The 110,227-nt window shown below is 41.5% G+C and overlaps 1 protein-coding gene across 1 annotated transcript; it reads right to left on the reverse strand.

Annotated features, from left to right (window-relative positions):
- Nucleotides 1-628: 628 nt before the first annotated feature.
- luzp2 (leucine zipper protein 2) lies at nucleotides 629-88,152 on the reverse strand. The gene is made up of 12 exons (XM_028956618.1): nucleotides 88,012-88,152; nucleotides 36,708-36,819; nucleotides 32,639-32,709; nucleotides 24,841-24,922; nucleotides 21,942-22,004; nucleotides 20,472-20,534; nucleotides 18,640-18,702; nucleotides 11,980-12,054; nucleotides 11,552-11,719; nucleotides 8,791-8,895; nucleotides 3,655-3,729; nucleotides 629-1,212 (listed from the first exon to the last, which is right to left on the reverse strand). Exons 1-12 carry the CDS (start codon nucleotides 88,071-88,073, stop codon nucleotides 1,114-1,116), a joined length of 1,038 nt encoding a protein of 345 aa, XP_028812451.1. The 5' UTR covers nucleotides 88,074-88,152; the 3' UTR covers nucleotides 629-1,113.
- Nucleotides 88,153-110,227: the final 22,075 nt, after the last annotated feature.

Genomic DNA, 110,227 nt, shown 5'->3' on the forward strand with positions numbered 1-110,227 from the left:
CATCTGGGCAGCTTGAACAAACTTTTATTCACTTCATATATTCAAACATCTTGTAACTGTATAATTTCCCTGCTGTTTGAGGTCTTAGGATGAGCATACAAGGCAAATCCATCTTGCAGTAAAAAAATAGCTGGCTTCCGCTTGAATTATTCAAGCAACTAAATGAAAAGCATGGAGACGCAGCAGTAAGAGCAAGTAAATAATCTTCAAAAAATGAAATAGTCCCTTCTTTTTCTCCACAAAGAACCATTTATTGTATACACATTTACCCAAAAATCACGGTTTATTGAAAGGACACAAAGAGAGAAAAAGACAGATGTAGCTTAGATTAAGTCCTCAGTGCATGGCACATCATTCGTAGGGAAAAAACGACTCAGTGTGAGTCTGTAGCTCCTCACCTCTGGCACCAACAAAGCAGGAAGAGCTCAGAAATATTCAGCGCTGAAAGTTGGCCAGCCAACTTAACCCTATGTACTTCGGAACATGGAACAGGGAGAAAAATTTACCTTTTGCTACAATGTGCGACAAAAAAACACATTTTGGTCTTAATGGCCATAGAACAGTTGTTCATCAATTAGAGCGGCATTAATGAAACAAAAGAAGTAATAATTAAATCTGCCATTACCAGTCAGTAAAGAGGTTTATTTAGAAACTTCACAAATTATTAAAACTGTGTCCTGACGTTTATTTCTCTTTTTATAAAAAGAAAGGAGTTAACAAAGAAATTAAACATTTATAAAACAAAAGTACCATTACCATTGCAGTCTTTTAAAAAAAAAAATCTATGTCTATTATGCATGCCATTGAACTATGCTGTTTGATTAATTAAGAAAGTTCAAGATTTTTGTACGGTATGTTGGGACGTGACGTTTCTACAATAGAAGAGCCTCTATTCGACTTTCATGTTACTCTATGAGTGTGTGTGTGTGTGTGTGTGTGTGTGTGTGTGCGTTGTCGGGTGTATGACTAGTTTGTTGCTTGCTGCCGTGCATGTGTGTTAATGTGTGTGTATGTGTGTGCTTATTTGCTTTGTGCGTGAAAGAAAGTAGGGGGCCTAAATTCGTTTGACATCATCCAGAGCGCGCAGAGAGCCGCTGTCACCATCCAGTCCTCTCAGTTGAATGTGTCGCTTTGTGTCTTTTTAGTGCCGCCCTCCATTTTCACGTTGTCTGATGTCCTTGCGTTCTCGTTTCCGCTCCGCTCATCGCTCTGCTGTTAGAACAACAAGATACACCAATAAATGACATGGCTGCTCAGACCTGAAATAAAGAGACAAATTTCATCAACAAACGCATCCATAATATGTGCATAAAAGCCACTAGATGTAAATTAGGCATAGATTTTTCAGATCCTCTAGGCTTAAGCTATCAGACTAAGCAGTGTTGTTTCAAAAGGCCGTGGTAGGCGGGGTCGAGCAATGTGTCCTGAAGAGCTGCAGCAAGCTACACTTTGCACTATTATCCCAGCTAAATTATTCAGCGCTTACTCTGCTGTGGTTAATAGGAACATGTACATTAGCAAGGAGCTCGAGTCAGGACAAGGTTCGGCTGCCTGGCTGGAGTGCAAGTTGTTGAATCCAAAATGAGGCTGGAGGTCATCTATGACATTGGCTAAAAGTATGAGACACACCAGTGACATCTGGCTACCGGGGGCAAAGAAAAAATGTTCATTGCAGCACCAGAATGCTATAAAGGAGAACTAGAGCATTGCATAATTCAACAGAGGAGATTTTTTTTAAATTTTTTTTATATTTTGAACTTTACAGTATGTCAGACCTACCCCGGTCAAACATTTTAATTAGCCCACATCAGCACCCATGCACCATCTAAATATCTTGCATTTTCCTTCCAGGGTCACTGAAGGCTCTTCAGAGAGTTACATCATATAAAGCAACAGGTTGTCAACATCCTCACACTTTCATGTTCTGTCTCTGATGACATAGGTGCATCGCGATCAGCCATAAGATTTTGTGTGGGTGGCATTAGCCCTGCAGCCGAACGCAGAGTTTATAATTGGCCCCCCTTCAATTTGTGCCCGGGGAATCCTACTCTACAAGTATGCATTTAAAAATAAGTTTTTTTTTTATTCATGCATACTGTAAAATAACCGCACCGGAATACATTATTTAAAAGCCTGGGTTGTTTTATGCAGCCTGCGATGATGCAAGCGGCACATTTCTTCTCCACATTTCTGGAGCACGGAGCCAGCTCGAATGTGAGGACAGTCACCCAAGTGTAACCATATTATGCCTAATGCTATGTCAGCGCACTCCTCACATTTAATCCATTTGGAAAATAAACACTCAAAGTCCCCCCCCCCACTCCTCCCCCACCTTTTTGGGGAGGCTGCATGAAGCACTGTCTCTTTCCCCGGGGTGAGGGATCAGGCCTACTGTGAAATTCAATACCTCGTAAGCACTTGATAAGGCCAGGGAACTCAGCAGGGAGAATTTACAAGCTGTTTCATTTGCACACTTCGCCATGCGATTGCATTAGTGGACCCATTTATAATGGCCTACTTGAAATAAAGAGCTCCGAGTTGACGTGGAGCTGACCGAGTCGCGGAGATGCCGGTATCAAGGCCGAGGGCTTGATTCAGTTGCAGGAGAGGAAAATATACACACACACACACATCTTTCTGCTGAGCTGCCCAGTAGAATTACGCTTGAAGTCATGAGGGACATGGATCCCATGAACATCGAGTTCAGAGCTACAGCATTTCAGGATTGTGGCGTGTGCATTACACGCCTGCTGCACATCCGGCGAGGAGCGATCTACAGTTCCGCACCGACGCAACTCTGCTAAAGCATGTTGGCTCACACGCCATCAAAGATTTTCCTACGTATGGACACAGCAGTGGGATGCTCTACATTGATATGCTTAAAAAATGAAAATATGAAAACTTTTTACAATATCTGGCACTGCATTTATCTCATTTGGGCTTGTTATGAAGCTTGCGTTGTAAACAGTAATATTAATCATTTCGCCGATGCGTCCGAGCCTCAAATAACGATTGCAGAGCAGTGATCTCGGCAGACGGCGGTCTCCTGTTTGTTGGCTGTTCATTCTGTCGATTCGATCTGTATCCTATTTGGTGCCTTCGGTTTGGTTTATTTATAAAAAGACGTAAGTAAAGACGCACGGTTGGGGGAGACTGTCTTGATTCGCCGGCTCCCGCAGCTCTTCGGAGACTATTACCGAAGCCTCTTAAGCGTAGATATTTCTATATCTCCCGGTGTACGGGTGTGTATAGTTCAGAGACCGCACTTGCAGGCCTCTCTGGGGATTCATGCATAGCTCTTTATTATCGTGGACACTTCTGCTTTCCTCTCTTTTTAACTATACCAATTAATTATTCGATTTCGGCTCATGAACGGAATCCTCTATTACTCATAATCTTTGTCTATGATTTTTCATTAATGCAGTCCCATGTCAGCGAAAATCACTCTTACCAGCCTGTGCGGTGTGCATGTTGATGCATCTGCATGAAGTCTAGGGAAATCACAGCACTGAAACCACTGGAAAGACTTAAGAATACCACGATAATTAGAGCCAGGCACCGTGTGTGTCTGTGAAGATATGAGCTGGCTTCTCTTCCATAGTGGCATTCCAGGAAGTTTGCAGAAAGCTGAAGACTAAAAAGCTGGTAGCTTACCTGATTCTGGCCCACCACAGTTTTGGCCTTGGCGGGTGCCGTCTTATTCTGGTTCTGAAGACAGTCTTCATTCAACTAAAAAAGTTAAAGGAAGAAAAGTTTTCTTTACATTTCATGTTCTGCCTGTGATCACAAACTTTTCTACATTTTTCCATACGGTGATAATCTCCTGAAGAAACATTTTTTCATGATGAGCATGACTGATTTCAGAACAAATACTCCTGCATCCAGGGGTGCTGAACTAATGAAAGTGACATTGGTTAACACTCCTTGGTGCATTCATGAATACTACTTGGAACCATCTTAAGATGATTAAGATGTTGAAATCTAGCTGCATGTTTGGATTGGAATCGGTTGTATTTCTGATGTTAGGGGCCTGGAAATGGGGTTGCGACAGGCCAGGCGTTTAAAATTTCCAGAATAAGGAAGTCAATTGCAATGGACTCCTCCCCATTTGAAACTTTATAAACACACCGTTATCACCACGTCTTCTGGGTGTCAGAAATAATGGTTTTCTATTCTCTAAGATAGAGGTGTGACATCAATAAACACTCACCATACCCTACGTCTTACGCAATGGCACAAATTTGTGGCCATATCATGAAGGCAAAGACATGTTCTGAGAAAAAAAAAAAAACGGGTCCTTAAAAAGTATCAGTCAAAGGAACATAAATAAGGAAAATATGAAGGTAATGAATGTAATCAGAATGGAAGGACATGGTAAAACGGTCCGGGGCAAGAAGAGCCCTATGGCAACTCTTAAGGTGATACAGTCCTGCCTGAAAAAGATGGAAACCCGTAGAACTGCAAGCATGATTTATGATATCTAGTTCTGACAGAAGGGTGACCTTTGCTGAAAAATGGAGACAAATTCCAGCTAGAATCTAGCCCCGAGGCATGTAAGAGGCTCCAAATTTTGGAGAGAAAACTTTTGCACTTCGTTGTTAAGAGCAATATCTGACTCGAGCTTAACAGAGCACACCCTGGATGTCCACCCCACCGTCCCCTCCATTGCAAAAGGATGAAACTGGGAGCCTTGCCATAAAAAAATTGGCTGGGGCTGTGTAAGAGTGTAAGGGGTCAAGCAGCCAAGCTTGGTACGTAGGATGTTTTTTCGTTAGCGTCTTTGGTCAGGAGCATCGTGAAATGTGATCAGGTTGAATGCTTCCTTGGGAGGGATGAAAGGGCTCAGATGAATCCTCACACAGGCTCTTGCTATCGCTAAGGCGGTCTTGAAGGCTAGATTCGCATGCGGGAAAAGAAGCAGTTGACTACCCTGGTCAGAGCAGCGTACTTATTTGAATTCAGGAGACAGAAGGGACTCGACACTTGATGGCCTATTTGCATCTGTGGAAAATAATTAGTGAAGTTTGGAAAGTGGTGCAACTTGCTTAAAGGGGCTTGTGAGCCATCAATTTCTAGTCTTTTGCCAATTAACAAATAATCCAGTCACAGTAGACACTAAGACCCACTCAGGTAAACAAAATGTGTTACCTGAATTTACCTGTTAGGCCACTACTGCCCCCCCACGCCAACTGCCCTACACAGCAACATCTAACTGTTTTAGCTTGAATTGTCCAAACTCCACTTACTACCACTGTGCCCCTTTGCAAGACAGTTAACCCTGAGTGTCTCCAGGGGGACATTTCCTGTAACTACTGATAGTAAGTCCCAATGGATGAAGGTCGTAAATGTGATTCACATGGGGGTCCCTATATTCCACATGTGACCAACAGTTAGCATTAAAAACACGATGCATAGAGCATCAGGTGACGTTCAGATGTGGTAAGTCCTGCACACATTTTAAAATGATGTCTTAAATGTAAGGGTGTTCATTTGGTGGCAGCAACTTAGCACCGTGAAACAAAGCACCCTTGCCAACCCATCATATATTTTATGCACTCCCTCGGGCACGGAGGAGGTGGTGCAGTGCTGCTGTACTGCCAGATAAATGCTAGTGCCGTCCAGTTCACACGCGGAGGAGTTAAACACACTTTAATTTAGGACCCCGCGCTCCGGCTTCATCCTTTTCTCGCTCTGAAATGGAGGCGAGAAAAGGACGCAATGTGGAAGATGCAGCGGCGATTGTGAACAATAGGCTGCTGGTGAGAACATCATTTTCATCTGTCTCGTCTAATTCCAACACACATGTTCTCATACTGAGAAGACGTTCCTGCTACCCTCCTGCCAAAATGTTGTCATTAATAATGCTGCAAGAAAACGCTGTGTTTTCGGGCACAGGGTGTTCTGACGTGTTGTCTGTGAGGCGATTTCCACGCCGGATGTGAACCTCGGCGGCGCATTCGCTGTATATCTGTTTTGCTACCGTCTCCTTCCATTCCTGTCACTTCTGCCATTGGAACCTCTCGTTTCTATTAAAGTCATTGATACGTGCATGTCAGGACAGTCCCGCTGCACCGACTTGCTGTTTCTAGTGGTCCTAGCAAGGGTCTCATTGGGCCGACTGTATGTCAAAAAGACACATTAAGAAGACCTTTTATTCATCATTAGCTTGGCCTAAGACATAATACAAAAAATAAATAAATATAAATAAATTTTTTGATATTATTTATTTTATATATTTTTTAAGCCATCTCAGGAGTGCAGTGATATGTGTACACAGGAGCATTAATAAGTGAAGGCAGCATGTGCACCGTTTGAAAATTAATATTTTACTTGAATAAACTGGCATGTCTGACTTCAAAGTGTGATAATATGCGCTCCATGGAAATTAAAACTGACTGTTCTAAAGAAACACAAACCCAAGAAATGACGTTGCCCTCAGAATGAACTGCCTGTACTGCAGTGAAAGTAAACAGAGAGAAGTGTGAGTGGGTTGGAAAGAACACAAAGAGAACAGATCCTTACTAACAGCAAAAGCAACAATGACTGCAGCCGTTTACGGGTTTTCACAATGACCAAGAGACCAAAAACAGAACACATCATTTCACATTGATTCTGTGGTAATGTTGGCAGTTGGCACAGTGAGGCAATAATTTCAATAAACTGGACATTGATTTCAACGAACAATATTGAATCAATAACCTTTGTTACCTGGAAAGTTTTCACTGTGGTCAGCAAATTGACCTTTAACAGAATTACATTCTCTTATCCGGTATTCGATTGGTATTGTTAAAGTTTTGCCATTGTCAGTAAGCATGAGGAGGTGGTGACACATGAGTGATGATGAGAAGTTTAGAATACATGCAGCAGGTGGTTTGCAAGCCCTGCTTGTATGTAAAAGAAGAACATGTGCGGAGCCTCCATAAGGAAAAATGTTGAAATAATATCAGCAGTTGAGAAAACATCGAAACAAATATTGATTATTGTTTACAAAAAAAGAAACAAAACGCTTCTAATTCAACACTGACCTGTTCATTCTTCCACATATAACCAGCAGACAATAGAAAATCATGCCTCTTAAATTTTATCAGGCTTGATGTTTCAATGGCAGAATATTGTAAAAAAAAGCACCACAGCATCTGTGTAGATTCATTGAAAAGAAAAAAGATTAAAGTAGAAGAGCTCCATGGTAGGTAACTTTCCAAAACGGCAAAGGGAACAATTGAATAGCTGTTGAACCTTTTTGTTGGCAGTAAAATGTGAAATTATCTATTAGTTATCATGAGAACAACAACGAAAAAAAAGATATTACACAGGAGTTTCACAAGAGAAAAATATCTCATTCAAAACATCTCCCCAACCAACTCTTAGAAGATCAGCTGGTGTCTTACATAAACCCTTCATTATCGCCTGTGTTTCAGTGGTGCTGACACTCTGCGTCTGACCACTTGACTTCATTGGCTTAATTGCAATGAAAAATAGGACACTTTATAAACAGATGCACAGATAACGTATGAAAAAAAACCAACAACAACAGTGTGACAACTTCCCCCCATGCCACTGACATCTCCCCCCTGCATCACCTGCTGTGTACATAGCACTTGTCGGAAGTCTCAGCCCGAAATGCCTGAAGAGCCACGGCACCCGCAGCTGCAGGGTTCCTCATGAGCAATGCAGACGACATAAATAAACAAGACTCTTCTGAGGTAACCCACAGGCCTTTCGCTGCCTGCTGGGGTGGGAAGGTCTAGTTAGTAAAATTGCACAGATTTGTTCCAGATATGAAAAGCAATGTCTGCGATTGTATTTTTTGTCTCGTCCCTCGGAATCGAGTGTTGTGGTAATGTTACATAACTTGGTTGTACAGGTGTCCACCGGGGGCATGGTGGCAAAGTTGTACGTTTGAATGGGCCTTGTGTGTGCAGGGTTTGTAAGTGGGTTTCCTCCGGGCTCTCCGGTTTCCTCTAGCTAACTAAAAGCATGTACACCAGGTGAACTGGTGACTCTGGTGTGTCTGTGTGTGCGTGTGTGTTTATGGGTGCCCCGGGATAGGTTCTGGCAGCCGTGAACCTCAGTAGGACTAATCGGTTATGGAAAGTGACTGTGTCCACTGTGAGGTACTAGTCAACATAATGAAATAAGCATAAATACGTTTTTAGGAAAAAGAAAACAATGTGCCTTGTGAGAAATGTGAGTTTCCTGCCTTGTTCAAAATCTCAGCACAAATACTGTAAATAAGAACCCATTCGAGCTTGGTCAGGTGCTTTGGAAGAAACTTGCATAAAAATGTTTCTGTGTTTAAACTGCAATATATACATCACCGATTTCCATGTACGTTTCCCCCATAAAAAAAGTCAGCGCTGCTGTTTCCGGAATGCCAATGTGCACAGAACTCTCCACCGCTATGCTTCAGCGAGACACGATTAAGGCAGAAAATACCCTGTGAGCGAATATTCAAGCCAATGCATTATTTAACCCAGTCAATTAACCACCATTGGGAAGCGAATCCCAGATTACGCACTAGACCACATGCAAAAAATAAAAATGTTAACACGAGGCCCGCTTTCTGCTGCGTGGGTTCGTGACAGCCAAGGATCACAAGCAATGGCTGGAAAAAGGGCAAAAATAATACAGCACTTTAAGTGTGGGTGACATTTCGTGAGGACTAGCTCATGATCTCTAACGCTCTAACGACAAAGGGATGTGGTGAAATTCACTGAACACATTTGCCGCTACATTTGGGCCAGAGGGTCAAGAATTGGCTATTAGAATGTAATTGCACTAAAGATTTACCTTTTCCATCTGGCAGTCCCTGACTCCGGGAACGTCTCTCCTCATTACCTCCGCGTTCACAGACGATTTACTTGTTGTGGTGATTCTTGGGACTTTTGGGATATCCTAAAAAAAAAAAAAAAAAAAAGGTGCACCATGTTTCATTGACCTTTTTACACAATATATGATCCTGCAGAATCAGTAAGAGATGAGGCCAGGCCATAATCCGCAAATGTGGCATTAAGTGAGTTATGGACTAATATAATGTCAATGTGCTTTTAATTAGGTAATCATAATGCTGACTTCATCGCTATTCCAACATAGTAAAGACAGTAAAATCTTTTAATACGTGACGGCATTTCTTGACTCCTCTCAAGGCCCGTTAAATAAAAATATAAAGTTCCCAATCTGTCTGATCCCTGAAACCCCCCCACTAATGAATCTTTCACCAGCAGCGGATTGTGTGCAGAGGCGAAGACGGCCGTCTTATCACGGGTGTCTGCCGAAGCTTAGGGTCTATTACACTCCCAAACAGAAGATGAGCACGATGCTGAATGGAGCTCGCTAGGAGCACAAATAACGAAATGCTCATCCACAAAAGACACAAAGAGGATTTGCGAGCACCTAAATGCGCATTTTTCTCAGAGCATGAAATTTGATGCCATGCTTAGGAACTTGGTGGGCATATAGTGCACTCGAGACACACTGGGAGATATTTCAGTATATTCTGTACATTCAGTCTCATATCATAGATATTCCGAGCAATTAAAAATTATAATAAATACAAATGTATCCAGTGTCCTAGGGTGGGCTCAGGTTTTATAAATCCACTGTACAGTTCCACAATATAGCCTCTCCTGGTCACTTAACTACAAATTCGCACACATTTGGAACATGTGTATAATTTCTCTGCCCTTATTTCTAAATGTCCTTTGACAGAAAATCCAACTGTTTCCTCTTTTAACAGATTAACAGATTAATCAGCAAAACATATGAAACGTGTGAGTGATTCCTGCCAGTGATGTGGATGAGCTATTTGAATGCTAATCAAGGAGAAATAAGAAAAAGAGACAGAAATATAAAGGCTACTCGTGTATTTATATATGTTTGCATAATATATAGAGGTATTTATAGCATGTCTGTTCCTCTCTTCTGTTTCCTTTTTGAAGAAAACCAAGTAAAATGATCACTGATATGATCTGCTCTAATGAAATGAACAAAGTACATAAGTACACACACGCACACAAACACACAGTAAATTGCTTTCCCAGTATGACTCAATAAGTGAATCAGATCGCATCTTCTGTTTATGATTCTGTTTAAGTTCCAGTTTATGATATTGTTCACCCAACATCTCTTGGTCATGGACAGAACCAAAGAACCAGAGAATAATTGCATTGTCCTCTGGGTAACACAGAGGCGTCCTGCAACGCGCCCTCTACAGAGGCTGAATGCATTCTGACTGCAGCACAGAGAAAAGCCTCTTAGACTCACTGACTCACCCAGAATAAAATAGTATTGTCATCAGTTTCATTAGTCCAATGTCACAGCAATGACTCTTAAGGCGCCGGAGTTGCTGCAAGCCGATGAACTTGTGCTCCTCTCCAGTGATAAGTGACAAATAAGAAAAAAAAAAAAACACTCGGTTTTGTTCAGAAGGTCTTTTAAAAAGATGGTTTCTCGTTTGGGATAGAAATGAGTTTTGCACTCAGCCCACGCTATGCTCACTGCCGTTCTGTACGGTCTAGTTTAGAGTGATTTATTATGCACCATGCACCTGCAGCTGCTTTACATATGTTGCCATCGCCTCTGAAACGGGGAGGCAGAAAATGCTGCTCACATAGCAAAAACTGCACAAATAAATTCATAAATAAATAAATAAGCACCAGAAAAAAAAGGAATGCGTGGAACATCTGAATGCATCAGCAGGCTGGGGAGACATGAATGAGTCAATATATGCCCAAATCAACATACTTTTGCTGCATGTGTAGATGTTGGACACAGAGCAGGCAGAAGTGAGTTTAGAATTTAGATCAAATGTTGTCATAGCCTCACACACTTGAATTAGTTTTAGACAAATGATACTTGAATTCTCAAGTTTCTGATGTTCAAACAACTTTTAAGAAGCATTAAAACATATACAGCATTAGTTTGCTTCGCCAGTGTGTTTAGTCTTTTGACGAGTCTGCCACCATCCTCTTTGTCACATATTTTAATGCAATTAGTAGGCTGCTCAGTCATTCTTCTCCCATATTTTGCCAATTTAAAGTTTGGTCATAAAAGTCATGCACTGGCCCTTCCCTGGGTCACACTCACTAAGGTCTGCGCTGATGTTGGAACCCCACTTTTTATCTGTGAAGGGTGGTAGTAGCCTAGTGGGTAACACACTCGCCTATGAACCAGAAGACCCAGGTTCAAATCCCGCTTACTTCCATTGTGTCCCTGAGCAAGACACTTAACCCTAAGTTGCTCCAGGGGGGGACAGTCCCTGTAACTACTGATGGTAAGTTGCTCTGGATAAGGGCGTCTGATAAATTCTGTAAAAATGAATTTTGAGCATCATAGGAGGCATAGCTTGTGAGGACAACCTGCACAGATGAATACTTGGTGACCAATAAACCTGCAGGTCCCCAGATCCTTTTTAAACTCCAAACCTTGAAACCGTTGACACATTTAAACATGCAGCTTATGTTTCCTTGTTTCTTGCTGCATTTTGACAGCCAGTTCAAGCAAGGAAATCATCATGTTCTTGTCCCAACCTTCTCAGAGTAAGGCCATTTACCTTGGCGTGTGGCTGCTGAAACGTGACTCTGGAGCTGTTGAGCAGGGGCGTGTACCGATACAGATGAGTGGGAGTGGCGGGGAATCTGTGGCCACTGGCCGTCTGGCTGTGCAGGACCGAGGAGAAGCAGAGATGCACCGTGTCCTTCAGGGCCTTCAGCTGGGACTCCTGCCGCAAAAAAAAAAACAGGTCGAAATGATCCTCTCCCCGTCAGTTGAAATAACCTCCCATGTGAGAAGGTACTTTTGTATGACAGCTATGAAAATTGCATGATTCATGGGCATTTCAGAGTACCCACACGTATGTATGATTCATTTTCTCCTTTGCGGCCATATGTGAATTTTTTTTATTACTCTAGAAAAAAATGGAGGCAGAATATAAAGTGAAAGGCCAGCTCAATCAAAGGGGGAAGATTTTATCACTCTTACCTTGTCCAGTGCAGCTTTCTCCAGCTCCTCTTTGGCAACTCTTAACTTGTTCTCTAAATCCATTAGCTGCTGACCCTGTTGAGAAGACAGACTGTTGACATCACAGAACTTTAGACATTATCGACGTTTAGACATTAACAGGACTCAGGCCGTCTGGGTAGCCTTTTCCCCTACGACCCATGCAGAGGTTCAAAAACTGAGATACAGTTCATGCCACGTATAAAATGCCACCACGCCATCGTCTTTTCATGTTTGTTTAGTAAGCCCGTTCAATATGCATGTTAAATATCAGCTAGAAGGCTGCACATGAGAGCTGAAGCAACTTTCTGCTGCATCTGAAAGGGAACCCTTAATGGGTTCAGCACAGGTCTAATTAGACCTCAGACGGGACCCTGTTGAGGAATGGGGAGAGTATGAAACGTGGCATACGCAAGCCAACAACCTGCTGTACAGAATATGAAACGCTGCCAGAGTGGGGGGTGGAGGTGCAATTAGCACGGACCGAATTCAGTCGGGCAGGATGAGCGGTTGGCGGCTAAACATGGCAGTGGATTGTCGCCGTTACGGGACTGTTTTGCTACAATAGATCTTTAGATAAATGACACTGTGAGATCTGCTAAGTACCAGGTAATTTGGGCCGAAAACCTGAGCAACCACTGCCAGAACGTTGGGATGGGCGGACCTTCCAGACAATGACCCAACAATCCTAACCATTTAATTTAATTACTTTCTGAGAAATGCCTTTGAGCTGAAAGTTTGGGACTGAGCAATTAAGTATTAAGCAGATGGAGCTGAAATGCACATGCTTTTTTCTGTCTGTCTGTTGTCCTCATTAGAAACAACGGCCTCTAGCAGCATTCACTGATTTCCTGTTCACTATTCCGAAAAAAGAAACTTGATAGGAGACAAATCAACATTTTGGGCCATTGCCATAGCCACAATGAATTAAAATGGCTATCCCAGTTTCTGGACTCATAAGGCTGTTGTCTAAATTGAAAAGGACATTCTTAAAGGTCAGGAGGAATTTGAAATTTTTGTACAAAGTGGTCTGGAATCCAGTTTTCAATCTTGCCTTATTAAAGTTTACAGGAAAAAGGCTCAATGTCATTATTCAGTGGGGGGTTGAGGGAGCTGTGCCAACGGGAATGGAGCCAACATTTTTTTTTTAAGATATGCTTCTGCAACCACATAAATGAATATGTGGATAATTATGTTTTATTTACTTATAGTGCATCTGTTTTATCCAACTGCTACATTTCAGATCAATGGAACATGACGTCCGTAGTGACATGCTTGGCCTTGGCCGAACAAACTGGCAGTGCTTAAAACCAGATCTGGCCCATTATCCAACAACAAAACAAACATAATTCAAATTCAATCAAAGAACGGGGCCACACATGAACAACAGATAACTACATCACATGGTAGACATCATGAAGTCCAGAAATGTTCAAAAATCTCACTGCAGATGAGAATGTTCAGTTATGGTGTTTCAATTAAATCCTTTGTATCTGACCTTCATCAGAAAAGCAACATGGCTATCCAGAAGCATTGGCATATATAGTGGTTGCAATGGTGGCCAAGTGGGTTCGTAATTTGAAGGTTGCCATTGAGTAAAGTACGATGCCCACACACTGCTCCTCGAGCACTTTTCATGGCGGCCCACTGCTCACCAAGGGTGATGGGTTCAATGCAGAGGACACATTTTGTTGTGTCACTGTGTGCTGTGCTTAACTTTCACTTTTTTCACTTAGTGAAATGCTGTACGTTGCAATGGCACAAGAACATATGTATATCTTTCTGATTTGCATTTATTAAGTATATTCATTATATGTTCTTATACAATAGAGACTGTGAATATAAGAATATGTAGTGACATATAGTGATTTTCTAAGACTTTTAAATAAAACACATTTAAATAAAATAGCTTAAAATAGGTATTGGTCAAGTTACACACAGGGAAAACAAATCTTTAATTCTGTAGATGAAAATGTCAAACTGAGGCAAAACTATCACCAGTTAACATAAAAGCCACTTAATCTGTAACAAAAAAAAACATGATGTGACCCATTTTAAGAGGTTTATATGTGTAAATACAATTATGGTCTAATTTTTGGTCTAATACAAAAATAACAAAATAACACTAAAATCCAGACAGGATTTTAGACTACACTTGCGAATGTCTAGAACCACTTCAAAGTATTGGCTGCATTAAAAGTTTCTATTGTATAAGAAGTATTGTATAGCAGTGGTGGCCTAGTGGTTAAGGAAGCGGCCCCGTAATCAGAAGCTTGCCGGTTCGAATTCAGATCCGCCAAGGTGCCACTGAGGTGGACGTCCACACACTGCTCCCCGGGCGCCTGTCATGGCTGCCCACTGCTCACCAAGGGTGATGGTTAAAAGCAGAGTACAAATTTCACTGTGTGCACTGTGTGCTGTGTATCACATGTGACAATCACTTCACTTTACAAAATATAAAATTATCATTTATGGTTGGATCAATATGAAGAAGAATATCAACAAATGCATTATGTGTAAACAGAGAAGCGTTTAGGAACATGAAATGCAGTTAAAAAATAAACCATGAAGAATTGTTTTGTGATTTCCAGTCATTTTTACTTGTTTATGTTAATATAACGTGTGCCATACTTCAGACCGGTATTTATAGGTCATTCTGAGTTTCAGTTTGGAGTGTGTTGCCAGCATCAGCAAATTTAAAGTGTGAGAACTTCTGAAGTATCTGCAAAGTTTGCTGAATCTGTTTTGTATTCAGTTCGGACAATGACAGGCACACAGGCTACAACACTTGAAAGGCAACTAAAGCCGTAAGATCTCGCATGGGCTTTTCACATCATTTTAAAAGTGAACGGCAGGTGGAGAATCTGCATTCTTCCTACTAAATTATCTTTAGGCAAAGCTATGCGTGAACAAATGGACATTGCTGGTGGGAGAAAAACCTTTTTTTCCTCAAGGAGAAAACTTTCTGTATAATTGGAATGCTAACGAATGCAGCCAGCAAGACCAGGCCCTTTCTTCTCTGACCTGGGAGCATCTTTATTATTTAAAAAGAGAAAACTGATGTCCACCCTTAAAGAAGGAAGCCAATTATAACTGGCCAAAAATCTTATTTTAGTTTGTTACAAGGTTAATGATGTAGAATATGAGCTGAAAGAAACACACTCTCTCCAAAAGATGAAAGATGTGAATAATTTTCTTTTTGCTTTCTCTCTGCTTAAAGTGGTTCGCCCTGCTGCTTCATAGTAACTAGGCCTGAATCTGAGTCCCAGCTCCCTGCATCGCTGCTCTCTCACACTCTGCAGTCAATGCAGGATGCTACAGGACACTCCGGAGTGTTTGTGTCTGTCCAATGTCTGGAACCTTGGTTCGGTTTAAAGTCTGATTTAAAAAAACTACTCTCTATTCTTAATTACACTTTCTGCAGGTGAAAAAAAATAACATTTGCCTTAACCAACGAACTAATAAAAGTATTAATAGTTAAATTTACCTGTTTTCATATTTAAACTTTTAGTCTTATCTTTGATAGATGAGAACACCATGTTCTCACCACTTCAGGTCCAAAAAAAAAAAAAAAAAACACTGTGTGCTGTTTTTACCCAACTAAGCTGCTATCATTTATACATATATATAGAGTAAATACATAGGGGTATATGCATGACTGAAAAAAATCAAAAGCATATCAGGCTTTAAAAGTAATGAGGTTAGCTACAAATTGCTTCTGAGACCCCTAGCTATGCCTGCACAGTTCTAGCACTGGGATCATTAAACCTGGCTGAAGAACACACTATATTCTCTATGTACTACATATTCAATAGCGTTATTTACACTAGCATTCATCTGCATCTTTACAGTCCGGAAAGGAATTCAGAAACCAAGGTTCAAGGTTTTTTATTAATTAACAGGGTTGGTAGCTACCAATCATTCCAGCAATGATGTCTCCAACAATGGCAGCAGCCTTGAACAATCCAGCATATTGCCAGCATTCAGCTGATATTGCTGCCATTTGTTAGAGCTGCCTTCAAGAGTATGCTGTTGAATAGTTCATCACAGCACAAAGATTATGATGGGATATTCTGATGGAGTCACTTTGATTTATTTGACAAGATACTGCCTGTCATTTATCTATATGATTCTGCAGGATTTGTCTTCTGTGTGCCTAAATTAATAACAACAGTCAAATTCATCTGTCATCTCTAACAATAGGGTGACGATTCATTATGACAGTTGGGAGGGACCCAACAGCTCTCTTTGTCTGCATCGCGTGCACTCTGCACTGGATTTGCCTATGCATGAGCCCAGCCTCTATGCCTGGCACATGTACGAATATTGTTCGAGTGCCAGACGCTGTCCTTCCCTCGCGTCTGCCGTGGCACTTAGTAGAGTACAAATGAATCGCTAAAGGTTAATTTAAAGGTTAAAATGTTCCAGGCTGGCTGATTTTAATATAAACTGCAGCTGACAGCTTGCATGGAACGTTTACACGGAAATGTATATCAAAACCATCGCCAAATGTATATCAAAAACACTACATATAGATGTAGTGTTTGCAGTTATTGGGGTGGGAAGATCAATGAAAAAAAACCGACCTGTAGAATGCAGGTTTTATTACTAATCAAAACATTTGAACTACGATGCGTATGGAATTATGTCGATAGTGGTGGCAGTTGTTGTGATTGTTATTATTTTTTGCTTAAATATGAATACAAATCTTTGATGTCTCTGTTGGTGAAATTACTACTTTACGCTGCATCCATTTTGCACAATAACTGTACAAAATGTATGCTCTTTGTATATCTCTATTGGTAAAAAAAAAAAAAAAAACACATCTGCCAAATGAATAAATGTAAATACAAATAACCCTAAATGTTAGAAAGGCCAGTCAGTGGGCCCAGACTACCATTTCATGTATTTATTTATAACATGTAGTTACTGTATAATAAATATGGGCTGCCTCTGGTGCTGGTCTTTGCATCAGTAAATGCCAGTAAATTGTGGAAGTGATTGTTTTTTTTTTCATTGTGAAACACAGCAGAGCACAGCACACAACGAAATGTGTCCTCTGCATTTAACCCATCACCCTTAGTGAGTCGTGGGGATGGTACTTTGCTCAAGGGGACCTTGTGAGACCGCTTCCTTACCCAATTGTTTTGTGATCTGTTGCAGCACAGGACGATGGCTACTGCAGACCCAAGAAACCCTGTCATGCAAGTGCCCCACATGGTGTAAATGAGGTAAGTTATGGGACAAATTACAAAGCTGAAACCAATGTTCTAGAGGTAACTTTAGTGACCCCAACTGTGAAACAGACTGAACCATCAACAGAGGGTGGGTCAATGTGTAAAACCAGCACGAATGTGTCAAATAAGCAAATGAGACAGGTTTACATGAAATTGGAAATTTCATGATAAGATAACTCAAACGTTTTCTGCTCCGTATAGTCATATGGACTCAACAAACTTGACCACTCAACCAACCTTTGTTTGTTTTGGTCTATAAAGGTCAATGCATAAAATAATACCGTACAATTTGAGCAATGTCATCTGAAATTTTCTATGAATAGCAATGCTACTCTGCATGCTGCATGCTGTAACACCAATACCAGATAACTTGTGAGGTCTATGGGTGCAAATCGCGTGTTTATGCAATTACATCAAAGGCCACTGTGGCAGAAATATCATCTGACATTTTCACATCCAACTCTGCAAACAAGGCTGGAAAGGTCACCCACATGTGCCAATAAATGGCAATGATCATTACACGAATTCTCAAACAAAAAATTCCCCGAAAGGTCAGGATCCTCAATTAGAATACGATTTTTTTTTAAATATAATATACATGTGTAGGGAAGGACATGCATGTGGAATGGTGGACGTCCAATACGATAGAGGCTACGGGGACCTCCTTTCAGCGATGGGCCAGCGAAAGGGTTTGCGAAAGTGTGAAGCAGAAAAAAATCAGCATATCCACCGACGTGCTGCGATTCTCTGATGAGCCTGGAGATTCAGAGTCGGCCAATTTCACATGTGTCCCCACCACCAGCACCCCCCAGACAAAAGGATAATTCAGGTGAATTATTGTCACGGGGCAGAAAACAGGGGAATGTTTATATTCGGCAGTGGTAATAATAGTCTGTTAGTCCTTGTTTCTTGATACAATCAGATCTACCAAATGCATTATGTTAAATGAACTCAGAGTAAAAAAAATACCAGCAGCCAGACAGCAATGTAAATTTTAATGGGCAATGACAGACCAGTGTGTTTTAAAAGGTACAAACAACAATGTGAAATAGACTCACTACCCTGGCAATTAAAAAAAAAAGTTATGTATTAAATAAAGATGAATTTAAGACCATCCACCAACACAAGAAGATCTACGATGGCAAAGAGCCATGATATTAATTAAAAACATGGCCAATAAAATACCTCCTAGGGCAGGAAATCAGTAACGTAGTTTTGGAGAGAAAACAACAGGAAATTTGGATCAGGTGACACGTGGAGTCCTCTAGGGAGGTGAGACGATGATCTGAGGCCTGTTTAAAGCAGGAAGCCACCTTTTAGGGGGCAGGCTGAGGGACCTGACTGAAGCACCTGTTTACTGCTGTTAAGGAACAATAATGAGGAATCTATTCTGGTTGGCACTTACCTTGAAAATTAAATCCTTTTTGCCGTACCGCAGCTCTTTCAGCTGGGCCTGGATTTTTTTGGACTGCAGAGGCAAGATAAGAAATTGTGTGTTAGCGTATTCAAATAGCGAAATTGGTTTTAGATCATGTAGCAGGATTTTTCGGCGTGGCAGTGGAGGACTGCTTTGTGGACGCTTGCGGGGCAAAGCTTCGGCTCAAAGGAGGGACCTTTACAGAGCAGGAGAATATAAAAATCTCCCCTTCAGTGAACTGCAAGGCCCACACAATGATGCAGTCGTGCACTGGCTGCCTGCCTACTGAATAAAGCCTCAATCCCACTCCCACCTCTATCCAACCACACAGTCACAGTGATGTACACATACATACAAACAATCACGAACACACACACACACACACAGAAAGACAATCACAGACCACATTACCCATATCGAGAACCAATGTAACATTTCTATTCAGAAAAAAATGCTTTCGAATAAAACATAATTGTCAAGCTTTCACGCTTTATTTGCATCCAAGGGTGCATTAAGACTGTATAGCAAATGATGGGAAAGGTTTTAGAAAGTTGTGCATTCTTTTATTTAACATACATGATAAGGTCATGTGTTACCTACTGGGAACACATCCACTTATGAACCAGATGACAATACTGAATAGAGGAAAATCCATAAACACAGAGTAGTACAACATTTAATACCTAGATATGGGATGTTTGAACACCTCTTCTGAAAATGTGTCTACATATTATATAGGTGCCTGCCCTTTTCTGGCTTAATTAGTGTCTACAGACCCCGATGGTTTTACTGAATACATTTTTCTGCCTTACACACCCCTAGGATTAATAAAAATCTGCAGGTCATGATAAACAAAGCTTGAAAGCTCATTAGTCAATTCACAACACTTCAGAGCTGTGCTTCCAGTTGTATGGTTCAGGACCGAAGTACTGCAACATAGAATATTTTATGTGTTCAGTTTATACAGAGCCAAATTTCAAGAGCTTTACATTGGCAGAGGCAACACTTCTTCACCACCACCCATCCCTGTACTGGGGCACTGGGATCCACACAGGCAACATAGGCACCAGTTCCAGCAGCAACCAAGCTTTCCATGAAGATCTCCCATCAGGTCCAAACCTGATTAGCTTTAGTGGAGTGGTAGTCTGCAGGGATTGTGCCTGCTGGCTGTATGTGGTTTTATTGCTCTACACTATTCAGAATGTAATTACCTAGGGGAGCACAGTCACCCCTCCCCCCATTTGGTTCTAAGGGGGACCAAACGTCAACTTGACTGGCAGTCGGAACACATAATTAACCCCTCAGTAAACATGTCTCCTGTGCTCATCTCCAATGCCTACTCCAGAACTTCACCCGTCTCTAGGGTCCTTTGGTTCCCTTTTATGGTGCACACTGAAAATATCTGCAAAAGGCCAAGAGTGGGAAGCCATGCAACCTTCAACACCACATCTAGAGAAAAAAAGCCCATGTCTCCGAAAGCAACACCAAAGAAGCAGATTCAAAAAGGGTGACAAGAACAAAGGAACACTGCACAAACAAAAATGTATACAAAATTACTGTAATTTACATTAAGTGCATTGATAACTCTGGTTAACATTGTCCCCTGGTTACAATTGCTAGGGGATGTGGTTTCTATTAGCATTTCTGGCCTTTGTTCCTGTTATATTTCACAAAACATAATTTATATAATAATAATAATAAATAATTTTTACAAAATCAGAATGTCAAGGTTCATAATAAAGGTAGAAAAGCAAAACAATGTCCATGCTTGTCTTTGTGAGTTGGTGTCATAAACCATAAATCAGAGGGTAAAAACTTACTTCTTCTGCATGGATGTCACACAGCTTGTTGCCAGAAAGCAGTTTGTTCTTCAGGCTTTTGTTCTGTAAAAATAATGCATAATAAATAAAAAGGCATGAAAAAAAGTGCATCATAAAACTAATCACTTTCAGATTTGAAATGCTCTGCTGAATTGAAAACAGAATGTATTACTTTTTTGCAGACTTTCATCATGAGTAATTGTTTTCTTTTCACAAAGCCACTAAAACACCCCAAGGTGACCTGTGTGCAGGAATCTGGTTTTGAGTAAAATGATAAGAAATGAACATGTATGAGCATGTATGAAAATGAGCTGGAGAGAATTAAAATAAATTCATCTGATTGGTTTTTGATCTCAGAGCTGCATTCAATGGTTCTTTCATAAACAATTGATTCTGCACAATAGAGCACAATTGAAGCTGAAAAGATTTTAACCCCTGGGTGAAGGTATACCTTCTCCCTCTCTCACAAATGCATGCACACACACACACACACACACACACACACACACAAACACGCCTACACAGCATTCACACGCATACATTTAATGGGGTGGAGTAGTGGAGCTTTGTGATTCAATGGGGTGGAAGGGGCCAAGAGTCAGGTCCAGACACTTGCATCGGCCCACCCCTTCCAAATTATTTCTCCTGGAGAAATGGCAGCTGTCATTACAAGTGACATGTGGCCACCCCAGAACAGTCCTGGAGTGAAAATGAGATCCACCCGAGCAGATATGTCATTGTGCTCTGATTTTATGCATAAAGTGCCAGCATCATCCGAGACGCTAAGCTGCGTCAGGGGGAACACTGTAGGCGATGGGGCTGCTGCAGATAAGACTTAAAAAAATGGCCCAGCAACCACACAAGATAACAGCAAGAAAGTATGACTGGAGAAATGAGTAAATGATAAAACACTGTTATGATAAGAAATGTCATCCCACTATGCAAAACTGGATAATAACTAGTGTAAATGACACAGCAGAGGCTAGACTCGAAGTAAAACTTTAGATTTAGAGACCGTTTTTGTATACTGCACAAATTTACTCACTAGCGGGCCCTCAAAACTTCATTATGCCAAACCTATCGTATTCTATTTACATTCTGCCATCTATCAAACACTCCTATCCAGAGCAACTTACAATTGGTAGTAACAGGGACAGTCACCCTGGAGACAATCAGGGTTAAGTGTCTTGCTCAGGTTCACAGTGGTAGTAAGTTGGGTTTGAACATGGTACTCTGTTACCCAGTAGGCTTCTTTCATGATGTATTCTAGTCTTAATTCTGATGGTAAATCTACTGCACATCTCTGACCATTTAAAACAACAGCTGAAAACTTTCCATTTTATTTGACAGTGTTTTCAATAAAAGTGTAACCGACCTTGGATTAGTAATGATGTGCAATAAAGTGAGCATTGCCCCCCCCCCCACACACACACACACAAACACACACATGCACACACAGATTAACTGTACCTCCTGCTGCAGATCTTTTATTATTTTGGCCTTCTTTTCCATCTCCGTTTTCAGGAACTTAATCTTTAGGAAAGAAATAAATGATGAGAAGCATATATATTTGATTTTAATAATTAGCATAAACTAAACACATCTAAGGTAAATTACTTACAGCTAACATTAAAGCAATCACAGAAACCACAAAAAACCTAATTGCAATTCATTGTTCATATGAAAAAAATATATAGATATAAAGAATTATATTTCCCATGATTTGTGATCATTATCATTGTGATCATTATGAGCATTATCATTCAATCAAAATAAAGTGAAAAGTGAAAGTGAAGTGATTATAACCCATCACCTTAGTGACAGGCACCCGGGGAGCAGTGTGTGGGGACGGTGCTTTGCTCAGTGTCACCTCAGTGGCACCTTGGCAGTCTGGGATTCAAACCCACAGCCTTCCGGTTACGGGTCCGCTTCCTTACCCACTAGGCCCCCACTGCCCCAAAATGGGGTTCTGCCAGTGGTTGGACTATCATACCTATCAAAATGCATTTGATAGGTATGAAACAGACAAAAAAAAGTAAATATAAGAAGAGCAATTATGACATTATTCATAACAGCACAATATGCGTACGGGTGAGAAGGATATGATGTTTTTCCCTGAATGAACAGTAATGAGTCATGAGTGAAAAGTTTTCTGAAACAATACACAGTGTGTTGCTAAAAAAACAAGCAGGATCCGGAATGTTTATGTCCCCGTGGGGGAAAAAGCAGCGCGAATCAAACAGTATTTTTCCACCATTGCAGCTTATATTAAATTCACTGGGCTCAGACTGAAATGTCAAACATCCTCCACTCTCAATCCACTCTGCCGCCTCGAGCAATTACTACCTCGATGGGAGCAAATTCGTCTAATTGCAAGGCGGAGCACAACATATGGGTGTGTTATTCAAGAATGCACTGGGTGAAAACCTACTGTACAAACATATATAATGTAAAACAATACTTCGCCTTTAGATGTAGCAGGATGTTGTAGATATAACTTATACAATGACCAGTCCACACACTCATTGCCTAACCGGTTCATGCACTCTATTATAAATATACAGTTTGCGAAAAAAAAAAAAAGTTAAAATCTGTTGATCCAGGTCAAATAACAGAGGAGACTTTGCTTTTCAGGCCAGGGCGAGAACATCGCCCTCCAGTCTGTGCTGGTGTAGCATGTGGGAGGTGGGAGGAAATATCAAACTTTTCTGCACAGAACTTCAGGTCAGAATCTCGCACAACAAGTACGATAACGTTTGATTGCTTGCAAAGCTAAAAATGGTCTTCATACATTATTTCTGTGTTATCCCATAGACTAAAAAATATTAAGCAATAATACTGTCCCCCCTGCAGCTATTCTCTACATTAAAGGTCAAGTAAATAAATTGGAATGTACACATATTTATGCCGTCATAAAACACCCTTCAGAAAGGGTGGAGGGTGTGAACTGTAGGGTCTATCCAAGCCCATTGAGACATACTATAAATTTGAAATAATTGTTGTTATCATCATTGTGTGATGCAGTAGTGAATGTACTTAAAATCTGAACAGTCTCACCATTTCTTGGGAAATGAGGGATCAACCGGCATAGTCCTTTAACTTTGGTGACATTGAAAAGAGATAATTGCTTGTGCACTTTTTTGAACCTACTCTTTTATATGCTTGATAGAAAAAGAAATTCCATGTGGAGTGAAAGTGAAAGTGCATCTCACCAACTGTCATATCAGAGAAAAAGCCACGACAGCAAGCAAATATAATCTGTTGTCTTTTGTCACTTACATTCTGTCTGACAAGTGACAGACAGGTCAAGAAAAAAGCTTTGGTGGCTTTGGTTGTGGCACATGCTTGTTTGTTTCTATGGCAACAAAGACATTCAAATGCACTACATGCAAAACTCAGTAACCTATAGCACGTCTCATGTCTACATTGCTAATGATGTCTTCAGCTGAATGAGCATATTGTGGCAAAAACAGATTGTAAATAGTGTTTTTAGGTTGTGGATCTGTCATGAAGTGTGTAATTAGTGTCAAATGATGGTGAGCTGAGTACGGGGAATACACTCGGGCTGGTGAAATGCTAATTTTCTCCTGTGATTCATTCTGATGCAGCGCACAGCCGCTGCAGCCCTGCCTCCCCACATCCCAACACGAAGAAGTAGAGGGGAAAAAAAGATGTTGTCTGAAGATTCAGCATGCAGATTTTCCCCCATTGTGTCAGTAAAGTGCCTGACGCTGCTTTCCATGATCCACACACCCTGCAATTCATAAAAAGGAATGTACATCCATATACCTCGCTGGAGCTGCGCGTGATACTAATTACACCCCACGTGCTGAATTTGCTCGTAGTTACAGGTAAGAGCAAAAAAAAAAAAAAAAAGGGTAAATGAATCAAGTATCGAACAGGTCGGAAGTGGCATTTATAGAGGTAAGAAACTCTGAAACACACAGATGGCCGAGTCGGTTTATGCTTCATACAGAGCAGATGGATAATGAGCCGCTCGGAGCGGCGGTGGGCACCGGAGTCAAAGCGTGGAGGTTGCAGTGCCGGCCTTGCTGCCGGTTAATTGGTGGAGTGCATGTTTGTGTAGATTGAGTTTGTAGTGCTGAGGCTAATTTAGCACAATTCCAGAGGGGGACTCTAGTGGCTCATCCATACTGCATTTCCTTGAAAGGAGCCTTAACCGTATGTGTTTGGTGGCTCCGTGCTGTCTATGCACTTGGTGGGCAGAGCCAGGCGGAACCTGACACAATTTGTCCACATATCTAGGACGCATCAGCAACACATCTGAAGGACATGTAAGCGGTAGCATTGGAGAAAACGAAACGAGGAAATGGAGGCGGGTGCAGAGAATTGCGGGGCAGGGCTTTACCGTGGCCTGCTGCTTCTCGGCTCTCTCCGCTGCTTCATCCAGTTGCTTCTGCAAGGCGACCTGGAGGGACTTCATCTCCTCTCTGAGTGTGCAAGAAGAGAGAGAGAGAGAGACAGGGAGGAATAAGCGCAAGTGCACTCCGCGTATGTGAAAATGCATTAGGCAGAGAGGAATGGAGTGCAACATCTCAGAGAGTGTGCACATCAAACAGCCAGGGCAGATTCACTTTTCCTACACACTCATTTCATTACAGTTACAGCCATCATCGTTTTTAAACTTATGCCAGATGCGTGTTCATTAATCCAGTGCCACGGCCATGCGGGACAGTTTAAGTGTAGTCCATTAGTGCAGTACGCTTCCATTTCCATTCACCCTGGTGGTCTGGCCGGATCATTGAGTATTCTTACAATCACATTATAATAAGTTGTGGGTTTATTTCTAGTTTCCCTGGTCATTCCATAACAGATGCGCTGACAAGTACCTGACTGACAACGAAGTGAGAAAATAGCTGCATTCATTTCCAAAACAAATTTCCCATTAAAATGAAATGCATTTAATATTCACATGGCACATCCTTTGAGAAAAAAAAATCGAAATTTTCAGTTCGTATATGATTTAATTAGGGGAGAAATACTTCCCGGAAAAATAAGGCACACAAATAACAGGTTTTCAGTGCTGTAGAATGCTCTAAACATGTTATGTAATGTAAAGGTTTGGCAGAAAAAAACTTTTTGCCACCCTTCAGATTGTAAACCTAATTCAAATTCTCACGATGAGAAAGTTGTAGGTGCTTGTACCAGGCAGAGGTCAAACCCACAGACTTTGCCTGGGAGCTGTGCTCTCAAAAATCCAACCGCATAGTTTCTCGTTCTCGAGCCTCATGAAAATCACCCGCCTTTTCGTTTTACTTCCAGGAACTGGACCTGACCTGAAAGATCAAACTGTAAGTGGAGTATCATAAGAAAATGAGAAGGTATTGCATTTTTATTCGATTTCACTGTCATAATAGGTATTTGAGCGAAAAAAACTGAGTGAAAAAAATCAGTAGAAGATGATGCTTGAGCATCAAATCTCCTAAGCCATAACACTAAAATGGTGTCCTCTTAAAATACATTAATAAAATATGTCTTATCCAAAAAAATATGTTAAAAAGCTTTCACTTTGAGCTAAATAGCGACAACAAACCACCGGTATTTCTAAATTATTTTGGCACTCTTACCAATTGGCGTTTCCTCACCTCTTCAAATAACGTATTATGCATAAAACAAAACCCACTTTCTTCTTTTCAGTGTGAACAATAAGTAATTTTAATTTAACAACAAAAAAGAAATGTTTTAACATTTATTTCACCAATTCTTGTCACCAAATGGAATGTCATAATTACAGTCTTGTCCAGGATGTCTGACAGTGAGCTGGCAAAGTGTCTCTAAAATAAATATATATAACTATATTCAGTGTTATGCACTGTACATCATTCCCAGTATTTGCATAGACATCATTTAAACATCATGATAGTCCGAACCCACTCATATCAGAATTTCTAGAAGGAACACAACAGAGACTCCCAAGATATAGGTCAAAATACAGATTTATTTTTTTGCCTTTAGTAATGCTTCTGACCTCAATGAAACCCCTGCTTTAGACCCTCAAGCACCAACAGTCATTCAATGTCTTTGTTCAGTGGAGTACCATTAATAAATAATTTAGATGAGCTGTCTATGGTGCTGATTTGTAGAGGGCGAGCAGGATCAGTACAACTGACAGCTCCCAGGAAGTTACTGTGGCTACACAAACATAGCGGCATTTAGAAATACAGTAAGCTGAACAGAAAAAATAATGCTCTGTCACATCGCATCAATTGCATTTCTGGTCAAATAAATTAAGATGCTGCACCAATTTGTAAACCATGACTGCAGTGCTGGGGGGTGGGGGGGGGGGGGGGGGGGGGGGGGGGGGGGTGGGGGTTATAGATCACTGGCTCGGACAGCTCTTAAACACCAGCCAGAACAACAAACTTCACCCAGGTGCTCCAGAACCCTGGAGAGCTCTCAACCAGCCAGGCTGGAAGAATGGAACTATCAATAACCACACCTGATCCCACTGAAGCTCTCAATGGAGAGGAGGGAGGGTGGCTACAAAAGCCGTCTCTGCTCTGGGTGATTTTCATAAATTAATAAATCACCAATGACACAAATAAAATATTTGGTTCTCATTTTAAAATACGAATTTTAATAGTAAATAATTAATATCTAAATAGAGTAATGTAATGCATTGTTGGTTCTCTGATTAATGGCTCTATCCATCAACTTTGAGCTGAAACCTGGAGAAACTCATAGTGGTGGGCTCTGCCAGAATTTTGGGTCCATCCAAGAAATAATGTGGTGTTCTTTCAATTAAACATTAGGAATCCGTAAAAAAACAGGTAAGTATAAAGAAACAACACACACAGCAGATGTAAGTGCCTTTATCACAGCATCCATAACATCCTCCTGCACCTTTTCAAACATACTGCACACACTCCTGAAATGTCTTGCTTAGTAGTTTAAGCCTTTGTACTAAATAATGCTTTTGAAATAAACTGTGGAAAAGCAGCAGGTAAATACACATCCACAGCAAGACAAAGTACCTGAATACATACTCACACCCATTTCAGTATTTGTTCACCGGGTAAAGCTCTTGAAATTCAGCATTCCATTTCAGTTTGAGATATTCTGGGGAAAATTTTTTTTTACTTTCAAGGTCTGTATGTGGTCATTTTAAGTTTGCACTTAGTCATGTGTAGTCCTTCACATCAGACATCCAGCCATCCATTTTCTAACCACAATTGTCCAGGTCAGGGACACAGCCACACCTATCTATGTGCATAAAGCAGGAATTACATCTGGACAGCATGCCAATCCATCACAGGGTGAAGAAGCCACACCAGGTTGTGGGAGGATGTTGAGAGGAAGCTGGAGGTCCACCATGACTTTAATCAAACATAGTTTCAATCTGCATCATAACAGGAAACAAAGATCACATTGCTGTGACACAATGGACTGAGAAATAGGCTATTTCATGACCTTGACGATGTTCGACTTTTGAACCTCTGTATAAGCTCCCTTTTTGGGGGCTTTGTGATGCAGCTCACCCAAATTTCATTATGCAGCATTTAACCGTGCAGGAGGAATGCTGACTATTACAGTGCCCTTTATATTGTTCTTCCTTCCTAAACAGCAAACTGTTCCCTTTGTTAAATGGAAAGACTTGTATGCCTGAGAGCATACACTGTCTGCTAGGAGTGTTAATTTGACATTGTTAAATGAACACCAGACCCATATCTCCACACTGAGAGTGTCAAAATGAACAGTGTTCTTCAGTTGCTCAATCCCCTAACACCTCTAGAAATTGATGACAGGTCCAGACTCCCATTCCACCCCCTTAAGTAGCCTGCTCTTCAACATTGCTCTGATCTTCTCCATTACTACAGGGTGCTCTTCTGTCTCGAGGTCCAGACTCTTATCTGTGCATGGCAGGTCTTTAGGTGGCCCACAGATGCATGGCAACAGCAACCTTCAGAGAACAATTAAAAACCAGTTCCTCTGTGCTATCTGTATTCCTCCTGCCCGTGAACTTGCCGCTGCTCTCCACGCCCCTTCTTCGTGTGTAGCTGTGCTGCTTCAGTGTCTTTCACCGACGCACCTTATCACACTTGTATTGCTTGTCCTGGGTATGTTGTTTGGTGCTTTCGCACATTTCTTCATCGTTGTCTCCACAAAGAAGGTTAAGTTTTATGTGTGTTTTGCTTAAGTGCTTGTATGCTGATTTCCATGAAATTTGGTGGACAGGCTGCTGCAGGAAAGAGCCCAAATCAATTTTAGAAAAGATCAATGGCACCGCCAGATAAACACAAAAAGCATTAATCTTGGAGCACTCAAGATATAAACAAAAAATACACATACATAATGACTCTGGAAGATCCTCTAGAAGTCCTGTAAGTTGTGAGGTGGTGTTATTATATTTCATCCTGCAAATTCCACAGATGCTCACATGGATATATAAAATGTATTTTATGTGTTAAATAAAAGTCACCCCCCCCAACATGAAATAAGAGGCCCCACTTTTAATCTGATTCCCTATATCCAGATGTGTCCATTTTATGGAGGGGTTGGTCTTACATAATGCTAATATGTTTAGGGCACAACGCAAGGCAATCGCTTTGTCAAGCAAAATTGATTCCTGACGGCCTCACTGATGTTCCTAGATTTGTGATATTAATCTTCATTAAAGCCTCCTGCTTTTACATGTTTGCCCCAAGGACCCATCAGTGAACAATGCTGAACTGAATACTAATCATCTATTTATGATTTGGAGTAACTTAAGCGTCAGGAGATCTACTTTGTGACGATGCTGAAACCAAACTGATTAAACTGTATAGTGAGACCAGTCAAGCACTGGATACAACAGGCTTGTGTTTTACAATGTAGACAAGGCAGACTGGCTCACATTGTCTCAACAGGAGGACAAAAGACCCAGACACAAGTGTACAAAAAAACAAAACAAGGGATGAGGTCCAAAATATATGGACTGGAAAGCAAAGCAAACTAAACACAGGAACAGACAGAACTTGGATAAAGACGGGTCAGTCTCCAGACTTTATCTTAGTTTGGAGCTGAATCACACACACACATGGACACAAGAATCAGGAAGGCCACGAACACACATAAGACCTTATCTGACACCAGACAACACAAATAGTGAATTCATTCATTCAAAGAAAGTCACTGAGCTACGCAGAAGCTTTGATCGGAATAGCGCAAAGTCAGTCAAAGCCAAAATACCATGATATTCATGATATTCATAGTAAGTTTAACATAAGATAAAATGCACTAAAAATATGATGGTGTACAAGAAGCTTTTAGTTTACAGTGATGCTGTACAGAAGGACATGAGAAAGCTGAATTTTGTTCTTCCCGCTCCATTGAAAGTCAAGATGCTAGAAGGACAATCATCGTCTGAGGGAAGGACATGTTTCACAAATTCAGGGGCTAAAGCACAAAACTGATGATTAAAATTCCACATCTAAAATAATAATTTAACAGAGTCATATTACTGATATCTAGTCCGCCACATGTGTGCCCAGGGGTGTGCCTAAAGGGTCCATTCAGTCATACCAAGTAACAGGTTCTGGATTTTTCTATTTATATTAATAACATTTCTTCATGCAGAGGAGGATCTAATATTCATTTCTATGCAGATGACACAATTTTGTACACAGTTGCCCTTACTGGAGAATCAGGAATGTATAATTTATCAAGTAGATTACATTATCGACCTGTCCTTTAATAATCTCTGTCTTGTCCTAAATAGCAGAAAAAAGGTGGTCTTGTAAAGACGGAAAAAGTCACGATCACTCTCAAAATCATGACATATAGAGAGAAGTTAATTGCCTGCGGTGGGGTTCAAAGGTCAACTGCAGAAAAGCTCATTGAATGTAAAATATTTTAATAATTAAAGACAATAGAAAAACACTCCCAGATTTTTCTGCAATTTCACCTCCATTATATAATGGTGCATGATTGGAGACCTCTGAAATCTTTAACCAAATGCCATTATTAAGATGTAATATGTGAATTAATTGCCTTAGACAGAGAGAGACACAACCATTCTGCATATGCATAATATACTTGAATGAATAAGTGAATATTTGGCTCTCGTAGTTCAGCAAAATGTGACTCTGGGTGACATTCATTGCCTTGTTATACAGGTGTTATAAATTTGAGAAACTGAAGGGACTTCTCACAGTGAAAAGCTCTTCACACAGCCTCACATTTTGCCCCTTCCATTGATTGAGGGCAAGAATAGTAACCATTACACACCTGCCGCCAAGGGAAACTGAATTCTGTCACTGTCTAACCTGGAACAGGGTGGATATCTCATGGATAGCTACTCCAAACTTGAAAAGACATTAAATTAACTGAGCAAATGCACTGACCACTATAATGTGTAAAGATCATTATCTGGTTGTAAGACCCATCCTATAATATTTGCTCACAGTATTTATTAAAATACATTGTTCTGTCTTCCTTCTACATGCTGTGTGTTTCCTTTATTCTTAGGATTTCTCAGGATTTTTCCCCCTGAAAACCATTTACAGTTTTCAAGTTTTTTACCATTTTTTTTTTTTTTTTACCAATCCAACAAGTAGTTCATTTTTGTCTTTGTTTTGCACTTGCATGTTGTACAGAACAAGAATAAAGAAAAGAAATGCCTTTTTGGAAACATATACTTCACATCATTTGTAGTATTTGTTTGGAAATGGTCAGAAGGTTTTTCATGAAAAATTGACACATGATATCCAGGAGGTATTTGATCACATCTGTATGGTGAAAGTGAAGTGTGTCATTGTGATACACTGCAACACAGTACATGGTGCACCCAACAAAATGTGTCCTGTGCTTTTAACCCATCACCCTTGGTGAGCAGTGGGCAGCCATGAAAGGCACCCGAGGCTAAAGCACTGAGCTTTGCTCAGTGGCAACTTGGTGGCCGAACCGGCAAGCTTCCGATTAGAGCCATGTAGGAGGTCGCAGCTATTGGACTAACAATGTAACAAAGCAAGGGTGCTAGTGAACCCCTAGGAGTTGATTTCTGCGGGCCTTCAAAAACTTTTTACTCCTGATTCAGGTTGATTACCACAGTGATGCAGAAACTTCAGCATTTGTTCTCTGCATGGTTGCTTTGATATCTGAACCTGTGAATAAATATTTATCTGCTCCCAGGAAAATCCATCCATCTATCTTTTTTTTTTTAACCATGCTTGGAGGCTACCCAAGCAATCTTTGGAACCAAGGCAGAAATGTGGCCTGGAAGAAGAGCCGCATGCCAACTCATCACAGGAAACCACTTGTTTCTAGCGTGTTCCACTGGTTCCCTAGATATTGTTTGTTTTGGTTAGACACTTATAGAGCATAACCTTCACAGCAAATTGACGGTTGGTTGTTGAAACATTATTCCACACATATCTGTGAATACACAGCCCATTGAACCATGGTGCGTTATGCAGAGCCTTGAAAACACGTCAGACATTTTACAGCAGCAATGCATTGATAATTATGACAATGCACAGTTCAAATGTTTCATTTTCAATGTTTGTCTCAGATAATTACACTGCAAATGCCTTCGGTTGTGATACAAATGCACATTTGTCTGCTGGAGATGCGAATCATAGACCCTGAGGCATAATGGATATCAGCAGCACATTTCTTAATGACCCATTTTCATAGAATAGAGGTTCCCATATTTGATTTTTGGCTTGAAATTGCTTTATAATATTTGGGACACACCTTGGTCCTGTAAAGTCTATACAGACTCTCATTATCCCTTACACAAAGATGTTATCTATATATCTATCTATCTATCTATCTATCTACACACACACACACACACACACACATACACAGTGTACACACACTACAACTTCAGTAAAGGAGACAAGCATGGGAGCAACATGCCAGAAGGGGAAGCAACATTTCAGAAAGCAAACATAACACTCCAAATTAAGATTCCTCCGATGTCCAACTTGATTTGCTTCACTGTTTTGTTGTGTTTCCTTCTTCTCCAACAAAGCACACAGTCACAAGACATTTTTGGACAGCCATCGAGAACATCCTAAAGAGAAAAGAACCTGAAAAATTGCCCCCGGGCCTCGCTGAATGAACCGTTCTAAAGCGCCCTGGCCGCGTGTCTCGCCTCATCCTGACTGACACATGCACCAGAGGAGAAGAGGACAGAAGGCAAGGCAGTTCGACAGATTTACCTCTGCTTGTGACTGAGCTCCAAAATTCGCTGCACATCCTTCTTGGTCACTGTGTCTTCATTCTTCAAAGACTGCAGGGGGAAGGAGAAAAGCAATAATACATACATATTCCCACAAAGAATTTGCTACTACAACAGTAGCTGGCTTATGTGAAGCTCCATGAATGTTAGACAATTGTATTTTAATGCGAAATACAATAATACTGCACACACACCGGTACATGTGCACAACTGCATTTATTATTCAGCGTACATTATTATTATTATATATCATTTTTGTTCAAAAAATCGTGTCACTAATTTGTAAAGCACTTTGAAGCACCACTGTATAAAGCTGTGACAAAGCAATTGATCCAGGATTTAAAAATTTGAGGCCGGTGGCAAATCACTGTTTATTCATATCTTTGTATCGCATGGCTCCCATGTGGCAGTAGTTCCTTTCTGCTTTGGGGTTGTCTTCAAAATCAGCTCCTCTGTATTGGGGGTAGTTACATAAGCAGCATGTCCTATGATCAAAAGGAATTATTTAGTGTTTATTAAATGGCCCTTGTCATTTTTGTTGCGGGTGTGAGCACCTTAAGCAAGTGGAACTTTCTATTCTCCATTACATATGGTCCTATGAAATTCACTTCAGTTATGGTGACAATGTGATGGGAATTAAACAAGCATAAAATGCAGCGGATCATTGTAATAAAGTAAAGTGATTGTCACATGTGATACACAGCAGCACAGCACACGGTGCACACAGTGAAATTTGTCCTCTGCATTTAACCCATCACTCTGAGTGAGCAGTGGGCATAATGACAGGCGCCCGGGGAGCAGTGTGTGGGGACGGTGCTTTGCTCAGTGGCACCTCAGTGGCACCTTGGCGGATCGGGATTCGAACCGGCAACCTTCTGATTACGGGGCCGCTTCCTTAACCACAAGGCCACCACTGCCCCATTTGTCTATTTGTGACTGATGAATGTTACAGTCATTTATGCATTACTTTTAGAACATTTTGAGTTATTTACAAATATCCAATTGATTTTTATAGAAAAAAGTTTTGTCAATTTATAATAACAAAATCCTGTCTGGACACTGTTAATGCAGTAAGTGTCAATGGCAGCTGAAAATGGATGTATAAATGTAGAGAGACCAATTAGCAGCAACAATTAGTCTTGAGATCCAATGGAATGCTGTTTTCACTATTATGGAATGCTGTCACTTTAAAAGGTTAATTGATTATTAGAAAATCCTTTGCAATTATCTTAGCACAGCTGAAAACAGCTGTATTGATTACAGAAGCAACAAAACTGGCCTGTTTCACACAAGGTGAGTATCTGCTTCATCAGAAAATGTGGTTTCGATTATACCATTATTTGTAACTTTGTTATTGACCATTTCTTATTAGTTTTGTACTTCTAATTATCATTTTCTATTTTCATGTGTATGTTATGTGTACAGTACAGGCCAAAAGGACACACTTTCTCATTCAATGTGTTTTCTTTATTTTCCTGACCATTTACATTGGTAGATTCTCACTGAAGGCATCAAAACTATGAATGGGGTTATGTACTTAACAAAAAAAGGTGAAATAACTGAAAACATGTTTTATATTCTAGTTTCTTTGCTCTGATTACTGCTTTGCACACTCTTGGCATTCTCTCAATGAGCTTCAAGAGGTCGTCACCTGAAATGGTTTTCCAACAGTCTTGAAGGAGTTCCCAGAGGTGTTTAGCATTTGTTGGCCCCTTTGCCTTCACTCTGTGGTCCAGCTCACCCCAAACCATCTCAATTGGGTTCATGTCTGGTGACTGTGGAGGCCAGGTCTCCACTTTTTGTTACACAAGTGTTCATTCATAGTTTTGATGCCTTCAGTGAGAATCTACCAATGTAAATGATCATGAAAATAAAGAAATGAATGAGAAGGTGTGTCCAAACATTTTGGCCTGTACTGTATATTAACATAAAAGCAAACTCAATGCAAGGCTGCAGTTATGACTATCCAGTACCAAGGTATATGTTGATTATACAGATCAAAAAACTTGGCAACTAAGGGTTAAAAGCAAAAGCATTATACTTGCATTATATTTGTTTAATAAAAGGCCTTCAGTTTGAGTGAATATGAATTCAATATAGACCCATTAAGGGAATAATGAGGGATTCTTCATGCTGTCTTCCTTCTGTCTTCCTTTGTACTGGGACAGTGGTGCTGTGGCAGTTCTGGCCTAGTGGTTAAGGAAGCAGCCCCACTGTCATGATCTGGTCTGGAAGGAGTTGCTCCGGTTTCACGTTAGTCATGTGTAATGTTTCCTAATTGTTTTCTCCTGTGTCTTATTGTATAAAGCTGCCCTGATTGTTTCTGTTCACTGTCGGGTCTTTGTTATGTTACCATGTTACTGGATGTCTCCCCTGTCCTGTTCTTCACCCATTAAACCCCGGTTTTGTGATGTCATGCAAATGCGTCCTTCTTCCTCGTCATCATCTCCGTTCACCTGCGGACGGTGGACGAGGTGCCGGTACCACACTGACCTGAAGCAGTATGCGCAGGACTACCGCCGCTCGTCCATCATGAATACCGGACCAGTCATTCATTCATTTATCATTCATCCCAGCTGTTCATCTTTTCTCTTCTCATCTCGCCTTATCTCGTCTCGACTCGAATTGATTCTAATCATCTCATCGTCCACTCTATTCAAAAGTCTCAGTGTATGGACTTCCTCTCACTCCTTCGTGGACTGCTTTGGCGGGCCCGCCGGGTGTCGTGTCTAGGAGGGGGGTACTATCATGATCCGGTCCGGACCGGAGCAACCCCTTCCGGACCGGATCATGACAGTTTCATGTTTTCACCTGTGTCTTATTGTATAAAGCTGCCCTGTTCATTTCTGTCCTGTTCTGTTTCATTTCGGGTCTTTGTTGTGTTACACGTTCACCATGTTATCAGATGTCTCCCCTGTCCTGTTCGCAGAGGACACATTTTGTTGTGTCACCGTGTGCTGCGCTTCAGTGTTTCACAATCACTTCACTTTCACTTTTACTATATCCACACAAATTTAGAAAGGAGTTAGGAAAGGGAACAGCAATCTCATTCCATTTACTGCTGAATATCATGGGCGGCAGTTCATGCTTGCCTGGCATGACATGTTTGTCATTTATTCTTTTCATATATTGAGCAAATCTGAACATCTGTTGTAAGCCATTAGCCTGTGCTCACCCCACAGTGCATCTTATTATTCCTCCTTACCTTTGTTCAGATCAGTCCGGTTTGCAATTTAAACACGACTGCATTAGATTACAGTTTTTCTGTCCTTTTCTGTTTACTTCCTGTTGTTCTTTGGCTTGCAGACTATGGAAGGTTTGACTTGCTTTTCCTCTTTTGACCCAGACCAAGCAGCAGGAAGCCAATACTGAAATTCAGTTTCTGCTGCCAGGACTGTTAACCGGATCAGGGAACATTTAATTATGATAAGCTGACCCTCAGTGCCGGAAAACCTCATTATAAAACTAAGCCGCACACACAGAACAAGTTAATCAGTCACATGTAAATAATTGATCATGATATTAAGGTTAGCACCTCTGGTTTTACACCTGGACCCAGAATCCTCCTCTGGAGGCAGCGGTCAGGGTGCTTAAAGTTCCTCAAATTCCCATAAATGAATTTAATGTGATTGTACTGACCCCCCTCAAGTCTCCCCAGTCTCTGGGTTACATGGGTAAATCACTATAACCTCACACTCAAATCTAAATAGCATAAAGTGCTATGATGCCATGTATTTCCCACCTGGAACATCATTTTAAGAAGACTGTCAGTAGATATGGTGTCAATTCATCTGAAAGCTGATTTTATTAAAAAAAATTTAAATGTAATGCCCTTGTATCTGTTTATGGATATTTGAATATGTATTTTATATGCCCTGCAGATGAAGTATTCTTTTGACTAAAAGTATAAGCCCCTCTACACAGTGGACATCTTAAAAATGCTAATGAGATGAACTGCCTCTGCAAGGTTTAACCTTCAGCTTTATTGTGTTGTACATATTTCAGTGTGAACTGCAAGCCCTTTCAGAGAGAAAGAGAAAAGTTCCAACCTGAAGGCTTCCTTTAATGCTGTCCAGCTCCTTTGAAGTTTTGGAGAGTTGTCGTAAAATGCCGGTTCTCTCTGTGAAAACCTCCTTCAGCTTCTTCTCCAGCCCCTCATAGCTGGGGAGAGAGAAACAGAGAGATTACTGCATTTACGTCACCCGCCACTGAGGAAATTGGTTTCGTATGTGTGACTGTGGCCATCATGCAACCCAATGAATCTAAAGGTTTAGAGAAGAGATTTAGGAAACAATATCAAAAATATAATGCGATAAGAAAGAAATACTTATGCTGTTTTTCTGGATTTCTTTTCATAAAGCATGCCAGTATAAACAGGAATAGTTGCAGGGCACCAGAAACTGCATTTTAAAGTGCTGCAAAGACACGTTCCAGTCGCTACAGTACTTTATGTATGGCTGTGCTCATCTTTCCTATAAATGACAACAAACGTGATGCTGCGCATGCACCGTGAATGAATATTTACAAGCCCTGGAGTGGGCAGACCACCACAATCTAGCTCCCTTTCATTCATTCTGCACCAAACTCCCTCTTCATCACTCTCTCGCTTTCTCTGCGTCTCGCTCTCTCATCTGTGGTCAGAGATAAAGAGACAGGAGACTGAAGTCTGACTGCTGCAGGGCTGGATTCTTTGCAGCGTTGCCAGATGGATGACACACCTAAACAGTTGCACAAAGCGCCCCACTATCACATCATCTGCCATGCAGAGGTAGATCTAATGTACAAAGACATACACACACATACACACACGTGCAGTTTCATATCTCTGTGAAGACCAGTGGTTACATCTTTGTGCCTTCTTTGTAATGAATGTGTATCTGCCTACAAGCAAGCAGTTCGACCTGCGATAGTCACACAAAATGTACAGTGCACATTCACACACTCGTCATCATGAATGAAATATGAAAGAAATAAGTAGAACCTTTTTTTTTTAAAACAAATTAACTGCACAATTACAATAAATGATCTGCAGTTTTATTGTGATTCATTTTTAAGACTTAAGCTTGCCACATTGAAAACTATTTAAAAGAACAGAAAGAAGCATGGGCACGGGGCTAAGGCTGTAATGTATGCAAAGACACACACACAGGCAGGCACACACATTAAGTGAGTAAATGTACAGTCAATGATGAGCAATCAGTACTTTCCCCCCAAACTTAACTTTGAAAACTGCGAGTACAAACCCCACAGGGGACCAAAAAAAAAAAAAAAAAAACACAAAGCCCGTCAGCCAACTCAAACAATCTGGGACGCGCTTCCAAACTATCCAGCGCGCCGTCCCAGTGAACCTTGTGTCAGAAAGCACATCGACATCTATGGCGCAATAACCCCATACATCAATAATAAAGAGAGGAGCACCTGGGAAATAAATAAGTCATGCGGTAAGGCGGTTAAAAAGCCAATTCATTACCCTGTGGTGTCAGCTCATCTGGGTCGGTGGGGAGAAGAAGAAAAAAAAAAAAAACCCCAAAAAACAGCAAGGCCTGTAATTTGAGCCCCACTGACACAAAACCAGCACCACTGGCGCAGAGTGCTACAGAAAAACAGTCTAAGCCCACCATAGGACGAGGGATAAATTGGTCATTACTGTGAGAGAAAGATCCGGAAAAGAAGTGCAGAATGCATAATTGTGCCGTGACCTCTTTCGACGCTCGGATCCTGGCAAAGCTCCACGATGGAGAAAAGAGTTGGACGGCTGAATTAAGAAAGAAAAAAACGCTCTAATGAGGATCTGGGTGTCAGACAAACAGGCTGATGATCACTCTGTCTCCGTCTCCGTCGCGCTGTTGCCAGTGATCACGTAATTGCGCCACCAAAGAATGCCTTCCCCCGCCGTTGTCCCCTTAATCCCGCTGCAAAGCGCAGCCAGGGGTGTAAGCACAACTGACCGGTTATTAGCATGCAAGGAGGGTTTTGGTCAAGCCGTTGCCGAGGCGCCAATTCCGTATTGTGGCGATGTGAGGCCTAGCTTGAAGTGGCACATTTTAGAGCAGAGGACACCACCTTTCAGAGAATAAAAGATAAAAGCTGCACTGCGATCTATTATTCAACAATATCAGTCGTCAGTTTGTTGCATTTGTTTTCACTGTAAAGTAAAAAGTCAGGTAATAAGCAGCACCGGCAGGCAATCAGACCCAGGATGGTACGAGGGAAGAGGTCAGGCCCAGAGCTATAAGCACTCGCTGGCAGGCAAAGCGCTGACTGCTTGATGGGTTGGATATTGATCCAATCAATCCGAAAATTGTTTTGGACGGATGCTTGTTGTCTACAGCATCATTTGCATATCTGCATACGTTTGGGCAGACTAAACAACGACAACTTAAGGCCAATTTGGTAGTACTTGACTGTTGACTATACATTCATACATAATCATCCTGCATAACGTCCTGCACACTGTGTGCACTTGTTGCGTCCTTGGCAGCTCCACCCCAGCTCCGTCCCCCACGACGTGCTCCGTCCCCCCTGAGTATTACGGTCTGTGTCTGCGTGTCGTGACGCTTGTAGCTGCGGGCTCCCCGGTAAAATCACTTCCCTCGCACTTACAAGGGGAAGTGGTGGCGCAGCAGTTAAGGAAGCGGCCCCGTAGTCAGAAGGTTCCCGATCCGCCAAGGTGCCACTGAGGTGCCACTGAGCAAAGCACCGTCCCCACACACTGCTCCCCGGGCGCCTGTCATGGCTGCCCACTGCTCACTCAGGGTGATGGGTTAAATGCAGAGGACACATTTCACTGTGTGCACCGTGTGCTGTGCTGCTGTGTATCACAAGTGACAATCACTTCACTTTATCACGTTCCCTTCCTTCGAAGTGCTGCGTGCTTTGTTGTCAGTGACTGACTGTCTGTGAACCTTGGCACGCCCACTGACAGAGACGACCGTCTTTCGTGGTGGATTTTTTATTTCATCTCATTGTTTCCCCTTGTGTTCCCCCCAAAATAGACCTCGCAGTCCGTCACTTCCTGTCCACCACCCTTGGGCGTGACATCACTTCTGCTTTGACGCTAAACTGCATTTTGTTGTACCATGTGCAATGACAATTACGTTAAATTTAATAGAATATAATCAATTCGAACAGCTGAAATGGCTGGCAACACAGTGACCAGCTGTAAAACGGGTTTTGATTGTAAATTGGCAGACCAGGGGATATCTCCTCACTCATTTCATTAAACGTATCAGTAATAGCATCTTAATGGGGAAAAAAGCGCTGGAACAATGGCGACGTATATGTTTCATTTTCACAGCAAAGTTTTCAAGGCTGCACTTTTTTATGTCATAAATTAGTCATTAAGCACTGAACACTTGGGAGCTATAATGGTGTATGTTACATTCAATGTTTTGTAAAAAGTTATACACAGCGAATTAAATTAAAAAATAAAAAAAACACCCTGTTTTGCCTTAAGTTATGCTGGCAAATCAAATCCCAACAGGTGGTGCTTTTTTTATTATTCTGCAATATATTGACTGTTATAACTAGATTTAATTAAAAAAAGAGTAATTATATATTAAACAACCACCATTGTGCCTGAGGCTCTCCAACTATCTTCCTAAAGCTGGGATTACGTCTGTGGATCTTATTGAACAACTGACCTTGCCAAGCTGAAACCGAGCAATTAAAAAGCCATCTGATTTTATTGGAAACTTCGCAGCACCCCGGAGGCTTACCTGTGGTACACCACATCGATTGGCACATTGCATACGCCCCGTTGCATAGATCCACCAACATTGTGAGGATAAATATTTCTTTAGCCTTGGAGTCCCTTGAAGTGTCTCAGCTAAATGAAGCTGACCCTGCCATATAATGAAGAAGTGCTGAGCTCCGGGCATGAAAAAAAAAAAAAAGGGGGGGGGGAGTGCTGAGCTCTACAAGCCAACCACACAGATAAAACTCAATAAAAGTGGACAAGGCCGGGAAAGAATCTCCAGCAGGAGGGGTTGGCACCGTGCTTTAACCGATGGGCCGAGGCCAACGCCATCTTGACAAGCACCCTGGTTAACAGTTATCGACCCTGATCCTTTGAATAACCGCTAATGGGTTTTAGAGGTCACTCCCAGCTTTCCCAGCTATACTTTTAAAATGCAGGGGAATGTATTATAAATACCTTATATTTTGAGATAATGTGGCCAGTAAATTCAGATACAGCTGGGTGAAGATGGTCCTAGTACCATCAGTAGCCCTGCTACTGAGCAGGAAATATATATTAAGCTGTTTTTATGTCAATAATTTGGTAGCAAAATGTAGCAAAAAATTTTAACACTATTTCACCTGCAAATTGTAAAGTGAAAGTGAAGTGATTGTCATTGTGATACACTGCAGCACAGCACATGATGACACAACAAAATGTGTCCTCTGGATTTAACCATCACCCTTGAGCAGTGTGCAGCCATGACAGGCGCCCGGGGAGCACTGTGTGGAGACGGTGCTTTGCTCAGTGGCACCTCAGTGGCACCTTACAGGGCCGCTTCCTTAACCACTAAGCCGCCACTGCCCCCATAGTGTTTAATTACATTGTAGTTAAATTGCAGTACATTTTTGAACTGTGTATATGTAATTTTTTTCTATTTATGAAACATTTGCCAATATCACCTAGTAAATGCAACAAATATATACTTGTGGATAAATCAATAAGCATTAATGAAATAGATTATGCTTTGGGTGTGTCAGGCAATGCTTATATCTTTTGTGATAATTGTCCAATTATGGACATTACCCCCTCCAAACTGTGTGGTTGCCCTGGTGCCTGTTGCCCTGGTATAAGGACATCTAGTTTGTTTTTCCATACTTTACTGTCACTGCAGCGTTGGTCACCTACAGGAATGTTCAGCCAACGGCGAACCTCAGGTCAGAACTGACTATTGATGAGGAACTTGTGCAGGGATCAGAAACCTCCTTCTGCCTCCGAGGCAGAATTAGAAATGATCCATAGTCCAGACTGGAATGCAGAGAGAAAAATGTCCTCAACTCACCTCTGGTAGTACTGATCTGGAGTTTGTTTGTCAGACAGTTACAGCACATATACTGAATCGTATGCCCTTTGGGTAGATGAACTTTGACCTAGAGGGTGCCTATCAAAAATGAATTCATGACATTGGACAGGCGGTAGCATACTACTGCAAAGCTGCAATGTCAGTGTGTGTGTGTGTGTGTGTGTGTGTTTGGAGGTGGATGTAGGAGGCTAGTAACTGGTGTACCTCCAGGGTAGATATTTTTAAGAAGCCCCATGAGTGTTAATGTCTAAGAAACTTTCCAGAAAGGGGGGCAGCCTGGAGCCACAAACAAATGCACTGTGCTGTTAGTCAGGATTAAATCTTAATAATGACACATTCAGAAAGTGACCTTTCTCAGCATTCAGCAGTTAGTGCACTACCTCCCATTTAAATGTGTATTAATATTGTAATTAAGAGGATGCAAATAAATAGTTTTAATAAGGGGGACAGCCCGAGGCGTCTGGGAAAATTAATGCGTGACTTTGGCCAAGCATGACCACCCAACACCTGCGACTAAATCAATCAGTCATGTTTACTTGCTCTTGTCTTGTACAAACACCGCGCCGAGACGGAATATTAAGTGCGGCGCCGTCCGGCTTTCTGACACTAAATCTCCTCTAATTGTTTTAATGCCACACTACGGCTAAACAAAAAGATCTGTCTGGGGCCAATTTGCTGTTGACGGCGGTGGAATAAGGTGTCAAGGCAGGCCGAGTGAGACGAGAGTGAGAGAGTGGGCGCGTTAATGAGATGCTGATGAGACGGTTGCTGAGGCCCGAGTTTCTCCAACACGTCGACGGTCAACAGAGAAAACTCATAAGCCACCAAAGTTCAAGGACCATTGGTCGCGTCACAATTATTTTTTTATTTTTTTTTTTTTATTGCTGAGCGGCTTCGTACCAAACGATGCCCCAAACGATGGTTCCAGCTCCTCGTCACGTGCAGTGGCTATAGAATGATATGCATGCAGAAGTGGAAATAGAGGCTTGCTAACCTGCAGCCATTAAGAAGCAGAGCAGTGCGAGGGTCTCTTAATGCTAATGGGAATCAATCTCCAACAGCCCGCCTCCGTACAGCCAGACAAGCGGTCCCCGCCCTGTTTGTCTATTTAAAGACCCCCCCCCCAAAAAAAAAAAAAAAGGAGGCCGCTGATAAGCCGGAGCAGTCGTCCACCGGGCCATCCAGAGGACACGTCGGTTTTCAACAGTTAAATACTTTTCCTGTGGCCTGAAACCACCCCTTTCCCTCCATTTTTAACAAATAAATAGAAACTAAAGAGTGACAGAGAAGAAAGGACCACCACTGGCAGTCTGGAGCGTGAAGATAATTCTGAACTGCACAAAGCGCATCAAGTCACTGTTTGTTTCAAGGGACAAAATAGTCTTCCAGCGCATCCTCCAAAAAAAATTTTAATTGCATGCGGCACGGGGGCAAGAGGGGTCTCCTCGTAAATTAAAAACCGACCATGCACCTCATTTGCACATTGAACAGTGGCTGACCTCTGTTCCAAACTGACAAATGCCAAGTGCTCCACTGGACGTGAAGGGAGCGAAAATTCTTGCTCGGGGAGTTGCACAAAGGGCCTTTTTAAGCATTGCATCACACCGGGCACAGATTGCTGAGCACCAGTGAAGACATGATGTCAGACAGGGTGACATCACAGGGTCTGTCAGGTGTGTGTCTCTGTGGACGATGACTGGATCGCTCGCCGCTCTTCACTTCAAAGGTAACATAACGTTTAAGACAAGGTCCCCTCTACATGTCCTCATGGGTTCTCTTAAGATTTCTTCCTCTCTCAGAAGGGGGGGGGGGGGTTGGGTTGTTTGCCAGTCTCAAGCCCAAATCTCTATGAAACTGCTTTGTGACAATGGCGTTTTGGAAAAAAATGGTCTCTACGGAAACCACCTTCAATAGGACCAAACTGAATGGACTTCTGTAGTTTAATGGAGTCAGATGATATGAATTCAATCATGAATATTATATATATAAATATATATATATATATATACACACACACACACACACACACACACACTCAGTTTGGCTCATACACTGTACAGCCAATTTAGAGTGATGAAATGTTCTTTTATATTCCTGAATGTTACACCCTGGAGTCTGAGGATTGTCAAGCACCTTTGCAGTGGTCTGGCATGTCGCTAACAGCTTTATATCTTTCACCTGTCTGTGACCCACTGTTCTAAAAAATGCTACATATGATTATATTCGGCGCCAATATTCTAAATATAGAAATCATTCATTGTTTTTTTGTTTAACTTACAGTGCTTGCTTTTTTTAACACAGATTTTCAGATAAGCTCTGAACCATGCAAGTATTAGTGCTGGCTCAATGCGGGTAATAAAAAAGCACATTCAGAAATGCTAGAGGTTGGGGTTGTACTACTGAACTATTTTTATTATTACCGGAATTTTCTGCACTTTCATTATAAAATCTGAATCCCATTCCAGTGACCAGCAGGAGCTATCACGATTGCTCATAAATATTTGTTGGCTTTTTTGGACCAAATTTCCTCTCTACTTTAATGATTTTATTTGGTTTCTAACTGAATGGAGACTAATTAAAAGTCCCGTTCTCTATACCCAGAGGAATGTAGTCCTTACCAAAATAATATAATTGTAGACGGGGGTAGTAGGAAAAGAACATAAATGAAAAAAACATCTACATATACTCTGGAAGACATTTTTGAACGTTTAATAAGATGATCGCTTGCATTCAGACTCAGTTACTTGGCTCAAATGCTAAATAAACTAATTTGTTCATCACTTGAATTGCCCGTTATTTTTAGAAGCAGGATAAATTGAAATAGGAAAAAAAACTTATCATAATGGATGAATAATTCAGTAATTTCTCATAGGCATTTCCATGCATAAATATGTACCAATTATTTCCCCCTGTTTAAACCCTTTTGTCATTCTGTGATTTCCTGAGAGTGAGAGATGTTTTCCTCTTCTATTTCCATCCAACGGGAAGGACAAAAAAAAAAAGAGGGAAGGAGGGCATATGTATGAGCGGTGATGACTTTATTATTGGATTTTAGATAACTCTCCGCCCTCCAATTTTAGAGTCAGAGCTAACAAACCCTGAACCCCCAGAATGCACCCCAGCACGCCTGTGTGCATCCATTTCACTTTGGCCCGGGTGCCTGCCCTGCCTGATCTCCTTACTGTCACACACACACTTTTATTCTCTGTCACGCTAGATGTGTGACATGAAACTATCTCACCAGCTGTCATCCCATTTATTTTGGGAAGCCTTGGTTTATTTAATAAAGTTTGAGTATAGCTGTCTAGACACGCTAGCATTACATTTGACTACCGGTGTCTGAGGGAACACCTCGAGAGTATTGGTTTTCAGGCTAATTTAATATCTGGAATATGTTTGTCCTCAGTGTGTGCACAAACTTCAGCAAATGTCCTCACAAAGGTGGGAAAACATGACATTTAGTGAGAATATTTGCAGGTCCTCACAAGGGAATAAGTTTATTTTAAAAATGGTAATGAAAATGATAATGAAAAAAGTTGGGTTTAAACATTAAATTAAAGTAATGAAAGGTCCATATTATTAAGTAGAGATAACTATATATTTATATAAAAATAAAAAAATATAAGGGAACTCAATTAGAACATATTATTTGAGGTAATCAAGGTAACTTAATGGTCACCAAACCAGTTAATCAAGACTTCATTCAGTGTAATGAAAAGTGCATGGATGTAAACCGGCTAGTTTAACAAGATTGGTACCTAAAATCTATATGGATATTTATTGATTAAACAATGCTCTTAGTAATTTCATAATCAATGTTTTAATTCCCAGTATGTATACAGTGGGAATTGTATGACATGTGCAAATGTGAAGTGTGGGAATGAAATGTGCAACGAAAAGCCTGCCTTCAGAAATGGAAACTCAAACAGTGCTTAGAAATGATATTCATAGGCCTTAATCAAGCGTGATACAAATATAGCCAACACTGTGAGATCTGAGTTTGGGGGGGCGAGAAGCCAAACAATATTCGCTGCTCTGACAAACAACCTGTTCACCAGAACGCGCCATCGCCCCGTTGCCAGTGGCTTCTATTGTAAGGAGCCGTTTAATGAGGATGATGAGCATTCAGAACAGACATACATTAACAGGCAATCTGTTAATGAGAGCGCGATGCTGCCTCATGCAACAAGCTGAATAATTAGCCGCACAAGCTTCATTACACAGCTAACACCACACATTCAAATGAAAAGGGACAGTCTGGAATTAGAGGAGAAAGGGAGAGGTTTCCAAGAATTCGGTTCTCATGAGAACGAGAGAAATCTCCTGAGAGCTGATGAACACAAAGCCAGAAAGCAGTCAAATAGGATATGGTGAGCCGTAAATGGCTTGATTACATCAGAGAAGGTTTTGAGAACACTGCAGCATTAAGGAACCACATTGTGATGCAGGGATGCAAATATGCAAAGGGGACCTGGGAGAAAGTGGCACACAAAGAAGTAAGCTTTGAAACACCAAAATGAAAAAATTGAAAAAAAAATTTTTTTTGAAAGGTCAAGTCATTCTATGGTAAAGTGGAATCATTTCTAATGCTAACCACAAATAAACGTCCGATACAGTTTCACATCCCTATTGGACATCCCACCTGGCGTCACGGCATTTATCAGACGGCCTTATCCAGAGCAATTTACAATCAGTAGTTACAGGGACAGTCTCTCCCTGGAGACACTCATGGTTAAGTGTCTTGTTCAAGGACAGAAAGGTAGTAAGTGGGATTTGAACCTGTTATTTTGTGATCATCTAGTTTTTAGGTGAGTGTCTGACGCATTAGGCTACTACTAGCCTTAAAACCACGTAACCGTTATGACGAGAATGAAACATGGTTTATTGGTTTATTTATTTATTTTTAGGAATGCCAAGCCATTCTATTTCGTTCTCTCATTGGAAATCAATCTTTGAGAGTGAAATCACTTTATGAATTTCTTGGAGTTAGGCCAGCAAATGTTAAATGTTGATGTGAAAGGTCAGACTTTCACATTGTGAACGTGTTCAATTCTGCCATCAAAGAACCTCCTGCTGTGAGCAAAATCCTGTTTGCATGAAAAATTTCGACGGCCTTGACCCAGCTATCATTTTATGAAGAAAGGGCTTCCAATTCAATACAAGTTCATTACAATCCAATTTTATAAAATATTTTGCATGAACATGACATTAGCAAAAAAATATCCAGGGAGTGAATATCAGGAAGAAAATATTAATTTAAACATCAAACATAAGCTTTACGTGCCTTCTTCTGATTCAAACTGCTTTTGAAAGATCAAGGACAGCATGTAAATAGCCCAGCTCATAGAATGGTTATTAATGAACCATACATTACATGGTTACGTACTTAAGTCATAAGTACTTGCCTGTTTAGGCAAATCCAAAATATATTTAGTTATTCAACAGAAGAAAACAAAGCGTGTTTAATGAATTCAATTCTTCAGTTGCCATGCTTCAAAATGTCAGACCAAGAAGGACTCATGCATATTCTTCAGACATACCACTTACATTAACAGCATTTATCAGACGGCCTTATCCGGAGCGACTAACAATGCAGTAGTTACAGGGACAGTCCCCCCTGGAGACACTCAGGGTTAAGTGTCTTGTTCAGGGACACAATGGTAGCAAGTGGGTCTTCTGGTTCATAGGCGATTGTCCACGACAGATTATGTTCCAAGCAACAGGCTCAAAACACCACGGCTCTCGAGAAGATCTGCATGGAAGAATGGGATAAAATACCAGATACGGTGTGTGCAAACTTTTGCCATTTTTGCTATTGACCAAATACTTTTTTTCTGAACGATTTTTTAAAAATCCTACAATGTGATTTCCTGGATTTCTGTCTCTCACAGTTGAAGTGTACCTGATGAAAATCTTCTTAAGTAGGACAACTTGCACAACCAGTGGATAGGTTTTTGCCCCACTGTAGGTTTGAAAAAGTGGGATCATCTTATAGTCAGGTCAATTATGTTTCCCTGGCTGAATCAGATGAGAAAGACCACCAGCAAAGGCATATCAAATTCTTCAGATTTATTCAGATTGGAACAGGAAGGTTTGGTTTTTTTCTTTTCGCTAAGACTGTATCTTAGAGCCCACTTTCAAGCCTGAACTGTGCCTCTGCTGCTTTAGATATAAACTGACTGTCCTACCGCAGCCATTTACAGACGATCAGGCAGCATAAGCTTTTTCATCAGTATCATTTACAGGGGCATCCATCCCTCAGAGACAGAAAAGACGAGCTCTGATGTGACACGCTTTGTTTCAACCAGAGGAGCCACTGCTCCAGTGGCAGCACACGCTTTTTAATTATGTCAGATGGATTACCAATACAGAAAGGGGTGCCTTTGTTTCATTCCAAAGGGCATGGGAAACATTAAAAATCAATCCAATTCTATTACACAGAGATACCTGCACTGACTATCAGCCCAGGCTGATAAGACGCATGACAAAGGACAGCAATCTGACGGACCCAGCCGAGTCAGAAGAATGACCTTTTAGGCTTAGCTGCGTGAAGAAGGGTAAAGTGCTGCGCCAGTCGCCTGCAAGGCCTCGGTTCCCCCAAAGCAATTTTCTGGAGCCACTTGTGCCCAGCCAAGCATTGTGGGAAAACAACCGCGCACAAGCAAGCGTCACGTCACGCAAACCCAAAAAAGGGCAGCATTTAGCAGCAGCATGTGTACTTACACGTCAGGAGCTCTGCTTGTGTTTTCCTTTTCGTTTTTCTGGGGGACTTACTGGCCTTGTCGCTGAATGGTATGTATAACCCGATCCTGGGCTTTAGAGTAAAGCGCGGCATTTGAAGCCAGATTACACAGGCGCTCTTGTATCAGCTGTATTAGTGGAGGCTATGAAAATGTAAGTCTCAGAAATCTCCTTACAACCCCGAGTTTACGGCATCAAGCAACAACAAAAAAAAATGTACAGAGTTAGTGCAAAACCAGTTTTAATGCCCGTTACCATGGCGATGGCTGCAGGATGCCTTTAGAGGAGCTGCAGGATGACTTTAGAGGAGCAGTAGTAAAAAATTAAATAGTCGCCACTGTATGACAGTAATACGAACAAAGAGGGGGGAAAAGAGGAAGAAGAGGTAAAATGGCATGGTTAAAAGGACACGGGATTATGCATAATGCAGCGCTGTGGCAGGTTTCATTCTCTCCGGCCGAGGCCCGAAACCCCTGGCCTCAGCATCAGGAGTCAGCCGTGCAAACCCTAAGGTTAATTGGCGCGTTAAACCCCCCCCACACCACTGCCACTGAGCCTTTTTAAAGGCTCGTAAGCAAAGTTTATTGCACTACATTAGACATGGCGGATGAGCATTGCATACTTCTTTTCTCTTTCTTTTGTCACTTTTTCTAATCTGCAGCAAATAGACCATCCTTTCGATGAACTGTGATGTGAGCTGCGCTGCAGTTGCCGCTGCAAGGCCCATTAGTCTTGTTTAGAGTGAAAGAAAATGATAAAAGAAGCACAAACTAATTGAGAAACACAAACTGGTAGAGATGTGTGAACAAAACGAACAGTAAGCAACGTTCCTCTCAATTCTGCGGGGATATTAGATGGTGTATTTTATTTGGGAGGAAAAGGCCATTTCGGTTATAAAGACATTTATAAAGTGTCTGAGGAGAAATAAAACAGGCTCCTAACTCAATAAACGTTATCATGGCGTGGCTGTATTTTTTGGGAAGCCTCTAACTGTATTTCCAGGGACCTGAATATCGGTTAGCGTTCCACTCACAGCTGGTTGAATTAGATGAAAGTGATAAGATGCTTTTCATTGACTGAATTACACGGGATCCCTGAGAACCTGACCAATAAGAAACAATTTCGGCAAGCCTCTAATTAAGTGCGTAATTCGGGTCGGGTCGTCACGGGGAGCCACAAGCTCGTGGGGCCCCTGGAGGTGAGGTGGGGTGAGGTTTGGCAACGCAACTATGCAGAGCAAATTCAGAAGCACATATTCATTCTCGTCTTGGCAAACATACGACAGAAAGTGTTTCAACATACACCAGTCAGCCTGATTCTGATAACGCATCGGTGCTTCAGAAATATTCAAATTAGTTCTCTTTAATAAATAAACAATATATTTTTATTTTTAACATCACCAATACTGCGATAGGTAGGCAGTAGTTACTGCATAAAAATGTTGTTAATACATAAGAAAGTGGATCACTCTGGGTTTTTGAGGATGATTTAATTGATAACTTTTTTGGTTTTAATGTTTTTTTCCAGATTTGGTCATTTACACAGCCATTCAGAAATGTCAAGGAGCTTGGTCTCCAAGGCTGGACTGCCTTGTCTCGATGCAAAGGCTGAACTACTTAAGTCATTAGGCATGCTGCAAAGATGTTCTATTTCGCCAGAATGCATAGGCTCGAACTCCTGGGGAGTTCTGGCAATCACTCGATACCTGGGTAATATGGTAAAAATGAAAATGTAATCAGTGCTGTGATTAGAGAGCTGGAAAATATAGGAAGGAGTAAAAAAAAACAGCAAAAATCCACTTTCCTCCCTCCGTCGCCAGGTTTAGTCCCAAGTATCCTTCCCTGCATGACCTACTGGGATTCTGATTGGCATTACACTCATCGACCTCCAGGGAACCATATAGGCTCTGCTCCCTATATACAGTAATTACAGTGAGGGATGGTGAGAAAACAAGTATTTAGAAGCAAAATGCCCAGATTGAGCTGAGCCTAAAGGTTAGGAAAGCCACTCAAATCCATACCTTGTGTGTTGGTGATATATGAGCTGGAGCAGTAGGGAAAAAAACAAAGGCTGGGATGAAAGTGGAGACCTTAGGTCAATACCATGAAAGTTGTATATCTAAACCGTAAACAGTACGAAAATAAAAAATACAAAAAGCGCAGAGAGACCTTGAGTGACCGAGATTGTTTTGAGGAAATTTTTCAGAAAACACGTCTGATGTGATATGCAAAAAGAAAATACATGTTGTCTCCATACAGCTCATTTTGAGGCTGATCAGGCTTTTACTTTTAGGAATTGGTTTTTTTTTTTCTCGCAGAGGCTTCTGCAACTGTGGACGTAAACAAAAAATGGATTATTACTCTTCTTGTGTTCACTCTGTATTCAGTATGTGGAGAAAGTTTTACTACAAGAACAGTGTAAATATTCCAGTGTAATTTTACTTTGCGTGAATGTATGCATTAATAGAACATGTGCACCTCTATAATCATGCTCATGAAGATAATGTTAAACTAATGAACAGAAATTGATGTGTAAAAGTATAAAAAATGGATTCTACAAAAAGCAAATGAAAAACTACTGGAAAAAGGAAGTAAGGAAATACTCTGTAACCAATCATGTACAAAAGTAAGTGCACCTTGTCCAAATGTATAGTAATATGTCAAGATAACTTTCGGTTTGGCCTCCTCTCAAATCATTATGTTCCTGACGAAAATTCAAGTTTAAGATATCAAATTTATCATATCTACATTATATCTTTCATTTTAATGTAGAATGGCTAATGTTCAATGATGACATTGTTGGAAAATGAAAAGAAGCATAAATTCCATAAAGGAGGAAAACCCTGTAATTGTATCTGATTTTAATATTGAACTGCTGTTGTAAATAATAATTTTTAGTTCATTTCTTGACAGCATTTGTCAATTTTCTCATGCAACATCCTGCTATTTGGCATGAATGTTAAATGACACTTTCACAGTATTCTTACCCACGTCACACTGATCTAACATATTCACAGTCTGTTTTTTAGTGGGGGTGTCTCTATGCCAAATTTTTGTGGTGATTGCACAGCAACATGTAATTTTCATATTTGAAGTTACGGCCCCATTAAGTGAACCCTTAGGGTCAGTTGGGAAAGCGCTCCGTAAACAATTAGAACGGATGCTGAAGAGCCGTGTTGCCAGCAGAATTCACTGACATCTTAATTCCTTCTCCCAAAGACGAGTCTTAAGACCTCTGAGCCCATTATCCTGCAAAGGCTTGAGGCTTGATCCTCCTGACATGCTCAAAGTTTTCAAATGCTGTGAACTTTCCCAAGAGGTCCTTCATTGTAAAATCTATTGAGGCATAAACTTACAGCATAACTCATTAAAATAATGGGATCCATCTAGGAATCAAGAATGGATGGCTCTTGTATCTCACCTAGCAGGCAAATAACACTTTGAAAAGAACCAGAAGAAAATGGTGAGGTCCCCAAAAGTCCCCTGAATCTGCTGCGCCAACACAGAGCCTGTTTTACACTAAAGGACCGTATAGTGCATTAATTTTGTTTGTTGGCAAAAAATCGTGAAGGAAAATGTCAGGTCGTTCATCCGTGAGTTACAGATGAAGTACAGCTGAGTCATCCGAAAGGACACGAAAGCAAATCCACAGCGAAACGTCTCATTAACAGGCAATTCCAACAGAAACCAAGACATAACATGTACCCAGAATGTATCAGCTGGCATCTCAAAAATGTCTTTTTGCAATATGAACATATGGGTAAAATCCTTAATGTAGCACAGTTAATATATTCACCTGCTGTTTGTGTTTCACTGTAGTGTTGACAATTTATGGCATGCGATCACAAACAGTATTCATGTTAGGAATAAAATGGTCTCACTAAAAAGTTTCAGAACCACTTGTCAAGACCACACAGAAACACAAATTTCCTTTTTCATATTAATTTTTAATATGATTTTATTCAAATGTCAACAATAAGGTATTATTAATTAACCATATTCATTTATTACAATTAATAATAAAATTATTAAAATAGTTTTAGCATTTTAATTAATTAGGATATTGGCAAACCATAGAAAATGTAATTATAAAAAAATTCTTTACAACCACTTTCATTTTTATTGGAAACACTGCCATGGGACATTTTTGATAATTGTACTGTGTTAACTACGAAAAAAAAAAATGTCTCTTAGGTAATGATTGTCTTGTATGAGTGCACCTGTTGATGAGAAAAAATAACGTAAAAAACAAAACAAATGCAAAAATTTTTAAAACCGCTCCAATCAATATTATGAAGCATGGCACATGGTACTTTGGAAATATTTCAAACGAAACAGAATCAAGCCTCAACCTTGGGCTAAGCTTACTCAAAGTCTTTCCCAATGCAGCTTACATTTATTTAAATTAAACGACAGGCTCCAGGTCACAGCACAGCGTTTTTCCCATCAGAGTGAAAAGTAGACGTGTTACCAAAGCGATCAGATCCAAACGTTTGGTAATTACAGCTCGATTCTGAGGAAAGGGGATCTGGAAAAAGAATTAAATAAGCATGCAGGTCATTAAAGCTGAAACGAATTAGTTCCAGGCTCATCGTTTCCTCATGAGAAGGTTAAAACAGAGTAAACAGAGGATTCAATCTTTTTGCTTAGTACCTGTGTGCCTAAGTAGACCCCTTTTACAATCCCATTTTTTCTTCTGATACTGATCTTCCTGAAACTTTAATGCAGTTTCTACTGGATGCTTTAATACATTGAATTTTTTAATAAAAGCGTCTTTAAAATCTGCAATGTAAAGGAACCACGCCCCCAACGGCACACAAACAGCGGTCAGAGCCACTGACATTTCACTGCGGCCTGGCCACAGGCCGTCTTTACCCTCTGAACTGCATTAGTCTGCTTCAACCCTGCCGTCATGGGTTGGGTCAGTATCAGCCTGGTACCTGCCAGAAAGAACATGTCTACCATGTGCAGCCATTAAGTTATGATTTCATTATGAGCATATTTACTTTATTTAACTTTACTTTATTTAGCAGACGCTTTTATCCACAGCGACTTACAAGAGGAAGACACCAGCAATTCTCGTTCGATTTCTATAGAATATTGAGTTTACAAACTAAGAGCCCTGATAAGGCTCAACTTGTCAGCGAAGAGCATGCTCAGAGATTAAGTGCTACATGAAGAAAAAAATTATAATGTATTTATACATTTTTGTATTGTTTGTGCAATGTGTACGCATGTGCGTGTGTAAGTGTTAGATTTGTCTGTAATACTTTTTGAACAAGAGGGTTTTCACCTGCTTCTTAAAAGTGGTGATAGTCTCGGCTAGTCCTGTGGAGGAGGGCAGGTTGTTCCACCAGCCAGGGACAACAACGGAGAACAGAGTTGATTGGAATCGGAGACCCCGTGAAGAAGGAATTTTTAGTCTCATTGCTATTTCTGCTCTTCCTTGCACTCTTTATTCCAGTCATTATCTAATTCTTCTGTAAATATATGTTGGTTTATGTCTATATTGGCCTTGAATCTAAAACATAATATTTGGAGGCACAGGACAGTTATTAATAATGCATAAATGAAAATAATGAATAATTTATACATATCTGAATTTCAGGTGAGTTGAAGGAAAGAACAGATTTCTTGATCTTTATTGTAAAATGTACCATGTGTAAACAAATCCATATAGAAATTGTCTAATTCAAGAAAAACATGCATTATGTATTCGTAAGTATAATATTAATGTTAACAAACAAGAAAATGCAATTCTTCAACAAATTGTCACGTTTATAGCTCATCCCATAGTTTCCATTTCCAAGGGGGTCATGATTCAGAGACGTTATTTGCATTTCCTCCGCATTGCATCATCAAGTGTCTGAAAGTCACGCAAGACCAGCCTGTGAACTGACAACTGTAACGTGTCATCCGACCAACATCCGTGTTTCTGGGGCCATGGTAAAAAAAGGTTTAAAGGCTGTAGGTTGGAGTTTCCAAAGACAAAGTCCCCGGTGCTTCAGATTGCTGTTTACCTGTAAGCCAGCTCCACAGACAGACTGGCCAAACACTGGTGATGGTGAAGGAGATTGGGATCTGAGCACCACTTCTGTCTTGGCCAAGTTATTCAGAATGTGGAATGCCATGTAAATGCTGTGCTGTTAACACAGGTAATTAAATGAAACCACTATGAACACAACTGTAGATAACGTGAACATGGTGCCCTCCAGTATTGTAATAAGTAATTTCTTTCGGGATTATTACAGTTTTCTGATTCTGATTCTATTGCCTTTTTATAGTGTCTAAATTACCAGTTTTCTCTTTCTCTGTTGACCACTGCAGGTTACATTTACAGCATTTATCAGATTCTCTTATCCAGAGTGCCTTAAAAGCAGTAGTGACGGGGACAATCCACCTGAAGCAGCTCGGGGTTAAGTGTCTTGCTCAGGGACACAATGGTAGTAAGTGGGGTTTGAACCTGTGACTTTGTGGTCTTCTGGTTCAAAGGCGAGTGTGTTACCCACTTGAGGGAGGCATTTTTAAATGAAATGGAAGCCAATGGAGCTACAGAGTTCAAAAAATAAACTTGACCTCAAAGGCATGTTTCCAATTGGCCAAGTTGGCCTGTGCCCAGTTGTGTAAAATCTTTTTTGTGTCAAGAGTGCATTTGACTCTTGACACAATAGGTTTACTTGCCTTGTACTCGCCACCCACCCAAGTTAAATGCTCGTCTAGCTTTGTAAACTCTTTGTAGGATTGCAGTTGGCAACCATGGCTTTTTCGACGAAAGAAGGCAGACCTCCCCTCACTTCTCTCTCTCTGTCTTACCCCCAGGCCAGGGGAGGTTTTAAATAGGTTAATCAGTCAATTTGCTTTCTACAGCAATAATATGTAGATGAATATTAATGAGGTATGGAAAAATAGTTACTTCTTTCGGTTTTAAAAAATGCCTCTGAGCCAGTCATTAGAATCCACAAAATTTGTTTTGATGCAGAATCATAAATTGCCTGTGAAATGGGATTAGGTGGACAGTAATTTAAGGAAAGCTGAAGTGGCAAAGGTTGGGATTATCTGTCCTGATTCCACTCTTCCGCCTGCGACTGCATTCAGAATACCTGTTTATCTGCCTAAACAGAATTTCTAGACAATTCTTGGCAGATGACGCGCCAACGGGAAGCGCTAACGGACAGAGAATGAAGCGGCCTTGGCTAATCTTGTATGGGAAAGGCTTTCTATTTAAGTCACAGAGGCAGGATGTCAGAAGAATCGATGGACCCTTGAAGCCATGAGAAGCTAGTGTCTGGGCCTTTTGGCACATGTAGCAGATGAAATGAGAACACTGTCCCATCTAATACTGAGGAGTCAGTTATGAAAAGGCCTTGCTGTTGCATTGGATCTCAACCCCAAGATCCCCAAACAGCCATTTGCGAGGTGTTTTCATCAGTCGGTAACGTCTGATGGAACAATGGGGCTTGAATTTCCAATTATTTCTTTAAGCAACATTTCCAAAAAGCCCAAAGGAATTCTAATGAAAGACAAGACAAAAAAAAAAAAGTTTTTTGGCGTGTGTTTTCATACACTTTTCAGACAACGAGGTTATGAAGTGCACGGCACGTTCATTCAATTTCAATGCAGTGAGTGTTCAAGCACCAATTTAATCGCTTCAAGAAGCAACAATTTCACCTCGAGGGCTTCTGCCAATGGTGTACGCTGTATCGGCAAAAAATAAATGTAAATAAATCACCGGCGTGATAATTCTCTCTGTTTTCAGAGCGGTGAACGCATGAATCGGGTGAAGATAAGCGTTTCCTGTCACCCACCGCCGGGTTCCAGAGGGTTCCGGCTCTGCCAGTCTGTGTAGTTAATTGACCTCTGAGGTTGTGCGAGTTGTAATGGATGTCGAGCTACGTTCACACAATCCCATCTTCATAATCCTTCCACATCCACCGCTTGTGCCCGTCGCAAACGAAATGTCGGCTGCTTTGAGTCCGATGCGTTTAGGGTGAGAAAGCAGCGTTTGTCCAGTCAGGGAGGCGATGTGAGGGTGGATGCCTTAGTTCTGAAGTTCTGTTTTGAAGGACAATAATAAAAAGACAAATATAGATCTATATATATATATATATGTCCCCACAGTAAGAAAGCCACATTCCTACTTTTATGAACACGTCAAAGTATTTTTTATGGCTGCGCATCTGCCATAATAATATGCTGGAAAACTGCACAGATTTTTTTTTGAAGTCACAAAAATATCTGAAGAATTTTTTATATATGTCAAGCACTGAATATTTGAAGAGATTTTGGTTCACCAGCGTAAACTCACCAAGCTGCCTTTCTTACAGTGTAACACATGCGGAGGAATATTAGGTGTTGCCAGGCGTACGATTAACTCGAATTTCTGTGGGATTTTCGACGAACAGAAATTACAGACAACGTGCTTTTCCTCTGTTTCAGCTCTCCGTGCCATCAGCTTATCATGCCCTCAGCGAGAGACCGCAGGAATTGGCAGAGTGCACGGCCACACAGCCTTGCTGGTCGCCCTGAATCTCGGCCACTCACAAGCTCCTGCGGCTGATCTGGGCTGAATAAAGTCACAATTGGTGAGAGGCATGGGGGTCTGCATCACCAGCAGCTTAAAACGAGGTCTCTTATTAAAGGCGACAGAGACTGGTTTAAAGTCATGGTGGCTTAGGTGTTGGAGTGGCACACACGTCTATGGGAATTAGGCCTGGTGGAGTCCCTCAATGGTCACAAGGTGAAGGCGGGCTCCCTTCGCAGTGGCACTGCAGAAGTATGCTCTCTATCCACCTGTCTGTATGCCAGAACTGGGGATCTGCACAGAACACATTCACACGTCGTAAGAATGGAAACGTTTACATGGCTGGGCGCTGCATCGTAGCAATGTGAATATTGGAACTTATAACAGAACCATTAGAAGGTTCTGTCAGCTGACCTCATATGTATCATAGAGGGCTCAGTGATTTATGTGTTCATTAGGGCTTTGTCAATATATTGATATTAAAATATATCATTATTACGCTCCAAATTTAATGGGTTTCATACTTGCGACCTCTGTATCGTATAACACAGCACTAATGAAGAACCGTTATGATGCAACCACCCTACATTTTTGCATTCACTGAAATTATATTTGGTTTAGTACTCATAATTTGTGTTGTCTTGATAATGCCTCTGATCGGTTACAGGACCAGGTCCCTAATGGTGAGAGAGTCATAGCTGCTCCATAAAAAACTTGTGTAGAATGTACAGAATGACCAAAGGGTATTCGTGAAAATGTCATCATCAATACCATTCACCAACCACAATGTTTGGCGCAAGCAGGAAGTCATTTTTTCCAGAAAAAACAACTGCAATACTGGAAGCGATAATGGAGATAATGTTGTAGAGCAGGGGTGGGAAATTCTCTGGGCGAAATAAGCATGAGAAACGTGATGTAATCTTTCCCCTTATGACGACATAAGGGGACAAATTCCAGATCTGACCATCTGAGATGCCGCCCTCTGAACAGTGAAGCAGAATGGCCAAAGCACTATTTACACCTGTCCTGTCACTGAAGGACCATAGACAGGCTAGGGGAACTCGTATTAATGTTAAATTATCTGTGAAATTTTCATAATAGTTGACCTTTGAACCAAAAATATGTTCCTGTTTAATAAAGTCACTAGTGGCTTATTGTTGGGACATCTTCACACAGGCTAGCCAAGTAAATTTCTGTTCAGGCTTCTTCATTTGGGTAGTCTCTGGCTTTTACGGCTCTTGCGGCCACAGTACCTGTTTACTTTCACCTGGGGGAGAAACAAAGTGCTTTAGCAACCAGGGGAAAAGTGTTTCCATTCACTTCGACAGGCCATCTACCGACAAAAATGGATCTGAAAGACAATTATACTCGAAATAAGCCTCCTAGCTTTCATCTGTCCACCCGGCCACCAGGCATCTGCCAGCTTCAATCTCCCGACGTCTCAGCATATCAGGAACTCCGGCACTTTGACAACCCAATTTCAGTCCTATAGCCAATAAAGCCATTAGCGGAAGATACAGAGGGAAAAATGTGAACCGCTGACCATATGAACTACAATGACGGGAAAATGATAAAAGTCAGAATAAAGGTTTATGTATACTCTCATCTAATCTTTGGGGGGAGGGCAACAACGCTGCCTTCGAACCCTGTTTTCTCAGAGCTGCTAGTGTTTAGAGATAAATGGGAAAATGCACTTTTTTTATTTTTTCAAAAGGAAGGTAAGGGATTTCATCCTTTTCAATCCCATCTTTCTTTCCCTGCATTCATGCGTCTGTGGACTTCAAAAGTAGCCTGGCGAGCCGCATTAGAAATCTATTCCACAGCCCGTCACAATTACATTTAATAGGTCGAATATTTTATACCACATTAGACTGTAATCTAAAACTTAATTAACTGTGTATTATATTTTCCGCTATCATATTAAGTGTGATAGGGATTTTTTTCCCTATCAGTAATTGCTATACTTTCCGAACTGCACAATGGATCCGTTTTTTTAGCCTGAGTGGGATTGGGCTCAATGCAGATCTAACAATGACAGGCAGGGTTTATATGCATCTCGTGGCATCAGGACATTTATAGCAGCCGCCAGCCTGTGGATCCAGACAGAAGAATGTAATTAGCACTCGGTGTGACGATCTTCTGTAATGCTTCACCTTAAACTGTCTGACTTGTGTGCAGCAGTGGTCAGAAGTGAGAAGATTAGCGACAAGAAACTGCACTAATGAACTCAAATATATATATATATATGTGTGTGTGTGTGTGTGTGTGCCAGACTACAAATCTTCTCAGATTGTTCAGTCTTATCTCAAATCCATGCAGCCATGAGCCATTCAGAGAAGGCCTTCACCTTAATTTGTGCATTATTAATCTGAGCTAATTAGTCACTGGGTCTTGGATGAAACACAATATAAAAAACGATGTATTTGATAGTAAGTTCATGACCTAAAGAACTACTTCTATTACACCCTAATATAAATATTAATCTGAGAGGATAGAAATATACAGTGCCTCTGGAACTCCTGATGAGGCTGTGGCCGATGTCTGTCTCACTGACTGACTGCCTGACAAAGGACTGACGCTTACAGTTGCATCAGGGTCATTTCACATTCAGACGCCCCTCCATCTAGCAGGCTTGGTGCTAAGCACATTATGTAAAACACTGCACAGCGTGCACTTCGCGTCCCTGCGCCCCAAACTCCAATTCACAATGCACTTCATGGTTTGAAAAGCCTATTTTGGGCTCAGTGTGTCTGGTGTTCTCCTCTGAGGACAGGCTTTGGGTACAAAAATCTCTTCTGACATTGAGTCACTCCTCCCGACTGCTGTGCGCCGGGTCTCAGAACAGGTAGCTGCACTCTTTAACACGTTCCACAGGGGAGATGGGGCAGCGCAAACAAGGAGATGTAATATTTAAATTTACCTGTATACAGCTCGAAATTGCCACCCTGGTGAAATGTGTACAAATATGTAGGTATGTATTTATTTGCATTTTCATGGATAAGACACAGTGAAAACGTACATTACATATTGTACTTATATATTAATATATACAGACACACACACAGACACACACACAAATATGTACACATTTTAGCTACCTTAGACCAACAGAGTAAGTTACCAATTTAGTCACATTTCTAAGTGGAACCCCCTTCCTCAGATTTGCTGAACACATTGCTTTACCGATTCCTAAATGGTTTAGCACCTCTCGAGATATCAAGTATGTTTTTTAAAGCAAAGTGAATTATTGCTACTTTTTTAAATAATTAATTTTTTCGTTTTATATGGTAATTAACTGTAATAATGATTTAAAATTTCTCCACATACCCCATATGTGTTGGAGCATACCCACCAAAAAGAACATTTAAATTTAGCCAAAACAACACGGCACAGGCTATCACTGAACCAGTTAGTTTTTCAATTATAATGAGCGCATTTCATTTCATTACAGTTCATTTGAGTTACAATTGTTGAGTTAGCTACTTTTAAAATGAATTCATCTTGTACGGCATGAATGGGTCACCAGTAAATGAAGCAATCGCTTTTTTAGATGGGTTATGAATTCATTGAATTACTTCTAAACTGCCATGAGCAGATGAACAAAGGAACAGGATCCCTGTCACCTCAGCTGAGAACCACACACAGGTTTCTTCGGTCTGTTGTTCTGGACCATGGTTGACGGTGATGAAAACAGCACACAATTCCCACCCTTAAGCGAGGCACTCACGCATGATCCTGATAAGGACTGAGGGAAGCAGAAAACAGTGACCCCTCTTCTCCCCCCCCAAAAAAAGTCTTTCCTTAGAGAGAGAGTGCAGACCCAATCCTTTTTTTTCCTCCTGGGCGATCAAAGGGTACGATTTTCTGATGTAGACTCAAAATGGAGCAGAAAAAGATGAAGGGTGGGGCCAAGTGGCATGGCTGGGTGGGGGTGGGTTGGGATTGATGGACATGGAGAGCACACTGCACTGCTTGAAATGCTGCTTCCACTAGCTCGGCCTCCGCTACAAACCTCCTAGGCTTGTTACACCTTGTTCTTCATAACCAATTTGTCACCGACCGCACACATCATTTTGATCAGCTAGAGAATCTCCTTCAACACCTTCAACGCCTTCAACCCAGGACGTGGTCCCACAGGCAGCTCTTCAGCTCCGGCTCAAAATTACTTATATTAATAGTAAAACAGCTAAATATTCATGGATTGTAGCTCTGGTCTTGCTATAGCAGTCATCACAGAGTTTAAGGCCTGAAAGGAGACTTCCACCCCAAATCCATAATTTAATATCAACTGTTACTCTGCGGGTGACCCTGTCATAGATTCTTCCACCGCTCCTTGAGTCATGATGGATGAAGTCAAGGCCATGCAGAATGAAGAAATTAGCCGGCAGGGTTGTAAATCCAGGCTCCTTGCACTTTTCAGAGGTGACATGAGGGCTTCAACTGGTAATGCACGAAGCATCAGACCTTTCTTTTTGTGCTGTGAAAGTAAAGAACAAGGACTGGCATGGGGGCGGTCTGATGTGTGTATAAAGGGAAAAAAAATCACATGACCTTTTCCTTTCTACTATGAATCACAAATCGTGAGAGAACAGAGAGACAGAAGGACCTCCCTCACTTGTCTTGAGACGCCCCATCAACTGCAGGAGTCAGAAATGGTGTTTTCACCGTCCACGTCTTCACACTCGTGGATCACGGGCTGTGGAAGACGTGTCATCCTGGGATTCTCACGAAACAAGGCAGTGGAGGCAGCTTCACCACTGAACTCTACATTAAACCCACTGCAGACCACATTCACCTTGTTTTTCTTGGCACTTAAAAATACATGGGGAGGTGAGGTACTATGAATGCGCATGATGATGCTGAGTGGAGCGAGTGGGAATTCAAATCCGAATTAAACGTCACATAGGCACTTATATCTTACGTATATAGGATACACGGTGAGCTCTGCACGTGTCATCACAGAAAACATTTAATTGGGTAATTAAATGTAGGGAAAATATCAGATGGGCATTTACAAGCAGGAAATTATATATGCTGACATGCTGACAAGCTGGATGCTGATTGCTCATTTAAAGCAAGGAGTCAACTTCGCCACATTGTATTTTAAAATGTTCAGAACTTTATGAAAAAAAAAATGTGGATTCAAAGGCAAAATGTTGAAATACATTAAATGACCTTAAAAAGTCAGTTTATGTAAAATGACCAACCCTGTTATATATATTAATGTTTAATAAAAGGTTCAGAGAATGGTGCGATAACTTGAATGGCCGGTGTGACAAAGCACAAAAGAATGATCTGATCAGACCACCCAGTGGTGACGTCCTCTGCCAACTGAGAGACAGTGGCACAATACAGTATATCTCTTTGTTTCTCCTCTTCTGTTTCATGTATTTAAACATACATCTGTCCTCCCTTATATTAAATAAATGATTATGTGCTGACCTTAATTGACAAGCTATTATTATGATTATCCCCAACTTCCCCAAGTTCATGCAAGTCAAATGAAAATCATTTATATAAACTATTCACAATTCACTGTAGTCATTACATTAAGCTTCATAATCACTGTTAAGAATCACTTATTAAATTTTTACCTGATAATTATTTGATAAGATGTCTAGCCATTATGGGGTCACCACTTGGACCAGTCACCTGAGAAAGCTGGGGACAATGGTGCTAATTTATAGTAAAGAAACTTCACCTCAGAATTCACTACATCCTTTACTACACCTCTTAAAACGATTAAGAACATTATTTTGCAACATTACATACTCAAATACTAATAAGCAAATGGTTTATTTTACAGAATTAACATGCTAATCAACAGGTCCTGTTATTACACGTGTTATTAGTGACAGTAGCCCAGCAGTTGCCATGTGCAGCATTTATCAACCATTATCTAGCCCTTCAATTTCTGAACGCATGATAGCCGTAATACGGTCTTCAAACATAATAAATGAAAATCAATATCCTGCCACTTCTCTCCGTCACCTAAATACTGTATATGGTCAACAGAGGACCTGTAGTCAAATAAAATGGCCAGGGAATGTAGAAAGTAGAAGGTATGTTTCCCTCTGAAGGCATGTTTCCCTCTGTACTTGCTTAATATGAGGTTTGAAATGAGCTGGAATGAGCGTTGCAAAACGAACATGACGCAGATCTGACAATTTATCCCTTTGGCTGGCTTCTCTATTTCAGGCTATTAGGAGCTGAACGCAGCTCCTCCTCTTCTTTAAGACGTTTTCCACACTCTGACGCGGTCATTAACCAGTGACAACTTTGAAGCCTCTCAGCAGTGCACAGGCCGCATTTATCAAAACTGTTTACTGAGGCTCGCCCGCCACTGACTAAACGCACCCAGTTCTTCAGCTTAAGGGCCGGTGATGTTCCAATCAGTTCGAATCAGTGTGTGCTTCTGAAATTTTACATCATTGCAGCCTGTGCGTGAGTGTGTGTGTATCTGTATCTGAGCTTGTGCGCGAGGGACGAAATGACACAGCAATCGTGCCTCTAGCTTCCTTGGCGTTCGAGGTCCAATGCTGCTGTGACAAACAGATTCACTTATATAGTTAGTAAATCACCGGGCCCACCAGAGGAAACAGGAACACTTCCTCAGACTGCAGGGTGCAGGAAAAAGTAAGAATATTCTTAGTTTAGGGTACACATATTCTTTGAAAACTATACATTTATTGATTCATCATAACCATTCACATTATATCTCAAATGAAAATAAATGGGTCACTGTTCCTCAGTGTTGTATTTAATATTTTGCTGATATATATTTCACACATAATTTCTAATGAATTAAACTTCAAGGTACAATCACATCTTAATAATTAATTTGCATTTTGAGTAGCTGTCTAAGGTCCTGATCTACAGTAAACAACATCGCCCAAATACAACTGCTGCTGTGCAGAGCTGCTGCTGACTGGCTTGGCCCGCATCGTAATTAACATAAGAGACTCTGGCTTACAACTGCACTTTGCACTCAAGGGCAGTCCTTTGTAGTCCTTTATCTGCTAAATTAAAATTTCTTCATTCCGATTCAACACTGGGCTGACTCACAAGTCACGTTCTTTTCTCCAGTGGACAGGCAGCTTGCGTTGAAACTTCACTGAGCTGCTTTTATATTGAAACAGTAGTGTCTAAATGTCTAAATATGAACCAAAAAATTGAGCTTTGGTAACTGTTTAGTTATTAGTTATTGATTATTAGATAACCACTAAGTAATTCATCTTATAATTAATCAGTATATTGTCTGCTATTGTCACGTCTTGGGGGCGGTGAGGGATGACTGTGCTGAAACCGGAAATCGTGAAGGTAAAATTCTATTTATTAAACACAAAATGAACACGGCGCAATGAAACAAAAACAGAACCTAATGAACAGAAACAGACCCTAAGGCGTGTGTCGTTAAGACAGGAACAAAACAAACATGAGGTCCATGCCTAATGGTTCTTATGGAGTCCTGGTCTCATCAAGACTAGTTAGTTTCAGCAGGGATGGATCAGGACTCCATAATCAGGTGCAGGAGCCCCATGGCCCCTGGACACTACAGTATCTCCCCTCACGGTCAAAGTCCCCTGCAGATTGCACCACCCTGTGGTACGGTAAGCGGTCTCTGGGCGGTCCTGGACCCCCCTCCCTGTGGGAGGGACGATGAAAGCATCAGTAGGGACATGCAGGGGCAGGGCTGCACGTGCCCAGATGGCACCGCCCTGCGGTACGGTAAGCTGCCGCTGGAGGGTCAGGGACCGCATCACTGGGGCACCAGGGAGAGACGCATCCGGCTGGTCCTGTTAAATACAGAGAGAAGCCGCTGGACGAGGCGGCTGCATTAATGTGGACACCTGTATTACCTGAGTTTGCTGCTTTTATTCGTCAAGTTGCCACACGCCTGCGGGTTTGTTTTAGTAAACCATTTTATGTTTCCTTTATTGGCCCTCGTGCCAGCTTTGTGTTTCCTTGTGTTTTCGTTATAATAAATTAAAATTTTGTAAACTCAAAATTCTATAGAAATCGAACGAGAATTGCTGGTGTCTTCCTCTTGTAAGTTGCTTTGGATAAAAGCGTCTGCTAAATATAGTAAAGTAGAGTAAGGTAAATTCCTTTTGTCCAGAATGTCCTTCTCCTGATCTTCCTTCCATCTTCAGCCCTCAGTTGTCACACCTCCTCTATGAAATGCCAATAGGTTTTATTTTATCACTACTGTTTCCAAAATGTAAAAAAAAAAAAACATTAATTTTAACAGTGAAATAAATGTATATTAGAAGGGCCATAGCATTTGATGCCTGTAAACCTGTCTGTGGGGACTGTCCCTGTAACTACTGATTTTAAGTCGCTCTGGATGAGGGCATCTGATAATGTAAATGTAAATGTAATGTAATAAAGTAATAGAGATGGAAATCGTATCACACAATACATATGAATAACAGGTTTCAACGACCTTGTAAATGAGATGAAGATTTACAGCACAAACACATCCTTTCTTGACTGAAGTCTTCTTTGTCCTACAGCCTCAGCTCTGAATTTACATGTGATGACCACACATGATGATAACAGAACTCCAGCAGGGTTTCTCCCACATTCACAAAAGTGAATGTATTAAAAAAAAAAAAAAAAAAACAAGGTCACCGCGGGTGCTTTCATCGATTCGGATTAGCCGTGTGCTGCCACTAACTCCCCTGCTGAAGATGTTGCTTTTAGCTGGGAGCTTTGCTGCTGCTGCTAGTTTGTGATCTACACCTTTTCCCTGGCGGGGTTTGTTAGTGAGCAGCCTGCCAGCAGAGACTCCATACTGATGCCGTGGTTTCTAATGTTTCCCAGCATTTCACACCAAGCTGGACAAACAAAATAAATCAGGACACATTTATCCTCAGCACAGGCAATAGCCAGTAATGGCTGGTTGCCTAAAAGGCATCAAAGTATGGAAATGCAGGGATATAATGTTTGCAAAGAGGCCTTTCATGATGTGAGACCTTTGTTTGAGCCTTGTTTTACAAGGGAAGAGCTGGGAAGAAGCATCCAGTTAAAGGTGCACTGTGACATAATCAAATTCAGAGCAGGTCTGCGGACCTTTGCTTATCTCCAGGAAACTGCTTTCTAATCCAAGCAAGACCGAACAAACCGTACACACCACATAATGACAAGTGTGAATGATCAAAGGAGAAAATGTGGCTCACTTGCTCAAGGGGTCCTCAGTGGCACCATGGCAGTTTGGGATTTGAAGCTGATACCCTTCCGTTACGAATTTGCTTCCTTACCTGCTAGGCCACCACTGCCACAATGTCTTTAACATTCAGGCCAGTGAAGAGACCAGATCATTATATTGTTGATATGATCATGAGGAATTGTGTATTTGAAGCATTAAGAAATCCACAAAGCATTGAAGCAGTTTATGCAGTTGCGGTATGTCAGTGTGGCTCTGAATGTGAAAGTGAAGTGATTGTAATTGTGATACACTGCGGCACAGCACACGGTGACACAACAAAATGTGTCCTTTGCTTTTAACCATCACCCTTGGTGAGCAGTGGGCAGCCATGACAGGCGCCCGGGGAGCAGCATATGGGGATGGTGTTTTGCTCAGTGGCACATTGGCGGATGGGGAATTGAACCGGCAACCTGATTATGGGGACGCTTCCTTAACCGCTAGGCCACCACTGCCCCCTCTAGGCAACCAATATCACCCAAGACCATGATAATGGAATAACTCCAAACTAACCACAGCTTTAAAATTTAAAGAGGAAATTATATTATATGAAGAATGTAGAACCTGCACATTTTAACATTAATACTTAATGAGAAACATTCATTAAGTGCTCAAACTGTACAGATTCTCCACCATAATTCTCTGAAAACTGGTTACAAATTCTCATCGATTTTTAAGACTGCCACAATCCAAAGAAGTCTGGAGCAAGAACAAAGCTCCAGGAGCCAGGGCTGACCTACGCTTTCAAGCAGGCAGAGCATTAACCCGAGTCGTAAATGGAGCAGCCTAGGTAGTCAACCCCCGTCAACATGCATTTCATTCAAGTAAAGATTTTGTAAGCTGGATAAGTACACAGTTTATATAACCGGCTGTATTTGCGCTGGTACAAAGGTCGATCATTTTGCATTAAGTGCAGAGGGACTCTAAAGGTCCAAAGAGGTCTTAGAGCTGGAGGAACATCTTCCAACATTATGTCAAGCACATCTTCAAGGATTATGAAAATGAATGCAAATTTGTAAACTTATGGTTAGCTTTACCTGGGCTTGGAGCATTTTCAGAACGTCATGTACAGCATGTACTCGATGTGATATTAGTGAATGTGTCTTTTATTACCACAAAAGTGGGTCAGTGGTGGCCTAGCGGTTAAGGAAGCAGCCCCGTAATCAGAAGGTTGCCGGTTCGAATCCTGAACCACTGAGTAAAGCACCCACACACTGCTCCCCAGGCGCCTGTCATGGCTGCCCACTGCTCACCAAGGGTGACTGTTAAAAGCAGAGGACACATTTCGTTGTGTCACTGAGTGGTGTGCTGCAGTGTTTCACAATGACAGTCGCTTGACTTTTATGTATTAACATAATACAGACAAACATTATCTTCAAATGCTTTCAATACAGGAAATGAAAGATGAGTTATGGTGTATCATATCATGAAACCTCATAAAATAACACTTAATGTATCGTAAAATCTTAAAATAAAACTAAATGTATATTTCAAATGGCACCACATTTCATATGTCTAAAGTGGATTGGTTTGACCTTGGCAACAAACAAAATAATATCTTGTTTTACCAGGAGACACAAGCTACATCACTATAAAACTGGAACGCAAAGTCCCAGGCATCACACTGCCAGAGAACAATCAAACACAGTCCTATGTGAAACTCTTGAGGAATATCATGCTATTCTTGCATGAAAATGTGGTGCCATGGATCTCGTCCAGAATTTCCCATAATCGTCCTGTCACTCAAGAGACCGAGGCTACCACCGGCATATGGTTTATCATTTTCGTGCTCATCAGACCATTCACTGACCACTGCTCTGTAGAGCGGGCGCTTTGTCACCCTGGATAATTTCACTCCCATCGCGATATCAGCACTACGCCATGGGCTCAAACTCAGCATGGCTTTTGTATACATTAGCATTTAGCCTGGCCTATGAAAAGCTCAGAGGACTGCAACCATGCTGGGACCATGAGAGAACCGCCACAACCTTTAATTCCGCGAATATAAATTCTTCTGGCGCCGACCCGACTCGCTCCCTCCAGGTTGTCGAGGAGAGAGTGAAGGATGAGTCATCTGACTACAGAACTTCCTGTGCTCCGCCTACATTCAGAATACATTTCTGGGTACAATAAAATGAAAAGAGATCCAGACAAGTGTCCACCTTTGTGGATTTCTTGATTTGTGACGAAAGAAAAAATAAGACTTGTGAAGTCTCAGCATCAGTAGCAGATAGTAAGTCTTTAGGATTCAAAGAAGAGGTGATGGGAATTCACCAATCAGAACGTACAGATCCTGTGTCGACCAGCCAGCTGTGACACGCTGCACGGTCCCTGCAGCTTCACGTCCTGCACACACCCAGTCATGTCCACCAGAATACTAATCACCTAACCATTAGATGATCGCTGGTCACGCCCATTTAACACCTAGCACCCACGGACAACCTGACCACCCACAAGTCAGGATCAAAGACTCTGTGTGTGTTGCTTACACAGTGAGTGTCTGTCGAGCTCGGCCATGTTCGCCGTTAAAAGGTTCAGTGTTTAAGGGCCACGTCCCGGACATCCGTTGTTGGTTTTCTGTTGACCAATAAACAAGACCGTTCTGCATTTGGGTCGTTCGCTTCTCTCACTGCCCTCTGGCATCACACCAGCTGAGCAGTGAAATCAGTCATAGGACCACAAGCCAAACAGCTTGGTTGAATCTTTGGTTAATTGATCAGTGAATGCCCATCGCGGTAAACAAGAAAGGAATGCTTGCTAGTTATCTGTGTCTGGGCGAGGTAGTCTGGACAATTTATGTCATCATACACAACATCCCATGACCTAGCTTTTACCTCCGTTTGCCTGTATGTCTATAGGCTCGATACCCTTTTGTCCACAAATGCAATAAGGAAAATGCATCTATCTATCTATCTATCTATCTATCTATCTATCTATCTATCTATCTATCTATCTATCTATCTATCTAGACTTACAGACAAAAGATGGCTCCAGGATGAAAGAGAAAAGCAGGAAGAGAAGCACCAGTCTGCAGTAATTAAAAAGTTTTCTGCTATGGTCCGCAAGCACAATGACCAACACGCCCAGCATACAAACAGCATAACTACATGCCACACTCCTGCAGCTACTGGTCTCTTTTTGCCTGCTGGGGTGTTGGAGAGTCCTCTGATGAATATGGCGGTGGGGGGGAAATGCATCACCCCTAAAAGCCTGTACCCAGGAACGTTCTTTTGAGCTTACATGGGTTACATGAGCGAGTAGGATTTCTGCTTCTGTACTTCCACAGCTGCCCCTAGCTGATCTCCCTTCCTCTTGCTCGCCAAGGGAAACATTACCTGCCTGCTGCAAGCTGAGTACTATAGTGAGTGGAAAAAAAACCCCTCTCTGCCAGCGTTACATCTTCTTATAGCCCTTTGTGGACAGTAGTTGTATGTTGATGAGTTGCACGACAGTCATAGCTCACATTTACATTCATGCTATTTTAGCAGAGTGACTTACAATTAGTAGTTACAGGGACAGCCAGATACTACTTTAAATAAATACAATTTTAATGAATGACATTAGCGTTGTATTGTTTGCTCAAACAATAAAATCATTTACGGTTCATTGCCTTCTTATCTAGTAAGCATAGCAAGCATAATGGCCTACAGTAGCATTTGTGCACATGATACGATGGGTGAAGTTTATAGATTCATTCATTTCGGATATGGAATTGTTATATGAAAACATTGCTGTCAATCAGACGTCATTACATCTTCCAGCATTTAAGCCAAACTACAGACCTGCTGTAGCGACACATAGAACCCCAGGCCCATTAAGAGCTGTAAAGCAAAATGAACTGAACCGCAATTTTTATCCCACTGGAAATCCTACAGGTGTTCAAAGGTCCAAGATATTGTAAGGTCTAGGGTATTCTAAGGCCCAGTGCAATGACAAAATATTCCTAACTTATGTTATATACATTTATACAAGAGAAAAAAGCTTTTTTGCTCTCTTCCATGTGCCATGCAGGCACACATACATTTTTAAACTGATGATGCCTTGGGAACATCAGTTCACACATTGTCGCATGACTGCACTAGGAGGTTCAGCATGTGTGACTTGATGAGTTCTGCAAAGATCTTTACGCAGTTTTTATTTTTATCATATCTATAATTTTGAGTCATTGTAACATCTGTGCATCCAGGGGGTTCCTTTGAGGACTGTAGCCCACAATTGAACTGACATTTTTTTTAGCTAAAAACAGCAAAGCCAGTTAACTGGTTCATAAGCAAAGCTCATCAGTGAAGAAAACATCAATATGCTAGAGACATCTCAAGCAGTCATGAAAACAAAATACATGAACCACAGTTTCTGGTGTCTGTCGGCAACTGTACGCCTATTCTTTTACAAAATAAAAAAAAGAAAGAAAAATCCAACTAAATTGGATCCTAGCATTAAAACAGAAAAAATAAAACTCCACTCTTAATCCCATTTATCTCCCTTGATGTGTTCAAGGGATGCTATAACAGACCTGGACATCTCCAGAGACACTGGGGATCCTGTGCCAGTAGCAGGCTGGGGGATAATTAACTCGGCTTTCCAATTAAGATGAAGCAATCCTAAGAGAATACTGCAAGGGACAGAATAAATACTGAATGATCCATGAAGCCTGAAAAGAGGGTGCAGAATAAACATGGACTGGTGGGAATGGGTAAGCGAACGTGACGGGCTCTGACTCGGGAACAGGTAATTTTTTCTGGACATTTAGCATAACCATCTCCAACAGGTCATATAAAATAATGAAGCCGGACACACTGACTAACGTTGTGCAGAAACCCATATTCTTTTATAGTCCCTTTTCCAACCTGAGTAATTTATCTGGGTGATGTGGGCCACTACGTTAAGTTTTATGGTGCGCATCTTTATCGTGATGTTCTCCTCCAGCATAGGATAAATATGAATAAACCGCAATTTGCAGGTGAGCATGTTTAGTCGGCCTAATTGGTTTGGAATAAGCTGGAATTAGACGCTGTAATGAGCGCAAAGACTTTTGCATACCGTGCACGGCAACAACACATCGATTTGAATTTCGCATTATTTGTGCTAATTATCTTGCCTATTCATCTCACAGCCGGCAGACCTCTGCTTCCTTCAAGATACTAACAGCAGAACTGTATTGGATATTGTGCTACATTAATCCAAGTAAAATGTTCTCATTGTGGGATCAATATTCAGATGATTCAGAGTTGATATCAGTTGTCTTTTACATTTTGCGGTTTTGTGATAAATCCTCTGACATCTTGCATCAAAAATGGAATGCTTCTCACAGTCTGCAGTTGAGATGCTATGTCCCCTTTGTGAGACTCTAGGTTTAGAAGCGAGAAGATATCAATGATATGTGTCCGATTGGCGGTATTTGTAGCTGAGTGAAATATTTAGAATCAGAAGGCTACACGCTGATTAATTGACCCAGAGAAAGTCTAATTTATTAAGGATGAGTAAAGGACAGGAAAAATGAACAAAAATTTCTACATTATTCCACACAAGTGAAAAGTCTATCATTTATTGCATTTGGCAGACTAGTACTATCACTAGTATATTGAAATACACATACTGTCCATCTATTAATATGAACCCAATTAATTATTAATGCATAAAGTTCTGTGATGATTAACATATGTCCTAGTTTGACCTTTGAACTAGCCTTAGTGAGCTATTTTACACTCTTATTTACCAATCAAATTATTCAAAATATCATTCATAATTTGTAATCATGTACTTCAATTAAAAAAACATCAATCATTCAGTTTCCACTAATGATTTAGATACTGAAGATATATTTCAGAACTTTTATCATTTATCATAGCTCATGTTAAAATAATATAATATATACTTGTAATACTGGTTTTCAGTTTTTTATAAGCTATCAGCCATTATCAAGTCTGCTGAAAACAAGCAGTAATTCACTTTACATTATTGAATATAGCCATTATTTTTGTAATTGAGTCAAATTACAAAAAGTAAACTTTTTAGAGGCACTAGAATATATTTATTCAAAATAATCCTTTTACGGTGGGACAGAGTCGTGAAGGCTGCCAGCCGAGTCAGCAGATGTTGACGCGTGCAAATCTCTGAACACCACCTCAGTATCAGAGTATTGTATTTATTCATCTGACTCTTTCTGAAGCCAGCCTGCACATGCCTTGGAACCAGTCAGGTAAATTTCACATCAGACAGTTAGTCAATAGCTGAATTGCAACCTTTGTACAACGTGGTGCTCAAGAAAGGTTAGAGCTAGCACGTGAAATGACAAAGCGTCCCGGCAGCTTCATCCACCCGACCGGTTCAATTCCGGGGTGGTGCCGCTGCTCATCCGGAACTTGGCGGAAATCACATCTGCTGATTGTTGCTGTTTAGGGTTGTCTGCTACCTGAGTAATAATCCTCGGATCTTGCAGAAAGGGAGACGGGAACACCTGCTCTCTTCCCCGGCCCTGTACTCCAAATATAGCTGGTCATGAACGTGCGGAAGGCCTGTTTTTTGGCGCCTGCATTCATTGTTAAGTGTTCCAGCTGTCCGCCTTCAGCAACATTTTGCCAGAGGATGCCGCCACGGATTCCAAAAAGCCCCATCCCTTCAGGATCCCCTCCCCGCTGCAGAAGCCGCGCTCCCGTTTCAACACTGTTGCAGACTTCCTGCCCTGTCAGCAGCAATGAGGCAGCAATGATATATTAACACATTCAGTCAAGTTCCAGTCTCACTAATTAAATTATGTCTGAACTGAGGTCATTTCAAGCATTCTACTTTCTTAGTATGCATACATGCACCCAACCCTTTGTAAAGATGTAAGAACAAATAAATGATAAGAACTGATATTTTGCTGTCCAAAAGTAGCACTGGCCACGCAGTGAGGACATTTGCACCCATTAAATAAAAAAAGGAAAACGTGTCAGCCCGCACACTGAGAGCCAAGGGAGCATGAAAGGGGCCATTTCAGAAATTCCAAAAACCACATGGAAATTATGAGCTGAGCTTGCATCATAACTTGTAGGAAGTATGTAGGAAAGAAAACAAATTAATTAGCTGCATATTTTGCAATTCAGTGTATCACAATTTCAATTGCAAATTATAATTTTTAAGGCTATAGCTTACTTCAATAAATATTTAAAACTCTTACAGAGAGTGTGTGTAACGCCACTGCACTCAATTGTGAGTCCATCGCTTTGCATTGCTTTTATTTCAACATCTGAAGTATCAACCAATCAAGTCCATTTATGCAACTTTCCATGTAAATGCGTAAAGACAGATGTTGTTGGAAGCAAGAATCAACAACTGGCTGCCGCTCCAGTGCTCCCTGCATGGCAGAGACATGACGTGTGCACATTCACCAGTCAAAACGCAGCTGTTTCAATGACGTTAATTTATTTTAACTCATTCAATTTTAAAAATTAATTGTAGAGTTATTTTTCACAGAAATACTGTTTGTGTGTGTGTGTGAGTGAGTGAGAGAGAGAGAGAGAGAGAGAGAGAAAGAAATTAAAGCTAGTTCTCTATTAATTTAAATGTAAAAATATAATATTTATATTTCATGCTGATTTCTTACTGGTTATTCCAGAAACCAGCGTCTGTTGGTGAGCGATCAATCACTGAAACTATTTTATTGGTGTTACTGGAGCAATTTAGCATCTTCAGACATTTCATTTCATAGTCTGCTCCTTTCATTATTAATCCCTTTTAGTTTAGGACAGTTGCTTTGTAAATCGTGTGTAAAGCTTTTAAGCCACATGACCCTGATATTTCCCACTCTTTTTTCTTAATGGGTCAGTTTGGGTTTGCTCACATTGCAGCTCGGGCCCTAGAGCATTCACTTTACACCAACATTAATTACAATCTATCACAGTACAAACTTGACTTCCCATAATCGACACGTCTCAGGTGCTCTGGAAGATCAACCCCCTCCCGTCCGAGACCACTGACAGGGCAGTTGCAGCCAACATCAAAATACCTGCAGAGTTCAGGAAAATGCATCTGAGACGGAAAAGCTGCGCTCCAAGCACTACGCATCAAAAAGCCACAGCCCCTTTCCTTCTGCATTCATTCTGTAAAGGTTTCAGCAGGTTACAGGCTTGTGTTCTGCAAGTCAGATTGAGTTAAGGGCGTCAGATAGATCTCGCTGTGACCTTTATTTGAGGAAATCGCGCATGTTATTAAAGATATCTTCACATGAAGGCTTAGCGCACTGAGATTAGGGAATAATATGAAATATTAAGGTGGATTACACAATCTGATTGATCACAGATCTGAAACATTACAGCTAATGCACATTTTCCACCGGAAGGCCCGAAGCTTGGGCTCAGCATAGAAAGATGAACAGATAGCGACGAGCAGCTCACCAGGTTGCCATTCCAACTAATCCCATTCGTCTTGACCCACATATTGTTTGCATATGACTTATGTTTTATGTGAAATTCTGTTTCTTATACTGCTGTGATGTTTTTTTTGTAAGAGAGTGACGAAACTGTACATTGAACCATTCCTTCAACTAAAATAAAATGAGCAATTATGAATAAATATTTAAAGGGCGTCATTGCTGAAACTGTTACATGGCTCTTGCTATGCACTGTGCACACTAGGAGGGATTGTGGGAGGTGGGCGGGGTCTTGCCTTTTAACTGCTCAACAGCAGGAGAGAGGAAATGGCAAGTAATTATAGCAGCTGCATGCTATAGGTTAACAAAATGATTTAACATTAAACACACTTAAAATATACCAAAAAAATGTTAATGATCGCCATGGAATGGAAGGAGGGGAGACCACCAACAATACTACGACCTGGAAGGTGCAGCTGTTGGAGCAGCGTGAGGCATGAAACAGCAGCACACATCCATTTGTAAGCGAGCCATCAGATGCTTTGGCAGGTCATAATCACGTTGGGATTTGTATTTTCACAAGTGTATGATTTGAGACAACATCACTGTGTCAAAAAATCTTACTCAAGACGCAAGGAAGTATATAATACAGAGTACAACCCAGTCATTCTCCGTCAGTATCTATAATGGGCAATTCCAGAGGACAGGGGACGCAGAGCAGAGACTCCGCGTTGCACACATACACCGTTCGCTCTCACACACAATGCAGAGTCGCCAGTTGCGAACTCACACAGAAATCCGTGATTCTGACTAACAAACCTCGGAGGCCACGTTTTGGTCGCTGTGTCACCAATGCGGCCCATTAAAACATACGGAGAAGCACAAGAAGAGAAAGCACAACCCGAGCCCACCAACTTTACATGGAACATGAAGAGGAATAAATCAAACATACAAAAAGTCTCACCAGGAGACGTTATCGGAGGTGATTTCTGAGAAGTTGAAATCAAATTTTTAGATATTACAATAGATTATATTGTTAGAAACAAATATTATTTTTTAATTTAGCATGAATTTAATGAATTTAGCTAATTTACTTTTAGAATTCTAGACTTAACTTTATTCTTGTTCATACAAAACAACATTAATCTGCAATCGTAACACACATTTACTGCACATTTCTCCTTAAAAGTGTACTCTAAAGGAAAAATGCAGTAAACAGTCTGTATAGTCTCACAATATATAAATGTGGAAATGTGTGTTTTGGTGGGGTCGTTCTTTTCACAGAACCGTTATAATTGAGACGTAATTCGGGCGTATTTGAAGTACGCAGGCTGTTACGCTCTACAAGGAATCCCATTTCAAGTCTATTATCAGCTTTAGAGAGAGGCGGGAGTAATTTAGGATACGTTGGTGTTTTTTAAGAAGACCTGGGAAAGATCATAACCTACCGTGATGCACCCCAAGAGTCGAGAGCTCGATTTAAAACATGGCACATGAGTGACATGAGTGGCTAGACCATCCTCAATACTGAATGATGGGAGCGAGAAATATAAGAATTATAAACGGGCACCTCAAGTCTCCGATGGGTCGATATCTTCAATGTGCCCGTGGTAGCTGGCTGTCACATTAAATACAACGGTGAAACGTCTGGGGGGAGTGGAGTGCCTCAGATTGGAACTATGCTAATGCACGGCTCCATAGAGGGCGCCAGAAGTGACGGGCACTCCCTGGTTTGAAAATCTTTTGTCAATCATTCCAGCTAAGAGACCAATCAATACTGGCTGCTCAAGAGATTTATAAGCACAGCGACAAAAAAAAAAAAAAAAAAGAGTCCATTGCGTGCACACATTATTAAGCATCGTATTTTGTTCAATAATACACTTAAAATCTAATAATATAGTGTCACGGATAAAAGCTTAGTAGGTGTCTACCTTAACCCGATGGTATGTTTCTTTGAAGATATTCGAGCCATATGTGCATGCTGTTAGGCACACGAGGTGACAGAACACCCTTCGGGCTCCAGCACGTCCGAGCTGATCGATGCCTGCTGAGTTTCCTGATTACACTCTCATTGGCTGACAGGGCAACGCCCCTTCCTGTGGCGTCTTCACGGGCATGGTCCGCACCTGAGCAGGGGCCCTGCCATCTCGGAAACTGGCACGCAGGAATCTTTTCCGCTTCCCTGTGAAGGCACACATATGTCTTCCCGTTTGTTCCGTGGCCAATCCCAGGGGCAGCAGGAGAGGCACCAGCATGGCGTTCGGGCCGTCTGAGGAAGACACAGCCTAGATGCCTTGACCAGTGCCAAAATGAAGCTTCAGAGAGGCGGTGCAGCCTGTTTGCATACTCCACAAAGGCATGCTGACATTGTTCCCAACCAAACAGACAAGATGCAGTGTGTTCTCATATCTCCTCCATGTAGAAAAAAATAAATACATCAAAACATGAACATGATCGCATTTGCAATCAGTCATTTTGTGTTTTAAATGCAATACTTTTTTTTTTTTTTTTAATTCTCTACCTAAATAAAATCCAGTAGCATATTTTCAGAGTTTAGGTTATGACTAAGCGTCTGTTCATGGTTTATACTTCTAGATTTTCATGTGTGTGTTGATGCATTGAAGGCGCAAAGCAGCAAGGACGTAACCTGTCCACGTAACTGAAATAAGACTCAGGGTTAATAGGTATTAGACCCGGAGAACACAAATTGTAACAATAAGCAGGAGCTCAGTTCAGGGAATTGAACTGGTCATACAAAGCATTTGGTCATCTTGTGGTCCAATAAAGCCATCGTTTCTGCTTTTTGTAAATTACCTCTTAAAAGTGCGTCATTTTCCCATAACCTCTAATCTGTCTGACATGGATAATGCATCCAGTGTTCACAATGCAGTAAAGTTGCTTAAGGGCTTTGCTTGGTGGGGTACCACTGTAAACTGGTAGCAGTGCAAATCCCTGCAAACACATGGTCGTTGCTAATCCAGTTATGGCATAAGTAATATTTTATTATGACTCTTGTCCATTAAGTTAATGGGATTCGCACCATGCTGCTATCCGGCAGTACGTTTGGGTTCTGTTGTCAGCCCGGGAACGTATGGGGTTTGATGAACGGGGTACAATGCATCACATAAGGCCATGGTCACTTAACGGAATGACTACTGATGGAAAGGCATGCTCTCTCCACAGTAGTGCCCTAAAACTGCATTTAACAAGTGGTAATGCGAGAAGATTGAAAAATAATGCATTGCTCGCTATTCAGTGCCCCTTTCATTTTTAAAATAACACAATTTAGCGTGAGATTACATCGCCAGATTCAAGCATTTTAATACCGAATGATCACATTTTAAATAATCTTTCAGAATTCATGCGTCGTGACATCTGATGCAAGCTTTAATCAAATTTTTATTACATATTTCTATCCGTCCGAAGCACCATTCCATTAGAAATCATAAGCAGTGACTGTCTGACTCAAAGAAATCTCATTTTGTGCAGAGAGAACTTGTTACAGACAGGCCCCCAGCCATTTTCCTTTCAACCACTGATACCTTCCTCTGTACATTAAGCATTCCGGACAGACTCACAGTGTTAGACACTTTTCAACTCTTACCTGAAAATGTTCCAAGTGTTCTTTATGGTACCTAGGTACAACAGAACTCTGCAACTGATGCATATCTGCCTTACAAATGCAAATCAATCAAGCTGCTTATAACTGAATAAAGTCTGGTCATGCCTCAGCATAGGTGAATGTGTCATTGGACGGCTTTAAAAACCATGTAGCAAACGGGCCACAGCGTGTTAATGACCACACTTAGTAAACGGAACATATGCAGGTAGCCTTTAAGCAAGGTCCTGCTAATAAAGCATCCAGCAAGGACACTTTGAAGCTAAATTAATTTATCTGTCCATGAGCCTGAGTCCATCAAGGTATCAGTCTTGAGTCCACCATGTATCAATGTCCTAAGAGATAAGACTACTGACAGCTAACATGATGAACATTTGCCTGAATGACAAAATGTGAGATAAGGTCATATGGTTAAGGTCATGAGAAAGGTGGTCATACCTGTGTTATTCACATCTCCAGAGTAATCTGTAGTTACACAGCCTTTGGGGTTTGGGATCCAAATGTAACAATGTAGGGGTTCTCCATGATTCTCCATGTCTGCATTTTAATTCAAAATAATACGATTCTCTAGTTTATAATAGTTTATAATATAATTCTCTAGTACTATAATACGATTCTCTATCTTGATACGTCATTTGATGAATACATGAGACATTGGAACAATGCAAGTGAAAGTGAAGTGACTATCATTGTGATACACAGCACAGCACACGGTGACACAACGAAACGTGTCCTCTGCTTTTAACCATCCCCCTTGGTGAGCAGTGGGCAGCCATGACAGGCGCCCGGAGAGCAGCGTGTGGGGACGGTGCTTTTCTCAGTGGCACCTCAGTGGCACTTTTGCAACTCGGGATTCGAACCGGCAACCTTCTGGTTACAGGGCCGCTTCCTTAACCGCTAGGCCACCACTGCCCCACAATAACAATTACACTGAAAGAACGGCGAATGTTTCAACATCTTCACTGTAATTGTAAAGATGTGGGGGGAAACCGGAAAACATGAAAGAAACCCTCCAATGGGAAGAACACACACACTCTGGATGCCCTTATTACACTGTTTACAGTGACAATGTGACATTCTGCTACTTCTTTTTTGTTGCATAGGAACAGCCGGCTCAGAACTGCTGCATCGGATTAATGCACTTGCCGTTGTACTATACCATGAGCAAAACCGCAATACCTCTCATGGTTTTCAGCTTAAGTACCTTAAGGTTGCATTCAAGCTATTGGAAAAGGAACAGGACAGCAGCCAAAAGAAACAAAAACCTTTTGGAAAAGAATATATATACAGTACGGGCCAAACGTTTGGACACACCTCCTCATTCAATGTGTTGTCTTTATTTTCATGACCATTTACATGGTAGATTCTCACTGAAGGCATCAAAACTATGAATGAACACATGTGGAGTTATGTACTTAACAAAAAAAGGTGAAATAACCGAAAACATGTTTTATATTCTAGTTTCTTTGCTCTGATTACTGCTTTGCTCACTCTTGGCATTCTCTCGATGAGCTTCAAGAGGTCGTCACCCGAAATGGTTCTCCAACAGTCTTGAAGGAGTTCCCAGAGGTGTTTAGCACTTGTTGGCCCCTTTGCCTTCACTCTGCGGTCCAGCTCACCCCAAACCATCTCGATTGGGTTCAGGTCCGGTGACTGTGGAGGCCAGGTCTCCACTTTTTGTTAAGTACATAACTCCACAGGTGTGTTCTGTGTGTGTGTGTGTGTGTGTGTGTGTGTATATATATATATAGCAACATATATACACATATATACATACATATACACACACACACGCACACACACTATACAACTTTTAAAAAAGGATGGCTACAGTACTACTGACATTGAGAACAAAAAATGACATTTTTGAAACAGAAATCAGACAATAATAAAATAAAAACTATTAGTTGAATAGTTGACATGACAGATTAAGTATTTGCATTGAAAAGATGCTGTCAAGTCAAAACCGAAGGCTCTCCTCAAGTCTCTACTTCAAAAGGAATGGAACGTCCAGTCACTGCAGTATATTCCCGGCTTCAAAGGGATTTTCATGTTTTATATGTATCTCGTAGCAGTTGGCCACCGAAACACTGCTAGAAATGAGCGGAGAAAAGTAGTAAAGAAACTGGCACACAAATATATCACTGCCAGCTCCTGCTCTCGGGAGAGGCATCTTGTATTCATTTGATGAGTTATAATGTTACCATAACTCAGTCTTTGATATGAACGCCAAGCCGGGCCGCTTGTCTGTTGCTCTCGCCGCAATTATTCACGAGAAAACTATGCCAGGTACTGCAGCGAATGTGCCCAAAATGTCCCATGCTCGCCGGGACACAAATGTCCCAGAGGTGATAACTATGTTCAGGCGGGGAAGAAAAAGGGGGGTTCGTCCTGTCTTGTAATGTAGGGGTGAGAGGGAGCGGGGGAGAGAATGGCATATTCACGCCGCTGAGGGAGCAGAGGTTTCACCTGTGGAAAGGAAAGCCCACTGAGGCAGCTATCATCCAATGTGTCACGTGGCCTCGCCGAGCCTCGCGCCTGGACTTCCTAATCGTTCCACACACCCGGCCGCGGTCTGCCGGCGGCCTAACGGGGCCGCGCCGATACTTCCACGCTCGCTTATCAACTACGTGCTAAACGCCTTCGGCAACGAAGAAGCAGGTGGAGCAAATCTGGTTCATTGGCATGGAATGTAATGCACAGCGTCAACATGTCATTAATAACCACCAGCTACAGTTCGGCCACGCCTTTCAATCCAATGGCGGGCCACAGAAACACTACACGCCGCGCCCCCCAGGCCGCTTGGGAAGGTATGCGGTCACCTAACGGGGAGCTGTTTACTCCTCTAAAGACGTGTGTGTGTGTGTGTGTGTGTGTGTGTGTGTGTGTGTGTGTGTGCGGCTCCCGCAAACAAGAACTGCCCACATTGACATTCACCCAAGTGCACCCCTTCCTGTCATCCTGTCAACGGCGTCACCGAGATGCGGCGCAGCCAAGCGAGCATTCAGACAGGCAGCCCCGGCAAATGGGAGCCGTGGACTCCAGCAACATAACAACACCCTCTCGCCGCCCGGCGCCACCTCAACCGTCCAAGCCCCCGGCGCCCCCCCGAAAGGCACGAACAGACCTGAACATGCATAGGGACACAGCACATGCACAGTAGGCCTGGGAATCCTGCGAATCAGAAGGAAGATATTACGGGTTTTGGCCCATGAATGCATAAATACGGGGGGGGGGGCATTAACTATTAAGGAGGCCGAGCGTGCCTCGGTGCATTTCCTGTTACGGGCCCTTCTGGTTTTTTTTTTTAATTCATCCCGTCATTCAATTAAAAAAAAAAAAAAAAACGCGAGGAGGAAGGAGGACAACAAAAGCGGCTTTTATGCGAGCGAGTAACAGCCACGTCTGGGCTTCTGTCCTCGTCCTCGTCCTAACGAGACCTCCGCTTCCCTGGGAAACGCTCGGACCGTGGCGGGCCCGGAATCGCATTCGCAGGAACGTTACAGACTCTGGTTTTATTTATCTATTTCATATTAAAAAAAATAAATGTGGAGGGGGTAGAAGATAAGCTGCCTCCGCAGCCTCATTAGACGCTTTATCGTTTCTTTACCGGAGAGGCGGCGGCCGCAAAAAAAAAAAAACGTCCCCTCTCCGGACGAGCACTGGAGGAACTTTATCGCAGCCCGGTGTCACCGCGAAAAATGCTTAAAAGTAAAGAAAAAAAAAAAATAAAAAATGGGTGAGATACACGCCGCAAACGAAACCGGCCCTTCTGTCAGCCGAGATGGATCTGGACACGGAGTAAGCCGGGGAGAGATTAGATTAAAATAACGGGACCCATCCGAGGTGTCTCGCAGGGATCCGCGAGGCACCTGATAAAGAGTCAGATTTATGTTGCCGGGGGGAGAGGACGGATATGACACCTTTTTTTTTCCCGCCCGTTCTGATACGGAGGGAAAGGCAAGTAAGTGAGTAAATAAAAGATTTCCGAACGAAACGCCAGAAATTTGCCCTAACGGCAAGAGGCAGGGGCTTTTATTCCCAAATGAATTTATGATTTCCTCAACGCTTGTTCTGCAACGGTCCTCTACAGAAGATAAATTAAAAGAATATATGAAGCGACTTAAAAATACCTGCAGGTCCACCGTCTTATATTTGATATTCTGCACTTGACCGCCAGTTGCTCAAAGGGGAAAAAAGGAGAATTAAAAAAAAAAATTATCATTTGAAGTAGGGTGGTAGTAGCCTAGTGGGTAACACACTCGCCTATGAAACAGAAGATTCAGGTTCAAATCCCACTTACTACCATTGTGTCCCTGAGCAAGACACTTAACCCTAAGTTGCTCCAGGGGGAGACTGTCCCTGTAACTACTGATTGTAAGTCGCTCTGGATAAGGGCGTCTGGTAAATGCTGCTGTAAATGTAAATGTTGAAGCCCTGCAGACACACAGATGCACACCTCTGGACAGCTAGAGGGGTCCTTCTGAACTTTTGTTTTACGTGAAACACGCCACCCTGCGTGGGTGACAGGTGTCGTTTTTTTTTTTTTTTCCGTTCGTATTCAGTCCGACTCTCTCCAGCCCCTTTGATCCATCGAATCGTTGGCGTTTGGTCCTGTACCACTGGGGGACTAATTATGGACCATTAGAAGGGGAACAAGGCCTTGGCCGCTAAAGACACATGTGGAAAATATACGAGGAAAAGCGACAGCGAGATTGCAGCCATTATTTTACCGAAATGGCTGCACCTTTTGTGACAAGAAGAGAAGCATCTTGACTCCGGCCGGGCCGTATATTTATAATATGCTAATGGTTGCTTTATGGGACGGGCCGATGAGTTAAATATTACCATAATTTGTTCCTCCCTTGATCCTCATCAGGTTGTTTTTGTACGCCGGTCACAGAGGGGCCTACGTGACTTTAATAAAGTCGGACGCGCTCACCGGCGGTAAAACGCTGCATTGTCCTTCTGAAAAAGCGCCACGTCACTGCCAATGTCATTAAGTGTCACCCCCCATTTCCAAAAAGCCACTTCTGTTCACAGGGTTCGAGGCGGAGACTGATGGCTTGATTGATGGCGGAATAAAAATAACTAACAGCTAGGGCCATGTAGTCACAATGCCCTCTAACCCCAGCAACACACACACACACACACACACACACACACGCATAACATACAAACAAGCATGGAACATAGGTTGCCAGGCCTGCAGAGCAAACGTGTGAGTGACAGGAAGCACATTTCCTCTTGAGGGAAAGTCAAGGTTATTTTCATAAAAAAAACAATAGCCTGGGTATGAAGAAATAAAGAGTGACAATGGGTGAGGACAGCTTCCAGTGTCAGAATAATCTCGCCATAATGGATTTTACGCCCAAGCGTGCCAGGATGTTGTGTAGCATCAACTCAACAGTTCTAATTAACTCATAAAACACACACAAACATAGACACAGATTAGTCATTCACACTCTAAGCCACACTTCACATTTTCAGTGTCCCTTGCAATATCTCTGCATAGCGGTGCTATACATTTATATATAGTTATGTATATTTTTAAGGTTGAAAATGGAAATTTTACTCAAATGTAACTAAATCTGTTTCATGCTGGAAATTGCTACATATGCGAGTAGCTGGTTACAGCAGATTTTAGCTAGTCTTGGTTATTAGTACAACAACAAAGTCACATACGGTGTGTCTCAATGGGTTTTTACAGGCCCCACACTTGATCCTGGAAATAGCTGGACATCCAGCTTAACCAGCTTTAATTTTGTCATGATCGTGACACTTTGTTCATTATTCTGGTGTCATTTTATGCAATAAGGGTCTGAATTTTGCATTCATGCAGTGATTTAGAGGGAATTTCAATGTAGGTATATATGTGTGTGTATCTGACAGTCATATAGTTTTAAAATATCATGATATTTTTAGGTCATATCACCAGGCCCCAAGCTTTAAAAACGTAATTTGCTAAATATTGATTCAATTCATCAGCATTGCTCAGTGCACTGTCTGCATTTGCTTCAAATGAAATTGCCTTTTGCTCATTAGCAGGCTTGGTCAATGGTAATGTGGTACCTGCAAAGCAAAAGGCAGCACGCTGAAGTGCTAACGGGTGTGTGCTGAGGAAAAGGGATCGAATACGGAGGTAGAGTCGCGGTAAAAGTACGGTATGTGAAGCTACATTTCATCCGGCCCCTACTGAAGCCTTTATTCTCCCCGGCGAGGAGCAGGTCACCGCGCCCCGTAGAGTTCAACGCTACTGACGTGTGGTGCCACCAGCACAATGCAGCCGGACAGATTTAGTCCCAGTCCCAGAAGCGGCGCCCCTCACAAGCCATGATCTCATCCCCGCACTATGGCGGCTTCACCGTTAAGAAAGGAATTCACGGCCCTTTAACTACTTTTTTCTTTTTGTTTTGCCTTCTTTGAGTCGCTGGAAACCCATTTGATGTGCAGAACAAACTTCCTCTTCAGCACTCTTCAAATCGCTTCCCTTTACAAACCCCCCCAGTGTCCTCTGCTTCTTTTCAGCGCCGGTCCCTGCAGGATATTTATTTGTTTGGTCCTTTAAAATCCCATCGCCGTGTTTATTATGCCGGGCGGAGCACAATCCCACGCTATAATGTAAATTGATCTGCTTTTATGGCTTTTGCTATAATATCTGGTTGCCATGTTCCCTGTGAGTCTTATTCGTATCGCAGCACGCGTGGCCACACAATCGGCCCGATCCGGGAAGAAATGGACATGATTCCCGGAGTTAATTGCAGTTTCCCAGAGCCACAGCCAAAGGGGTGGGGGGGTTGGGGCGATGTGCAATGCAGCAGCCAACAAATGCGACGTGACTGGGCATATTAAATATTTAATTAATAAAAGAGATCTGAGCTCATTTTCCTGACGCCTCTCCCCGCAAAGGCCGCGCCACCGTCCTCCTCCTGCACAGAGCACGGTGTCATTTAATTAGCTTCAACATCACAGGGATCTGGCTATAGTAATCCACTTTGTGGTTGTCGTGTGGTCAGTGTTGTTGCCATGGCGCTGATTGCAGCGCACCCGTCAAAATTGAAATTACTGTTCACACTTCAGCCAGCAGTGCGTTCGATGCGCGGAAACAAAGATGAGTGCGTCCATACGCATGAATCGTGCTCAGATCTGCGAATTTCAGACTGTGCAGCCGGGGCTTCCGCTGTCCTCCTTAACTCATGAGGATCCTGTGATCTCGGGTGGAAATTTTGATATCTGAACGCTATTATTTATTGATGCAATATATGTAGGCCAGCATAATAACCTTTTAAATAATTGCCAACGGAATATACAAGCAAACATTAATGCTTCTTTCTTACTTATCACGAAATGTGGCTTCGACAGAGTTGGTTTTTTCTTCTTCTGGGTGAGATGATAATAATCTGCGCATTTTTGGTCTCCTCCATAGTTACACTGTGCACATTTCTGTGAGAAATAACTTTTAATTTACATCCTCCACTGCATTAGTTGCAACGTAAATTGATAAATTGTTCCTGGAGTTTTATATAAATGTATATGACGCCACCAAATGCAACCGCCCGACTGACAAGAGCATTTGGTTTGAGTGACTGGCAGGTGCCAGTCATGCCACCCCTGATTCGTATCTATATTCATTTTCGGCAGTTTCCCCAAATGATTTGAGGTTCCGCACCACGGTCTTCTTATCGCACCAGGCCTACAGACATTTTCATCTCACAAAAAAAGATATTTCCCTCGTACCATGGGCCTCAAGGCTACAGTAATGTTTCAGTACATGTGCGTCACTTTTTAAAATAATGGGCCAGAGATGGAGCGGCGTGGCGACAACGTAAATCACAGATCTGGTGGGCGTGGTCAGGTCGGGGAAAGTTCATTGCACCTTGGGGTTCCACGAGTCTTTTCCACGTAACTTTTCTACATAATGAAACGTTGCGACCCACAATCCCACACTCAAGACATGTAAAAGTGCGACTCCCACGGACTGTTCGGGAAGAACGTTCCCGCAGCATCGAGGGGAAGGTCTGCCAGACGGTGCTATAGTTTCTCTAACACTACGCTTCAACAAAAAAAAAATATTATTCTGACATCTTCACGTGGAATGCCCAACGTTGCGCATTACGGATGGTTTGCAGCGTTGATCTTTACGTTCCACGTGTTTGAACAGTTCTTGTTGCTCCTACAGCTTTCCTACACTTGCTGCACTGCACTGTACCTACTTTATTTACCTCTGACCTCTTTTTTGCTCTTTATTGCAGTTTACATAAAGCTCTGATTGACATCTAAGCATGACATCTAAGCATGACCTCAAATAAAAAGGCATAAGAAGCATTTCAGGCAAAACGAACATCAAAATTCCGTGCAAACCCTTATCCTGCAGCACCCCCAGTGACAGACGTCCTTTGATAAATCCGTGCTAATGAACCCGCTGTCACTGAAGGGTATCTGATACCTGCCCTGTCTGTAAAAACGTCATACTGTCACCGCCACTCCTGCCCGCTTCGGCGTCAGGCGATGTCGGATCGGACCCATCTGAGGTTGGAGTTGGCTAGCGGTGGACAGCCCACGTCTTTAGGCTTGACAAGCCGGCGGGAGATGCTTTGGCGGAGAGAGCCGCCCGAAATGGACTGCAGCGAGCGGCCGCTTGACCCGAGGTTCACCGGAAATAGGAATGTATTTTCCGCTGCTTCCACGCATAAACGCGACGGAAGAGATTATCATTTGCGGCCCTTTTATTATCACTTTGGGCTCCTTTTTGATGTCTTGGCGGGAGATACATCACAAAAAGTCCCTGCGATGCAACTCATTCAGTATTCCGAAGTATTTTTAATAAAAAAACGAACTGAAAAAACAGCCATCAGAAATGTGTGAAAACGAGAAATAAAATACCGAATTTGCCAAAGGGAGCGTGGATCTCATCCTTGGGAATATGTGGTATACGGCCCGTATACACAAAGACCAACCGAGTTCATTTACCGAAGAGTTAAGCGTCCCCGACAACCACGCTGGGTTTTAAGTGCCGGTGACGCCCCGAGCAGGTGGCGTTTTTTTTACCGTTTATGAATTCACCCGAATGAGATGCAAACTACGGAGGGGGGGGGGTGGTCTATAAAACCGCGGCCACCTATAAATCTAACCTGCAAACAACATGTCCATATGTCCACGGTGTTCTCATTTTAATTTATATCCTTTTTTGTTGGACACACCTTCCCTTTGAGGAACCCTGCACTATTCCAGCATGCTCAACTGTTGCATTAATTAAACAGTGCGCGTGGGTGCATGTGATCTGGGTGCCACTGACTGGGTGCATCCCAGACCCGGCTTCTCTCCTCAAGTGTTTTCTAAGAAGCGTTTTCACGGTCCCATCCACGCGTTCTCTTTCTCTCCAGAACCCACCCAATCCCGACCAGCGCGTGGAGGCGAACTGATGGGCGATCGATGGGCGTTTTATCAACGGATTAATGAATCACTGACCATCGAACACCGGAATTCTTCTGCATCCCTATTCTGGAACCACACACACACACACACACACACACACACACAGACAGACACACAATTCCCGACACACACCCTGTCCAGCATTGCAACACGTTCAAAGAGGGAGAGAGAGAAACTTGCTCCCATCTCCAACCTCCAGAGGACCTCGGCAACATTCCCCGTCCCTCGGCCGGAAGAAGCGAGGGGCTCGGCGGCGCCCCGCGGAGCGGAGTGCGGGGAAAAGTTGCACCCGAGCAGCCTCCCCGTCCCCGGCGGCGGCGCGCATCCCCCCGGCGGCGCCGCGGGCGCATGCGCGCCCCCGCTGCATTCCGCGCGGATAAAATGGGGAGAAGACGGGGAGACGCGCGGGACTTTTTCTTCTATTCTAATTCCTGCTTACCTCGTGTTGAAGCTCAGAGCTGGACAGAGGAGCAGGAAGCAGATGGCCTGGACGGATTTCATAGCTTTGCGTCTTCGCGCCCGCGTTTCTCGCCGTCTCTCTCTCTCTGTCGCTCGCTTTTCCCCACCACTCTCTCTCTCTCTCTCTCTCTCTCTCTCTCTCGCTCGGTAGCGCACACGGCGGCCAGACGCGGGGGGGCGGGGCTTCCTCCGCCGTTAAATAACGGGACGGGGCTTATTAATGGTGACGTCGCCGTCAGTTTTTTTTTTTTATTTTAATAATTTTTTTTTTATTATTTTGTTTCTTTTTTTTTTGTTTTATGGTCTCCACCCTCCTTTCCCCCCCCCCTCTCCCCGTGTTGGGCGATGGATTCCTGGCGATGCTGCGTCCTTCATCCCGCGTCATCGGAGTCACCATCACAGGCGGACGAAAAAGCAATCACCCACGCCCGCAATTAAGCCCGGGTGGGGCGTTCATTAGGCGGCCATTTCGTCCTCCGTTGTCCATCATTTCCCCCGGCCCATTTATACCGCTTGATATAAAGGCTAAAGATTTTCTAATTGTATATTATTTCACGTTCCCATGAACCTTTTCGGTCTATATCGGTATAAACAGATATTTTAAAAAGAAAAGGAAAACGTCGTTTCTATAGACAAGCAACCTTGAGAATGTGGTCAGAGAATTGTGAAGCCGTTTATGAGGTGTGGGTCGCATAATTAAAAAAAAAAAACCCTGATAAATGATTTCCATTATGGCTTTAATGGAGTTTGGAGTCCATTGTCCCGCTGTATTACCCCGACCCTAATTTTCGGCGACTCTCCCCGGTTTGATTTTCATGTAATTAAACGTGCACAGTAGGCTTGGAAGCCCACACTCTAACCTGTGCCGAAATGCGCCGTGGACCAGAACTCGCTGTGGAGCCTGGGCTGCGCCCCCTTGTTTTTGCGCCCGTAATCTGTCTTAATCATGCTCCGGAGCCAGGAGGAAATGGCCGGCCTACGCCGGGGTTAAAATGAAGGTAAACTTGTCACAGGCCACACCGCGACTTGGGAAGGCCGGCCAGTGGGGCATTGCCGCCGCATTAGGGCGAGTGCGAATGAATTCCGTCCAGGTTCCTATGGCCCCTGAGTATATACTGTAAATAATGGATCTCTGTAAGTACTGGACCAGGACGGTGAAAATTGGCCAGAGAACGAACATTAGAGCGGCCACGAAATGTCCAAATCAATACGCCTGGGTAACAAAGTGCTCAGGCTACATCAGCCGGCCATTTGGACTGCGGAAAAGAACAAAGGTGGATATAATCACCTGGTTCCCGCATACGGCCAAGTGAAGCTGATTGTCCCCTTTCGATTACCCGTTCTATTTTGCAACAAGTTCTTTTTTTTTTTTACACTATTCAGGGTTCTATGCACTTTATTTATATTGCTGCATTGTAGAACATCTTTATTGACAGATATTTAGATGCAATATCATTGGTCCGTGGAAGTTGCCTTTGCAAAAAACGTTGGACGCAACATTTTAGAAAAATATAAACAAATTGTGTATTTTAGGCCCCAAAAGTCTTAAAAATTAATAATTGTAATACATTTATCGTTGACCAAGTGGCTGCAGGCCGCCATTCTCTTGTGATACCACTACACACCTAAAGAGTAACTGAAGTGGCCAATAGTAACCCAGTCTCCAAGATGGTGTTCCAACTTCCTGTCCGTCGCACTGATGGTACTGCAAACCCGGTAATGAAATTAATGCACAAACTAATGCGCTCAATGCACCATCTTTTTTCTTTCGATTTGGTGTCCTAGACACAAGATTGCGACAGTAGAGCTACATTTATTTATTTACTACCAATGCTTTCTGGTGCTGTATTGCCCCATATTTGAATTAAAATTTTACCTAGTGACCAAACGTAAACAATTGTAGGCCTGTTATAAATATTTCATAACTAGTCATTTATAAAGAGTAATTTACTTTTTTTCTAGCACTACAAGGTGTTCTCTGAAGCGCAGTGCTCTTGTAAGAAAAAGGCTGCCAAAAAGTATAACCACCTGCTGTTAGCTTGTTTTATAAAATATCTCACATTAAATCAAGAGCTGCAGTCCATTGCCTGCTGCACTGCAGCTGTTCCTCCTCCATGAGCTCATTCTTAGGGCTGAGACGGCCGGCTCACCAGTAGCCACCATACCTGCTCCCCCGAGACCACTGAACATATTCGGAGGCTTGTGGACATTTTGCAGCATCTGCTCTCATAACAGAGTACATATTTAAAGGCAAATGCATTTAAAACCTATTCAATAGCCGATTAACACCCACGTGTGTGTGTGCCTGTATTCCCAGTTAATTGAATTGCATTTTCAATGGTGTGTACATGAATGTACAAGAGAGTGTGGGGGAGAGACTCTTTAAAGTAAATGGTGCTTGATGCATGTTCTTTCATTACTACAAAAAAAAATGAATAAAACACATTTGTTTGAAAAGAACTATCGGTTTATGCAATTTGCCTTCATTGTAAATTCATTTGAAATCCAACTGTATTGTGATTATCACTGCGGAGCGGCAGGCCAGTGATGAAGACAGAAAAGGCCACAGAACAATTAAAGTTGTCCTGCAAAGACCATTTGTCAGCGAGGTGCCGTGAGCTGTCAGTGAGCTGCAAGACCGCTCAGGTACAGAAGGTTCCGGGTTGAGATGCTGTTTCTTATCTGTGGTCCCAGATCAGTTGTGATTTAAACTGTAAGTGAAGGGAGAATCATCTGTGTTCCCGATTGTGAATCACAGACCCACCAGGCCTGGTACTTGGATGAGGTAGCATGCAATCAAAAGTCTGTCTCATTCTTATGTGAAAGGACCATGTTTCTATGTTAAAGGGTTGTCAGTTTTTTTCCGATATCACAAAACAATATATACCTGTCAACCATAAATAAATGTCATGTATTTCTAAAAGGCACGTAAAGCTTAGAGACGACTAAGCCGTGAAGTCAACCTTGTGGGCTTTTGTTCATTTACATTTACAGCATTTGTCCTTGTCCAGGGTGACTGCCAATCAATAGTTACAAGAGCGGCTCATGGTTAAGTGTCTTGCTCAAGGATGCAATGGTAGTAAGTGGGGAATTGAACCTGTGACTTTGTGGTAATCTGGTTCATGGGTGAGTGTGTGACCCACCAGTCTACTACCTCCCGCCGCGCTCCTGCAAATGACCTGTATAGCTATGTTTTATACCATAAACGTGTAACGAAGATAACAAATGTTTTTTTACAAAGTAATTGCAAATGATACGTTTAAATAAGAAAACCCAATTACATGAATTCAAGTTTAGTTGGATGGATGGATGAATGCATGGATCAATAGATAGATAGATAGATCTATAGATCTATAGATATTTGAAACTTGCAGCAGCATCGGAAGTAGAACTGTCCATGCATTTCCCTTTAAAAAGGTATGCAATATGATTACTCAGTGTGGCTGGTGCATTCAATGTTGACCTGAATTGTGGCCTAAAGACGCTATCTATTTGAAAACAAGCCGTGCAGAGTGAAACCGCCTCGGTATCTCATGCATGGCAGTGCTGTACACCTGCTACTGTACCATGAAGCTAAATTAAATGATGCTATCACTCAGCTTCATGCCTCATGAAAGGACCCTTGTTGGCACACGGTCAACATGAAAGTCAAAAGCATCGCAACGATGCATTTAGGTCTGACCACATGATCTGTCAACAAAATGGGCCAGTTCTTTTTTTGTTCAAAACCCTTCTTTACACACAAAGTCATCTCAATTATTCCATAACAGCTCTTCCATTCACAAATCTGAGAAATTAAACGATCTAGCCACCCTTTTAAATAGCATATGTGATGCAGCACAGCTGACAGCGGCGTTCCAGTTCGACACAGAATCGCTGTAATCCTGTGCGGCTAATTTATTTCTACAATTATAATGATTTGCAAATGCAAAACTATTGCCTCCAATCTGAAGTCTGTAGCCTGCAGGCGCATGGGCAGAGCATCTGTCAGACTTACCAAGAACTTAGGTGAAAATCAGGCTGCAGAGAAGCGTGCTTCGACCCCAGCCTTAACACATGGCCAGGCTATTTCGAATATAGCGCAGCAACTAATTAATCTTGGGCCAAATCTGCAGCCTTGACAGCTTCAACACTGCCATTCCTTTGGGTGGCATATACACATATACTATATAACATTAAATGTGATTTTTCAAAACGTACCAAACACTGAGCTCTTTTCTCATCCATGCGAGCTACATTGACATGCCCTTTGTAACTTTGGCCTGTGACGGATCCATCCACAGCCTTTGTTTTGGAGGAACCCGAAAATGAATGCAGAGCCGCCGAACAAGGACAATGCCTGGATAAATTCACACTCATCAAATATTGCAATTTGCAATTGTATAATGAGGAACATGAAAAGCATTTTGTCTGTAAACCATCAAATAAAAGCGATGTTATCTTTTGTGTGCAACATCATTAGTCCTTTTAAATTGCTCTGATTTAGGCGGTCGTGGGGCTCATCATGTCCTATTAAAAGAATCCCCTGCTGAGTGTAAAAAAAGATCTCGATAATGGCTTTCAGGGGATGTTGTCCTCAATAGTGCGTTATTCATGTTCCCCTTGCTGTCCGAGCACTTGCTGAACTTCTCGCTTTAACAGTTTATTGTATCAATTAAAAAATGTATGTGTTTGAAGCGTGGTTTAGCTTAAAAAGTTAGATTTTTTAAATGATCACACAAGGCTTTGAAAAGATAATACTCAGCTCTGAACTTGCTGTGTTAATTTGCAGTGTTGTTCGCTCATTGCTCATATGTACTTTGAAACAGTACAGAATAAAAAATATATACTGTATATATAACATGTACCTTAACGTGACCAGGCTGGAACACATTATGATGTGGACTTGTTGCGTGCATACAGGCAGGAGAACACACACAGGCATGATTAATGCCCCTGTGTATGATTGCGGAATTTAAAAATGAAATGGACTGAATGGCAGTGAGAGGAAGGCTCAGATTCTAACACAGGGGAAAATAGTGTGTCAGAGACAATCGTCGCACACACTGGTCACTGTCCATGTACAAAAAGTCTTTCATTAGTCGTTTTACCAATTTCCTTTCTCTAAATGGAAGTCAAGATTAAAAACTAATAAGACTATTTTTTCCTCTTCATGTTACTCAAGGTGATGTCCAGTTTTATCATCAATCTTACACTGAACAATTAACACATGACAGTTTCGTATTTAGTATTGATTTTAAATAAATAATGCATTGAAATGTTCTTTTTCCTATTCATTCAGCTGACACTGAGCCTTCTGAGGCCTCAACGATGGGATTTTCCAGTTGGGATTCATCTCTTTACCAGATACTATTCCTTACCATTTGGGAAATTCTAACAATTTCCCATGCCTCAATCTGAAATGTAACAAACATAATGTAATATTCATTTTATTTGTACATAAAAAAGAAATCATTGAACACTGCTGCATTTCTGCATTGCGTTCAAGCCATGTGAGTCCTTTTCTGTATAAAAGCCATGTGAGACAAGCCCAGAGGCAATAACCTTCCCCTTGACCTTTTCAGATTCCTGACAGTCAGCAAGAAGCAACTAATATAACTTTGTGAAGTGATGGTCCACTTACACTGCACTTTTTGACACAGACTGTTGGATCAAAAGCTGTTGACCTCCTGTCTAAAACACAAAAACATGGTCAAGACATCTGACATAGGCTTGACTTCATATTGACCCCAAAATGGAAAAATATTTCAGCAAAAATGGAAAATGCTTGAAGTGCATTTCTTTCCTAAACACAAGCCACTGACACTGCAGATTTTATCTAACAAACAGCCACAACATTTGAACCTTACAAAAAATGTGTTCAAACAAGATATTTGAATGTATCCTGTGGCATTTTCAGCAGCTCCTTAAAGGCCTCTATGCTGTGAGGCAGGATCTTTAAGGATCTGACTTGATTTTCAAGTTCATACCACAGGGGGATTTGGGGTCAGCAGCTTGAACATCTTGTCATGTTCCTCAAACCATTCATGAACAGTTGTTGCTAATCATGCAGAAAAGACATGGTACATCCACACTAAATTGCTGGGCCTCAAGGTTTACCAGCAGATATTTCCAACACAGAACATTCAAGAGACTAATACACACCTAACCTTCACGGGTGCCACTGTAACATTTACAGTCAATATTATGCACTTAGCCCGCAGGTCATTTTCATGTGGGTGGTCACTATGAATCCATTTTCTCTACAGTAGACAAGGAAAAAAGAAAACAAAAATTAAGGAGAAAGCTTGATTTCACAGCAGTGTTTAGGACTTGCAGTTACTGTCAGGGGGAATGCTGGTGCAGTCATTTGCCATTCAAAGACACAACCAGAAACGTGACTCATAGTCAGTTCATTCTCTAGAGTCTGCATGTTCTACTTGCTTGGGTTTCCTCACAAAGTCAATGGCTGCATTGGCCTTTGTTCAACATGCAATAGCCTGATAATTAGTATATCATTCTTTATACCATTGTTCATTGATGGTCACTGGTTTCTTTGAGAACTGGATCAGGAAATATCTGTACGATAAAGCCAGATGCACTTTATTCATTATAAACATGCATTAGCAGGCTACAGTTGCATAGCACCAGCAGCAGCTGAATAAAAGCCTGTTTTTCCTGCAGTTATTTGTAACTGAGGTTATACTGTGCATGGCTTAACCAATCAGATCACAGAACTGGGAATAACCTCTGAAAATGTTGTCATTTTAGATTGCACTAGCCAGAAGCATGTACATTACTGGATAGTTCTATAACTATTCCAACCCAAATAACTATAATGACCATGTTGGAGACGTCTCCTCAGTGCAACCAACAAGCTGAACTGAAAAAAAAAACAGTGTTGAAAAATGTAGCCTCTTTCTTGCTCATGAGATGAGTCCATGACCTCTCTTTCCAATATGGATGGCGGGGTTCTGCACCAAACCCCCGGGCTGCAGGTTCATCCAATAGCGTCTCTCTTAGCGACGCAGAAGCCGGCGACGGGCCTGCCGCCGCTCTCAACAATTACTCATACTCTCCTCGCAGCCCTCGCAGGAAGTGAGGAGACAGCAGCCATTCGTTCTACCAGGAGAAAACAAGGACCATAAATTTCACCATGTGGGCTGGAGGAGAGCGCTTGTTCACAACCGCTGTATGCATATGGATGAGCCGGGGGCAATTCATTTGAAGAGATTCTTAAAAAAAATCAATAGATGGTGGGCAAGTGTTAAAACGGCCTGTTTGGTTGTATAATGCAACTCCCAAAAAAGGATCTGATCAAATAAGGACATCTAAATCTTCACCGGTTGATCAAAGGGTTTTATAAAAATTGCTAAATCAACATGAACAACCAAGAGATGTTTTTAATAGGTTCAGACATCCTGAAAAACATCTTACTGTCCCTGAGCTTATGCTGCGTATATTCCGATGTCTGTAGACTTTCCTTTGTTCCTTAAAATACTCTTTCAATTTTTAAAAGGGCTCCATTAGCTAAGAAAAGAGCTAAACCACCCTTATACATCCTCAGTCTTAAAACATTAAAGCACTAAAGTGATTAGTACAAAACAATAAACACATAAAGAAATCATATAAATTAAATATAGATTTTTATGCCAGGGGAAGAAGGTCTTGTTGGTACGGCAAAGTGGATTTGTATTTATAGAGTCGCTCTGGAACGGGGACGACAGAAACCTTTCTCCCTGTCTGGAGAGCAGGTGCCAGTGCAGCTTTTTTAGAAAAAGCCACAGCAGACTTTTGGAGCACAGAAGAGTCTCAAAGAGGACCCGCCATCTGCAGGCGAGGTAGGAGGCCTCACAGCGGCAAGAAGAGATTGTTGCCTCATCCTCAAGGTCACCCCAGCCGCAGCTTGAGACATGACAAGACGCTAGGTTCTTGGCTAATTTGATGCAGACTGTTCTTACACGATTTCTGTCGCAAAGCATTAAATCACACTTCATGCCTCAGCCGTAACTGTCACGATGAAAGATCAAATGAGTCTTTGGCAAATGCATGCTGTGCCTCGTACTGTTATCACTACAAATATTGTGGTTTTAGCTGATAATCCGATATATATATATGTTTGTGTGTGTGTGTGTGTGTGTGTGTGTGTGTGTGTATATATATATATATACATATATATACATATATATATATGTATTGGATTGGATAAATTATTGGATTTGGATAAATTAATTTAGTAATAAATATAATGAATAATGCCATTTTTTCAGTATTAAATATAATATTGAAAGAGGACAGTTAAGTGCCCATCTCGTCTGTAGATACTGAAGTTTCTAAACATTCTGTCATGGTCCGGTCCGGCAGGGGTTACTCCAGGTCCGGAGTTTCATGTAGTCTTGTGTAATGTCTCCTTTTATCGTCAGTTTGGCCCTTTGGATGTCTCTTTTCATATATTTTTAACGATTTGAGTAAACATATGGCATGTGTTCAACAAATACAACATTTGTGCAAGTTGATGTTATGTGGGGAAAGGAATGTGAGGAATTAATTCATTAATTAATCAGACATAACAAGCTTTGATTGCACATAGCAACAAATGCAACATAAAACATCTGCGCAAAAATTGGAGTTGACGGGCTAGCAGTTTTTGTACCATGATTTAGAACTTGGCTCAATGAATTGGACTTCAAAAGCCAAAGCAGAAGCATTATAGGTTGCTTCCGAAAATAACACGTAAGAGTCTTACGCAGCTGCTGAATCTACAACTGCTAAATATTTGAGGAAAAATGAACGTAAAATACAACCAAGGTTGTGCTGTATTGTAAGATGCTGGCACATGTGCAGTCCTCTACAGTGCTCTGCCGTCGGGCAAAAAAATGTCAATTGTTCAGTTGTCAAGAATTATGTTTTTTTTTTTTACCTTATCCACAAATGTACAAAATCACACAAGGACCATCAAGACTGTTTGTCCGCCTCCCACGGGGTTGAGTGCACATTTCATGGTTCCAGAAAAGCAGTAACTGGCAATCAGTGCATTAAAAATGGAAGAAGCAGATGGCTTCCTACTAGTAAAGCACACTCTACAATACATTTAATCATTGACAGCAGGGGAGCTGTTGAAATAGTATTAACGACAGGGTTGCAGCACACAGTTTTATTTCTCCGTAAAATGAATCACCATAAGTTAAATGGAGACATCTGATGCGTCTTGAAAATTGGAATAAGAACATTAAACCTTTATTCATGAATACTAATGTCAGTGAAACGCACAGATACATTTGCTGTAAAAGTGTTTTAATGAGATTTTAAAACGAAATCTGTGAAATGTAGAGATTAAAAAGTTGTGTCTGACACATTAACCATTGTATAAGTTCATCTTACTGCTTATTTGAAAATCTCTAATTTGCGAAAATATATTGCATTATGCTTTCCTGAAATATTTGAACTGCAATGTGATAATAAGACAGGGTATACACATCACTGAATAAAAAATGCTGTAAATCTCAATATCCACAGACACAGAGAAAAAAAATTAAACATTAATCATATATTTGTATTTGCACAATGGTGGTCTGCAAGGCACTGTATACTGTGCAAACTGTTGTACTGTCTTGAATCTTGAAAATGCCACCAATTACATGCAAGAACATAGACAAGACATTGTTTGGTTAAATTAGTCAAAGACATTACTTGATTCAATTAGTCAAAGTTATTGCTTGATTACATTAATAGGACATCTGAAAGGAGCAGCTCAGGCCAGATTCCACTTCAATAGTCTGCCAAAGCATGCTGTGTACCCTAACTACAAGGCAAACAAAGCTAATACAGTACCCATTTCCCAAAAGTACCTTTTGCAGTGAAATCAAGCGAGAGGTTTAGTGAAATTTGCATTATTTTACAAAGTCTGTAATAATTCTAGGGTCTACAGCTGGACAGGGGGTACATCTAATAGGATGCAATTGTATGCAGTCCATAAGCTGCATACAAAACAATATTCTTTCAGGAGGCACACAGTTCCTTACTATGATCCTGAGCTTCACTGTTGTGCACCATCAAAGTTCACATATAAAAGTCTAATGGAACTGGATATATTTATTCATATTTATATTGCTATTTACTGTGTGTATCTGTTGTCATTGGAAAAACTTGCAGTATAACAGAACACAAAAAGGCAAAGTCAGGTTTAACACTCATATTTCACCTCTGTGTGTGACACTTATGTATATAATATTTATCATATTTATTGTTTTCCCATAAGTAGCTTTTGTGGGACACTTGTTCATTTAGATGGCCATTCATTTTATGTTAATAATTCTGGCATATTATACTGCGCTAGATACCGGTATGCTCTGCATTATGAATGCCCTTACATGTCTTGCAGAAGGTACCATTAATCACGCCTATAAGCAGACAACAGCATAATCACATGTTGCCACCACCTTCCCTCAGAGTTTCTGTTTCTCTGTGTTACCGCATGGCGTATGGCCACAAAGTTCACCTCACTACACTTCCTCCTTCCTCTTCTTCAGGTTGCATTAGATGGTGTATACAGTATACACAAGAGTGAGAGAGGGATCTGAAGGGGGTTCAAGCCTCTTTAGAAAGAACAACCTACATAGGCCACTGATGAGGACACCAAACAAAACACACATGGGAAGGAGATACGTCTTGACCTTCAGACACGGTCACAAAAGAGAAGACAAATGTCATGATCCGGTCTGAAAGGGGTTACACTCTACACTGTTCTCCTGTGTAATGTTCCCTATTCGTTTTCACCTGTGTAAAATGTATAAAGCTGCCCTGTTCGTTTCTGTTCACCGTCAGGTCTTTGAAGTTATGTTCCATGTTCACCAGTGTCAACGTCTCGGATGTCTCCCCTGTCTTGTGCTTCACCATTGATGTCATGCGATTGCGTCCTTCCTTCCTCGTCTTCTTGTCACCTCTTCGTCCTCCTCTCCGTTCACCTGCCTCGTCATGCCAACGTGGTTGTGACAGCAGGCATGACCTCTGACATGGCGAAAAAAAGTCTCAGGCACCAATGCAAACCAGTAACCACTGTTTATCTAACCAGAAAGTCATTTTGTTAATGTAACATAAACATAAACGTTTAAAATTATTTAAACAATGACATTATGTGTGTGTATTGAGAAAGAGACTCTTTAACATTTTTGTTTTCTATTTCCATTTTCAGCATTTATCAGATGCCCTTTTGCTTGTAGGTGTCCACCCATATGTAGACTTATAGGCGTCTTTTAGCCTTTTAGCAGACCTCTTTCAGCTGACCTCTAGATATCAACGTTTTTTTTCTCAAATCAAATAAAATAGCAGCCGCTTTCACTTTTTAATAATTTTTATTTGTGTGTTTTAATTAGTTTCTTTAATTTGTTTAGCATTAAGCCGCACTGCTATATTGGCTCTAGCGGAAAATGGAAGTGAGCCAGACCCTTCTCAAGACTCAAATATATGACAGTTAAATTACACTTTCTGAAGAGGCCCAAACATTTTGAGCTGTGGTAATAACTTTAGAGGGCAAACGCTTTGCCTCTGGATTAGACAGCGTTCTTTCCCCAGTGAGAGGGTGATAATATCTGTGTACAATGGCTTAGAGGTCCAACGAGGAGCCACCAAAATCATGGAAATCCCTCAACCCTCTTCATGATTATCACGATCTGCTCCACTGGTGGGAACGCATGCAGGAGAGTGCTCATTCATGTGTGTAGGACCCCCACTTGAGAGGAGATCTGCCCCTGAGTCCCGGTGACCTGGAACACTCAGGCAGAGCAGATGATGCACACACTCCATTGCCGGAGAGAGAGAACGTGTCAGACACAGTTGCCTCCCTGCCTGTTTATTTAAGAGACTTCTGTCGTGTTCTATGTCTAGACCAGCATGCAACAGCCGCCCAGGACCGTGGAGAAGTGTTGCAGAGGTAGACATCCAAAGCAGGGTTCCACTGCCCCCCTTGCACACATGCCTTTAGGGTACAACATGGCTTGTTGCTGATTGCTGGCAAGGAAGTCAAAGGTGCCTATCCAGTGCTATACAGTGTTAACAATCCCCTGACATTATTCTTTTTTCTTTTTTTGCTTTTATGTAGGTCTTAGTTGTCCCCTAATACTGTATCTAATGTCTCTTTCCAAAATTCTGCTGTGGTGCAGAATTACAGCCACTTTTAGCCAGTCCCACAATGAGTAAAAAGATACTGTACGTTTGTGCTCATTTATACATCCAATCACAGAGCAAATGCAATGCTTTGCATGTTTGGAAGCCATGACGGTCGGTGGAGATAATGTTTTAGGGGAGGGTGGGAAATTCTCTGGGCGGAAAAAGCATTAGGAATGGGAGGTAACCTTTCCATATTCCAGATCCGACCGTCTGAGCTGCCGCTCAATAAGCGGCTAAACAGAATAGCGAAAGCACTCTTTACACCTATGGCCATAGGAGAACTTGTATTAATGTTAAATAATCTCACAAAGTAAACATTTCATGATAGGAGAAAACGGTCAGGAAGGCCACCGCACATTTACATTTATGGAATTTAGCAGACGCCCTTATCCAGAGCGACTTACAATCAGTCCCCCTGGAACAACTCAGTATTAAGTGGCTTGCTCAGGGACACAGTGGTAGTAAGTGGGGTTTGAACCTTTGACATTGTTGTCATCTGTTTCATGGGTTACTACACCACCCAGTGACATAGTCAATCGATTTGCTTGACTTTTTTTTTTTTAACTGTGTCTCATTTGGTGGCAGTGGCTATGGGACCATTGCTGATGTTAAACTTTGCTCAGTGCACCATGAGAAGCTGACACTCAGATTCCTTTCCATAAAATGACATGTTCTTTGAAAGTTGGTCTATTCATCAAACATGGCTTGTCGATGGCCTGTCAAATTTTAGCAGGTTATAATTTACCTTGCAAATGGCAGAAAATCATGCAGTTTGGTGCAATGGTCCAATATTTCTGCTTCTCAGGGTCACAAAAAAAGACTTTTACATTTTACACTTTGACATAGACTTGTTTTATTAAAATAAAGCTTTATTTAAGAAAACTTGACTCACTAACAACTATAGGTACATTAAATATTCAATTAAATAAAAAAATTGTTAGTCTTAAGTAATGCAGTTTGTTAACATAACATGTATTTGCAGATTGGGTTTATTTTAATGTCACTTCCATGTTGGAGAAAGTTGGAGAAAAAATATTTTTTATGTATTTGATCAATAAGGGTTTTCCTTAGGCAAATTTAGAAGGGCAAATGTAAGGGGTGCTCTAAGGCACATTTCACTCTACATCAGATTCACCGTCAATCATTTAAAACAGCAGCCCCAAAGAATGTGTTGTTAGTGAACGGGAATTATTGCTTGGTATATGTGTTACTTGTGTATTTAATTAGTGTTAGAATGTATAAATCCCATCACACTTTATTCCAGATTTAATTTAAGCAAGATATAATAAACCATTTAATACAATTCAGTTTAAATGTGGTCCACCAGGTGGCACCAGCTCACAGGTGAGTCCTAATCACCCAAAGATGTACCCGTTTTGTGTCACGGTCATAAGAAATTTTGTGTGCCATGCTAACATTTATTTTCCGGCCGTCTAAACATTTTGGTTTCGTTCATTATTTAATACTCACCCTTTCCACCATGCGCCTGTGCCTCATCCTTCAAACGTGGAATTACAGGGTTACATGGTATGTGTCAAATATAGGGTTGTACACTTTGTTACACAGTGTGTTATAGTGTCATTAAGTATACTATAGATAAGTATACTGTAGATCTGGAGTATATTTAGATTTATCCAATTGTGTGTATATTTATAGCATTTTTGTGTTGTTAGATAAGGTTAATTTGATTTAGTGCATAATACAAGACTGCCTAAATGAACATTTTTACTTGCAAAACTTTGGTTGTATGTGTCATGCAACCCATGTATTTTATGAATTTGAAATAAATGTTAGAAGTAACAGAACTGAAAATGTGTCTAACTTTATGTAACTATCCACTGTAAACCCCACAAAAACCATTTGTGATCTGTGTATCACAGGCATTTTCAAACCTGCTTCAAGTTGTGAATATCGCAGTCTTCACTTTATTACTTGTGCGATGTTTATGGTTTCAGTTTGTTGCTGTGAGATCCTCTTTCTGTGATAGTAGTACGCAGCTTGCCGAAGAATTCAGCTTCAAAAAAGATCCTACACTGAAAGCACGTTTCTGATGTGCGGACCTTAGACATTTCATTAATATTATCTTTCAGACTGGCATAAGAGACATTAGACGCTTGATGTGAAGTGGAGCCATCATCATTACAGAGCTTCCGTCAAACTGTGTGAATGATAGAACAAGCTCCCTCATGCACCACCTGCCAGTCAGGTAACTTTGTCCCCAGGCTTATAATGATGAAATGCACAATGTGACTTGTGTTGCTTTTCCACCGAAAGTGGAGCTTTTTAAAGAAATGGCTCTATTTTGCTGTATTGATTTTTGGACAAGAGATGCTGAGGTAACAGCGGGCAGTGCTGCATCCCGACTCGAATTGCATGCACTAGTTTCTTACTATCCTACAGGGAGATGGGGTGCTTTCACCCTGTGATTGGTTGGTGCCCTGATCAGGCTTTACAGACTTTTGAAATGGTACACACCAAGTTTTTGAATGTCTTTCCCTTCTCTTTCATGATTCTCTCCACATGCATTCATACAATTTATTTACATTTACTTTATGTGTGATTTAGGACGTAGCATTTTATGAAATAAGCAAAACCAACTACCGCTAATTATACTCTCATTGCAGACGATTTTAAATGGGAAAAAAAAGGAATCAGTCACAAAATAGTCAGTGTACACAGATGGTGCACACTTTGGAGAGTTTTGAGGCCTGGCATCTGTCCTAACGCGGTGTTGTAGCAGAGAGAGCACTGCGTCAATGATTTAATGAAGTCCTCTCCTCACCTCCTCAGGAGAGACACTTTAATCTGGAGCCATCACTGTGCAGCTTCCTTTTCTGACAGTCATAGGAAATGCAATCAGCATTACCTGCCGCCCTTGAGAGCATTCAGTGAACATAAACACATGAATTAAACTGTGCTTTCTGGTATGGCTGCCGGGGATGTCCCTTCTGAAAGTGAATTCTCTGCACTGGCAGTCCATTGAAAGTGTATTCGATAGATTTTTAAATTATATTGGATTTTGAACACTTTGTACTCATCTGAGGAAATGGAAGGAAAAATAATTGAGGCACGCTTTGATTTGCCTTGTGGGCACACAGCAAAATCTACAACAATGACACCTTCCTTGCTAAAGCCTACATATGTGTAAAGCAAACCCATTTTTAAAACCGACAGATTATATTTTTTTGTTGTAACATAGGCAGATGTTCCCCAAGATATAGGAAGGAAGAGAACATCTTCTCCTTAAAATAGACTCTTCGTATCTCTTGGAGGAACCATGAAAAATGCTTTCTTATTGTCCACCGAACCTAAATCTAAGACTGAAAATTATGTAAAGGGTTCTCAGGGCAGTATAGGGTCTCTGAACATAATGCCCACCACACAATATTCCTTTGGCTTGGTTGGTATGTAGATAAGTAGGAGCTTCTGGGTGTTTTGGAGCATTAGGGATTCAGTGGTGCTCTTAAAAGTTGGTGTAACGCAGGGGTTCCTAATCCTGTTGCTGACTTAAGCCTCTATGCTTTCATCTTGCAGCAGAGAGTACACGACGCAGCCATGTCACAAATGCATCACAATATTAGAATAATTGAGTGGTTGGAAGTTGGTGTCAGTTCTTTGGTTTTGAGGGGTTTGTTCTATAACCACACCAACCCCAGCATTAAAACCACTGGTACTTACATTCTTCTTACTCTCCAAAATATAGATGTGCATTCATGTGGGTGTTACTTTGACATGGACCACCTACCTCAACTTTGTTGCAGATAGGAAAGGAACCTGAAAAAGAGTTTAAAGTGGGCATCTTCTACAAATATCTTGATATCGACCAAAAAGAGTCCATGTGCTCATAAATCAGAGCTGTTTTAGTGTCACGCAAAGGGAACCTAAATATACTTAGACAGGTGGTTTTAATGTTGTGGCTGATCCATGTAGTCTGTGTTCCTAGAGTGGGACTATTCAAAGACATATTTGCATGTGTGCAGTCGCTTCTGACTTTCTTCTTGTCCTGTTTAGCATGTAAATCAAGCATGATTGCTTGGTGATGAGATTTGAAACAGAAAATTACAGTTTCATATTTTTGACTTTAGTAAACCCTCTATTCAGCTAAAGTGCCATTAATTGAAAAACAACATTAGTAAATGTTACAAATGCATACAGATCAGCTGATTAAACTGAAGAGGACTTTGCAGTACACCATCAATTACCTTTTCATGAAAACAATGAAATAAAATCTGTTGGTTGTTATTCACAGGCTATTCACAAAATATTAGAGGCATCACCTGAGATTAAAATGAATAATTGCAGAGTAAAGCTTTCTTAGACAACAATGTATGGTAATATTCTATGGTTGAAACATAAAATAGCCCATTGGGCATTTATGTGATTCATTTGTTTAAATTCATGTCCTTAATATGATTAATAATAGAGAATTTTTCCTGAATGATTCAAAACCATGCCTGTTACATGATCTCTCATGTTCTCATGCTGTCAAGCTACCATGGCACATGTTGAAATTAATTTCCATATATTTATGAAGTTATTAAATTCAGACTTGTCCATTCAAGCCTGTGTTGCTTCTAGACCAGAAATGGATTTCGATGTAGGCTGTTCTGGTTAAACCTCCAAAAAAGCCACAGTCACCCAACATCCACCCATTAGCAAACCCTACAGAACAACTGTGCATAAAATGAATGAACATTTTTTGGCTAATGGGCCACCCTAAAATTAAACCGACTTAAAAGCAAAGGCCCACAGATTTCAGCATTTATCGCTGTGGAAAGGCCACTTCAAACGTCTGTCACTCCATTTGCCGGGCTGTTGTTTATTCAATTATGCATAACGGTTGGCTAGTAGCATTCCATGTTCTGGCTTTCATTTTGGATTTCAACAGTCCAGTCGAACATCAGCAATCTCATTACGACTTGTAAGGGTGTCCGATCCACTTCTCTTCTCCTCCCATGATGTATATAGTATTTCTGCCTTCTTTATGTCTAATTTCAGGAGGAGATGGCATTGCCATCAAGGGCTTTATGTAATTTATGTACATGTACATAAATGAAGCCCCAGGCTTAACAACATAAATCAGGCCATAAGAACCCCATGCATGATTTAAACTTTTTTTTTCAGTGTCACTTGAATTAATGTCTTTTCCTGAGAAGCGGATGATTATTACATGATTATTACAGTTGCAGTTTGAACACGCACAGTAGGGCACACATCTGAGCGGCTGAAAATGATTTCCCAATGCCTTCTGCACCAGCCTTTGATGCGACTTGTGCAACGTCTGATTTAGAGAGAGCTGACGAAACGAGCAGGAGTCTGGAGGACAAGCCCACTCGCATTGGCAGTAATGGTCACATGAGTTAAGATCCTCTGCATTTGTAATGAAATGCCTAGATGGTGTCAAAAAATGAAAAGAAACCCCATACAAATGTATCAATGTGCATTGATTTACAGTCAAGTAACCAACAAAACATTCACCACAAATTTACAGGACTATCAAATGGAGGGATTATGGGACAACTAACTGCCACCTAGCACACAGGAAATTAATTCTATACAGCAACCTATGCAAACCACAACCAAAAAGACCGGGCGAGATCTCTAGCAGACCTCACGAACACAGTCTGAAGTCTCCTTTTAAATCTTGTGGCATCCAATCATCAGCAGCAGGGACGTCACGGTCCTCATTACCAAAGGCTACTGCTGTTTCAGGAATAGCCCTCTTAACAAAGAATGGTGGGAAAATGCGTAAAGGCCATTTGATTAGAGCACATGGTCTTCACTTATTTTAAATATCAAGGTCTTGCATTACAGCGGTCCAGCATTTTCCGTGCCTGCTTGATTGTTTGTGCCATTTTGGCTTTTGGAAAATTTTAATTGCCTCCCCAAGGTATCCCAGGAGCACCTTCACATCAGAGAAGGAACTTCCAGACCGTTTCCCAGCGTTCCACTGGTCTTATTCTGCCAAAGTAGATAAAGGTCGGCCATCGTCTTCATCAGAAGGAACAGCCTTTTTTTTAGGCATTAATATTTTTTCTGGTCCCTTTACGGAGGAAGAGCAGGAATCTGCCATGTCATTTTAGGATGAAGACAGAAGTCTTGTGCGCTTTGTCAGGAAAAGAGGCTTCACAAAAGGAAACCTTCTGTTCCCTTTCGAGGGCTGAGCCATTTTATGTTCCCGGGGACATGAAACAATGTCCTGATTTTTTAATGGTTTAGTCGGGTACGTTCGTTTCGCAGATGTCTCCACCTTCGGTCTTGAATATCAGAAATTCATCGATGTTGCCGTGATCACGCATTTTGTTTTCCTGCTACACTAAGTTGTTTGTCTGAGCAAAATGCATGCCGCCAAGACAACAGTTCTTACTAAAGTGTGGAAATTAGGCGGCTTCTCTTATGCCGCATGGATCTCTCTCTCTCTCTCTCTCTCTCTCTCTCCCTCTCCGGGGTGTTATGCTCTCTCATTTTCAGTCTGTCTGCACACCATCGCACTTCACTTCACTCCCCCGCATTAGTTAGGAAACTTTTGTTTGTGTGCGGGTGGAAGATCTGAGAGAATTCCTTGGCACGGCTAATCAAACAGCCCACGACTCGACTGTTGGTGGCACCTTACACGGTGCTGCCACTCATCAAAGGCCCCGTCACTCTTTCTGTTCCTCTCAATACTGTTTGTACCTCGGGAAGTTCCACTGAAGTGCACGGTGTGCAAACTTTTACAAGTTTTTTTGTACCATGTGTGCAGGTTTGTGTTTTCTTTTACATTAAAATGTTCATTTTATCTTAAACCATCTCAACATTCGTCATCGCCTGACAGCTTGAACTCCCAGTGAGCGCAGAAGCAGCTGAAAATAGGTTACAGTAAAGGATTTTAAAGTCTGTAATGTCGTGAGAAGCATCATCAGATGCAGTCAATTCAGGTATCACTTGCAATCACTGTCTTTTTCTCGGTCCTTTTCAGAAGCTAAATTATTACTTGCTCATTTTTTGCTCATTATGTCCATATGCAAATCATGTCAAGTAGCTTTCAACACCTGAGCCTGAAGCTGTGATTTTTTTTTCCGGAATGTGCTCGCAGCTCAGATTGCTTGTGAAAAGTGATGACACTTTCCACTGGTCACTGGATTACAGGCATGCGTTGAGCACGCCTCTTCTGATATTCAACCTGTACAACATGCAGCTCAGGTGCCATCAACACCTACATCTTTCAAGAACGTCCAAGAGCCTCCAGTCACAGGAAAGAACATTCTCAGTGATGACTCAACTCTGACTCAGAGGAGGAAGTGTGCATGCCAATCTGCATGTAAACAGCTATATTTTACATTTTAAAGTATTGGTCTATTACATACCCAGATAATAATGGGATGCACACTACCAGTCAAAACCGCACACCAACTCTAGAGGCTTTCAAGTTTGCTTCTTAGTAATTCTTACCTCATATCCTCATGTATCATGTCACAGTTTTCGGTCTTCAGTTTTGTTGTACAGTGTAGAAATTGTCAGAATATGAAAGGAGAAGGTCTGGTTTAAAGTTCTGGAACTACAAATTCATATGATGTATAGCAGAATGCATTTCCAAGTGTCCACAGATCGATATATTGGAAAGTACTTTTTCTTCCCTATATAGACAAATATTCCACAACTAATCCTTCAGCTTTATCGGGTATTTGCACTTTTCTGCAATTTAAAGCCTTTCAAGAAATAACAAACATTATCCATTCCGAATGGCCACTAAAACTGTATCAAAAAGCTGCATAACCTCTCATTTCTGAAACCTAAATTATAATCTGATGATTATAGTGTTCACCATTGTTGCTGAATGGAAGTGTTTCCACTTGAGGAGTGTCTATTAAGAATTTGATAGCAAAGCACTTTTGCCTCATCTGCTCCCAGAGAAGCATCCCTGTAGGCAACACACAACAACAGTCTTTTCAATATTTGCCTGTGGTGTTGTGGTCCTCTGAGCCTTAGAGGTTCTCCTGGAAGTTGCCCGTTCCTCTATAACCCTCTAAACAGATGGTTGGAGAAAATCGGTAGAGGAGAAACTGGCTCATTGTTGAAAAGGTTCATTATTAAAGTACAATGAAGAAATTTGCCCCCCTAACTTGGAGTCTTTTGCAGGAAATGAACACAATTGCAATAAGTTTTGCCGGCTGTAGAATTTAATTAGTTACTGTTAAAATATTAAGCTAAGAAGTGATGAATCAGAGCCGCAATCATTTTCATCACTGGGAAAGAAATCTTTGCACCACTGAGTGTTTAAATAGGTTCAATATATTATATATGTGCCACAATTAAATGAAAGTAAACTGTCACTTTTTTATACCTGAAGTCTTCACACTGAAATGTATTTTATGGCTGTAGATCCAGCTGCCGTGATCTGAGTTGAGCTGATTTGATTGAATATTGACTTACAAACAACTTCCACAGTAAATAACACCATCGATGTATAAAATGAGAGGGAGACATATAAAATCCACTCGTGCTGGCTTTTACGCTATTGTGTTTTCAAACGCAGCCTGGGTGGGAAATGGAATTATGGGTATAATAGTCATGTGGGGGAGGAAGGGAAATCCAAGCAAATCTGTGAAGAAATGAAGGCTTACCTGGGCTACAGCCGGGCGAGGCTGCTGTTGACTTTTGGATCATTTTCTTAGCCTGTTTTCGCAGATCAATTTTGGTTGGGGGTCTGTCTTGCCATTTCCTGAGGTCAATGTGGGTGGCACCTAAGAACGGAATGTATTTTAAGCAGCCTTGAAAGAGCTTAGGCATCCATCATTTTCTCTTGGGTGGAAAGTTAAGGCATACACACACACACACACACACACACACACACACACACACACACACACACACACACACACACACACACACATATATATATATATATATATATATATATATATATATATATATATATATATATACACACACACACACACACACACACATACATACATACATACACGAAAAGGCTAGAAGAGAAACCAGTGTAGATATACAGTAGCTGGAGTGACAGGCTGAACAAGGTGGTTTCTGCTTAAACAATCTGTTACAAACATCTTGAAAGCTACCAGGTCATTAGAAGGATGTTCATGTGTCTCTGTTGTCAGATGTCGGCATGGATACTGCATGCTCCTTTCTTGGCAGCAGATGGCGGTTCCCAGTGTCGCTACTTTCACCGCCTCGACCGTAGGCAGAGTCTTCCTCCAAAGACGCATCTGTGCCACCTTAACAGCATCAGTACTCTCCAGTTGTCGGCAGTTCACAGTGCAAAGGACAGCGGTGTTTTGGTCTGAAATCTGAATAAATGACTTGATATACAGAGAAAAGAGGGATTTGCCTCGTCCCAGCCTTTTATTAACAGGGCTACAGAACATTAGTCCGCCTGTGAACGGAGATGCCGGCCGTGTTAAGCAAATTAGCGCCCGAGATCGGGAGCCAGCACTGGAATGGCCAGCGACACGTCAAGCCTCAATTATTGCAGCAGCCAAGGGCAGTTTTTCAGGTGGTCGATCAAAGGAAAAGGTCTCAGATAAAATCTCCTGATGTAAACCTTGAATCGTGGGTGCGGCAATGTCAGCCATTAAAAAAAAAGTCTCTGAATATTATACAAATATCTGAATGGTTCTCTCTAACTTCTCTCTGACATCTTTTACCATTACATATTCCCATTGAAATATGAGTAAAACACGTTGAAAAGCTGTTGCTTCTGCTGACATGCTGAAGGCTGATTTTGGAAATGAACAAGCCTTCGACAAGCATTAATGTTGTTGGCAATTTATGAATGTCTTGCCCTTAGACTATGAGGAACCATAGTTCGTCATATGAGGTGTGTGTGTGTGTGCGTGGGTTTTGGGTTTGGGTTTTGTTTCCTGGTCTCCCAGTGTTTATTGATTTTATGGTTTGTGCCTTATCCGGTGTGGAAGTACTGTGGGGATTTTTAAATGTCTCCCAATGCTGGGGAAGGGGCAGAGATAGGAATTTACCAAAATGGTCTTTAGGCAGAGGGGGATTATGGTAACTGGGTGAAATGATTTACACATTAAGGTTAT

The sequence above is a fragment of the Denticeps clupeoides genome, chromosome 16, assembly GCF_900700375.1.
Source record: "Denticeps clupeoides chromosome 16, fDenClu1.1, whole genome shotgun sequence".
NCBI classification, from domain to species: Eukaryota; Metazoa; Chordata; class Actinopteri; order Clupeiformes; family Denticipitidae; genus Denticeps; species Denticeps clupeoides.

What these genes read in the sequence shown, in the direction of transcription:
- luzp2 (XM_028956618.1), bottom strand. Translation starts at nt 88,073, where the DNA reads ATGAAATCCGTCCAGGCCATCTGCTTCCTGCTCCTCTGTCCAGCTCTG. An exon ending in GTGACATCCATGCAGAAGAA is followed by an intron (nt 18,703 to 20,471) that starts GTAAGTTTTTAC and finishes TTGCCTCTGCAG; the next exon opens with TCCAAAAAAATCCAGGCCCA. An exon ending in GGGACTGCCAGATGGAAAAG is followed by an intron (nt 3,730 to 8,790) that starts GTAAATCTTTAG and finishes TAACTTTTTTAG; the next exon opens with TTGAATGAAGACTGTCTTCA.